At 37.0% G+C, this 144,179-nt stretch overlaps 3 protein-coding genes across 8 annotated transcripts in view; all 3 read right to left on the bottom strand.

Annotated features, from left to right (window-relative positions):
* Nucleotides 1–14,525, bottom strand: part of COCH (cochlin) — a 23,608-nt gene extending 9,083 nt beyond the window's left edge. Inside the window, exons 1-8 of the mRNA XM_058162212.1 lie at nt 14,316–14,525; nt 14,187–14,219; nt 13,919–13,963; nt 8,592–8,748; nt 5,271–5,404; nt 3,627–3,689; nt 3,133–3,177; nt 2,901–3,048 (exon numbers count right to left, since the gene is read on the bottom strand). Of these exons, the coding sequence (XP_058018195.1) occupies nt 2,901–3,048; nt 3,133–3,177; nt 3,627–3,689; nt 5,271–5,404; nt 8,592–8,748; nt 13,919–13,963; nt 14,187–14,211 (617 nt within the window). The 5' untranslated portion in view covers nt 14,212–14,219; nt 14,316–14,525. The remainder of the gene's footprint in view (nt 1–2,900; nt 3,049–3,132; nt 3,178–3,626; nt 3,690–5,270; nt 5,405–8,591; nt 8,749–13,918; nt 13,964–14,186; nt 14,220–14,315) is intronic.
* A 27,055-nt stretch (nt 14,526–41,580) lies between these two features.
* Nucleotides 41,581–84,857, bottom strand: SCFD1 (sec1 family domain containing 1). Of its 3 annotated transcripts, XM_058162209.1 has the most exons (25): nt 84,642–84,846; nt 81,273–81,343; nt 80,700–80,788; nt 79,821–79,911; nt 78,629–78,751; nt 75,874–75,961; nt 74,924–75,013; nt 73,596–73,651; nt 71,030–71,115; nt 70,566–70,665; nt 68,206–68,345; nt 67,843–67,933; nt 66,211–66,284; nt 60,983–61,064; nt 56,399–56,495; nt 55,418–55,488; nt 53,358–53,437; nt 52,211–52,273; nt 51,283–51,358; nt 49,855–49,908; nt 48,045–48,097; nt 46,885–46,918; nt 45,682–45,747; nt 43,571–43,639; nt 41,581–41,794 (listed from the first exon to the last, which is right to left on the bottom strand). In XM_058162209.1, exons 1-25 carry the CDS (start codon nt 84,670–84,672, stop codon nt 41,771–41,773), a joined length of 1,899 nt encoding a protein of 632 aa, XP_058018192.1. In that variant the 5' UTR covers nt 84,673–84,846; the 3' UTR covers nt 41,581–41,770. The 3 variants fall into 3 exon arrangements, with proteins under 3 accessions (XP_058018192.1, XP_058018193.1, XP_058018194.1); XM_058162210.1 differs by lacking the exon at nt 55,418–55,488 and having other exon boundaries at nt 53,358–53,433; nt 84,642–84,857; XM_058162211.1 differs by lacking the exon at nt 80,700–80,788 and having other exon boundaries at nt 84,642–84,849.
* A 4,131-nt stretch (nt 84,858–88,988) lies between these two features.
* G2E3 (G2/M-phase specific E3 ubiquitin protein ligase) lies at nt 88,989–123,531 on the bottom strand. Of its 4 annotated transcripts, XM_058162207.1 has the most exons (19): nt 123,055–123,470; nt 118,312–118,423; nt 117,201–117,300; nt 115,818–115,889; nt 115,201–115,255; nt 113,711–113,808; nt 111,917–112,018; nt 110,353–110,477; nt 110,015–110,177; nt 107,547–107,653; nt 107,287–107,403; nt 106,256–106,383; nt 106,032–106,161; nt 104,338–104,469; nt 102,783–103,093; nt 101,011–101,192; nt 99,761–99,933; nt 93,625–93,821; nt 88,989–93,370 (listed from the first exon to the last, which is right to left on the bottom strand). In XM_058162207.1, the coding sequence occupies exons 5-19, from the start codon at nt 115,250–115,252 to the stop codon at nt 93,135–93,137; spliced, it is 2,253 nt and encodes a 750-aa protein (XP_058018190.1). In that variant the 5' UTR covers nt 115,253–115,255; nt 115,818–115,889; nt 117,201–117,300; nt 118,312–118,423; nt 123,055–123,470; the 3' UTR covers nt 88,989–93,134. The 4 variants fall into 4 exon arrangements, with proteins under 4 accessions (XP_058018190.1, XP_058018189.1, XP_058018188.1 ...); XM_058162206.1 differs by lacking the exons at nt 118,312–118,423; nt 123,055–123,470 and adding an exon at nt 123,489–123,531; XM_058162205.1 differs by lacking the exon at nt 118,312–118,423.
* Between the last annotated feature and the right edge of the window lie 20,648 nt (nt 123,532–144,179).

Here is a 144,179-nt window from a genome sequence, read left to right as displayed (position 1 = left end):
GCACTCGTAATTGCCTGGAGCCAGCCTCGTGTCACCTCCTGAGTGGCCAGCACCAACCAGGAGGGGCACGGGTCCAGTAAACACGTGGTGGCATTCAGCCTACCCAACAACCTGTCCATGTCCTCGGGAGCCACAGGGTCAAACTCATCCCACAAAATGTCACCAAGACCACCCTCAGTCGCCTCACCTGAGTCGCCGCAATTTTGGTCCAGACCGTCCCGAAGCTGAACGATTTTATCGTATAGATAACCGTTAAACTCCTCAGCACGTCCCTGCAACGGGTCATCCCGCTCCCCCTGGTGAAGGAGGGAACGAGTCACCCGAAACAGGGTTGTGTTGTAAAGCAGTAAAAGTCAAGAAAGGATTAACTGAGCTATAATTAGGGAGTAATAAGAACAGAGAGGTGAAGTGAAAAGTAAAGATTGTTAGGACGACCTGTCTACTGCACGAGTCAAAAAGAGGGCTGTGAAAATATTTGCAGACCCCTTGCATCCTAGACATAAACTGTTTCAACTCCTACCCTCAAAACGATGCTACAGAGAACTGCACACCAGAACAACTAGATACAAGAACAGTTTTTTCCCGGATGCCATCACTCTGCTAAACAAATAATTCCCTCAACACTGTCAAACTATTACTAAATCTGCACTACTATTAATCTTCTCATTGTTCCCATCACCCATCTCCTTCCACTTAATATTGTATGACTGTAACTTTGTTGCTTATATCCTTACGATTTATATTGTTTCCTGATTGCTTATTTGTACTCTATGACTATCATTAAGTATTGTACCTTAGAATTCTTGATGAACATATCTTTTCTTTTATGTACACTGAGAGCATATGTACCAAGACAGATTCCTTGTGTGTCCAATCACACTTGGCCAATAAAAAAATTCTATTCTGTTCTGTTCTGTTCTGTTCTATTCTATTCTATTCAATACAGAAACTTTCAAGAAAAACAGAACTCTACTGTAGGAAATTAAATGGGGATAAGAAAGGAAAAGAGCTAACATTTAAAAATGTGGAAGAAGAAAGCCTGATCTCTCCGCTGTCATAATTTGTTATAAACATACTGCAACGCCCTGCCATTCCTAACATTGCCCAGAAAAGTGCATGGATGTAGACAACACATGTATTTTTCCTTTTTAATCTTTGTAGTTATCCCAGAGCAAAGTATTAAAAAGTATTTGGTTCATTTCAATAAATTTTTGCCAAACACCTGCTGAAGTCTATTTTTCTCGTTTTTGACACCATAATATTGCAAATGAACCATAATCATTGGATAGGAGTCAAGCAAAAACACATCTAATTTAAGAAGTGCTATTTTCAATTTAGTTCGTGCCCTGCCTTAATCACTTGTCAGTCTTTTTCCACTATTAACTGCCTTAAAATATGAATTTTTCCTTGGCTCTCTATAAAAGTTTTTTTTAAAAAAAATCGTTCATTTTGGAGCCTAGATTCTATTAATTCCCTTGGATGAAACATTAGTAGTCCTAGTGTAGTCAACAAATATAATTGCAGTAATTCTTTTGTGCCTGAAAGTTTTATGGGCTAAACTCATCATCAACTTGGTAAGAAGCAGCTAAACTCTTCCAGATGTTTTAGGCATTTTATTCTATGTGTATTTTAAAATCTGCTTATTTTTATTTTGTTCATAAAGTAAGCAACATTGTTTTGGTAATAGGTAGTGAGGATAGTAGAATCTATTATTTGGGAACAATTGCAGGAAAATTTATTTATTTATTTAGTTTGTCAAGCATGTATGAGAAAACAAGTATGAACATAATATATGAACATATAAGTATAAACAGGTATAAGTATATACATATTAAATGACTATATCCTACACTTTTGCCTATATCCTACACTTTTAAATATCCTACATTTGAAATAGCCTTATTTTATTGATATTTATTTTATTTTATTATCTAACATAAATATATTTATTATTTTATTTTGAAATAAAAAAATACACTTTGAAATATTGTACACTTTTGACTATCAAAGCCATTGCAACTTTTATAGGCATGAAAGTACAAATTGTAGGAATCCTTGTGTTCTCTTACCCCTAAAGCTGGAAAATTATCACCCTAGAATGCTGCATTACAGGCCAGAAACATGAATATAAATACAAACCTCCCACTGATCTGAAATATATTTTTTAGCCTGTTTGTTAATGGCGACAAAGACACTTGCACACCAATATCCAATGATCCCAGATTCATACCCAGATTCATACCCAAATAAACATTTTATGCTATTGTAAGAAGCACATCCCTAAAACACTTTTAAGTTAAAGAGAACTGCTCTGGGGCATTGAATTCCATTTGATAACAAATAAGAAGGCTTGTTATGTTTTGTTATTTTAACCTAAAATTCATTCAGTATCATATACCTACACACCCAAGGCTAAAACTTAGGATCAGCAGAGCACATTATGAAGTTCAAGGAACAAGGATTTGATCAAAGCAGCTTTCACAAAGCTGAAGGAATCAGCAGCAAGCTTGAAATGTACTACAATGTTTTGTTGAATGTAGTTCCAACAGCTGTGTGCTAGATATGGTTATCTACTGAACTATAAAATGCCCAGATTAGAGTTTTCTGCACTTTGCAACAACAATAGCAATATCTATTTTGTGGAATTTGGAAATTATGGAAAGTTCAGTTTTTAAGCATTTAAGAGTTCTGGATTAAGGAAAAATGAGAAATATAGGAAACATAGGCAATATCAAAGCAAAGTCAAGAAAAGCTTCTACCACGAACCCTTTTATTTTGATTTCTCCATTGGGCATAGTTAGTCCAAATGGTCAGTTACAACTCTAAGATTCTAAGCAAAATATAATGCTAGAAAGAAGCACTTAAGGAGTACTGTACCAAATAGAACGTATTTCTCATACCTGGCTTGTATTACTCCCACATGTGGGCCTTCAGTTCCAATTCCCAGTGTCATTGCCACCTTCCCAATAAAGTTTTTCTGCAAATTAAACCTGCGCTGCCCAATATTGTAGCTTCCATCAATCAGGAAAGCAATATCGGCTTGACAATCTATGAACATGCAAAATAGCTTATTAACAAAATTATACAATAATTTTAGAGATTTATTTGATGTGGTATATGATTATAATTTACCTTTGTTTCCAGACTTTTTCACAACAGGTTTTTTAGGTCGTTTTCCTCAAAAAAAGAAACAAACATAATTTAACTTTCTATATTTTGATATAGGCACTAATGTGTCAGCATGTAAACCTGAAGTTATTCTGCCCTCTTCTATGCATCCTTATATCTTGCATACAGGAAAATATGTATATGTATTGTTTATGATGATTCTCAATCATCCAAGTAATGGCTATCCGAAAGTTGCTTTTGGAAAAGCAACTGAATTTTATTGATTTTTTTTTCCTTCTTTGAAAACGTTTTGCTTCTCTAAGCAGCTTCTTCAGTTTCAAGAACTGAATCAAGAAAGTCTAGTTGCCTTTTCAAAAGCACCTTTGCGACTTTATATATATTCTATCATCTTCATACTGTTAAATATATTTTACAAAAATGAGAGAATAAATGCAAAATTGCTTATTTACTGGAAGCTTTTGGTGGAAAAAGACATATTCTTTATTGATTTTTTTTACCTGCAAATGGCCGTGCTGTTGAAATAGGATGCCCAGCTGCTTCAAGGGCTTCACCTTTAGCACCTATTACCACATTGAAAAATAAAAGAATTTTATTGCCCTGCTCTCAAAAGATGTAAAAGAGGTTGAGTTTGTGAATTATTCCAATTTTGCTTGGGAAAGTAAATTACAGGCAAACTGAAATCTGAAGTTGTGCTAAATCTCAGAGAATATCGCAATATTACAAGAGCAAAAAATAGATTCAAGCTAAATGTCAACCGCTTCAAACTTGATTGCAGAAAATATGACTTCTATAACAGAGTTGTTAATGCTTGGAACTCATTACCTGACTCCATAGTCTCTACTCAAAATCCCAAAATCTTCAACCAAAAACTGTCTACTATTGACCTCACCCCATTCCTAAGAGGACTATAAGGGGCATGCATAAGAGCACAAAAGTGCCTACCGTTCCTGTCCTATTGTTCCCTTCATTATATCAAATTAATATAGTTGATGCATATTTTTTTTACTTATATATATATATATATATTCTTCAAGATATTGTTTTATCTATGACAATTGTTTGTGTATACTGTTGTGACAAAAAGAAATTTTAAAAAAAGAAGCGTTTTCCTCTTTCTCTGCATCCTCTTCCTTCATCCTTCTATGAGTCTCTTGCTGAAAGTATACTGTTACCAGAATCAAAATAGAAAAACTACAGTTAAAATTTATTGTTGCACATCTTTAGGATGCTGTGATATTTCCCATATCTCAGCACTACTTCCCATAAGTACTTTCTATTTAATGTAACATAGTACAAAATACACATCTCATCATCCTTTGTACTTCAGTTAAACCTCTATAAAAGAACACAGCCTTTTGCACAATATTTTGTGAAATAGTACTACGTTGCACAGGGAGACTATACAAAGCTACAGAAGACCAAAGACTTCCCATCACAGCAACTTATTTTTAAGATGGAAAAGGAGAGGAAGGTTGGAGCCAGCATGGAGCTCTCCCTTTCTCTTGGACATTCTCTAACTAACATTCCAATAGAGTTGAAGGGTCTAATACAGGGGTCTCCTCAGCTTTGCTGGCTGAGCAATTCTGGGAGTTAAAGTCCACAAGTCTTAAAAGTTGACAAGGTTGGAGACCGCTGGTCTAATAAGAGAGATTTACTTTAGCTTCCAATCTCTGCTTTGATCAAATATGAATTGACTATTGGGGGCCAAGGACAAAACTTTAGGAAAGTTGAGTCCTACAGAAAAATAAAAGATACACATATTTGAAATATATGATCTAAATTCGAGTTGCAGCTGAATGGTCTGCAACCAAACACATCTCTGTTTTTTACACTTTAAGAGTGTATTTTATGTTATTTCCATGTCTGAAAATGTCATATAAGGGCATTCAAATTAATCAAGGGATTGGAATAGCAAATTATGTTTGAACCTTTTGTTTGATAAAAGGGTAATAAGAAAAAAATATGAGAAAACCTATATATTTGGAACAAAGTTGTTCTCTTCTGAACACAAGTTCATCCCAAGCAGCCAGAAAGAAGAGCTTGGGTTTTTTAACACCAAGAATGGTTCAATTATAAAATTCATTATTTCAAGATGCTGGGTTAATTTCTAAAACTTTTGAGAAAATAAATCATCCACTTACTAGCTACTGAAAATGATGAACTTGACTTAGAAAAGAGTTGGGATTGGATTCCATTGGCATATATTGCAGAGTAGTTCTCACGCCCTGGTAACATCTTCACTCTTACAGCCCCCCCTGAACTGGTGATCACACCTCTGCAGCAAAATAAGATTTTCAAATGCAAGTACTATACAAATAAAGTGCACACAACTACTACTCTTTGTAGTGTGCTGCATTTGTTCATGCTAAAAGTAAGAACTGCTCCATCAACATGTCACAGATTGTGAAGTAAAAGACAATTGCCTAGGTTCATAAACATGCTTAATCATAAAATAGAAGTGGCAAATTGCAGTACTTAGTTGGCATGTTGCTCTCCCAGCACTTTTTTGTAACTTCTAGAGCAGGGGTGTCAAACTCAAGGCCCACAGGCCAGGTCCGGCCCACAGGGTGCATAGATCTGGCCCTGGAAACAGCAAAGGACTGCCCCACAGTGCCTCTGCGAAAACAGAGCTCGGGAAGGCTGTGCCTGCCCTGAGCTCTGTTTTTGGCAGCGGTGGCCTCCTGCAACCCTCTGCCAGCGAAAACAGAGCACAGGAGGGCTGCGCGTTTTCGCTGGCGGAGTGCGCAGGCTGTCACAGACATCCCTGACATGAGTGATATCGAGCTGGCCACGCCTATCCACCCCCCCCCCCACGAGGTTAAAAACAACTCTGATGTGGCCCTCACTGAAATAGAGTTTGACACCCGTGCTTTAGAGTCTGCTGAGTGTTTCCCTCTCCAGTGGGCAAGACCAACCTTTCTATTTTTAGAGGCTTACAGGAACATTCTGAAATCTTAACTGTTGTCGAAGGTCTAAAAGTACATCATATCAACTCCAATGACATCATAACGTGTTACAATTCTGTGATCCAAATAATTTTTAAAAGTATGTCGTTGCACCCATAAAGACTATGTTCACAAAGCATTTAAAACAACATTTTAAAAATAAGAACTGTAGTTAAAGAAATGCATGTGATACCTACAAGAACTGAACAAAGAAATTGACTCATTTGAATAATTTCCACTATCTGGGAAGCAAACAAAAGTCACTGTGAGTTGGATTTCATCTGATCCACTTAAGCTAAAAACTTCATTCAAAATACACACTGGAAGTGGAGCTCTTCAGAGACAGTGGCCTGGGGAACAAGGAAAGTTAGATGCCTATCTCATGAGCTTCATGCCAAATCTAAGCATAGCTTAGTAGAAGGGAGAAGATCTAAGCAGTCATTGTTTTCAAAAGATACTTAGTTGAATCCTTCAAGGTTGTCCAGACCAGAAAACAAAGTCCATTAGATTAGAATTAAATTTTACTGAGACAGACTATATTAACAGAATCTTGCAAGTGTGATTGTTTTTCCTCTCTCCTTCATAAGTCAGGGAACAGTCACCATAAGTATAATATGATGTCATTTCCCAGGGCTCAAGAAATGCTTCTTCCCTTTTTGTTTTTATAATACTTTTTATAATATTCAGGTTCTGACTCTTTCCCTCATCTCCATGGCTCTCTATACATAGGATGTTATTTTGTCCTACAAAAACATACTATTTCTAATAGTAGACTAACATTATTGCCCTTACATATCTATAATATCTCATATTCCTCTTATATCTAGGGATATATTTTTTTTATTTGCATTTATATCCCGCCCTTCTCCGAAGACTCAGGGCGGCTTACACTATGTTAGCAATAGTCTTCATTCTATTTGTATATTTATATACAAAGTCAACTTATTGCCCCCAACAATCTGGGTCCTCATTTTACCTACCTTATAAAAGATGGAAGGCTGAGTCAACCTTGGGCCTGGTGGGACAAGAACCTGCAGTAATTGCAGGCAGCTGCTGTTAATAACAGACTGTACCCTATGACTATCATTAAATGTTGTATCTTAAATGTTAAATTTGTACCCTATGACTGTTAAGTGTTGTACCTTGATGAAGGTATCTTTTCTTTTATGTACACTGAGAGCATATGCACCAAGACAAATTCCTTTTGTGTCCAATCACACTTGGCCAATAAAAAAATTCTATTCTATTCTATTCTATTCTATTCTATTCTAGTCTAGTCTAGTCTAGTCTAGTCTAGTCTAGTCTATTCTAGTCTATTCTATTCTATTCTATTCTATTCTATATTATATCAATCCAATGAGTTTTCCAATGGAGAATCATATCCAAATAATGTAAAAATATCTGGAATGTTTATTCATGATTGTAAAAGTTGGCTCCCCAGAATCCAATGATTCAATTATTGTTTTTATATTTGTACGTTCTTTCTTCAAACCAATTTTTTTTAAAATGTATCCACCTTCCTTTTTTTAACCTTAATCTTAGATCAGAAATTACATTACCTAATGCCTTCGTGTATGAGGTTTTACATGACTTTCGCCTAATGAGCAAATGATACGATGTAGTATCTGCATCACTCTGATGTGAGAGATTAAGAAAAAGAAGGTGGATTAAGTTTACAATGGTAAATATGGACTCGATATAACTCTTCTTGCAACACCTTTTGAGCAACAGGTCCTGGATGTGGTGAGATTGCCATGGGAGCAAATTCAACAAGGCTTTGTAATGCATATTATGGCAATCTCTTTTACACTGACATGGATGGTGGGGGCAGGGGGATGGAGAAAGTGACAATGAAAGTGTTGAATCAAAGAATTGGGAATATTCAGAGTAGAGAAGCTGGCTGAATTTTAAAGAATCTAGACAAAGAAGAAAAGAATGAGTGGCAACAAGGATGAGAGAGCATAAGAGAGAGAGATGATTGTGACGGAGTACATGATTACATTATTGGCTGCATTATTGGCACTGAGTGAGAGAGTAATGTGGTTGGAAGAGGTTGGGAGAGACATTCATCATGATGACTAGAGAATAGATGGAAAGATTAAATGGAATTTCTGAAGCTTTTGTAACAACAATTGCTTAATTCAATGTTTATTAAATACAAGCATAGGTTAAATTTAGAAATCCCTGTTTACTACTTTATTGTTATAGTCTCGATTCAAAGAAATTACAATCATACATGAAGGATTCTCATTTATTTCCTAGCCAGATACCAGTTCAAGATCTATTTTAATTCTTCCTATTTTAATTATTTTTATTTAATTATTTCCATTTTATGTATTCCATGATCTAATTTAATTTAATTTAATTTAATTTTTTCCTATTTTAATTCTTCTAATATCTATTTTAATTCTTCCTGTGCTTTCAGGCCATACACAGTTACATGTTCCATTCATCCTTAATTTATCATTCCTACTATTCATTCATAATTTCTATTGCATGGTTGATAATAAACCTTACCTGTGAATGGCAGCTCCACAGATACTTGATTCAGAGGCATACTCAATGTTTCCATAGACATAGAACTGCCATATATGACAATTTGCTGGACAGATAACATCTGCTGGATCGTTTCTAAGATCGTATCCTCTTGTAAAACATGTAATAACAGTGGGGGCTACAGAGTGGATAAAAAAATACATAAAACAGATTTCATGGAAATATTAGCAATCTATAATTATATTTTGCATTACTATCATGCCAAATGAATCCACTGCATGATGAAAGCCTCTCCACTAAAGGTTATAGACTAACCTACCATACTGTTCCAGTGTGCTGATTTTTTTTTTTACTTCCCAATCTAGAGATGAGATAAAGACTCAGAGGAATAAAATTACTGTAATGAATCCAATACAAATTTAAACATTATTTGTTCAATAATTCCCTTTAACTTTAACAACAATAAATTAAAAAGTATCTGCCTTATAGTGCTAGTCCTGACCAGTCTCTTTTACTTCTTTTCCATCCTGTATGCTGTTCCCTTTTATTTATTTTATAGTTTGCAGTACATGCATTAAATTTTCTAATGTGTTTGATGAAAGGTTTATTGTAAAACCTACTGTACTTTACACCTCATGCAATGACATTAGATTCATTGAAGCTCTAATAAAAAAATCTGATCCTATCCTTCTGTAGAAATAATTTTAAATACTTTGGTAAAACTACAAGAACCAATGGGATTCTTCTGTAAATTGGACTGTTTATAGGTATTGTATTCCTTTGGAAAAATATTAAAAATATATGTCCCAAACACTATAATATAGTTTCCATCTTGGCATCCTTATTGTCTGCTTCCAAGATGCTAAACTGCTTGACTAGATAAGAAAAAAATGTTATTCAAAAATGCTATTCAGCCTTTTATAGCAGATGTATCTGCAATATCCATCTAGTGAACTTTTGGTCTTATTGTCATAAGAAATTAAATTATGACCTTTTTAAATTGAGCATGAATATTTATTCATCTGCATTTTTTTAAAAAAGAATTTATTTCATCTTCTCATGACTGTTGAATTTACCTCCCTAAAAATAATCAGTAAATCAAATTACAATTCACGATTTATAGAATATTTGAAAGGCAATATAAAATTGGTCTCTAAAACACATCATATAATTGAATTTGGAGTTGTCCAGTCCCGAAACACAAGAGTTGAGTTTGAAATTAATTTGTGTATTTAACCTCACTGCATTAAAATAAACAGCCAATTTGGTTAGCGGTTAAAGGCACCACCTTGGGCCAGTCATTCTCTCATCCCTAGGAAGTAGGCAATGACAAGTCTTGCCTAGAGAACTACAAGTCTTCACTGGTTTGAAGGATTGTGTGCTCATGCATACACAAACACACAGATTTCAAACACATAATTAATTCAGTCATCAGAAAAAATAATGACTTCTTTTTCACAATAATTTTAATCTTATGAGAGGCTTCTTGCTATATATTCTTTTTGACATCTGTTTGCAGCCTTCTAAAAATGAAATGGGTCAGTTAATTCTCAAGTACTCTCTGAAATTCCTTGTCTGGTACATCCTGCACTAAAGAAGCAGGCTCCCTAAGGAAGACCGCTGCTTCAAAGAAAACCTGTTCCTTTGTATATGTTGGCAAGTATCTGTGTTGATGTCTCTGGTTGTAATTTCAGCATTAGTTGCATGAGGTTTTTTAATTATTTTAAACTTTTGCTGTGGGGCTGATTAAAAGTATCATGCGCTGGTTATGCCTCTATTATTTTGGAGTATAGCTGTTGATTTTCTGTTTTTAATTAAAGAATTTTGCTATAATGGTTACAGTTAGTAATGATACATTTAAACTGCAGTCCGGTTCCATACACTTCAGGAATCTGGTATTTGTTAGGAGAGTATGCTTCTCTCCTAGTTGTTAAAAAAATATTAAAGTTTTGAAATGCAGTAACGATGGAGAAATATGACAATCCAAATTGTGGTAACCAAGAAAAAAATTAGCACATAAGTCTTAATACTTTATTATAATTATAGTATATGTTTTTAAAAGCCTTAAGGATCTATTTATGTTGCAATACATTATAATTATTAATCACTATAATTATTAGTGAATGACTGGGAATATCAATTCACTCTTTTGGATACTGAATAAAAATTTGCAAAATACAGTGTTTCTAAAGTTTAAGTTCTTCCACATAAATGGACCACTATTTTTATTGATAAAAAATATCTATTACTATTTTATTTCAAGATATAAAAAGTGGAATGGCATATGTATTCAATAATGAATTTATGAGAGAATATGAAGATACTGACCAGCTGTATTTTTTTTCTGTAAGACATTTGTAAAATATTAGTTTAATTCTGCCAAGTGATAATAGATATGGATTTTGTGATTATAAAGCATTATATTTAACTCTTTAGAGTACCTGTTCAGTTCTAAAACTGAATTGGGAATTTTATTAATGATCAATAAATACAGTGCAAACTACCCAAGAACAATATTCTTCATTCTGAATTCTATATCTACTCATGTATGTAAATATAGCAGAAAATTATATTTAAATGTATATGACATTCTAGTTTTGCTTTGAATTCGGTTCTGTGTACTATCCTATTCCAAGTTGTTATAATGATTCATCCTATACATATCAAAATCCGTATGATCTAAATATTTTGCAATTCAGTACCTTATTGGATACCTCAAATATTTTATTTACAAGCTCTGTATACACCCAATTGTTTTACAAGTTATTCCTAGAGAAATCATAAATAATAAAAGCAGACAGCAATAAGAGTAAAAACCCAGTGCCATCATCTTCTGAAAGCCATAATCTTTAGGTTTCAAATTTACCCTAATCCAGCATTTGGGGGAAAAACCAGAAGAAGATTAAAAGGATGGAAGCTTGCTGGATCTCAAAGGGAATGTGTTCTACAGGGCAGAGGCTACCAATGGAAAAGGCATATATATCCCTATTTAAAGTAAGGAACCTGTCTACTGTCTCATGGGATAAGGAAGAGACGGTCCCACAATTAACCTGGCCCCATGCCATATAGAGATGTAAAGGTTATAACCAGCACCTTGAAAGCCATCTAGTAAAAATGTGGGAGGCATTACAGTTGTAGGAAAAGGAATGGCAGAACCTAGGGGCAGAATAAAAAGAGAGATCAGACTAGAATCCCTGCGTAGCCACAAAGTGAACAAACTCCAAACCTTGAGTGCTGTTGACTCTTATAGAATAAAATAGAATTTTTTATTGGCCAAATGTGATTGGGCACACAAGGAATTTGTCTTGGTGTATATGCTCTCAGTGTACATAAAAGATATCTAACACTAACAAGGTGCTGACCATTAGTTGATAAGATTCCTGCGTATGGGCTTTTAGCAATAAATCATCTTAATTTAACCTTCACTCATGGATCTGGTTTTCATGCCTGACAGCAGTTCATGCTATGTGCCACATCACATTCTGGACCAATTGTATATATTTAATCCAACCATCAATTAACAAATCAATAGTAGAGGGTATTATATGAATGAATATAAAATCATAAAAGAGGGTTCTATTGTAATTATCTGCATGTTATCTCTATGACGTTTTAAAAACCTATCTGTAAATACAAGACACTATAATTGATGAAGTTGGTTTTCTTTACAGTAACAGCCAGTTCATTGACGATACATAAAGCCTCTATTCTTCCATACAACTCAGAATTGTATGGAAAAACTCAGAATACTTTTCTTCACTTATAAAAGCAGAGTTTATTTCTCCTACAACATTCATCTTGTAGGGTAAAGGGAAAAAAGAAAGAAAAGAATTGACTTCCGACTCTTTTTAAGCACAGAATAAAATAATAGCATTACAGTTTCAACTTTTTTATTTTTACATACTTAATACATGCTAGCTATTTCTAGGACAAGAAGCTTAGCTAATCAGAAAAACCCAAAATTTCATTTTTTTCAATTCAAACACAAAATCCAGAAGTGATTTCCAAGTAGAAACCAAATTGGATATACTCTTTTCTTTGATTATTGCAGTTAATTAGCCATCTCTGCTAGTTCCATCAGTTTTTCCAGTCATTCATCTATTGTGGGAATTAAAATATATTTCAATTTTTGTCCATAAAGCATTCTTGCTGCTGTCAACATATATAATAGGGAGGTGCCAGATTTTTTTCAAGTTCCTTGTCTATTAAGCCTAAAAGAAAAGTCTGACTAATTTTATTTTCATTTGTATTTTATTCTTTGATAAATTTAATAAAATTATTAAATTATTTAAAACCCAGTCATGTTTAGCACCAAAACAAACCCCATCGCAAAGGCCTTCTCAGCCTGAATCAGGACAACATTAAAGAAACTCAGCTCATCTGCTTTACACCAGAAAAAAAAAGGAACAGCAAAAGAATGAAATAGTGACTTGAAAAACAATACAAAGAGAGATAAAATTTAAATATGGACCCCAAAATTGCAACTCATAACAAGCATGTCCATTGTCTATCTGTATTATGAAAAAGATTGAAATGAAATGCTGATTTACTAAGCTAATGTAATCCTAATAATGGAAAGAATAGGTTGATACATGTAGAACGTATTATGTTTCATTTTTCTGTACCATTTTTTGAAACACCCCCCCCCATTTCTATAATAATTCACCCATCAGCTTTTGTACTTTAATTTCACAAATATTCTAGCTGGAAAAAGTACTTTTCAAAAGAAATCAGCATAAAATTCTGTTCTACTTTAACTAGTTATAAAAGGAGTGGGGAGGGGTAAGATTCAGAATTCCAAAGTTGACTTTGAAGTATTATATATGGCAAAAGTGTAGCTTTGGATTTTAAATTTTAAAACTTAGGAAAAGTTGAATGTGGCTACTTTATTCTCCATTGATGCTGGTTCCTAAAAACCGATAGTAAAAAACATGCAACTGTACTATGTTCCCACATAATTTTAATCTAACTTTATCTCTATGCAAGAGCAAAAACGACTTTCTTAGCTTCTGTATATCGGTTAAAGCAAAAATAGAGTCCCTTATCCGATATTTTATCATGCATTGGGGAGGGGAGAAGAAATAATCCTGCATTTCCTTTTAAACAGCAATTTGAAACTTAAAAACGGTTTCTTTGCAATGAAGAAAAAGGAAACAATATCCCGGCGCCAGAACGATTAAGATTAAATAGCAAACCATCTTCAGCTGCAGAAACTGAACATCGAAGTCAAAAGAGATCCTGGGAACAAACGTCAAAGAAAATGTTCTGAAGGCGACAAATAAAGACACACTGCCATTCTTACAACAAAGGAGGAAAGCCGTAACCGACGAAGATTTTTCTGAACTCACCGGAACGTTCGGCTGCCTTGGCCACCCCGGCCGCCAGGACGACACCTGCAATCAAAGGCGGGGAAAGGAAGGGGCTTACACGAAGCCCTCGGGAGGGGGGGGGGGAAGGCAGGCTTCGCATCCAAGAAAGCCGCTCGGAAGGCAGGAGAGAGCTTGCCGTCGAGCCTCCCTCTCCCTCGGCTATTTCACCACCACCCCTCCCGTGGAAGGTGCGCTTTTGCTTGCCGCTCCCCAACGGTCGCGAGGGGACAGAGCGCGAGATACTCACCTAGGAAGAGCAGGGCGGGCGCCATGGGAGAACCTAAGAAGAGAGAAGGGGCGCCGTCAGGGTACGGGTCAACTCGGGGAGGCATTCTCTCATCCTCTCCAGAGTGAAAAGGGGGGGGACACACAATACCTTTGGGCTGCGGGCTGCGGGCTGCGGGCTGCGGGCTACTCTCTTCTGGCTCCCGTTCGGCAAGGGCTCACGCTCCCCAGAAGAGAATTGGGAAGAAGTCCCAAGAGGTGGAGATATGGCCCCCTTCAATGAAGCGTCTGGGAGAGAAGGTGCGAAGGCGCGGCGGTCAAGAGAGAGAGAGAGAGAGAGAGGCGGCGGCAGGTGGTAGCTAGATGGAGCCGCTCGGGATATCGCCGGTCCCTGCTCGCGCTTTGCCTTTTAAATGCCGCCCCGGGCGCATCAGCAACGCTGGGCAGGCTCTGGTCCGCCTGGGTGGGCTGAGGAGGCGGTTGTCCCAGAAGGGAGGCAGGGCGCCAAGGCCCACTAGGGTGCGCCGGATTTGGGCCTTTTGGCAGCTGTAGCCGCTGCTTCTGAGGGGCTCCCCAGAGCCAACAGGTGCATCGCAGCTCTTTAAACGCGCATTTCGTGGCGCGGGGGGGGGGGAGCTCGCCTGCCATCATTCAAAGCCCGCGTTTTCTCCTTCCCGCCCCCTCCCGTCTCATTAAATAAGGGTGAGGGAACCCACTCCCAGTTCCCAAGTTGCTCGTGGGCTGTGCGTTTATTTGCCGCGCTTTTGCTTGCCGCTCCCCAACGGTCGCGAGGGGACAGAGCGCGAGATACTCACCTAGGAAGAGCAGGGCGGGCGCCATGGGAGAACCTAAGAAGAGAGAAGGGGCGCCGTCAGGGTACGGGTCAACTCGGGGAGGCATTCTCTCATCCTCTCCAGAGTGAAAAGGGGGGGGACACACAATACCTTTGGGCTGCGGGCTGCGGGCTGCGGGCTGCGGGCTACTCTCTTCTGGCTCCCGTTCGGCAAGGGCTCACGCTCCCCAGAAGAGAATTGGGAAGAAGTCCCAAGAGGTGGAGATATGGCCCCCTTCAATGAAGCGTCTGGGAGAGAAGGTGCGAAGGCGCGGCGGTCAAGAGAGAGAGAGAGAGAGAGAGGAGGCGGCGGCAGGTGGTAGCTAGATGGAGCCGCTCGGGATATCGCCGGTCCCTGCTCGCGCTTTGCCTTTTAAATGCCGCCCCGGGCGCATCAGCAACGCTGGGCAGGCTCTGGTCCGCCTGGGTGGGCTGAGGAGGCGGTTGTCCCAGAAGGGAGGCAGGGCGCCAAGGCCCACTAGGGTGCGCCGGATTTGGGCCTTTTGGCAGCTGTAGCCGCTGCTTCTGAGGGGCTCCCCAGAGCCAACAGGTGCATCGCAGCTCTTTAAACGCGCATTTCGTGGCGCGGGGGGGGGGGAGCTCGCCTGCCATCATTCAAAGCCCGCGTTTTCTCCTTCCCGCCCCCTCCCGTCTCATTAAATAAGGGTGAGGGAACCCACTCCCAGTTCCCAAGTTGCTCGTGGGCTGTGCGTTTATTTGCCGCGCTTTTTGCTTTAAGATCGCGTGAGAGACATAAACGAACGCAGGTCCGACTCGGCCCCTCCGTAAATTTCACTTGTGAATTGGCGACGCGCTAAATCAGGGGTCTCCAACGTTGGCAACATTAAGCCTGGAGTTGGAGTCCTCAAGGTTTAAAGTTGCCAACGTTGGAGACCCCTGCGCTAAATGGAGCTAGAGAACTGGTCCATCTTAACTTGTAGGCTTGTAGTCCCTATGGCTGTCCCGACCTCTGCAACATTTCAGAAGAGGTTTTGTTTTATGGCGTTTTGTTTATCGTAGCCCAAGACTGAAGTTGGCGTCATCAACCTATCTAGGCCCCTGGGACAGCTGCCTCTGCTTTCATTTCATTCACTGCTTTTGGTGGACAAATGGGAGATTACAGGATCCATCCGGTAAAAAAGTATTTTTGTTCTCCCAAAGAGCAGAACAATGCAGCATCTGGACTACATTGATTCTTATAACAAGACACGTCAAGGACCTAAGTCTCAACTATTTTTGTTCTGGGGTTATTCAAAACATAGCATATGTCTTCTCATATTTACATTCTTCTGATGGCCACCCCTGATTTTAGCTTCCTTCATGTTTCCTTCTCCCTAATCATCTTCCTCCCTCTTTCCCTCCTCAAATTTTCCCTACCCTAATACTTTAAATATAGCAAATGCAGTAAAGACACTGCCATCTCTCTCTCTCCCTCCCTCCCATCCTATCTATCCATCCATCCATCCATCCATCCATCCACCATTATATATTCCCACTTTTATTATTTTTACAATATAAGTCAAGGGGGCAAACATACCTAACGCTCCATTCTCCTGTTCCCCCACCCCTGCAACTTTTTATCAGATCAGAAACTTGAAGCGTGTCACTGGCCCTGATGATGCCTTACTGACATGATTGAGTGAAAACAGCATGTCACAGAAATTTTTTTCCTCTGCACAGCTGCCACTGGAAAGTAACATTTTGGGCTTTTTGTTTGCGTTCATAATACTCCAGGTCAAGATTCTATTATGGGACAATAGTTTCAACTCATATTTTAAGATTAGTGTGGTGTGCTTGTGATCCTATTAATGGCCCATGGTGTGAACTTCTAATATAGGGCCGTGGATAGCTCAGGCTGTAAGGAGCCTGTTATTAGAACACAGTAGCCTGCAATTACTGCAGGTTCAAGCCCGGCCCAAGGTTGACTCAGCCTTCCATCCTTTATAAGGTAGGTAAAATGAGGACCCAGATTGTTGGGGGGGCAATAAGTTGACTTTGTAAATATACAAATAGAATGAGACTATTGCCTTATACACTGTAAGCCGCCCTGAGTCTTCGGAAAAGGGCGGGATATAAATGTAAATAATATATATATATATATATACTTTCTTGGTGATGCATTCTGAGTTTGGATTTTCTCCCTTTAAAAATATGTTTGGTTTCCACCTATATGCTTTCAACTAGCAAATAAAACCATGCTTATTTATATGAAATTTGAGAGTAGATTCTAGTTCTGGAATTTGCATTGCTATTATATTACCTGATATGTTTTTTTTTAATTGAACACATTTTAATTGCAGTAACCTTGAGAAGTAGAACTCCCTTTTAAAGTAGTATATAGTCTTAATCTGAAGGAAAATTTTGGATGTTGAAGCCCAGATTGTCATAGCCAGTGTTGTTACTAAAACTTGCAAAATTCTGCAGAATATAACCTTGCTGCTTTTTTTTTAACATGTAGCATTTAAAAATGTTATTTCTACTACTTTGCTTTCCCATTTAGGAAATTTTTTGGCTCTGCTCTAATAATTACTGCTGATATTTTTCAAAACAAGTTTTTTATCCTATTTCCTTGACAAATATTCTGACCTATATGTGTTGATCAAATGTTTTTATGCTTTCAATAATTTAGTTTAATTAGAAGTTATTTTTTTCAATCTGACTGGTAAACTAATATAAACATTTTCTGTGGTATTTAATTAATACCCAACAAATAATTCAGTTTGCCTTTGGATAATCTTACTGTTCTTACTTTTTTGTCAATGGCCAATGGCCCACAAAGCTAAGATTGGCAGAAAACATGATTTCTGAATCTTATTGTGATAATCACTATAAATGCTTTAATTTTCCATTTTACTAAAATAGTGTAGTATAGGAACAAAACTTAAACATTTTAATACTTTACAACAAAAGTCATCAATAATGACATAGAACAGAAGGCATACCAGTGCAATGGTGGAATTCTTGCTCCAATGATCTTTATAACAAACCCAATGCCTGATAAGTAAAGAAGTCTATGAAATTTTTATCAAAGTTTACTTTTGAAAGATAAATGAGCAGGATCATGTAAATTAATTAAATTATACATAGTCATATTTTTCTGTTTTAAAAAATCTGAAATCTCTCTTCAGATTATTATACTTCTTTTAAAATAAAGCATCTGGTTTGGTTTTCTTTTTCAGAAAGAATCCGATAATCTACAGCAGTGATGGTTAACCTTTTTCCCATCATGTGTCAGAAGTGTGGGGCCTGTGCTTGGCCACACCCATAATTCTATGTGCCCTGCCCCCGTGCATGCATGTGTGAACCCACCACACTCCTCACGCTCCTGGCACACGATGGTGCGGTAGGCCCATTTTTTGCTCTCCCCAGCCTCCAGAGCCTTTCTAGGAGTCTGGGGAGGGCGAAAATGGCCTTCTCCACTCCCCCGGAGGCCCTCTGGAGGCTGGAAACAGTCCGTTTGCCAACTTCCAGTCCCACCCATGTGCAATTGCATGGATGATGTATTTTGCAGTTATAATTTCAACAAGCGTATGGGAAGCACTTATTTTACTGAATTGACAAAGCAACTATAATGTTAGGAAAATGGTCTGTAACTTGTACAACTTTGCAAATAGCTCCTTGTTAGAAAATGATTCAGTTCAATGCATTTATACTATTCTCACAATTGTTCAGCTAATTAATCTTTATGTTTAAATATTTAAGTGCAACTTTTGAAGAGTCAATTGTTTCTCTAATTTTAACTTCAGTAGAAATTTGGATGCAGTGTTGTCCATTACATTTTTAGAATTTATTTAATCTGGACATTTTTAATAGTGAACAGACAGTTATGTTTTAATGTGATAGTTTAATGCACAATGTAAAGTGCATTAGTGTGTGTATTAGTTAGTTTATTGAAGGATATAATCTATTTAATATGTGTGTGTTTGTGTGCATAATGATTAAAAACTATTCATTAAAACACTGAAGCATTCTACACAACAAAAAATAATGTCTTCCAGTCAACCATGAAAAGTTGTCTAGAACAGATCTGATTTTATATTAACTGTAAACAATTTAGCAACTGAGGCAAGAGACTTTGCTCATTCCAGAATGAGCTGTAAATGAAGTCAAATTTGCTAATAATTTCCTTTTTACTTTTTTGTGTGTATGTATCTTTGTTAAATGAAGATAACACATTAGGCTAGTTTTTTGTGAAGAAAATTTTTATTTCATAATAAATCTATTAATCTTTAAGATGCCACACAAGTCTCTGAATTTCAGTAGACTGAATTGAAAAAAAAAACTTTTACCATTATATGTTCAAGCAAGAGACTTTTTTGGCTTTTTTCAAAGCAGCACAAAATCTATCTCAATTTTGGTTTGAGTATCTTTCTTAGTAGATTGTGAGAATGCTATGGACATAGTATACCTTGATTTCAGGAAATTACATCACTATATTTTGATCAGTTACCTGTTTAAGTTTGGGCTGATAGTTAAGGTAGCATGACAAACAAAAAATGTAATAATTATGTGGATATATACAGTGGTGGGATTCAGCCAGTTCATACCACTTCGGGAGAACCGGTTGCTAACTTTCTGAGCAGTTTGGCAAACTGGTTGTTGGAAGAAATCATTAGGGCAGAGAACCGGTTGTTAAATTACTTGAATCCCATCACTTGATATATATATAGTTGGTTCGGGCATTGTACTAAAATAATGCTCAGCATCAGTTCTGTATGAAAACAAAGTAGGATATTGAGTGCAGTCCCACAAGATTCATTCCTGGCTTCTATAGTTTATATTAAAATATCCTATATTTTAATGAGTGATTTAGATGAAGAGGCAGAAAGCGTATCTTTCATAATAATATTTGGTGCAAAATCTGGCTGGATAGCTAATATCTTTGAAGACAGAATTAACCTCAAAAACAATCTTGATAGCTTAGAGCAGGGCTGTCAAATTCCCAGCCCATGGGCCTGATGCGTCATGCGCTGGTCATGCCCACGCCCAGTTTAGCGAAGGGGGGGGGGAAAGTCCCAATATGTCACATGATGCCACCATGACCTGAACTCAAAAATAACAAATGTAAAAAAGTACGTTTCTCTGCAGTCAGGATGCAAATGACAGTGCACTACTCACTCCCACCAGTAGGTGGAGTATGTTCTTGCTTTAATTTAACAAATAGTTCTTATTTATTCCTGCTAATGAAAAAAGAGGAAAGGATAAGGAGGAGGTATGAATGGAAAAAGTTGCTACCCCAATACACAGATTTGATTTAAAATCAAAAGATCAGTTTTTGACTTGGCAGAAGAAAGAAGGGTGGTATTACGGTTGAAATATGAAGGTAAAAAACTGCCAAACAGAAGGGATATTTTAAAACTCTGCATATTTCTGTATTTTTAAATATTCTAAGGCTTTCCTGCAAGACAAATCTGCATAAAAATGAATAGAAGTCTGAAGTGGCACTTTATTTGGCATAAGTAATTCAATCATCACAGCTTCCACTCCTGAATAAATAGATGGATTAAAATGAAAAGTTTTCTTTTTAAAAAAATCTTTTTAAAAGAAACAGATTTCTGAATGTAAATATAGTATTGAATAAGTCTAAGAGGGATTTGTCGTTATCTCTGGAATAGCAGGAAGACAATAATTAGATACAATTATGGGTGTTCCTGCTAGATTTAGTTGATGAACCATTCTCTGCTTGAAGAAAGTCAAATTTCTCTCAATATTTATTTCAGGAAGTGTCAGGTCTTCTTTTCTCTGGAGTGACATGAAGAAAAGAGTACGCTTTAATTTATGGGGAAACATTTTGTGTTTACAAAATAAGTCATCTATGTACATCTTATTCTAACTTGAACAAAAGCTGTGAAATCTCATTTAGTGCTTATACCTGTTTTGTCTTTACAAAATACCCTTTAAATAATTGGCTTTTTAAATGTATGCTTTATTTTTAATTTGTTAGATTTAGGCACTGATTTTTGGAGAAAGTAAAGTAGTATTTAAGGCTATTACAACAATAATACTTTTAAAATGCAGTCACTTTATAAAATGCAAATTAAAAATCTGCAACAATATATTTACCAAATGCATTATACTCAAAGCTGAAATGCATGCCTTTAAAAATGTTTAGCCCTGTAATGCAGGATGGGATCATGTCCACTGATTTCATCCACACATGTAAAAATAGCATTTAAAACTTCATATGGAGATGGGGGATTAGGTTTAAAGTAAAAGGATTAGACTTCAAAGTTATAAAAAAAAATAGCCAAAAATAACACAAAAGTATAACTGCAATCACATTTTGACTATTTCCTCACAGTGTTACTTAACAATGCCAGTTCATTCCTGCAAGAATAAAATAATTGATACATTTAAAATTCCAGCGATATTATGTTATGGATGTGTTAGAGCTATAACCTGGTAGCATTTTTAAAGACTGAAGAAATTATTGTGTCAAACTTAATTTAGGTCAAGGCTCATTTGTCAGATACACAAAATTTTATCCTTATTTGACATCTGTGTTAGAAATGGCAATGCTATTACAAATTAAATCATAAAAATCTGCAGCACAAGGGAAATCCATTCTTGTACTGTGTAGAGCCCTAAAAACAAAATTGAAATGGGATGGCTATGAGTTACTCCCAGCTGATGATGAATTTTTAGAACAAAATGATTAATTAAAAAGACTTCCTGTGTGAGCCAGAAAAAGTATTTTTGGTGGCAACCACATGTTTATTGGACCCGTGTCCCTCCTGGCTGGTACTGGCCACCCGGGAGGTTACACGAGGCTGGCTTCAGGGAATTGTCAATGCTTCTCTGACGGAGGGTGTCTTCCCTACCGCTTTGAAAGAAGCGGTGGTGAGGCCACTCCTCAAGAAGCCCTCCCTGGATCCAGCTGTTTTAGTAAATTATTGTCCTGTCTCCAACCTTCGTTTTGTGGCGAAGGTTGTTGAGAGTGTGGAGGCACGACAGTTTCCCCAGTACCTGGATGAAACTGTCTATCTGGACCCATTCCAGTCCGGCTTCCGGCCTGGTTACAGCACGGAGACAGCCTTGGTCGCGTTGGTAGATGATCTCTGGAGGGCTCGGGACAGAGGCTGCTCCTCTGTCCTAGTCCTATTAGATCTCTCAGCGGCTTTTGATACCATCGATCATGGTATCGATCATGGTATCTTGCTGCGGCGGCTCGAGGGGCTTGGAGTGGGGGGGCACCGTTTACCGGTGGTTCTCCTCCTACCTCGCAGATGATGTTGGCAGGAGGGCAGAGATCGGCCCCGAGGCACCTCTTGTGTGGGGTACCACAGGGGTCGGTTCTCTCGCCTCTTCTGTTCAACATCTATATGAAGCCGCTGGGTGAGATCATCCGTGGTTTGGGGGTGAGATGTCATCTGTATGCTGATGATACCCAGCTGTACATTTCCACCCCTAACCACCCCAACGAGGCCATCAAAGTGATGTCCCGGTGTCTGGAGGCCGTACGGGTCTGGATGGGGAGAAACAGGCTCCAACTCAACCCTTCCAAGACCGAGTGGCTGTGGATGCTGGCATCCCGGTACAGCCAGCTGATCCCATCGCTGACTGTTGGGGGCAAGTCGTTGGCCCCCACGGAGAGGGTTCGCAATCTAGGCCTCCTCCTGGATGCATGGGTGTCTTTAGAAGAGCATATGACGGCCATCGCCAGGGGAGCTTTTTATCAGGTTCGCCTGATATGCCAGTTGCGTCCCTTTCTAGACCGGGTTTCCCTCTGCACAGTCACTCATGCCCTCGTCACGTCCCGCCTAGACTACTGCAATGCTCTCTACATGGGGCTCCCCTTGAAGGGCATCCGGAAGCTCCAACTGGTCCAGAATGTGGCTGCACGGGTGATAGAGGGAGCACCTCATGGCTCCCATGTGACACCTCTCCTGCGCGGTCTGCACTGGCTTCCGGTGGTCTTCCGGGTGCAATTCACCTGGAATTTAAAGGGCGCTTTAAAGGTGCTGGTTACCACCTTTAAAGCGCTCCATGGCATAGGACTGGGTTACTTACGGGACCACCTACTGCCACCAGTAGCCTCCCATCGACCTGTGCGCTCCCACAGGGAGGGCCTCCTCAGGGTGCCGTCGGCCAAACAATGTCGGCTGGCGACCCCCAGGGGGAGGGCCTTCTCTGTGGGGGCTCCTGCCCTCTGGAATGAGCTGCCTCCGGGGCTTCGTCAACTCCCCGACCTCCGGACCTTTCGCTGCGAGCTGAAGACTCTTCTATTCCATTGCGCAGGGCTAGCTTAAATGCAGTCTTTTAAACGGGGTTTTATTTTTATTTTAGTTTTTAGGGCATAAATTGAATCAGTTTTTTATATTGTTCTTAACTTGTATTATATGTATTTTTTACTGGCTGTGAACCACCCTGAGTCTTTGGGAGAAGGGCGGTATACAAATCGAATAAATAAATAAATAAATAAATAAATAAATAAATAAATAAATAAATAAATAAATAAATAAATAAATAAATAAATAAATAAATAAATCTGAGTGCTAAAACAACCTTTGAGTTAAGTTCAGCACCATTGCCTTCTAATCACATAATATAATCTGAATATTATTAGACTGAAGTATTTTGAAGCTTCTTGGACATCACATTGGATTTTGAACAACAATTAGAATAGCTTGAATAGGAAAGAATGTATTTTAAAACAGGAAAAAATAGCTACTGGGCTGATTTCCTGAATAATGAGAAGAAGTCAAACACTGGAGACAAACTTTATGGCTATATGACTTTTTGTGGGAAACCCTGCAAATACTGGACTTTGATCAAGCTAGCAAGACCATAAAAAAGAGAATTCTTGACACAGACAATATCAGTTTTGACCTAAGATGGTTTAAACTATGGAGGGTTCCCTATAGCTTCACTCAATTATTGCCAATTCTGAGTTCTAAAGATCACAACATCTATGTGGCAAGTTCTTCTTTCCTCAGTTATTAGTGAAGGCAGATACCAAGATCCTGAAATTGGGATATTTTTCCCCTATGGTTCTCAGGAAATTGAGGATGTAGACTATGTCTTATAGGGATCTGCATACCACCTAATCTCTGCTCTCCTTAAGGCTCTACCAGTGTGAGTCCATATCTCACTACTTTTGACAGATTTCTGAACCAATATTAGCCAATCAATTCAAAGTCACAGTTACGAACATTTGCTTGCAATTGATATTTGGCACATCAAATCTTCAACACCTTCTAGAACACCAATTGACCCATTTTGCTCTCGTAATGAAAATGAAAGTTAAATTTACTCATTTTAAAATCACATATGCATCCCTAAATATTCTCTTGATGCTTAGGACGATATCATATTTTACATGGTTTTACAATAACTGATAACAATTAGATTTTATTGATTTGATTTAATTGTAGTCAAGAATTAAAATTTAAGAATTAAAATTTAAAGAAGTCTATATGGTCCTTACAGTTCTAATTCAATTATATCTTGTATGTCTTTTTTGTTTGTTTTTTTGTCTCATGTCTTTACATTCCTATTTTTCTCCCTGGTTCATCATTGGCTGCAATAAACAATGAACCCAAACAATAAAAATGTTTTATTTAGGAAGACTGATAACACTTTTTAAAAAAGCTTTTCTGAACAGTTCCTCCTATAAACAAGTTCAGTGCCACTGAGTTATCCAAGATTTGTTTTCTTGTTATTTCTTGGGTCACAGCAAGTAGGTTTGTAAAATTTTATGGAGCCCACCTGAAACAGTGGAGGAAATGCCACAGCAGGTTGCAGAATATGGGATAACAATAACGTTTCTCTTCTCCTTTCTCAATACAGGACGTTCTGATCAAACTCTGCAAAGATAATGATTTCACTGGTAGAAAAGAAGCTGGACCCAACAGAACGATATTTTTCCAGGAATGTAATCAGAGCCTCTCAACAATTTACATACATTATTCATAGCCAATCTGATTCTGTTTTAAATAATTCTTTTGAGGTTGTTGGTTTTTTTAAAAAATTCTTTGAAACAAGACATAATATTTTTATAGCATTAGAATTGGAAATTTTGCAATAATATTTGTCTCTCGTATCATAGAAGGTACTAATTTTGGCTGGGAATACGTAGCATTGAAAGGAACGTAAAACGGCTATGGATGTCATGATAGTGAAAGAAATGTGAAAAGAGAATAATAGTAATCTAATCTGAAACAGAAAGGTAGACAAAAATGCAAAAAGTTCATTTAATAATGATTGCATTATTCTCCTTGGTCTTCTTGAAAGTCAAGTTAATAAATGATAAATTAAGTTGAGAATGGAAGATTTTTTTGTATTCATTTATAAAAAGTATGTATTTACATTTTACATAGTTATTAATTTTTACATATATTAATTTTTAACATTGGAATTGCCATGTCAAAATGCAGTTGTAATCTGGTTGTAAAACAGAGAATGGAAAAACAAAAGGGAAAATAAAGTGCTTACCCATGCAAGACTGCTGTTACTGTCCAAGAAGAAATAAAATAAAATTATAGACAATGGTTGAATCACTCATTTCCTTCTATCTATGAAATTTTATAAAATGAATCTAAAATAGCCTTAGCAGAGAAGATGCAATATTCTAAACTATTAGCTGCTGACTTATGTTCATTACTCATAGAAAATATGTATTTTTACTATAAAAGGTTAGACATTAGGTGTCAGAGAAATTTGTGCTTGCCCAGAAATTATGTTTTTTACATTTTATAAAATCGTAGATATGGAAAGGCTTATTTAGGCCGCTAACTGCAGCTCCATCTTCAGTACAAAAATTCAAATTATATCACCCCAAAAATATAGTTATGTAGCTGTCACACAAACATAACCAGTGAAGGAGAGTTTACCTCAAATCATGGCTAGCCTGAGTTTTTTTTTCATTGGAAGGTCAGATGAGAATGAACAAGGTCTCTTATTTTGGCTGAAATTTGGACCGAGGAGTGGAAGTTAAACCTATCTCTGTAGCCTTTTCAGACTCTGCAGTTCTAGTCACTAATCTACAACCTGTAAGTCTCTGTTGAATGGTGAGAGATAAAATGGTGCAGGAACACCAGGTTGTAGGGGCGAATTTTTGGAAGAGATGGTGTGAGACGGCAGCTCATGTTGGTCATGGGTTGTAGGTGTGGTAGTTTTGGAGAAGCAGTGGAGGCTGAAGGACTCTTAGAGTGAGACGGGTTGTAAATTTTCTAATCCAAATAGGAAACTGGAACCAACCTAAAGGAAGAGGAGAAATGGAGAAGCTCACTCCTGATAGTAAAACAGAACAGCAATAGATGTAGGAAGGATGTGGAATCAAACTAGAACTGCTACTCAAGGGTCTGCTGATGTCTGGGTAAACTGGATAAACAAGGCCAAGGAGGGCTGGAGTGGGCCCTCTGGAGTTTGAGGAGCCCACTGAATTAAGTATTTAAAAAGAACCCTGTGACAGATGACATCATAATGAATATGGCCTGAGTCTGGGAGAGTTAGGTAGCTGCTGGGAACTTTAAAACCAGTATCAACAACCAACATGGTTGTTGGACACTATGTTCATTTCAGCCTGCCTTGAACTTCAGATCCAGTTCCTATATCTAGGAACTATTTCATTCAATATATTGACCTTAGGTGTTTCATTAACCTTATTGATCACCATTGCTTTTCTTCCTTGATCTTCTATTTGTATAGGGTTTTTTTAGTTTTAGACTCATAGTACTGAATAACAATTGATCTTGTTTATTTGACAATTTTCTTTCTCCTTTTCCTGCTGTTGAAATGTGGGAAAATTACAACTTTCTAGCTAATTACTTCCACTGTTTAAATATTCTATATTTTTTTTTTGAAAAAATTTATTTTTAAACATAAAATAAAAAAACCTCATCAAATCAATTCCCTTACAACGTGCTGTAAGGGTGTTAACATATCTTCCTGTGCACTCACAAAATAATCATCTCTTCCATACATATATCTTATATCACATCCCAACGGTTTTGTATTGAGGTATCTTCTTTTTTGTTTTCTTTGAAGAAAAAAAAAGTTCCTTCTCTATTTTTTGTGTAAGTTTCCTTCACCATTTTAAAAAAGGACTTTGGTTGGGTCTTTCTATTTTGCCTAGTTGTTTTCTGAGTTTTATAATCCATCTTTACATCAACAACGCCATTTCAATCACCAAGGATACATATATTTTCATAATCCAATTCAACAATCTTTCTGTGGAGTTTCCTGTAGAACTCTTCTTGATTGTCATTTGGAGCATATATTGCTGCTACACTGTTTAAATATTCTTATAAGAAAGGTTTTTCTAGCATTTTTTTTAAATGTACTGTACTGAAATGTAAATTTATTATTCTGGCTTTGCCATTTGAAATGATAATGAACAGGTTTTGATGCTGACTTCTTTTAAGCTGTTACCATTTTCTGCCTTGTTCTTGTCGTTTCAAACTCAACATGCTCAGTTCCTCCAATCTCTTAAGATTTCATTTCTAGTTCTTTAATCATCCCTCTTTTTTCCTCCAGATTGTCTGAATATTTTTAAAAGTGTACTAAAGCCTTCAAAACACTCTGTAAACCAAAAGTCCCAGCATCCCCGGAAGAAAAACATAGTAAGGACTAACAGCCACCATATAGGGCAAGCAGGCAGAAGACTAGCAGAGCGCATCCATGAACACCAACCAGCAGTTAGAAGATTTAACGGAAACACCTTAATTTCACAAAATATACTGTCAGCATCCTAGACTAAGCAAAGTGCAAATATGCTAGAGAATTCCTGGAAGACTGGCATGTAGATAAATTAGTCATCAACAGGCACATAGAAATAAACAAAATCTACATATCATTCAAAAGTGACAATAAAAAACCCAAAGAGGAAACAAAAACACCAAAACACTTCCTCATCAGTAATCAACACCCAGATGAACAGAAATTTGCACCAAGATTAACATTAGACCAACTATCAAGAAGTAAATAATGCCCCAATCATGAAATACCAACTCAGACAGAAAAGTTAACAGTAAACAACAACCCAAAGTGATCGGTCTCATTCGAGACAATGATGAATCTGCATACAGATGGGAGTTTGAACAACTAGCCTCATGGTGTGACCAGAACAATCTAGAATTGAACACACTCAAAGCCGTAGAAATGGTGGTAGACTTTAGGAGAAATCCTTCCATACTTCCTCCTCTCACAATACTTGACAACACAGTATCAACAGTAGAGAGCTTCAAATTTCTAGATTCTACCATATTGCAAGATCTAAAATGGACAGCTAACATCAAAAACATCATTAAAAAAGGACAACAAAGAATGTTCTTTCTGCACCGACTCAAAAAGCTCAAACTGCCCAAGGAGCTGTTGATCCAGTTCTACAGAGGAATTATTGAGTCTGTCATCTGCACCTCTATAACTGTCTGGTTTGGTTCTGCAACCCAACAAGACGGACACAGACTTCAGAGGATAATTAGAACTGCAGAAAAAGCAATTGCTACCAACCTGCCTTCCATTGAGGACCTGTATATTGCACGAGTCAAAAAGAGGGCTATGAAAATATTTACAGACCCCTCACATCCTGGACATAAACTGTTTCAATTCATACCCTCAAAATGGATGTGAGGGTAATCTGGCTGCGACATCTGTCACCCCATTGATCGCCAGGGTTGATTCGGCTGATCTGGCTGGCTAGGCGGATGTCCCCTTCCTCCCTCACCGCTCCATGTGCGTCCCTCCCGAAGTGCGTGCTTGGTGGAAAAGGACGACCATCCCAGATAGAAGGAGTGTAACGCTCTTCGGTCAAGGGTATACGATAGCTGCGCTCCCCTGCTAGAACTTCCAAACAAGCTCAAGGTCCTACCCTCAAAACGATGCTACATAGCACTGCACGCCAAAACAACTAGACACAAGAAGTTTCTTCCCGAACGCCATCACTCTGCTAAACAAATAATTCCCTCAACACTGTCAAACTAGTTACTAAGTCTGCACTACTATTAATCTTCTCATCGTTTCCATCACCCATCTCCTTCCACTTATAACTGTATGACTGTAACTTTGTTGCTTATATCCTTACGATTTATACCGATATTGTACCCTATGACTATCATTATCATTCTTTTATGTACACTGAGAGCATATGTACCAAGACAAATTCCTTGTGTGTCCAATCACACTTGGCCAATAAAAAATTCTATTCTATTCTATTCTATTCTATTCTATTCTATTCTATTCTATTCTATTCAGAATCAGCAAAACCATTCCCACCAATATTGACAGGGCAAGCTTTCCAGCTTTGCAGACTGGCAGGCGGGGGAGAGGAGATGGTTTTGTGTGAGCGGTGGGCAAGCTCTATTTGCACAAGCAGTGGGCATAGAAACCTGCCACCTGTGCAAATGGAGCTCAAGTGCATGCACTTGCTTGCCACTCACATGAGTGGGGATGTGCATGCTCATGTTTGACACTTCCGCTGCCTGGTTCCAAAAAATTTAAGACCCGGTAGCGGGCTGCAGTCTGGGGATTAGGGACCCCTGCACTAGTATATAAAATGAGAACAAATTTTATATGCTACTCATTCCCTAGTAACAATGATTATGTTACCTAGTTTGGTAATGAAATGTCTGGAAGAAAACAACCAAGTTCAGAGAGCACCATAGATGCCACAGTTCAATCCTGAGCTACAAATATTCTTTTCTATTGGGTAGATACTTCTAAGCCAGCTCCTTTATTGCTCCTCATCTATAGACAGAAATCTTGCCAAATTAAAGCAACTACATGCATCATTAAAGACATATTGTGAGAATTTCTAGAGAGGTGCTATCTTGACCTTTTTCTTCCAACCAAGCTATTGAAATTTTGCTATTTAAAGTAACATATAAGAACAGTGTCCAGATAGCAACATAGTAAAAAAATAAAACATCAATTAAAATAAATTAAAAATAAGAAAGAAAAAAAAAGAGTAGAATTCAGTCAAATAACTCAAGTTAATGAATTACAGATTTTACAGTACACTATACAAATTTCAATTAAATGCATGAGTCATGAAGATTAGAGATTGAATTATGTAAACTCCTGCCTTTTCCCAATGTGACACTATGGAAATATTAATGTCTTTTGTTAGCGTTTTAATTTTGAACAGACACTTCATGAAATATAAAGGACGGTTGCAAATGGTTTCTTTTAAACTGCTGTGGTTTTGTAAAATGCACAGGATTTCTGGCTCCAGAAAAAGAATAAGAAGTCTGTTCTGACAGAATACAGGAATGGCAGACTGGGGTGTAGAATTTCTGTTTGTACCACACAAACTATTTGGAATTTGATTTATGTTTTAGAACACATAGTGGCTTGCTTTAAATATTAATATGAGGGTTTGAAAAGAGTTTCAGTGTTTTCTCAGGCATGTATTAAAGAGTCAAAATAACTTGCAACTGCAATTTTTCCTTAAACTGTTGAGAAACGTCAGGAAGAGTAGAGTATCTGTTTTTGTTTACTTAGGCATCTCTTCCTTTCCTGTTGTTGTTTATAGTGGCTAATAAAATATCTGTTTCACTGCTAGCCAACCTGCTTCACACAAATATCACTGGATTCTTGAAAAAATGTATTAAAAGGTATAGGGTAAATTCAGATGCTTTTTATGAACATATCTACCAGTAACTCATATCAGATATTGGCATTTTTATTGTGATCTGAAACTATAAAGATAAATTCTTCCCTTTGTTACTTTTAAGTCATTATTCAAAATAATAAACAACTTATCTAGTTGTTTCTTTTTGGAAATTGATAGACAATTTTGTTGTCACTAACTTTTGGCAGTGTGATTTCTGGAGACCATACACATCTTGGAGATATTAAATACAATTTTGGAAGGGATTCTGTTTTGTTTACTTAGGCATCTCTTCCTTTCCTGTTGTTGTTTATAGTGGCTAATAAAATATCTGTTTCACTGCTAGCCAACCTGCTTCACACAAATATCACTGGATTCTTGAAAAAATGTATTAAAAGGTATAGGGTAAATTCAGATGCTTTTTATGAACATATCTACCAGTAACTCATATCGGATATTGGCATTTTTATTGTGATCTGAAACTATAAAGATAAATTCTTCGCTTTGTTACTTTTAAGTCATTATTCAAAATAATAAACAACTTATCTAGTTGTTTCCTTTTGGAAATTGATAGACAATTGTGTTGTCATTAACTTTTGGCAGTGTGATTTCTGGAGACCATACACATCTTGGAGATATTAAATACAATTTTGGAAGGGATTCTGTTTTGTTTTTTTAAAAATCCCCCCCTTTTTTGGAAAACTTTGAAACTTGCCATTTTCTCTACAAAACAAAACGGTTTGCTGCACAGTTAGATTTTATCGCTGGATACTGTCTCTTTTTATAGTTTCCCAAGAAAATATTACTACTCAAGAAAATGTTAAAAGCCAGCATAAATACAATTCAGCTGGCTTGAAACGCTATTATAGTTCTAATACAATATTCCTTTCTTTTTAATTTTTTTAAAAAAATCTTTCTTCAATGGATTTTTGTCTCTCTCTCTCTTTCTCTCTCTCTCTCACCCGCATACAAACATAGACATATACAAACAAATGTATTGATCAGGAGACCACAAGTGATCATTTCTGAAGTATTTTTAAAGCGAAGATAAACCTGTAGGCACAGCCTCTCCTTCTTCCAAGACCATTATTGAAGTAGGTGGTCTGGAATGAACAGAGAAAGTGAGACACTGCTGCATTTTTAAAGGAATGGCAGTAGAACAACACATTGCTGTCTTCATATTTTGATCACACAACCGTATTGTCACTGTAGTTTCAGTCTTTCAGCAAATGGCTCATGTGATCGGCTGTTGCTGGGGGTCAGGGATGATTTTATTACATTAATTTATTTGATTTTTTTATGAGTTTTATTGTTTTTAAATGTGTTTTTTTATATTCTGTAAGCTGCCTTGAGTCGCCATGGGTGAATAGGTGGCAATATAAATCTAATAAATAAATAATAAATAAATAAATATGAGACATGTTTTCTAAACAGAGCAGCATACATTCTTTATATGAACTGCATTGGCAGATACTGAAATCAGCCACTAAATGTGTTAAATCATTCTAGTCTGTGTCTTCCAGCTGTTCAACATCACAAAGCATCACTGTTGTTCTTTTGCAGTATGGGGTCCAATAAACTATTACTTTTTCAGATAAACTTTATTGAAAGAATTTTTACACTTGCCTATTTCTTTATTGAAAACATTTTTTATTTTTATTTTATTTATTTTGTCACAACATCATACAAAAAGATTATATAGTATATACACATATAAACATATATAGGAAGAAGAAAAGAAAAACAATAGGACAGGAACGGTAGGCACGTTTGTGCGCTTATGCACGCCCCTTATGGTCCTCTTAGGAATGGGGTGAGGTCAATAGTAGAAAGTTTTTGGTTAAAGCTATTAGGATTATGGGAAGAGACCACAGAGTCAGGTAAAGTATTCCAAGCACTGATGATTCTGTTGCAGAAGTCATATTTTCTGCAATCTAGATTAAAGCGGTTTACATTAAGTTTAAATCTATTGGTTGCCCTTGTATTATTGCAATTAAAGCTGAAGTAGTCTTTGACAGGAAGGACATTACAATAGATGATTCTGTGAGTTAAACTTAGGTCTTGTCGACGGAGTTCCAAGTTTTCTAAGCCTAGGATTTCAAGTCTGGTGGGATAAGGTATTTTGTTGTTTTCAGAGGAATGGAGAACTCTTCTTGTAAAATATTTCTGGACACGTTCAATTGTATTGATGTCAGAGATGTGGTGAGGGTTCCAAACAGGTGAGCTGTATTCTAGAATTGGTCTAGCAAATGTTTTATATGCTCTGGTTAGTAGTGTGGTGTTTTGGAAAAGAAGCTACAAAATTAGGTTTACAACTCTTAGAGCTTTTTTGCTATGTAGTTGCAGTGGGCTTTGGCACTTAGATCATTTGACATGAAAACTCCAAGGTCTTTAACGGGATGGGGTCGTCTGTAAGGTAATGTCCATCTAGTATGTACTTAGTTTTAGAGTTCTTTTTCCTATATGTAAGACTGAGCATTTGCTGGTTGAAATTTGAGCTGCCAATTTTAGACCTAGCGGTTAGATGGTCAAGGTCGTTTTGAATGATAGAAGTGTTGTCTGTGGTGTTAAATAGTTTGACATCGTCAGCAAAGAGAACACAATTACTTGAGATATGGTCACAAAGATCATTAATGTATAGAATAAAGAGTGTTGGTCCAAGGACGCTGCCTTGAGGAACGCCACTCTTGACAGGAACAGGATTTGATAAAGCATTGCCAATTTTGACCACTTGTTGTCTGTTAGACAGAAAAGCAGATATCCATTTGTGGAGGGGTCCTGAGATGCCATAGGATGTTAGTTTAAGGAGAAGTTTATCGTGTACTACTGAGTCAAAAGCTTTGCAGAAGTCTATGTAGATTGCATCTATTGATTTGCCTTGATCTAGATTTGAAGTCCATATGTTTTGCAGTGGAGAAGTTGTAAGTTACATGATAACTTTTTCCTGAAACCAAATTGTTTGTTGGAGAGTAGGTTGTTAGTTTCTAAGTGTGAGGTAATGGATTGATTGATGATAGATTCCATGACTTTGCAGGTGACGCAGCAAAGGGAGATCGGTCTGTAGTTTTCGACTAAGCTGGGGTCTCCTTTTTTGAAGATGGGGATGACTGTGGCTAGTGACCAAAGTTTGGGAAGAGAACTGGTAGTGAAAGCTTTATCAAAGATAATACTTAGGGGTTCAGCTATATTAATGGAAAGTTTTTAAGAAATATGCACATAGACCATCAGGTCCAATAGAAAGCGATGGTTTTAAGTTGTGAAGAGCTTTACCAACGTTGTCTTCTGTGAAATCTATATGAGTTAAATCATCATAGTCATTGCTGGTTCGTTTGTGGAATGTTGGATATGTGTTATCGGAGTTAACAAAAACTGAGCCAAAGAAAATGTTGAAGAGGTTTGCTTTGACTGTTTCGTCATTGCATTCTTTGTTGTTAGAATCTTTTAGTGGTGGGATGGATCTTGAATCTTTAAGTTTACTGTTGACAAAATTATAAAAGGCACGATTGGAATTTGTGCGTAGAAGGTTTTCTTCTTGCTTGGTGTGGTAATTTGTGCATTCAGTTTTATTTGGTTGCATATGTTTCTGTAGCGGTTTCTGAAGTTTGTAACATAGCCTTTTTGTTTCTTTTCAGAGGATTTTTTTGATTGAAGCTTTTTTATTGATATGGGTAGTTTGTTTTTCTTGGACATGGTAGTCATTCGTGGTACATATAATTTAATGACTCTATTGATTTCAAGTAGGAAGATTCTATAGAGGTCATCAGCGGTTATGCAGGTTGCAAACAGATTTTGCCAGTTCAGAAATGAAAGATCGTTGTTTATAAGGTCGTAATTGGCTTTCTTGAAGTTGTAGTTGGGAGTTCTGGTGTTATGACGATTTAAGTATGGACGTATATTGAGACGAAAATCAATCATGCAGTGGTCACTGTTTGAAAAAGGTTCTTTAATTTGTAGTCCGTAAATTGAGTTTGGATTGTTGCAGAAGATGAGGTCAAGGCAGTTGTTGAGTCTTGTATTGTTAGTTACAAGTTGTTCAAGACCTAGGTTTGTAACAGCGTTGTATAGTGTAGTATGGATTGGGTCAGTTGAACATTCATTAGTTGTCCAGTTAATGAGAGGTAGATTTAAGTCACCCAGGAAGATAAGAGGGTATGGGCAAGAGGTAGTCCATGTTAGCATTGAGGTTAGCATATTTGCGTGGGTAATGTCATAGTCGGGGGCTCTGTAGCATAGTAAGAATCGAAGAGTAGTGTCAAGGGATAGGTCGCATACTATGGTTTCAGGAAGAGAGAGTTTATGTGCTACTTGGATATTTTTTAGATTCAGTGTCTTTTTGTAAAGATAGCCACTCCACCACCTCTTGGTTTTCCGATCTGATCGATAGACTTGATATTCTTTGTTGAGATAATGGAGTCAGGAAGGATGAATTCAGCCATGTTTCACAAACAAAAATGATATCAAATGTGCCACTGTTTAATAAGAGGATAAATTCAGGTAATTTGTTGACTATGCTTCTTGCATTTATCAATTTGCATTTGAGATCTGATATGATTGGTGTTGAAGAGGTAAGGGGCGTGCATACCTAGTTTTGGGTGTTAGTAGGTTGGGGGTTGTGTACAATAGATGGTTGTATAGATGGTTGGATGGTAGTTTGGGTGTTTGGATGGATGGTTGTTTGGATGGCTGGTTGGGTGGATTGTTGGGTGGCTGGTTGGATGGCTGGTTGGATGGCTGTTTGGATGGCTGCTTGGATGGCTGCTTGGATGGCTGTTTGGATGGTTGGTTGGATGGTTGTTTGGATGGCTGGTTGGATTGTTGGTCATCTAACATCTAACATCTAAGTAGCGAACAATGATTTTTTTAAAAAAAGTAAATCATTCAGAATAATTTCAGAGAAATCAAAACAGCTGTCAATATACCATGTTCTGAGGGTTCAAATAAATAGATAGCAAACAGATAAAACCCAGAAAAATAACCAGCAGAGCTCACGATGGACAGGACAGAAATCAAACAATTTGTCTCTAGTCTATAACAGGCTTTGTTGAGATAAATGCTGGAATTGTGTTCTTTAAGTGTAACTAGACGTATTTGTTTAGATTGGATTCACACATTTTTGCTTGACTGGTGGGCCTATTTGAAATTATGAGGACATGCTTATGTATGTATTAAGTTTCTTAAAATCCCACTGCAATACTTTAGAGGTAACTCAAGGCAGCAATATACCTAATACCTCTTCCTTATCCTAATTTTCTCCACAATAACAATTCTGTGAAGTGGGTTTTGCTGAGAGAGAGCGACTGACCCACAGTCACTCAGCTGGTCTGTATGTGTGGTCACAAAAGTCACTAATGTGAAGACTTGTCTGTTTGCCAAAAGGCTGCCAAATTGGGAAGAGCCAATGCTAAAACAGCAGTTTTTTAAAAGGGACATGCATGTAGGTGCATACTCATTGAAAACTCAAACACATAAAATTTTCTAAAAATCGGAACAGCATTCCAATTATTTTTGCTTTTGGAAAGATATTATTAATCTCTGCTTGCTCTGTATTTGTTTTGGAAATCATTATAATATGGAAACATTGTAATATACTGTATAACATTATAATTTCTTGCCTAAGTTAGGAAATAATAAGAAATATAAGCTGGATATGACACTTTATGATGCTTGGTGGACATGTAAAAGAACTAAAAAATGGATTCAAATATATATATTGATAAAGAGAAATTTAAAGATTTTAATTGAATCCAGAACTTTTCTTTTGGGTATTGATAGATAAACAGAAAAAAACCATGCAAGACTATTTCAATATAATATTACTGCTATAGTATTATATGTACAAAGAGGGAAAGATTTGCAAACCATTCCATAGTAGAATGCTTGATGAAATGAACAAGACTTAACTTCTTTGATTTAGAGAAAGGAAAATGTTTACATTTATGGGTGACAGGAAACCCCTTACAGACTTTTTGAATAAATATTTTTTAAAAAAACTTGGTTTTTTGATGATTTGACAGGATAAATTATAGAAAGAGGAGAACCATCATGTAACTTTAGAGAGAGAGAAAAAAATATTGAAAGCTACTTCTTCATATTGTTATATCTTTCTTTTTTCCTATTCTCTATTTTGTTTTCTATTTCTATTTTCTTTTTTTTTAATTGCACTTTTAGCTTTTTTCTCTGTTTTCTTACTGTTCTATTTTAATTTATATTGGTGTTTTTTTTTATTCGCATTTATACCCCGCCCTTCTCCAAAGACTCAGGGCGGCTTACACTATGTTAGCAATAGTCTTCATCCTATTTGTATATTTATATACAAAGTCAACTTATTGCCCCCAACAATCTGAGTCCTCATTTTACCTACCTTATAAAGGATGGAAGGCTGAGTCAACCTTGGGCCTGGTGGGACTAGAACCTGCAGTAATTGCAGGCAGCTGTGTTAATAACAGACTGCATTAGTCTGTTGAGCCACAAGAGGCCCGTATTGTTATTGCTGTTAAAAGACTTTCAAGCCATGGGTGTCAAGGGCATGTGTGTTTCTAGTTCAGCATACAAATATAGTAACTTTTTTTAATCTTAATCTCTTTATCTCTTTGGAGGAATGCATGTAGAGTTATAGCTGGAGCTGGCCACAAAGGAAGAGTTATAGATTAAAACAAAATTTTATTTGCTTTTACTGGCTTTTTAGTTTGGGATTGGTCCTTTAGCTTGCTGGTATATAGTTTTTAGTTTTCTCAGATGGTCTCGTGGTATACATTAGCTTGTTTTAAATGACAAACTGCTATTGTTTCAGTGTTGGTATTATTCAGTTGGCCTCAGAATACTGGAGGTCAGAGATAGTTCAGAGTATCCTACATGCTGAGTGCCAGGGCTATGGGAAGTCCATTCAGGCATCTGATAAGTACAAAAACATTTCTGGAAATCAAAGAGATCTATTCTGTGTCCTGTTGTTTTGGAATTCAAAAGAACTAGATCAGATCCCAAAGCTGCAAAGCTGGAACTGTATAAGACATAATATAGTGTTTTTGTTTTGTTTTCTATGAAGGATATTTTTCTTCATTAAAAACTTGAGTATTTGAAATGCATAAATTAAGTATATATAGGAGAGGGTTTTGCATGTGTCTGCCTCTTTTAAACTACATACAGGCAGTCCTTGACTTACGACCACAATGGAGCCCGAAATTTATGTTGCTAAGTGAAACATTTAAGTGAGTTTGCCCCTTTTACGACTTTTCTTGCCACAGTTGTTAAGTGAATCTGGATTCCCCATTGACTTTGCTTGTCCAAAAGTCACAAAAGGTGATCACATGACTCTGGGACATGGCAACCGTCATGAATATGAACCACTTGCCGAGCATCTGAATTTTGATCATGTGACCATAGGGATGCTGCAATGGTCGTGTGAAAAACTGTTATGGCTCCCGCCCCCGAACCTGGCCCCATGCCCAAAAGTGCCTTAGAGCCGGGCCTGCTGCCAGAAAATGACTCGGAGCCAGGCTTGCTGCCAGAAAGTGACTTCGACAGTGAGGGGAAAGGGCCATCAGGACTTACCTCGGAAGCACCGGTCTCCCTGGATCAGCTCCCGGAGCCAGAAGCAGGCCAAGCGAAAGAGATAATGAGGTTTCCTTCTCCTGACTCTTTCCCCGCCCCAGGCCACACCTGCAGACCCAGCTGACAGCAATCAGGCTTGGCTCAATCCCAGGTTTCGTAGGCAGGAAAGAAGAGAACAACAGAAGCAGGGGAGGTGCAGGCCTAGGAAGTGCTGAGTCATGGAGCCACACCCCACAGGATATAAAAGGCAGCAAGAGCTGGTGTGTCTCTTTGTATCAGGCAAATCCACGGATTGACTAGAGCTGAAGGTTGTAACTCACCAGCGCCTTGGCAGCCAATGAGGGCTCTTGGCAGACACTGGCTCTTTTGCTGCCAGAGATGATAAGAGCCGGCTAATTAAGCCATCGTTCGGATGGAGGTGAGGACATAACAAAAACCGTCATAAATCACTTTTTTCAGTGCTGTTGTAACTTTGGTTCACTAAATGAACTGTTTTAAGTCGAGGACTACCTGTATTCAACATCCAAAGCTGAAATGGCACATAGCAGGACTTAGAATATGGAACCCATTGCTGTTCAGTAGCTCAGTCATCTCAAAGCATCTGCTAAAAATAAAACTGTAATGTTTATTTTATTCTTGGATTCTTCTTCTTAAGTAGCTTATTATTTCATTACTGATCAATAGGTCTTTTCTTGCTGTTCTCTCCAGCTGCTCCCTCTTTCTTTCTCCAAAAATGATATATTTGTTTAGAGCTAAATTATGCAATATTCACTGTGCAGTTCAACTTCTAGGTTTTTAATCTGAATCCAATGTAAATAGTCTGATTGACTGGGACCACATCACGAGGGGGAGGGGAAAAATTCATTTAAACTTGTTGACAATGTATTTTTCTTAAAAAGAAAAAGCCTCTCCACTGCATGCAAGTATGCAATTTTCTAAACTAAGAGAGGGCAGGAAGACTGGGCTACTCTCTTCATCCCCTACATTCTGCTGTCTTGATGCACTGTGCACTTATCCCAAAGTAAATAAAGATGGCGGTGGAATGATACAAAATCCGTATGATGTATCAGGTATCTGATTTAGATGACGAATATCTTACACTTAGAGGGAATATATCTGAATTAATGAGTTTCACCCATTTGTTATTAGTGACAAATATTACATTGAAAAATTAACATGAATTTAATATTCAATATCAAAAAAGCTGCCTCCCCACCCTTAGAGATGCAACTTCCACCAATTCTTTGGAGGGTAGAGATAGGTTTAAGGTTCAAGTTAGAATGATAAGATACACAGGGATCTGTGTATCTGCTACTATTATTGAGAAACTTATTTGTTTCCTATTGAGATTTAATTGAATAAAAAGAATTTCTATCTTCCCTTCTAGTTAATCAGACTGTCACACTTTGGAATTGTCCTAACAATCAAAGCAATAAGTTTATTAGAAACAGAAGAACAGAATGTAGTTCTTGCTGCAGCTAAAGGATAGCGTCTGGTTACTAGAATAATTTTGACATCTGGTGTTTCTCAGAAACCTAGGACACTGAGTATTTTTGTCACTGGCTGCTGACTTACTTGTTTTGTGTAGCACCAGTGTTGTTGGTATTTGTATGGATTAATCCATGCTCATTTTGCTGCAAGGTCAAAATGTATAATATTGTAATGGGATTTAAAACTCCTGCCAGTATGAATGAGTGGATTATAAAATCTGGCAATTTGGTGAAAAGAATGATATTTTGGGGAGTGCAGCACCTAAAACGCACATGATCAACACAGAAATATGGCCATATGCTAAGCGAAAGACAGAACAAGGTATAACCTGAAGGAACAGAAAATAATTTGATGGCACTAAATCTGTAAATAATATTCTTCATTTAAAATAATGTGGCAGTTATAGAATTAATACAACTTTTAGAAGAAAATTTTAGTTTCGTAATTATGGAAATGTTTTCTTTTTTAGAAAGCTGCTTTTCTAAAGTCTGTATGCATTAATTATCAAATGAAAGGCAGATTTGTACTCCCTTTCTCAGTTTAGCAACGTTACATAAAAAATATGAAGCAAAGCACTTTTTCTTTGGTTCATTTATATGCCCTACTGATTGTAATCTAACAATGCCAAGGATCCATGATGTGTATCTTGTTTTTCCCTTCATAGAAAAAGCTTTCCCATTTGCTGCATATTTTAGACAAATATAAATTATTAGGCCTTTTTTCAGTGTTTCTATTCCACCATAGACTTTAGATTGGCATGTCTGAGGATTATTAGGAAGAATCCCATCCAGATATTTGCCCGACCTGTGAAATTTAATGTCATAAATAGAAGCAGTTCAAGAATTCTCATCTGTTCAGGACTCTAATGGGGAGAATCTGTTGATTCTCTTTGCAGCAGCATTCTGTAGTTGTTTCCTGTTTGCATCTTTCAAAGTAATTTTTGGAAATAGAACTTTTCATAACTGTTAAATTTCGTAAATTTCAAATACACAGCACATTGTTCCATCAAAATGTTTGCTAAGATACAATATTTTTTCTGAGTTACAAAGAATTATATGTAACTAAAGCAGTTTTATTGACTCTCCCACCTTCCTTCTCTTGCCCTCTTAGACTGGAAACAAAGTTGGATGAAATGATCATGTAGTAAAGAATTTCTTTTCCCATACAGCATAAGTTTGCCATATTCCTATTTTACATACTGGAAGAATGGCAACCTAATTCTGATATATGGACAGCACAATCCTAATCATGTAATTCAAGGAGAAGCAATCAAGTCTATGACTAGATGAGAGCAATGGCTGTAAAGACTGGTAGATGGGAACTAACCACTTAGGCATGAGTTCATACAGTAACTTCAAGATTAAAAGAATTAATTCAATCAATAAAGAATTGAAATATTATGTTACTATGGACAATTTCTACTTGGAGACAGTTTTTGAACCAGTTGTTGAACCATAAAACACACCACAACATGATTAGTTATGCTGCTAATCATTAGGCATACAATTTATGCCTTAAAATCAGAAAAAAATAACATAAATCTGAACTACATAATAGTGGATGCTAGTCAGATCAGTCACAATCTCATTTGGTTATAAAATCTATTTGCCTGTTCTACGACAGTGAAATAAAATGACCTGTCAATATCAAAAGCTTGGAAGAATGCGAGTTGAATCAGAACCAAAAAGCCCTTTGAATATAATATGTAAAAAGTAAATGAAGCTGGATGGCCTCTAAATTGCATAAACAAACAAACAAATCTTTGCCCAGATTATTGGATACTTTTAGCTAGTAGAAATTGGCTAAAGTAAAATAATTTTAGGCATATGTGCTTTCTATTAGTGTAAATAAGCTAAATTAAAAATATATTTGAAATATATTTAGTGCATTTATGTCGGGAAAGATCCTATTAATAATTCAGAATTTTTTCCCCCAAAAAAACATTCCAAATGTAACTGCCTGCAAATGAACATGAAAGAGGCATAAACAAATAAGCATAATTCAAGTTTGGTAATTTATTTGACGTATATGTTTTGCATGTGGAATGCATTATATATAAGTACAGAGTATTATTTCATAAAAATTACAAATAAATGAATTGAAATGTAAATATATGCACAGGTAAAGATGTTATCAGCTACCATGATCTCTTTTTCAAATGTCGTCAAAACGTTCCTTTTCTGTCCTATTTCTGTCCAAGTTGGGAAAGCTAAATATATATAAAAAAAGAATAAAATGAGTTTGCGGATTACTTTCTAACACAAAAAGGACATTTGATTAAACCCCAATGCTTGATTATTACTAAAAAAGGAATAAAAAGAAATGATTAAAATTCAAGACAACTGATTTTTCTCATAGGTAAAGGCCCTTCCCCATAGGAGGAAAAAGCATTAGAGAAGTACTTACACAAAACATAACAGTTTCCTTTTTCATTCATTTGCTCAATGGTGCATCCAGGCAGCAACATCTGTTCTACATTTTCCTGCTCTAGTCCTTTATCCCAATCTGACACCATCTATTTTTTTCCATCAGATCAAACTACCTGGGGAAAACCCTTATTTCCAGGTCTTATCAGGTATATACTGCATGCCATTCTGTGATAAATAGGATTCTGCCAAATCCTATGAGATGCCTCTTGAATATAGGTAAAACCCACAGAAGAAAGGGCTGCTCCACCGAATAATTAAATAGTATATGGAAAAATTAAACCACATTTTATGTGTTTGCAAATGAATTTTGAATCTACATATACATGAATCACTGCATCATTATACTACTCTATGCAGATTTAGTAGACATCAAAAATAACAGGTTCAGCAATATTAAGCAAATTGACCAGTTAAACATTTTGGGCACCAGGAGAAAAAATTATTGTACTCCTGTTACTGATTTATATGTACTACATGTAATGGTAAAGTCACTTTGACAAATTCATCAGAATTAAGTTTTAGATATACTAAGATGCTTCGTTTTGTCAAGGACTTTCCCTATTGCACTGAATGCACAGACTGCTGTACTAAAAGCAAATAGAAGCAGCATGAGACTTTTGTGCTGAATGTCTGGTTACCTGAATAGGTGGTGGTGGTAGTGGTATTATTATTATTATCTCTTTTATTTATTAAACATGAAACTCAGTCAACTAAACTTTTAAAAATGTATCACAAATATCATTGACTGGCGCTGATGGTTGATACGGGTTGCTGCCAGCATCCTAGGTATCAACTACGTATCTATCAACAAGTATCTTATAACCAAGTATGAGACTTTTGTGCTGAACATCTGGTTTCCTGAATAGACGGTGGCATTATTCTTATTATTTAGCATTATCACATTAACCAGGAGACCACAATACTATTGCAGAGTAGCAATTTGGCTGACAAGGCACCAGCTCTGCTGTAGAAAATGCTTGTGCACTTCCCATGATGCACCACAAAAGGATGAGCTGGATTGGTACCAGATAGACAAGCGGCTCTTCCTGCAGCTTTATGCAAGGCTCCCTTCCTTCCTGGACCCACCTCGCCAACAAGTGCTGCAGCCGAGAAGGTTCAGAAGACAGGTATCTGACTGACTGCATGGAGCACCAGCTCACACACCCCTCCCCAAAGATGTACCTATTTTGAGCTGTTAGGTGAAGAGAAGCTGAGGCGAGTGACAAGAGCTCACCCTGACACACTTGAACCACTAGAGCAGAGACCCTCTCTAGCGTCATTAAGTCACTGAGCCACTGCACCTCTTCCTGAACAGGTTCTCACAAGAGACTAATTATTGATTTGAACACAACAACACATGGGCCTATAATAAAATAGGAGTATGCCTCTTGCTTCCTTTATATAGTGCTGAGTACCTTACGACTTAACGTCAATCTTGAATCTTCTGGGAATGAGTCTAAGATAAAACGTATTAACTGCTTGAATACATTCAGTAACTTATTTTATATGTCTGCATATTAATCTATTTTAAAATTATGTTTTAATTTAAATCTTACCTGTTTTAAAAACTCAGCAGCATTAAAGAGTTCACTGCAGCCATATAAGACATGTTTACCTTGTTTGCCCTATGAAAAACATAATTTCATTAAGACACTGTTAATTACTTTAAAATAAAAGAGAATAAGATACAATATCAATTCAGCACCTTCAGCAAACAGACTATTGAAGAACCGCAGTGCAGATACAATCTGTAATTTCATTTGTTTTACTGACAACAAGCAATAAGGCACTGTTTATGGGGGGAGGGGATTAAGTTACTGTATCTAAGTACAATAAATATGTCTACTTGTTATATAGCATATAGCTCATCACATCATCCACAGTAATATCAGACAACACATGGATAACATACAATGAATGTAAAGCAGAAATAAATGAGATGTCTAGAAACTTATAATTCAATTAAATAATTGGGTAAATGAAGAGGTAAATTCTAGCAGTGAGTAGTATATTTTCAGAGGAGAATGAATAGTGGAATGCTTTGAAGAATTTTCTGAGCCTATTGCATTCAACTTTAATTACAATTCAGTTAAATGAAAAAACATTTAAAGCTAATAAAGAGCAGCTGAATTTGAACTCTATGCTAGGAATTGGAATTAAAAACTGAACACTAATATAACAAAGTCTTTGGTGTTTTTGAAAATACCTCCCCCTGAGAGCCTGTAGTTTACTATATTGGTTTATATTATCAATACAATAACTTATATTGCATCAATACAATAGAATTATTATATATATTATGAAATTATAAGACAGTTATTATCAAAGGTACAATATAAAAATTACCATGAACATTACATTATCTTTATAAAAAATAATGATGAAATAAAATTTGGGACATTAATGAAATACAGAAATTGGAAAGAAAAACTGAAGGTAATTACTAAAAGCAGAGGTATCATAAATGTTAAAGGTCTATTTTACAATAAATAAATCTTTCATGATATGCCATGTTATATAAATAGGAAAAATAACTGTTATACATAGTACGAAAATATTAAGAAGATCTGTAGAAGAAAAAACTTGTTATATAAAAGCAATTTTATAGTGGCATTTATTTTAATTTGTTTAATATTTTATCCTTGATAAACAATTAGGGTGGATAAAGCAAGCAATGATAATTCTACAGGCAGCTTTATTTGCCTATTTGCAGATTACTACTTAATAATAGGAACATATATACTTATATTCCAGATCACAATAAAACCATAATGGAATGCTTTGCTGGAAAAGGATGATATTAGAAGTCTGGAACTCAAAGGTAATGTCAGGGTTCTAAGGAACACCCCCAACGAAATAAAGCTCTGAGGCTTGAGGTTCCTCAGAGTTCCAATTTATTAGAGATGTCATGTTGGCACAGCTGGGAAAACCCAAAACTGAAAGCTTCCAGGTTTTCCACACCCAGTTGACAGTTCACAGCCCTTCCCCACACCCACAAGTACATCACATTGTCCAATCAATTCTTCACACTCAACTGGATACAATCTTCAGGCAGTCTACATCAGACGCAGGCAAAAGTCCTTGAATATGGAATATTGTTATGACTAACTTTCTACCCCTCCAACAACAACCCCGTCCCAACTTCCCCTGCTAAAATATGTGGCAGTTAAGAAGCAAAAAGAAAATTGCCGTACAAAACTGACAGGTGCTTTTTCAAGAGGTAACTGGATTTTGTTTTTTTTCTTTGAACACATTTTGCTTCTTATCCAAGAAGCTTCTTCTTCTTGGAGAGCTGAAGAAGCTTCTTGGATGAGAAGCAAAATGTCTTCAAAGGAAAACCAGAAAGTCCAGTTGCCCCTTGAAAAAGCACCTCGGGACAACCATGACCTGGATGATTGAGAATCTCCATAGACATAGATGGTATTTATAAGTCTGTAAACTCTATAATTAGCCACCCCATTATTTCTATTTGCACATATTAATATGGACGTTTTAAATTTTTGTTCAGTTCAGTAAAGAGAAAAGCTCTGCACATATTTTTTTCCATCTTCAGTTGAAAAGAATAGAGCTTCACACAGCCCAGCTACTATTGGAGACAATGTGTCAAGAAAAAGAAAAACAGAAATGTAATCCTAAGCAACTAGCTGAAGAAAAGGCACGTACGTACCTTTATGTAATCAGCAAGGTTTTGGTATTCGATATAATTGCCACCTCCAACTACAAATACAATTGCCTAAGATTCAAAGGAAAAAAAACCCATTTACCATAGGTATTAGTACACCCTAGAGTTTAGAATATACACAAGGTGTAAAATAGTTCATTCTAGCCTAATGGAAGAAAGGATTTTGTTACCTGGATAAAATTCAGCCTATTAGAGAACAGATTATTATTTATTTGGCAGTAACATTAAAGTAGCTTTTCGTAATGGTAAGTGTGAATGACCTTGGGAGACAGCAGAGAGAGCCCACAGGGGACAATTGGCATATAAAAGATGTCTCAGCCCAAAGAAAAGGGGATGGCATGGGAAACATTTCAGAAAGGAACCCTCCCTAATTTTCTAGAGATGAAAAGGAAAGGGGGGAGGGGAGAAATACTTTTAGTTTTGCAAGATTTAATGTAACCTTACAATAAAGATAAAACTAGCACACCCTTGATTGTGCTTCTTCTCTGAACTACCCTGCAGGGCTAACACTTTTGCGAGATAACTTTCAACTATATCTCAAATTGAAAGTCTTCTAGATATACTTCATTAAGATATAAAACCCCTCAGTGAGCAGCAGACAATAAAAAAATGTTATTTTTGGCTTCTATCTTCAACTTTTGGTATCTTCTCGATTATCTACACAAGGGTATTGTAGTAGAACTTAGTTGATGTGAAGAGAAATGCATAAAGCCACAGTTTGAATGTTTTAAGGGGGTGGTGGTGTCATCCACTTTTCTGAAAAGTAATGGTGTTATTTTTTGTAATTATTATTTGTATTACTCATTAAGATATACCTGTTCATAATCACATTTCTGATGATATGTGAGTCTTAAGAAATTTAAGAACAGAGTATTATGTTAAGATTTTGTCATGAAATCCTTAGGAGTTAAGGAAAGAAAAAGGATTAAGAATGCTTACTCAACTTTTTGAAGTTAGAAGGATTATACATTCGTAGGTAACGAAAAAAACTGTAATCAAACTAATAATTTCAAATAATTTGATAATTTGATTTTTCTCTTAAAAATAACTAACAGTTATCACATTTTATCCTTGTAAACCACCTGGAATCAGTTGCTGAGAGTGAGTTGGTCATATAGATTTTCTTAAATAAATACTTAAAGCTAATTTTTGTCCCAATTGTGTGAAAAAAACATGAACAAGTCTTACCTCCTGAAATGGATTTTTGTTTCGTGGAACTGAGCTGCGATTTAAACCAAATCAAACAAGGCATTTATAAACAAAAATGAAAAATAACCTGAATTAGTATAAGCATAAAATGTCCAGTTCCCCTAAGATACCTATTAGGCCCAACTTTTTAAAAAAATCATTGTAATAATTAATGTAATAGAAAGCTGAAATTCTTCAAAGGAATTCAGCATCATATAGTCATCACACTGGAGTGTCAGAGAACATCCTAGGCATTTTTTTTTGTTGGTAAATGTGAATTTGTTGACAGCATTCCAAATGTGCTACCCTCTTCCCAGTAAACTGTTTACCCCACTTTTACTGGACAAATTTTGCATCTATTGGAACACATTTTTCTTCTGTTTCTTCCTTTTATGTCCCTTTCTAAATATATACTAAGTTTAAATTAAATGCTCTTGGTCAAGTTCTCTCACATTAAAAATAGGTAATTTCTTAGACTATTTTTAGAGGGTGCCTTTGAGTGAAGTCTATTCCTAGTCAGGGGTGAAATGCTACCGGTTTGCACCGGTTCGGGCAAACCGGTAGTTAAAAAGCTACCGGTTCAAGTTTCTTGCAAATTTCTGTTGCAAAGTGAGACATTTGTTAAATAAATTTTGCCCCATTTTATGACCTTTTTTGCCAAAGTTGTTAAGTGAATCACTGCAGTTGTTAAGTTAGTAACACGACTGCTAAGTGAATCTGACTTTCCCATTGACTTTACTTGTCAGGTGGTTATAAAAAGTCATCACATGACCCTGCCACACTGCAACTGTCATAAATGTGAGCCAGTTAGTAAGTGGCTGAATTTTGATCATGTGATCTTGGGGATGCTGGGTGAAAAATGATTGCAAGTCACTTTTTTCATTGCCACTGTACTTTTGAATGGTCATCAAATGAACTGTTGTAAGTTGAGGGCTACCTGTAGTACATTTTAGTCAGGTTTTCTGGATATTTAGCAAACTGTTCAACAAGAGCAGTAACTAAAAGAACAAATAAGTAGGTAAAATATGTCTAACCAAAAGATATTCAAATATTTAATATAAACTGTGAAATGGAATATCATATTTTTATGTTATTGCATATTTTTACACTAATTAGTGTTTGCACATTGCCATTTTTCAAACCTTAAATATCAAACTCACCTGTCACTACCTCGCAACATTTTAGGGTCAAAATACCTATAGTCATCTGTCTCCTATTAAAACAGAAAATTGGTTGGAACACATTTTCATTATCTTATTTTTTATTTCCCAATATATTTACATTTCACTGAAATATTTTGAAAATATTATTCAGTCAAAGAACTAAAATATTTATTGTAGCTGCCACTCAAGGAGAGATATGAGATTCATAGTTGCTAAATCTTTCAAAACATACTATTCATATATTTATTTGAAGCAATATAAAATGATAAATAGTCCTAGTTTTCAAGTTTCATGTTCTGCATTTCCCCAAAGTACATTCTGTAGTCATAAACTATTCTATTTTGAAAATATATTTATAACTAATGCTCAAATAATATAGCAATCAAAATCTTTCTTCTTTCATTCAACATTTAAAACAAAATGAAGTTTGTTTATAAGGTGTGAGATATTAGGACACTTTTGGATTTAACATTGTTGTATAAAACTATTTCCTTTCTTTTTTAAAAAAATCAATTCAATATTAGCATTGATTACTATAATGCATTTTTCTGCTTCTATGCTCATTATTTTGCAAAGCAAGAAAAAAAGAAATATATTAATCTTGTTTATGGCCTTTTAAGAAGAAAACATTAATTCTACCACATTCTATATTTTTTAAAAATCCTAAGGTGCATAACAAGCCAAATGATTTTTGCAGAATTCACCTTTGATTTCACAATCGATTAGATACTAATTCTTTATATCTATAGTGCACTCCAATGCCCATAGGCATTACTAAACATTACAAAATTTTATCTGATATCTAAATAGTTCAATCTACCTTGGACAGATTTTGGTATCTTTAAAGTCTGAACATAACAACCAAGAAGAGAATTGAAATTATTCTGGAAAAAATGGCTTGTTAAAGATTACCTATTATTTATCATTTTGCATCTGTTAACTGTGAGAGTCTGAAATGGTTCATATACGTAGGAACTTCCATGATTTTCTTTCTGTTGTATTACATGGATAGTATTTGAAAGAGCACCATAATTTTTGGAAATATATTAATTCAATCTACTGTAATTGTTATTATCTATACTTACAGGATTTGACTTCATCTCCATAAGGTTATCTAAAATGCGGGTTGCTGGAAGATTCTATAAAAAAAGTTCCTTAATTTAAGTGAGTTGCAAGAACTGTAGTTTAAAACAGTAACACATACTCAGATCATTATTCAGCTCTATTATCATTAGATACTAATTCTTTTTGAATCATCATGTGGTTTGAATACAATTCCCTCATGCTTGCTCTCCTAAAAAAAGCATTTGACCACTTCAGACTTTATGATAGAACAAATATAACAGATAATTGAGATGTACTCTTATGTATATTTTAAAAATCCTAAGGTGCATAACAAGCCAAATGATTTTTGCAGAATTCACCTTTGATTTCACAATCGATTAGATACTAATTCTTTATAGCTATAGTGCACTCCAATGCCCATAGGCATTACTAAACATTACAAAATTTTATCTGATATCTAAATAATTCAATCTACCTTGGACAGATTTTGGTATCTTTAAAGTCTGAACATAACAACCAAGAAGAGAATTGAAATTATTCTGGAAAAAATGTCTTGTTAAAGATTACCTATTATTTATCATTTTGCATCTGTTAACTCTGTGAGAGTCTGAAATGGTTCATATACGTAGGAACTTCCATGATTTTCTTTCTGTTGTATTACATGGATAGTATTTGAAAGAGCACCATAATTTTTGGGAATATATTAATTCAATCTACTGTAATTGTTATTATCTATACTTACAGGATTTGACTTCATCTCCATAAGGTTATCTAAAATGCGGGTTGCTGGAAGATTCTATAAAAAAAGTTCCTTAATTTAAGTGAGTTGCAAGAACTGTAGTTTAAAACAGTAACACATACTCAGATCATTATTCAGCTCTATTATCATTAGATACTAATTCTTTTTGAATCATCATGTGGTTTGAATACAATTCCCTCATGCTTGCTCTCCTAAAAAAAGCATTTGACCACTTCAGACTTTATGATAGAACAAATATAACAGATAATTGAGATGTACTCTTATGTATATTTTAAAAAGTGGGTAAAAAATTGGTGGGTAATACTGAAATTAAGAAATGTATACAATTCTGCAACATCCTCCATTGTTAATGAACCAGAAATATAACGTAGGACAAATAAAGTACTTTTTTAATGAAATGCATAATTAGAGTATGCTATTTACCACTAATTCATGTAACAATAGCCACACATTTCTAAATATTTTTTATGGATGCAGCCGGCTATGTTTCAGCAAATGCAACTTCAGATAGTCTAAATTTTATGATTACTGATTTAGCTTCTTTTACAGTCACTGGTACTTATAAAACCAAAGCACATCTTGTACTTTGTAGAAAGTATTTGTTATTGCATAGATAAAATATGTATAATCACTAAGTGATATGCTGCTTCTAATTCAAAGATAGGATAACACTACTTTGCTTCTCAATTTAATGAAGACAATTTCTGGAATAGTAAGAAATTTGCCCTGTTACTCTGCTTTGATATTCTGCATGCTGTCAAAGTAGCAGCAAAATGAAAAAGTGGACACCTTGAGTTACATAATTTGGATAACATTAGTTGATGGAAAAAGTATTCCCTTTTTAATTTTCTTTATAAAGATTTTTTTTAATTTTCTAATAATTCTAATAATTATAACCTGGCTATTTTAATTAAGTCTCCCAGGCATTTTGTGATAATATTAAAACATTATTTCAAGAAACTGTTTTTTACGTATTAGTAGCAATATAAACTAGAGAAGCAGAATTATGTAGCAAGAGAAAATCAGGACAATCCAAAAGCTGAGCTGGATGAAATAGTAGCGAACCAAACTTCTCTAGAATTTTTTTTAATGAATTATGAGTTTATGACAATGTGCAATTAAATTACCATACATTAATATCCATGTTATTTCAGAGAGCCAGAGAATGTCGCACAAAGCACAGAACTGAAAAGGAACTTTTCCACACGGGGGTAATTCAGTTCAGTTCTGATCAGGCCAATTTAATTCTATTCACTTTGTGAAGCATGCTAGGTATTGCAGCCTAAATTGGACACATGCAATTTATGAAACACTGAAGTGTTTATCCCTGTTTATCCCACTCTGAAAAGTCTGTAGTCTTGGGTATATGTTCATTCAACAATAATGAATATACTTAATGTAAAAACATACCTGCTGCTTTAGTACTAAATTTTTGACTCCTTCCATCACAAACTGGGATCCAGTATTCATAACGCGTGAGAAAAGACTGAAACAAAATGCACATCATAAAGATTTGGTTTGTGTCCACATACTTAAGTAACAAACCTTTAGTACTGAGTCTGCATGTCAAAAATATATATGTTATTTATTTTTTGATTGATTTGGCAATATTTGTAAATTGCCCCAATCAACTAAAACTGAGCAGTTAACTGATAAAAATAAAACAGCATGCCAGTAACAAAATAATGTTATAAAAATCAATGCATATCCAAGATGAACATCCACCATCAACTTGAGTCAAAGACAAATTGAAAACCCCTTGTTTTCACCAACATACAAAATTCTAAAAGGGAATTTGAGAATTTCCCTGATTCAGAGGAAAGATTGATTCAAAACGGGGCTGCTACAGAAAAGGCCTGCTGCATAGCTCACTCCCAAGTGCCTTACCATATAGGTTTCTCAGCAGACCTGCTTAAGAAGTTTAGACTGGATGGGCTAATTTAATATTGGCAAGGTGGTATCTAATGTATCCCAGTCCCAGACTAATTAGGATTTTATAGATAGGAACCAGCTCTTTGAAATGCCTGGAAATATACTGGTAAGCAGTGTGGTGTTTATTTTGCAGTGGAAGGACTATCCTGCTGGGAGCTTGGCTGTGCATTCTAGAAATTTGCTGCACCCAACTTGTTTCCAAACGCATGTAGAATGTCTTGAAGTAGTCCAGTGGTGTGGAAATCATATTAATAGTTTATATTACCCAAGCATGGATATAAGAATATCAGTCAGCTTCTTTCCATTGTTTTATTGCATTTTTTCTTATTTAACCTGTGTGGGGAATGTTTTAGACTGAAACTACAACATAGGATGCCAAAAGTAACAAAACACACTTGGAACTCACCCCAATGACTTGGCTGCACTATTTCCATACATAGCTGGACCTGAAGCCATTTTGGCAAAAGCTCTGCAAAATGTAAATACATATATATATATATATATATATATATACACACACATATATAAACATGATTGGTTTTCAGCAAATGATTATGAAGAAATTGTTCATTAACAAAACACTTCTTAGTCATTTTGGGATAAAATTGCTCCTTTAACATAAATTACATACTATCATAACTAGTCACACAAACACACTATAAAACTGTAATACATATTATTGAAATAATAAAGGGAGAGTTCCTGTAATAATACACTTGGCAGATGAATTTATTTATATGGAACAGAGTTTTCCTATTTCAAGTAAAGAAAATGGCAGTCAAATCATTTTTGTTTACATATGACTCCACATTCTATCTGGAAATCACTTGTTAGATCACAGATATATTATTACATGTACGGCTAGGATGATTTGAAAAAGCTTGTTATCTATTTGCGGCTGAGTAAAAATATGCTCCAATAATAATGCAGCTCATCTGTTTCATAAATGCCCAATAAATAAAGTAGACAATGTAGCCAGATTTTATTGATATACTATTGGATATGAAGGGTAGCAAAACAGGTCGTCCTTATTGGTAGTCCTCTTACAAATTGTCATTCGTTTGGTGACCATTCAACATTACAACGGCACTGAGAAAAGTGACTTAACACCGTTTTTCACACTTGTAGCCTCCTTATAGTCATGTGATTAAAATTTGAATGCTTGGCAACTGGCATGTATTTATGACAGTTGCACTGTCCTGGGGTCATGTGATACCTTTTGTAACCTTCTGACAAGAAGGGTCAATATGGACGCCAGAGTCACTCAACAACTGTGTAACTAATTTAACAACTGCAGTGATTAACTTAACAACTGTGGCAAGAAAGTTTGCAAAATGGGTCAAAAGTCAATTACCAATTGTTTCACTTTAGTGACAGAAATTTTCGGCTCAATTGTAGTTTTAAGTTGAGGACTACCTGTATACTCCCCTTTGGGGTCAAAATACCTCTCCTTACAGTCCTGGATGGATTCTAGGTTCAATCTGAAGCAAAATTCTGATCTAAATTTTAGTAGCATACTACTTTCTTAAATTATGAAAGGAAAAATTACTTACTTCCATTGTTTAATGTAGTTTAAAGGATTAAGGTTACATCCAGCATCAGTTAGTGCTTTTTTGTACTGTTCCAAATCTGCCTGGAATGAAATAGACATTTGAAATTTGTGACATTTAAAATTTATTAATAAGAAATACATTAGTATGACAGGAAATAAGCTAATATTCATCTTCCAAATATATATACATATAAAAAGAATGAGCTTTTACACATAAAGGCAAATGTATTAGTCCCCCCCTCCAACCACTGCTGTGAAATTGCTAATCAAAAAAACAAGATCACTGCAACAAATGATTTAAAGCAGTTACTTCTATTTCTTTTTGAGGAAGTGTCTATTTGAGAAAATGAAAGGAAGCACTCCTACAAAATGACATTATTTTACTAAGCATTTTAGTATGTGTGATGGTCCATGACAATCTCATCATATCAGACTAGTTGCCATGCTGGTTGGATATGAAGAAAGTTAGTCAAAATATATGAGGAACATCAGACTGAATATAAAATTCAAATTTTGAGGATTAAAATATATTTATATTTCAGTTTCTCCAAAGGCAAGAGCTTAAATCACTGTAAATACAACTTGATTGGTACAATATAGAAGTTCGGTAATGAAGAAATACAAAGGATAATATTTACAGACCTCAAAGTCAGAAAATATTACAGGTAGCACTTATTTAACAAATATAAGTAGATAATTGTAATAGATAATTATAACAGCTATTATATGTTGGCATTGTTTTCCTTAAATAGTATTTCTGTAAATAAGGTAAAAGTAAAGGTTCTGTGTGCTAGTCATATCCGGCTCTAGGGGACGGTGCTCATCTCCATTTCTAAGCCAAAGAGCCAGCGCTGTCCAAAGACATCTCTGTGGTCATGTGGCCGGCATGACTAAACGCCAAAGGCGCAAGGAACACTATTACCTTCCCACCAAAGGTGATCCCTATTTTTCTACTTGCATTTTTTACGTTCTTTTGAACTGCTAGGTTGGCAGAAGCTGGGACAAATAACGGGAACTCACTCTGTTATGCGGTGCTAAGGATTCGAACTGCTGAACTGCCGACCTTCTGATTAACAAACTCAGCGTCTCAGCCACTGTGTAAATAGTATATTCTTAAATAGTATATCTGTTTATAAAACTCATACTATATTTGTTTTTATTTAGTTAGTTCAGAAAAAAGAGTTTTTAAAAAGCTTTCCTCAAGTAAAAACTAGAGTATTTTATGACATCACTTAGTGATAGAAATTCCAGCCCTATTTACTATTGTTAAATGAGTGGTATCTGTAAAAAATTTTGAGTTTGAGGTATGTGAACACTGTATTTCTTTGTTTACTGAACTTTTATGTGTACCAATCAAAATGTATTTATACTGATTTAACCTTTTGCCTTTGGAGGACCTGAAAAGCCAGGTTAGACTGGGATAGACTGTCATGGAGAAAATTGATCTGTGTACCTTGATGGTATATCACCAAACAATTAATCACTTGGGATTTTATTAGCATTAATATCTCAAATGTGATTATAATGTAAATTATAAACTAAAGTTAGACAACACTAAGCCCTGTTAAACTCAATGGGATTTTTGTTCTTTAAAGATGCTCAGAAAAGCTACCTTTGTAGTTAACCTCTACAGCTTTTTTGTTGACATGAAAACCTTTCCTGTGTTTCCTGATATCCACAGAATATTTTGATCTTTTAAACATGTTCACATAATAAAAAGTAAAATAGTATACATATTGTTAAATCACTGTGTGGCCTATTTGGCTATGACATAGCGTATTATATGAATTCTATCATAGTGGATAGATATAAGCCTAAACCTGAACACATATTTTTATTCAACAAATTAAAAAGAAAAGTTTAATGCAACACGTAAACAATTCATTATGTCTGCCTGGATCTATGAACTTTTCTGTTGTTCATAGGTTTGAGACAAAATATTTAGAGCGCAACAGGAAATTATTTAATGTTATTGACCAAAAAAACTAAACTATAAATTCACCTATGTTACTGACAAAAATATTAGGATTATCTATATGTAGATGTTTGCTTCAAACATACCTCAGAAGGTAACTGTACAGAACTTATGAAATAGATAAGAAAGAGTCGCATCTTGTCTTCTGCAGTTCCCGCTGTTCAGAAAAAAGGTTTGCTTTAAAAAAATCTTTCTTTAAATTTTTATGAAATACATTTCACTAAAAAATCATCATAATAAAAAGTTTACCACTTCACTTTTGGGCATTTAGGAAAAGTACTGACAAATTAGCAGTCATGACATAGAACAAGAATCAATTTGATAACTGCTTATTCAGCATTTGCTCATCTTGAACCCACTCCATTTGTGATTCTCCTAAGATACTTGCTTCAGAGTGGAGATAATACTATCCCTCAATTTGTATAATGAATGGAGCAACACACACACTCTCTCTCTGTGTAGTAACACCAACCAAAAAAAGCCTATTCATATAGAAAAATGGATAAGAGGAAAAACAATGGGAAACAACTGGGTCACCAGGGATAGGGGAGATGCAGTGGCATTGCTACTAGGTATCACTTATTTTTACTGAGAATATAACTGGTTGTACTTTTGATCAATACACAGACCTGTTTGCTAGAAAGCAACAGACCATTACCCCCAAATGTATTACATCTCTTAAAATAAATAATTTGTACAAGTCATAAATGCTGACTTTTAGCATCAAACTGAGTCCTCTAATGTCGTAAACAAAATTAATGAGATTCCTCTGTTCACAGGGACAGCTAAAAGAGTTATTAACCAGAAGATTTTTTTAATGTAATAGTCAAGATTGGAAATACCTACAGTAGGTTACAAACAACAGTCTATAACTTTACCTATAGTAAAGTTTATATCTGCTTTATATAGTACAAGACCTTTGGTTCTTCTAGCTCTATTTCACCAGCGACAGTAGTTTTCCAAGTTTTTAGGTAGAGGTTCTTAATGCTATACAAGCAAGTTAATTAACTCATCTTCAGAACATTAATTAACAGAAAGGAACTTTGCAATCCAATTTATACACTTACCATCAGGATCAGAAATCATATCCAAAAGTGATTTATCCAATGTGGACTTGCTCATAATTTTTTCTTCATATTCAAAATACACGTCTAGTTTCCGAGTCTGAATGAAAAGAAGTTGCCATTGGAAAGTGTTTTTGTATACGTACATAGTCACACACCCATTTCTATTAGAAAGTAAGAAATGTTTCCATATTTTTAATACATTTTTCCATAGTAAAAAAACTAAAAACAATTTCGTAGTAAGATTCATAGCATATATACAATAAATGTAAATATATATAACATGTATACATATGCATACATATGTACAGTAAATACATATAATACATATATGTATGAATATATGTATTTTCATAGAATACAGAAAATACGTAGAATACACAAACTATTATATTTTTCTTCTATGATATCTCAAACTCAAAGGATTTACAGATCATTCATCTGGGGGTTAATCAGATTCAGTTGCTACATCCCTTGCCTTCAAAGCAGCTACAGCACAAAATCTTTCCTTACTATTTTATATTATATACTTTAAAAGTATTTAATAATATTGTTTACTGATTAAATTATTAAGTTAAAAAAAATCACAAGTTTTTAAGCAGATAACTCTCTGCCTATCCAGAAATAGTCTACATCAAACAGGTTACAGCCAAATCATCTGAAAATAAACTTAAAACTATTTTCAATTAGGTCTAGTGGTTAAGGCACCAGAGTTGTAGAAAGCAGGAGACTGTGAGTTTTAATCCCACCTTAGCTATGAAAGACAGCTGGGTGACCTTGGGCCAATAATTTTCTCTCAGCTCAACTCAGCTCACAAGCTTGTCATTGTGGGGAAAATAGGAGGATGAGAAAGGCATTTTGATATATTTGCCATTTTAAGTTATTTGTAAAAAGAATAAAGGCGGGATACAAATAAATAAGTAGTGTGTAAGTAGAAGCTCAGTTTAACCGCCCAAAACAAAAAAAAGCCAATGGGCAGAACATATGGTAAAGTACTAATTGTCTGCAACCATTTCAGACCAATTGCAAATGAACTTGTTCAATGGGTCTGGTAAAACTACATTATATATCTCAAATTAATCGTTTAGTAGGAGGAGGAGGTTCATACTTAAGACATTTCTAATTTTCTAATGCAATAAAGATTAGAGCTTTCTATAAAACACTCTACAATGATTTAGTATCCTTTACATGATATTGGTAAGTGGTAAATGCAGAAGTCTTAACAATTTTTTCTATTTCTTAAATTTAACTTCATAAAATGTAATTCACAAAATAAAGGCAATACTCTGCATTACATTTACTGGAAATTACTATTAAACCATGAAAATACTCAAGAAAAACCAGAGACCCATGGAAGAAAAAAAAAAGAAACTCTCTGAAAGTACAATTGCTCTTTTTCTGATATTTAAGTCATACTAAATACCAATGAAAAGAAAAATGAATAAAGATGTCCAAAATAGTAGTACAAAAATGCTTCCAATAAAAGCAGATATTTTCCTTGTATCTATTAAATTCTGATTATATTTCTGAGTTGCCAAAATCTTACTAGGTTAAATAATAATTTAAAACAAGGTTTCTCTTCTTCTAAGCTTTTCCGATAAATATTTGGTAATCCATCTTGGGAAATACTGATGTTTCTTTCCAGTTTCTTGCTTAAACACTGAAATATGCCAAAAAACTGCCAGAATTGCTGAAAGGTGATTAATCTCAGAGTTCCTTTTGCTATGCCTTAAAAAATAATCTAAGGCAATCTGAAAATAAGCCGCAAAGTGAACTACTACAAAAATATCATTTAAGATTCATTGTAGAAAATATAAATTAGCATATCAACTATTTTGGCCTTGATAAATTATATTGCAATTACACTTCCATAAAGCTGTTATTAAATTACTCTGAAGTCAAAAATTTATGGTATGGATAGTACTCAATTCTTTACCTCCATAAATGGTAAAGTCTACATTCTATGATGAGTGGCTTCTATGGATGGAAATGGGAGAAGGGCAATATTCACTTATTCCACATTTTCTGAATTGTGTTTCTATTTTCCATTCTTAGAAGACTTTATTGGATCAAGCAGTCTTTCAACAGACCATAAAGGGGGACAGCATACCTGTGTCCATATGCAGATGTGTATGTATTCACTGACACATCCTTCCATATATATGTGCATGTACAAGAACTTTTTTAAATACAGATTTAGGGGCAGCCAATCTATTCCAAAATAAATTATACTTTTACAAAATTAATGATAAAAATTAAAAATAAAATACTACCTCTTACTGTGATGCAAATAATGGAAACATGAGATAATAATTAAGAATCCTAGAAAATAATATTTCTCCTCCATTTTGGCTTCAACTGATAAAAACTTACAGGAAGGTTAGCTAGCCTTTCTCTTCTCTTATTTTTCTCTAAGAAACTTCCTGAAGCAGAAAGGAAGCATGCTAATAATTTATTCCACCTCTGCAGTGTCAAAAGCATTTAATTCAGTAAAGCCATCTGATTTCTATGCCCTGGGAGGAAAAGACAGTCAACTATGGAAGTATTTCCAAACCACATCCTGCCTTGGATTTTGACAGTGGTCCAATGTAAAACACTGAAGAAAAAATAAACTAACTTTTTTTTCAACATTACTTTCTATGGAAACAGACTGCCAGTGAATTAAGCTTCAATTATCGAAGACAATTGTGAGAAACATTTTATGCAAAAAAGTAGAAAAAGTAATTATACTTATTCAATGCAGGGGGGGGGAATATTCTCAATTATAGGCAAATCTTCTAAAAGTCAGTATCATCACAAAAAACTAATTAAAATTTGAGCTGTATCTTTTATCTTTGGTCTTTGGCTATAATAAAGTTTCATTCAAACTCATTAAAAAACAATCAATAGTACTATATTTTAATTATAATAATTGAATTGTTGGTTTGATTACCAATTTCCAAAATTCAATTCTTATTCAGTAAGTGTGTATTCTCAAAAGATTGTACCCAGAAAAGTCATCGAAGAAAAAAAGACTGGATTGTTTAGTTTTCTTTTATGAACTTTTTTTTTGCAGCAGCAGCATGAGACAGTAGTCTGTAATTCTGCCTGTTTATTTAAAAAAAAAAAAACCAGACAAAAATGAGAATTCAGTCTGGCAGAACAACAGCTTGAGTATAAAGCCTCTGGAATAAATGAAAGTTTTCATACATTTTAAACAATGATAAAAATATAGAACTATTAAAAAAGAAGTTTGCTTTTCTGAGTATGAAATGGAAAATCCAGGTATACTAAACTGTTATGAAGGGATTGAATTATGCCAAATCATTTTTAAATAATAAAAAACCTGCACTATGCTTATTTAAAACCAGCTATTTTGTTTGGCTTAATAACAAATACAATTATAAAACACCTTGCCACCCAATCTCACATGACAAGGATACTTTGATTGAAAAGAACACTTCGTTCTGAGAGCAACTGTATTTATCCAGAATTTAAAATGCTACTTATCTAACCCATTATGGCATTCTTGTGAATGAAGGGATTTATTTCTTCTTGGCCTGGACAACACAAGACAATATTCTATAATTTATTGGAGCTCTGGAGAAAGAGGTCAAAATCAGAATTTTCAAGCATGGAGGCTAGAAATTCATATACATATTGGCTGTACTTTAAAGCAGTGGCCCCTAACATTTTGGATGCCAGGGATCGGATGATGGTTTCCCCTTAGACTGGGAGGCATGGTTTCACACACTTGTTCGATCCCATGTATGTGTGGATGGGACTTCACTCGCTTGCATGGATCAATTCCTGGTAGGCCGTGTTGGGCTGTGGACCACTGCTTTAAACCATGTCAATACTCTTCAACATGGTACTATTGTATCCCTCTTTCCTTTTTTAAAAGATTACTTTATCCAGAGAAAGAAAAAAAGGATCTAAGTCTCACAGGAACTCTTGGGACTCAAACAATTGTTAAAAGTTCACAAACCACGATGAATAGATTAAAGTTGGGGTAAGTAGGGACTGGGGCTATTTTACTAAGCACTTTAACAGAATGTAATTTTATTTCTATTGAAGTTTTTTAAAAAAAACAACAAATCAATTTCTGCTCTACAAATGCCCCAAAATGATAATAAAGTATAAATCAATACTGATCTAAATGGTAGTCTAATTTTATAAAATAGATCTGGGAGGGAAGACTCAAGAAAACTAAACAGTGAAAATCAGTAATGGCTGAAAATCAAAGCCTTTTATTATCTGATGAATGTAAGCTATCTTGTAGAGTGCCAATTATGTTCATACCATTACATATAAGAGAAACATAATGCAACCAATTGTTCATTATAACTACTGCTGCATACTTTCTTGCCAAAAAACTCTGTCCTTGCCGTTTCCTCTGCATTGATTCAGTCACAGCTAAACCTTGGAATCAAATTTCATAGCACACAGAATCTCTCTGTGTTTTTTGTTGCATATTATTTTTGAAAGGAATAAAACATATGGCTGAACATTCTTTTTAATATACTCAATTAAAAGGACTGATTAACTATAATAACTATAGCTATAATAACTATATCTGAAAAACTTTAAAATGGCAATGTTTTATACCTTTATATGTTCCAGAACGGCTGTTGCTACATTTGTATGAAGATCTATGAGTCTTTTCTTTTCTAGAAGTTCCGGAAGAGAGCTGAAAAAGATTTCATTCAAATTAACTTGTCTGTTTGTTATATTTTAGTAACATACCGTATATACTCGAGTATAAGCCGATCCGAATATAAGCCGAGGCACCTAATTTTACCACAAAAACTGGGAAAAACTATTGACTCGAGTATAAGCCGAGGGTGGGAAATGAGGCAGCTACTGGTCAATGTAAAAAATAAAGATAGAGCCAAGTAAAATAACATGAATATTTATTTGAACGAAAAACAATAAAAGTGCAAAAGGGGGAAGGAGGATTCCCAGCTTTAGAAAATTTAGAACTACGCCGCCTTTGGTATGACCTGAGCATAGCTCATAAAATTATCTGCTACAATGTACTTCCTATCAATGACTACTTCAGCTTCAACCACAACAATACACGAGAACACAATAGATTCAAACTTAAAAGTGAACCTCTCCAATCTAGATTGCAGAAAATGTGACTTCAGTAACAGAGTTGTTAATGCCTGGAATGTGCTACCTGACTCTGTGGTCTCTTCCCAAAATCCCCAAAGCCTTAACCAAAGACTATCTAGTATTGACCTCACCCCATTCCTAAGAGGTCTGTAAGGCGTGCATAAGAGCACCAGCGTGCCTACCGTCCCTGTCCTAATGTTCCCTTTAGTTGTATTCCTTTTATGTATTCAATTCATGCTTATATTTATATAATTATTTAATATGTATTTGACAAAATAAAATGAATGAATGAATGAATAGAATAGAATAGAATAGAATTTTTATTGGCTAAGTGTGATTGGACACACAAGGAATGAATGAATGAATGAATGAGTGAGTGAGTTACTTCAACAACATTGTCTCACAGAAATTGACAATACAACTGCAAGCATGAAAATGAGTCCTCCTTTAGCTTCCAAGGGACCAGGGTGCCTCTGAAGGTCAGTGCTCTAAGCACTAAGAACCCAGCACAAATCTAAGCCTGTATGCACACCAATAGTGAAAATACCCTGCACAGTGTCTCTTGGCAGAGAAGGTTAATTTTCATAGACGTTGGGGTGGCTCTTTTTTTTTTTTGGCAGGGCAATAAGGGTCTCTAATATCATTAAACCCAAGTGTGAGGAAAAAGACAGCAGCTAAAATGTTAAGGCCAGTTGTGTGACCTTCTCCAATACAGTTGGCCTGGCTGTTTGCCAAAACTTAAAACACCCTCCCATCCCCCCCTCCCTGCTAAAGCTTCTTTCTTAAAACAATTGTGGTCTTTGCCTTTCATGTCGCTCAACCTTTCACCTGCCAGGTTCCTAGCCCTTCACCCTTGACCCACTGCTGTGTTTGCTTAGCATTGTGCCAATCGACTTTAGAAGTCTGTGTGTGTGTGTGTGTGTGTGAGAGAGAGAGAGAGAGAGAGAGAGAGGGAGGGAGGGAGTGCAAAAGGGGGAAGGAGGATTCCCAGCTCTAAACAAAGGGAAATCCCGGAATGCCAGCGGGAAAGGCGGTGCTCGCGTTCCTCCTCCCTTGCTCAAAAGCCCCAATAACCTTCACCAGCAAGGCAGACCCCCACGGGAAGGAAGGGGACGGGCTGACTCACCGAGCATCTGGCTGAAGAGCAGCTGCTCCAGGTCGCCCAGCACGGTGAAGCACGGAGGGAGAAGAAAGAATGAAAGAAGGGGAGGAACGGCCCCTCCTTTCTCTCTCTCTCTTCCAGCGCCGGAAGAGAAGGGGACTAGAGCACACAGGCGCACACACACGCCCAGCTTCTGAAGCACGGAGGAGAAGAAAGAATGAAAGAAGGGAGAACGGCCCTCCTTTCTCTCTCTCTCTTCCAGCGCCGAAGAGAAGGGGACTAGAGCACACAGGCGCCGCACACACACGCCCAGCTTCTGAAGCACGGAGGGAGAAGAAAGAATGAAAGAAGGGGAGGAACGGCCCCTCCTTTCTCTCTCTCTCTCTTCCAGCGCCGCGGAAGAGAAGGGGACTAGAGCACACAGGCGCGCACACACACGCCCAGCTTCTGAAGCACGGAGGGAGAAGAAAGAATGAAAGAAGGGGAGGAACGGCCCCTCCTTTCTCTCTCTCTCTTCCAGCGCCAGAAGAGAAGGGACTAGAGCACACAGGCGCACACACGCCCAGCTTCTGAAGCACGGAGGAGAAGAAAGAATGAAAGAAGGGAGGAACGGCCCTCCTTCTCTCTCTCTCTCTTCCAGCGCCGGAAGAGAAGGGGACTAGAGCACACAGGCGCACACACGCCCAGCTTCTGAAGCACGGAGGAGAAGAAAGAATGAAAGAAGGGAGGAACGGCCTCCTTTCTCTCTCTCTCTCTTCCAGCGCCGAAGAGAAGGGACTAGAGCACACAGGCGCGCACACACACGCCCAGCTTCTGAAGCACGGAGGAGAAGAAAGAATGAAAGAAGGGAGGCGGCCCTCCTTTCTCTCTCTCTCTCTTCCAGCGCCACGGAAGAGAAGGGACTAGAGCACACAGGCGCGCACACACGCCCAGCTTCTGAAGCACGGAGGAGAAGAAAGAATGAAAGAAGGGAGGAACGGCCCTCCTTTCTCTCTCTCTCTCTTCCAGCGCCGAAGAGAAGGGGACTAGAGCACAGGCGCGCACACACACGCCCAGCTTCTGAAGCACGGAGGAGAAGAAAGAATGAAAGAAGGGAGAACGGCCCTCCTTCTCTCTCTCTCTCTTCCAGCGCCACGAAGAGAAGGGACTAGAGCACAGGCGCACACACGCCCAGCTTCTGAAGCACGGAGGAGAAGAAAGAATGAAAGAAGGGAGGAACGCCCTCCTTTCTCTCTCTCTCTCTTCCAGCGCCACGGAAGAGAAGGGGACTAGAGCACACAGGCGCGCACACACGCCCAGCTTCTGAAGCACGGAGGAGAAGAAAGAATGAAAGAAGGAGGAACGGCCCTCCTTTCTCTCTCTCTCTCTTCCAGCGCCACGGAAGAGAAGGGACTAGAGCACACAGGCACACACACGCCCAGCTTCTGAAGCACGGAGGAGAAGAAAGAATGAAAGAAGGAGGAACGCCCTCCTTTCTCTCTCTCTCTCTCTCCAGCGCCACGGAAGAGAAGGGGACTAGGCACACAGGCGCGCACACACGCCCAGCTTCTGAAGCACGGAGGGAGAAGAAAGAATGAAAGAAGGGAAGGAACAGCCCCTCCTTTCTCTCTCTCTCTTCCAGCGCCGCGGAAGAGAAGGGGACTAGGGCACACAGGCGCGCACACACACGCCCAGCTTCTGAAGCACGGAGGGAGAAGAAAGAATGAAAGAAGGGGAGGAACGGCCCCTCCTTTCTCTCTCTCTCTCTTCCAACGGGAAAACGCTCTTCGCTATGGGGAGAGGAGGGAGGGAGGGAGGGAGGTTGGCTTATTCAACCCTTCCCGGCTAGCCATCCAGCCCTTCCCAGGAGAAGGCGAGGAGTTTTGGGCGAGCGACCTTTTTGCTAGAAAGCGGCAGCGGCTGCCCCGACACCACCAGTTGGGGCGGGAGCCGGGTGAGCCGCAGTAACTCCCGCCAGGCTATGCATTGGCGCGGGGAAGCCCTGGCGGTGCAGTCCTTCTCGGCTGTGGGAGGTTTCCCGACCGAGCTTCGCCGCGAGCCACCCCAAAGGCCAGAAGAAAAGGTCATTCCATCGAGTGACGAGGCTCCTTCCTCTCCGCCTTACCCATGCTGTGCGAGCCCGGCTGGGCTGCAACCCCGCCGCCGCCGCTCCTTCCTCAGCCTCCCGGGGCTCGCGCTCTAGCAGCCGCCAAGCTCAGGCCGGACTCGGCAGCTCCCCATCAGCACTCGCACGGCGCGATTCGGGCAGGAGGAGTCGGGCTCGCTCCGTGGCGGTGGCGGCGGCGGCGGAGGCGCCACCGCCACAGAGCGAGCCCGACTCCTCCTGCCCGAATCGCGCCATGCGAGTGCTGATGGGGAGCTGCCGAGTCCGGCCTGAGCTTGGCGGCTGCTAGAGCACGAGGCCCGGGAGGCTGAGGAAGGAGCGGCGGCGGGGTTGCAGCCCAGCCGGGCTCGCACAGCATGGGTAAGGCGGGAGAGGAAGGAGCCTTCGCTCCATTACTCCGATGGGATGACCTGTTCTTCTGGCCTTTGGGTGGCTCGCGGCGGCGAGCTCGCGGTCGGGAAACCTCCTCCTCAGCCGGGAAGGCTGGCGGCTCCCCTGCCCAGCCCTCTCACTGCACCACCAGGGCTTCCCCGCGCCAATGCACAGCCCGCCAAGTTTGCGCCGTCCGCCCACCAGACACGGGAATGGGGGCCGGCCTGGGGGCGACAAATCCCGCGAGACCTCGGCGGGCCCGCTCCCCGTCCCTCCCATGGGAGTCCGTTCGGTACCCCCTCCTGTGCGGGGTTCCCGAAGACGTAGACTCGAGTATAAGCCGAGGGGACGTTTTTCAGCACAAAAAACGTGCTGAAAAACTCGGCTTATACTCGAGTATATACGGTAATTAGAGTTGTATATACAAGCATGCAATTTGGGAATCAATCTCAAATAGTACAAATGTATCAAATAAAAGCAGGGAAAGGGAGAATCCACGAAGGTTCATCTCAGAACTGGGCCTCAGGAAAATATTAAAAGTATTCTGAACTAAATAATACTTAGATCCTGTTTTGCCCTTATTTGCTAGCCATAGAATGTACTGCACAAGAAGAAAACATGAACTTGGATAATATACTGTCCAGATCTTTCTCTATATGCTCTGAAATCTTAAGACTTTGACACCCTCTTCTTTTACCAATATGATTTTGCAGATAACACATCTGGTTTTGACACCCTCTTTTTTATTAGTATGAGTTTGCAGATAACACCACTGTCTAGTTTTGTTGTAAACTAGCTATTCTACCTCATTATATTTCTGATTGGTGATCATAAAACAGTTCATGATTCAAATCCTTCCTAATAACTTAGTATATACATTAAGTCAAATGAGGTTACAGTACAGGAATTAAAATTAATTTTGCAACACATAATAATCCATAAAATTGTTTTCAATACTTAAAGAGCTCCTACTTTTCCCAAAATGTAGATGGTTTTACATCATTATACTACTTTTAATATTTCATGAACTATTTAAAGAAGAGCATTGCACTTAGTATGAAATATAGTCTAATATCAGAATAAGGAAGGAAACTGATTAAATGGTGAACTTCTTGCCCATTAAAAGTGTTTCATACTTACCTAACAGCTGAAGTTAATTTAGCTGTATTATCAGACAGCATACTTATTGCTCCTTCATCTTCACCTTCCAGCCCCTAAGAAGAAAAATTGTATTTTAATTTATTTTTATTCATATGTGTATGCTTAAAAACTAAATGTGGCATTTAATTTACACAGAATGGAATTCTCGTTCTACATAACTTTGAAGAAGAGGCAGTTAAAGCAATTCAGAAAGATCTTATTGATTATATGCACATAACTTATTGTAGACTTGACTTGCAGATTATCAGAAAAATGATTCTCTGAATAAATGTTTTAGACATACAATAAGAAATCCCTATCATGAGAGGCAGGGCAATGATGGATTAGATACAGATGAAAAATCCTATTTCCATTGAAAGTTACCTGGAAGCAAAAAGAATAGCCATCATGACAACCACAGAGGTTTCCTCTGTATATGACATTCTAACTGTTGGTTATATTCTCTGCCTTGAGTTGGTTATGTTCACTTCCTTGAGTTATTTCTAGACTATTGCTACTTGCATATATATTGCGTGCATACCCACACCCACATACATACGTACATACAGATATATACGTTATTGCTACTGCTATTGCTATACAGAGAGTACAGCATAATTAGAGATGGTAATAATGCTCCATACAACAGTGGAGTAATTAAAGGTTTTGTCTGCCTTTCTGGATATACATTTAATGAAAACTAAGAAAATAACAAGGAATTTAATCTTTAATGAAGAGGGTTTTGTTAAGAAACAGATATAGCAAGAAATATATTTTAAAAATATATGGAAATAAATGAATCAAGATATTAAAATCTAGAAAATTTTCCAAGTTAGGACTTAGGATATATTACCCATGATCAATTTTCTATTTCAAATGACATTGATTTCAATTTCAGATAAAAACCTGCAGATCTGGCAAAGAACAATCGACATATTTATGTGGAATGGGGAAAAACCCAAGAGTTAAGATTCAAAATTTGGCAAGATTCCAAAGAAAGAAGAATATCAGCATTTTTCTGTCTTAGACTATATTGTCTTAAACTCTGGAATCAGGTTTCCCTTTTCATTGATGTGGAAGACTGCCTTCAGAAGGGCTTTAGGTGTAAAATGTGATTGTTCTACCGTAGCAGACAGTTTAGCTGAAATCTTCATGTTACCTGTTTTAAATTACTATGGATGTAAATAAACTTGGTCATAATATAGACTATATTCTCTATTGTTTTATATATACAGAAGCAGGCAAAGCTGGCTGATTGAGAAATAAATAAATATAAATTTATACATTTCTTCATCTATTTTTCTGCAGTATTTTCTCATCTCTAGTTTTTCCTCTTAAAAGATGCAAAGATTCAATTTTGCTCCCCTAAAAGAGTGAAGAACATTCCTAGCTCTCATATCTACTTGTAATCCATTTGTAATCAGTTACAACAGTTGTTTGACCTCAATGTATACAATATAGATTGTGAAACTGTTTACAAGGCTGTGGAATTGATTTAAAATCTTTTTTTTTTAGTTTTAGTATTCTAAATTAACTAGCACTGCACTTCCAGTGTATTTTAAAAATGTCAATATATTTAAAGAGCCCTATGAAGTCCCAAAAGAGTATTTTTATTATATCAATAAATCTTACCATTATACTTTTAAGCCGCTTCACTTCATCCTCTTGAGTTCTGTAGGATTCTAACTCTTGCTGGACAGACTCTGCTACCTCTGGAAAAGGACTAATAAATATTGTGTAAACTATTTTTTAATTCATAATCTGTATTTTAAACATATGTTTTTTAAATGTTACTGATAGCTTTCTTAGAATAGAATAGAATAGAATAGAATAGAATAGAATAGAATGGAATAGAGTAGAATAGGATAGAATAGAATAGAATAGAATCGTAAGGATCTTCATACTACATTTTAAACTTTTTTTAACTTACTGAGAAAACAGTAATATAAATTGAAGCATAAATGGTGAACTGGTGATATAAAATACTCCACTTACCTTCCTTTATGTTTCTGCCAAAATTTATCAGCTGCAGTTAAATCATATGTTTTTTTATTTTTTTTCTTTGGTCTAGCACCTGCTACAGAATTTTCCATTCCTGAAGATTCTTCCAAAACAACTCTGTTCAAATGAAAGTCCTAGAAAAGATTATTTTAAATAGAGATTATTGCCTATTACCTAGTATTTCAATACACCATTTTAAATTCAAAATAAGTTAATAAAAACACCAAACTGATATTTGATGTTTTGCTCTTGTAAATAAAGTAAGTTTTTCAATTAAAGGTAATATTTGAATTTTTCTTTTAAATTTCTCTGTATATATTATATACAAATAAGAACATGTATTTTTTCTGTTTAATATATGCCACAACACATGGTCTCAAAATTAGTAGTTTTGAGTTACTAAATTATTCAGTATTTCTGAGTAAATTTTGAAATTGTGAATAATTCTGAAAGTTACCCAATACTTCTGTTAGTCTATTTTATAGCCTGGAACAAAGATTTTTCTTCCACTGTTATAGTATTATACCAATGTTGATTACTAAAACTGGTAATTCATATTATATAAGTGCTCTAAATAACAATTGGTTTGATCATTTTTTCATACTTACTAGCCAGGTCATAAAGCTCAATAACCCCTGGAAGATGATTCACCATAGAATGATACAAATTTAAAATATTATTTTTAATTCTTACCAGCTGTTTTTCCACTAAGCATTACTCAATCTTATATGAATGCTGCAAAGTATATGGAGTTGGCTTGTAAATGATAACAGCTGGTAGAATACCATATAAGTTCTTCATGGAAACTGCACATAATCTCTTCTTTAGAAGAACTGTGGATTATGCCATGGGAATATGGATCAATGTAAAAAATAACTTTGTATTTAGAATACAAACCTTATACTGAATTTAATTTAACCTATTAAAAAAGTTTATGCATCACCATGAAGCCAATTATATAGACTACAAAATACGTATTTATTGTGACAAGTCAAGTAATTAATACAATAAAATACTTTGTAATCGCTCTTGATTATAAATTTAATTCAGTTGCTTGGAACAATTCTTTCTATAAAATTGCACATTTGAGATTTTTTTTATTGGATCACATTCATAACTATGAAAAACTACTTTTCCATTTAAGTTATTAATATGCAACACCTACACCATCTTGTGGTGATTAATAATATTTTAATATTTAATGTGTAGCTTTGAGAAATTAATAAATACTGAAAAGATCAAAATATATTTTATGAACATACTTCAGAAAAATCTAAATAACAGGCAAAATACATATTACAAAGTAAAATATGTTTTATATTTTGGTAAGACATAGTTTATGACATAGGATTTTAGACAGAACAGCAGTATTTAAAAGAAATTTCATTGACATTGTTTGAGACTGGCAGTAATTTTATTTAAAGTAGTTAAACCAATTTTAAGCAATGAAAGGCAAGTACCTTGCAGTTAGTTCCCCTTGTATAGACCTCCTATACAATCCAACTTCTAAACTTCTATTTCCTTTTATTAATCAAAGATACAACCATTTTTTCAATCCTTTCCAGTTGTTTTGACATACGAATCCTTTATATCTGGCACCAGGCTACGGCATACCAGAAACTGGACTGCGCAGACAAGTGAAGCCCCATTCGTGTGATAAAGGCAGCACATGAAATCACACCCACTCCAGTACATAGAAAAACCTCTCTCCATGGAATCAGTCCCTGATGCCCCAAAGGTTGGGGGCCACTGCTTTATATGCTTGTCCTATTTTCAGTATATGAAACAGTGGTGACTCCCCTCACATAACACCATTATTCTATAATATTCTGATGATTAGTATAGTAAACCTCTATTATAGGCCACTGGAAGAATAAAATTTCAAAATGTTTTGAAAGCAAATTAGGGAAGCAAGATTATTCCCCTCCCCCATGGCATCAGACTGTATGTTCCTGCACAGGACAGTTTTTCTTAGATAAAATCCTCTTGCCTGGCAATGGATACAGACACTTCATCACTGTTCAGGAACAAATGAGAAAAATGGAATTTCACTAACTAAAAATAATGGCTGGTGACCAAGCTTAGCCAAAATCTGGGCAATCCATTATGTCAAAATAAATCATACCATATGTAGCAAAACTATTCAACACACCTTGGATTACTTACATTCCTAAATCTATATAGCAAAAGTAAAGCTGCCATTAACTGATAGATTTGCATATCTCTTGGGATATCAACTATTTGGAAAGAAACTGATTTTTAAGTTACTGGTGTCAAGTAAGAATAGTGGATGAGGTACATGCATTGCGTTATACTTTTGTGTTATGGAGATGGGAGTAAAAAGATGTACTTACCAGTACATCATGTACTAAGGCTTGGTAGGTCCAAGTATGATGTAGAGGAGTTGCCAAATCTATATTTCTGTCAACAAGTACTAAAAGAGGTCTCTGAAAACTATAAAAAGATATCTGTTTAGAATCTCTATTGCTATCTGTATACTTAGAAAATTCTAATGATTACAACTGTATTGGAACACTGTAGGAGTTATAATGAACATGAAGCACTGTTTCATTGAATATAGAGGTTTTAATAAAATGAAATGTTTGTGTAGAAAATTACATTAAAAGCTAACAAGAGTCTGTCTAAAACAATCTTCTTAAATCATCAATTTTCTTCAAGAAACATTTTAAAATACTGCTTTTATTTACTACAACAATAAGCTATTGAGAAGCAGCACTATATTAGTGCTTTATAATTCTATAAATCACTAATCAAACAATCTTTTAAAAAAAATATTGCCAAAAAGTGAAAATGTTACCTAAATTGCCCAGCCCCAAGTGTGTCGCCAGTGAAAAGGCTATTTCTGGCATCTCTAAGGTTCTCTCGGAGTTTCTTATCCAATTTCTATGGAAAAAAAATACAATTTTCAAAAACCTAAAGTTGGTGCTATATGGGGTGGAGGGGGAGAGGGAAGAGGAATGCACCTGTAGATTTCTTGCAAAACTGGGACAAAGATAGAAAATAATTAGGAAGATGGGTCATGAATTTTTCAATAATTAATAAGATATATCCAAAACCATTCACATCATTCCTATTTTTCTAGATACTATTAACAATGATCTCTCAACTGAAAATATTCTTTTCTCCAGAGCAATACGGTATCATTTCAAGATCTTTTCTTTGTGACTGAGTTGTGGTGAAAAAATGGTGAAGACAGCTCTGCAAAAAGTTGAGCTGACAACTGTGGCGGAATGAAGAGCTGGCAAGAGGACCAGCAAGTCATAATTCTTCTCTGACTAAGAAAGATGGCTCACAAGTGCTTCAGACAGCAATCCTCGGTGGGTTTAGAGCTCTGGGAGATGAGCAAAATTGCTGTCTTGCTCAAATTGTGGCCTGTTTCTTTGACTTCCTTTCTAATAACTTTTGGAAACTGCTTATTAACTGCTTTTTAGCTTTTAGGTACCTTTGGCTAGACTAGTTTGACAGAACTGGGTGAGTTTCCTTCAATCCTTAACAAAATCAGTTTTAAATACAAGTTTATAGACTAATGTTTTTTGAATAAACAACAAAAGGGTGATTAAAACTTTGATTTTAGAAAGTTACAATGGACTAAGGGTCTAGATAAATTTGAAGTAAGATTAATAAGAATCTTTCCCATGGAAAAATGCTGTTTTGAATTCTTAAAAAAAATATGAGAGCTTTAAGTTTTGGACACTATAGAGAACCATAAAGAACTAAGATTACAATTAAAGGCAACACAAACACTTAAATTTGATTTATTAATACAGTACGGCATAAAATTAATATTGTATATATTAAAGGATATTTGTGAACAATGGACCCAGAAGTTAATTCCAAGGGCGTCTGCCTCTACAGATAGACTGTGTTTAAAAGATGTTTGTAATGAAAGAGGAACCAATTTTACTGACATGATTGAGATTGATTTGATAGTGGATTTAAAAATGACAGGCTACCAGAATAACATGTAAAAAAAAGTCACACTAGACATACAAAAGTAAGCGGCTAATGTCTTAAAAATTAAAAGGTATATACGAATGAGAAATCAAGAGAGTGACCTGGATAATTTCCTTACAATGGATTTACAAAAGAGACTTAGAAAAATTTTATGAGAAGGAACAAAATAAAAATGAAAAGAAATCAAGTTCCAAGACATTATTTGGAGGGATAAAGACAGAGGTGGGTTTCAGAAGGTTCTGACCAGTTCTGGAGAACCCATAGCGGAAATTTTGAGTAGTTCAGAGAACCAGTAGTAAAAATTCTGACTGGCCCCACCCCCATCTATTCTCTGCCTCCCAATTCCCAGCTGATCGGGAGGAAATGGGGATTTTTGCAGTAACCTTCCCCTGGAATGGGGTGGGAATGGAGATTTTACAGTATCTTTCCCCTGCCGTGCCCACCAAGCCATGCCACACCCACAGAACTGGTAGTAAAAAAATTTGAAACCCACCACTGGATAAAGATCAAGATAGTTAGAAGCAAAAGGAAGGAATATAAAGTTGGGTTTGTTTGATGAACGTTAAATAGTTATGAGAGTAAGTCTGGTGTAGTGGTTAAAAGCATCAGGTTAGAAACTGGAAGACCTTGAGATCTAGTCTCACTTTAGCACAAAGCCAGCAAGGTGACCTTTGGTTAGTTACTGTCTCACAGCCCAAGGAAGGAGGCAATGGCAAACACTTCTGAAAAAAACCTTGCAAGAAAGCTGTAGAGATTTGTCTAGGTCATTCTCCTAGAATCAGAAATGATTGAACAGTGGGAAATAAAATAAAATAGATAAGCCAGAATTTTAAACTATGTATAAGTTTGATAGAAGAATTAAAAACAATTAACTGAAAATGGAAGAAAATCAGATTGCAACAGTACCAGATGAGATTAGAGAGAAAAGTATATAATCCTAAAATCTATTTATTTTGCATCAAAGCAAGTTTAAGATTTGATTGAATAAGATGAATTGGGAAATTCATCAAATGTGCTTGACTTGATACATCCATCCATGTGAATTTATCATCAAGCAAATGCCAAATCTCTTCTGCAATTCAAGTCAAATATGGAAATAAAAATGCCATTGATCTATTAGAAGACTAGGTGAAAAAGTATAAAATGAATAGTCTGTTAATCCTTGTATGTTGTTAGCATTTGTCCACACAGTAAAAGAACAATACGTGCAGTCAGTAAATAAGACCTACTAATGTTAGTCCAAAAGTTGGTACAAGGTTTGATTGGGCACTCGGAAGAGGATGAAATTTGTTTTTGCAAGCTACAGAAACTACACTAACTACTGTATAAAATCCATTCTACATTTTATATTAAAGCACCTACAATGTTTATTTTAATGCCTAATTAAGTTGTGATATTTCATAACTTACCACTGCCACCATTTCTGCTGCTGTTCCTCTTGAGCATCTAATTATTGGAATTGCTCCTGTAAAAATAATGTTCAATAAATATCCTTTGATCAAGTCTAGCATATATTTAAAATAGATTACATATTGTTTGCAATGCTGCACAGTGCTTTTTTTATGAAAGAAACAGGTGGGGCACAACTTTTTATAAAACATACTGTATATAAACACATACATACATAGTAAAAAAGCAGACAAGTATTCTCCTGGAATAGACTTTCCAAGCATTGGCCAAAGCCACCAAACCACAGTCTTACTAGTTCTAAAAATATAAGTCTCAAAACTTTATTAGAATACAAAACAGGGTTCCAAAGTTAATTTTAATCAGTGGCCCAGTATTTATTTATTTATTAGAATTTGTCAAACAAAAACTAGAACAAGAATAAAAGAATAAAAATACAGGAATGGGGACAATAGACACGTTAGTGCACTTATGCACGGCCCCTCTTTTCCAGTATATACTGGAAAAGAAAGTTCTTCAAGTATTCTGTTTTCAATCATTTTGGCATTTAACATTAGTAACTAATTAACTAATTAACATTAGTATAGAGCAGGGGTGTCCAAACTTGGCCCTTTAAAGAATGGTGGACTTCAACTCCCAGAATTCCCCAGCCAGCATGAGCTATAAACATGAGCAAGTTGCTTGCTGGGGAATTCTGGGAGTTGAAGTCCACCACTCTTCAAGGGGCCAAGTTTGGACATCCCTGGTATAGAGTCTAAAAATAAACTGGTGATTAGTGCAAATTTTTTAATACCTGATCATAAGCTCACTACACTGTTTCCCTCAAAATAAGACATCCCCTAATAATAAGCACAATTGTGCTTTTGAGCATATGGAAATAAGGCCAAGCACTTATTTCAGGGTTCAAAAAAATATAAGACAGGGTCTTATTTTCGTGGAAACACGGTATATATAGTCCCTCTTAACGTGAGTTCAGGACTTCCAATGCAGAATGTATTTTAAAAATCCTGATATGATCTAAAACTTTATATTTATTGTAAAACAATTAAAAAAATAATTTCAAATATACAAATAAACAATATCAATTCTGCATAATTCAACCTTACAATGTCCTATCGCCATGAAAATAGGAAACATGTTGAGAAAATGTTATTTTGGATAGGATAAACTTTAATGTTATAACACAACTAATGGAAAAATGAGAAAAAATATAGAAGTGCACATAAGAGATGACAAATCCTGTTTTCTTATTACTTACTCCAGATAGTATATTGAAGTCATCATCTTTACTAATAATTGTATAATAATAAAAAAAGAAGTTTACACTTACCGAGTGTAACAAAGAAACAGAAAAGGCTGTCAACAATTGTATCCATAATGGTCTCCATTTCTGTATCTGTTATGTCTGGTTTGTTAATGGCTGTAGTATCAAGGAGGAAAAATCATCACAGAATGACTTTATTTCTAGCAAAGAACAAATTCTATATAACAATTTTTTTTTAATTTTGTCATAACATTATATACAGGAACATATATTGAAAGGAAACAATAGGACAGAAATGGTAGGCACTTTTGTGCACATATGCACTGAAAGACAAAACACACATATATGCAACACATACAACTTGAAAAACACTACTTATTCTTCTTTCCAAAATGAAAAAGATATCTTTATGCTATTAATGTAGAGCGCATCAGATCAGCAAAGGCTAGATAAACCAATCTACTGGTAGGCAGATACATTGAAGGAAGAAGATTTAATAAACATGACATTTTTCTTTTTCATTTTCTTGATTTGGATCAGGAAACCCAACCCCACCTTGTCTAAACCAGGTTTTACTATCATTATTTTTCTTCTATTTATCCCACTGAAAGAAAGTATATAAGCTATCTCAAGGGATTATTTTTTTCTCAAATTTTGAGGATGATCCCACCAACAAATGTTAGCATCCTTCTTTTGCTCTTTGTAAGAAAGACTCAAAACATTCTTTCAGAAACTAAAAGACTGCAGTTAAAAAAATTTTTTTTTGCCTCATTAAGATCCATTTTTATCTTAATAACAAATGCATGTGTAATGATGTGGTCTTACGTGTTTAATAGCAAAATTCTGTATCAGTGATTGAAAATTTGTATGCATGCAAAGAATTACAGCATTAAGATCTTATACGGTTTAATTATATTACACCCTCAGTAATGTGGTTTAAAGGGTAGGCTGAAAAAAAGTCTAACAAATATTGATTTAAAATGCTGCACATTACATTAAATAAAAGAATTACCTACCATGATAAGAAACAAGCTCTTTATTTTGATTGCATAACACAAACATGTCATCTTCCAAGGTAATGAAATTGAGGTATTGGTCAAAAACCTATACAGCAAGACAAAATTATCATCACTTACAGATACATCTTTGTAGATATTGCACATATTTAATTAACGTATTTGAGAAATATCACAGTGACAAGATTAAGAATAGTAAAGTAATACATTCAGTAGCGAGGCAGTTTCAGGGAAAGTAAGTGTGTGGATTAAAGAGGTACTGAGAATGACACAATCACAGGGCAGTAAGATGGTAAAAGCACAATATCTTTCAGAAGCCACTGACAGTATGAGTGCTAGATCCAAAAGACCTTTACTTTTCTATTTTAACGTTATTTTATTAACTCATTTTTACTATTCTTTAGCAATCCTACAAAAAGATATGATGCAGAGGATTACAGTAGTTAAGGATTCATAAAAATATAGGCGTTCCAACTTGTGCAAAGAACTTCCAATAAAACAAAACCATCACAGGATACAATTAATGTCTACATGCATTATGCATCTCTGGGGTGATTCTCTCCCTATGGAATATCATCCATTCAGAAATAAGATTAGTCTCCAACTTAATACTTTTCCAGAAGGCCCGGAAGAGTGTTTCTGTTAGTGAGCCTGGAGAATCCCATGTTGATATGGAGCTGATCAAGCATTGGTTTGATTCTGTTTCTTGCCACTGCAGGGTGTGTCTATTGTATGGGTTTCTGTGCTGTGATTTTTTATTTTGTAAGCCATCAAGAGTCACCATGTGTAAAGGTTAGTCAGCCATATTAATTTGTTTAATAAGTAAATTAGAAAATGATAAAATGTGAGTTATCTCAACTAAGTTTGCAACTGGCTATACATCTTTATGCATAACCCATTCTCTCTATGAAAAAAATCTCCGTCTTACCCCTATGAACCAGTGGTGGGTTGCTCCCGGTTCTGTCCGGTTCTTTAGAACCAGTAGTAAAAACGGCAGGAAGCTCTGCCCACCTGGCCGGATGTCATAAACTGATGATATGCACAGGCCAGAAGCTTCATGCATGCACTCCCATTGTGAGCGTGTGCACTTCCGTTGTGAACCGGTAGTAAAGGTAAGTAGAACCCACCCCTGCTATGGACAGGATGAGTCTCAATCACAGGTCCTCAATCAGAGGCCTAGGAGATTGACAGTTCTGTGCTGTATCTTAGCTGTTCCTAGCACTGCCTTCTTCTGGACTCTGATATTGATCCTGGGATCAAATTGGAGCCATTCTCCCAACTTTGAAGTCACAGCCACGAGTGCTCCTACCACCACTGGAATAATTTTGGCCTTTATTTTCCACTCTTTCTCTCCAGTTATTCCTTCAGGGCCTGGTACTTTTTCCAGTTTCTCATACACCTTCTTGATGTTGTTAGTACTTGGCACTGCTACATCTAACACCACTGCTGCTTTCTGGTCCTTATTTACACTATGATGTCTTGTTTATTGGCTAATACCTGCTTATCTGTATCTGGAAGTCCAACAGGATCTTAGTCTCATTCTTCTCTTTGATCTTTTGTTGAGCCCATACCCTGTGCACATTCTGATACACAATGCTAGCAACTTGGTTGTGCCGTTTAGAGTATGCTGTTCCTGCTTGCATCTTACATCCTGTCAATATGTGCTGGACTGTCTTGGGGGCTTCTTTGCAGTCTGCACCTCAGCTCCTATCTAGTGTGATAGATGCCTGCTTCTATGAACTGGTGTTTAGTGCCTTTTTTTGTGCTAATATGATCAGTGCCTCAGTGCTGTTTCTTAATCCAGCCCTTTCCAGTCACTAGTAAGATTCTCCAATGCTTGCCACATCAGCTATCTGTCACTAGTATATCCCATGCCTCGCCATGGCACTTTCTATGCTTGATCTTCCTCTCACGTCTGCTGCTGCTTCAGCAGCATATCTTAGGGTGCCATCTTCTGATATATTCCTGGATGTTCTGGATTTTGTCCAGGACAGTGGCTTTAACATTCACCAGACCCCGCCTGCCTGTTTCCAGCTGGTGTACAGTTCCTGGGTTTTTGATTTGGCGTGGAAAGCTTTGTATATTGTGAGGAGATTTTGAGTCTTCACATCAACAGTTTGCATGCCCATATTATGGTGGCCAACTCACTATACTGGCAGGGTATCTGATGACTAGCAGGCGATATGTGGTATTGGTAATCTTATTCTTCCCAATGAACTGGCTCTTCAGGACCTGCTTATCCTTTGGTGATACTTGGACATTGCTGTCTTTCTTGCCTCATCATGGTGCCCATGTAACTGTGAGATACCAAGGTATTTGTAACTGGTCTTTATGTCTGCATATCCAAATCCAGTACTTGTGATTATCTGGCCTATGCAGAACAGCAGTGTGCACATGCATCAGCTGATGTGTGCCATACTTGATGGACATATGTGTGATGTTTTGAGTTGACTTCCAGTGTTGTCTTCGATAGTCCCATTGAGTTTTGAGGAGGTCTTGAGTGTCTTGTTGTCTTATATAGCATCAGGCAATCACAAATCCATGTACTGTATGTGTTAGAGATTCCAATGCTGAAACTACCTTTTGGAATTAAAGCTATACAGTACCTACAGTACCTACCTACCTACTCTACAAGCAATGTATCTTCAAAGATGTATTTTTAAATTAATTATAGATTTGTGCCAAATACATGCTTTAGAAATATATAAGCATGTCATGTTCACCTTATCAATATAATTTAAATTATACTTTGTACCTTAGCAACTTGTGTAACTGCATTGGCACCAAGAGCAGCATTTGCTATATCTTCCAGTTTACTTCTTGAAATGGCAGAAATAAAATTTAAATAATACGATTCATAAAGTTGATTTCTAAGATCCTGAAAGAAAAAAAGACCAAACCAAATAATGTTAAATAAATGGGTTTTTAGTGAACAAGAGTGCTTTAAGATTAAAATATTTGGCAAACAGGACAGGACAGATGTAATTATTTTATGCAATTCTCCATTGAACAAATTAACTGTCAAGAACTTGCCTTATTTAGGAGTACAATTTTAAGTTTTTATTACCATATTTTTCAGAGTATAAGATGCACCCTTTTCCCCCTAAAAGAGGGTGAATATTTAGGTGCGTCTTATACACTGAATGTAGCCCCGCCCAGCCTCTGAAATGGAGGTTTCAGAGGCTGAAAAAAAAGCAAGGCGCAGAGCTCACAACCAACGAACCTGTTGCTAAAGTTCACCTCTGGGAACAGCTGATTGGGGGTATTCCAGGAGGCCGATCCACCCCCAATTAACTTTTTTCTTATTTTCCTCCCCAAAAACTAAGGTGCGTCTTATACTCCAGGTTGTCTTATAGTCTGAAAAATACGGTAATTTAAACATATAGAAATTACCTTTAACGTATGCCATGAGAAGTTGAAAATGGATGCATAAAACTGAACAGCTAAGCAGATGTGGTTGTATAAAATTTTGTAAAACAAACCAAGGAGGTATGTTTAATAAATTTGGGGTGTCCTGCATCATGGTTAAATGCATTTTTCTAGTCTCCTGACATTCAATATATGTCTCTTTCTTGGAATTGAGGCAGCAGATAGATGGGAAGATCCTTTTCTGGCTCTGATGGCTGGATCTAAGTAAAGAGTGATAGCTCCTGGCTAGATGATACAAAAGTCTTACTTGGTAGAGAATGACCCCAATTTCTGCTATGTGCCTGGCTAAATTCATAGTTTAGATATTCACAGGAGTGTCAGGATCAGCTCCAACTCTGATACAACTTGCTCTAGAAGAGCTGGTTGGACCTCATCCTAAAGAAGCATCTAGCATTCCAATGCCTGAGGCAGATTCATTGGGAAATCACTGGAACTTTCTCATCTTATATGTATCCCCTTGAATTCTATATTACAATTTTGCTACGATTTATGGAAAACATTAAATAGGCTATATCTACCTGGCACAACCTATCAATATTTTCTTCTGTTGGCATTACAAAATATATTGCTGGAACATCAGGAATAGGGTCTCGATCAGAATGAAGAAGACTAAAAAAAAAGAAACTTTAGTTATTTAATACCAAGCAAACAAGCTAAAAAGCCATTTAAAGAACAAAGACATCACTTTGATCCTATGAATTTATTTGGGATTAAGCATCACAAAAAGCTGAGTATTATTTATTATTTTTATCATCTTTCTATAAATGATGCTCTATAATTAATTGTACAAAAATGCAAACAGATCTACAACAAAATCTAATGTGTAATCTAATCTAATCTAATCTAGCCCACTAATGTGTAAAATCAAACTGATACTTTTAAATTTTAAGTTCTACTCAAAAACTCAAGAGTAGGGACTAATTAATTAATAAGAAAGCATTTTATTTATTCTATGACAATCTCTGTAAGTGATTGTATCATGGCCAGGAAGGAAATAAGATATACTATTTAATGAAATATATTTTCTCCTATCAGTATTTTGAACTCCACTGAGACTGTTTTGACACATGATTAAAACATATTTTTAGATTTTTCTCTTGGGTTTTTTTCAGCATTTTTCAAACTAATAATTTTGTCATCAATGTTATCAAACTTGTTTAACTTTATACTGACTGGCATGCTGGTGCTTCAGGTCTGCTTTTGACAAGACAGGGCAATGGCCCTGATTAGTATTGGGCCCTTATAATTTTCTCATCTACTGCTTCATTGGCAGGATATCCAATTTGCAAATCAGATTAAGTATTTGCAACTTAATCTGATAAACTTTCAATCACATAAAATCTTTCAAATACTATGCATTACAATATATGCACAGAATAAACATACACAATACATACAGATGTAAAGTAATGCCCATATCTCTTAATTCTTTCACAGAGAGTAATGGAGATATTATGTCTTGGCCAAATCTGTCATAAATAAGAACCTAAAATGGAAACACAAATAATATTAAGACATACACTATGTATATAATCTTAATACACTCTGTGTAGGCTCTTTTCCCACTAACATTGTAGGTAGTCCTCAATTACCTCAAAATATCGTATATTACAGTTCTCTCATTCAAAAAGTAAGGATGCCTTTTATTTAAACAAAGGAAGGGATGAATTTTCAGAAAGGATAAAACAGCAAGTTAAAAAGTTTTAGTTGCAATATTAAGAATAGTTTTGAAAATAAATGTTCTTCGATGTTTACGTTGTTTTTTATACAGCCTTCATCAAAATTTCAGGCCAACTAATTTTCAATTGTCATTTTTTTTCTATTTGCCTCTTTGTTTTTCACAAATAACAATTGCTCCACCATGTCACCTTATTAGCTAGAATTATAAAAATTTTCAAAAATATGACAAGGAGGTTAATTTGACAATATCCATTATCTTGGATAGAAGATCAATTTATAATTTGACTTACTTTCCATACTGGTTCACCTGTACTGTTTTTAACAGGTGGCACATTAAAATTCAACATACGCTTCAAAGCCCCTGAAAAAAAAAAGAAATCCATTTTATTTGTTAATAATTATAATGATCCCAATTTAAAAATGTTTATATTTGGAGGGGACACTGCAGAGAACTGGCCTGTAATCTTTTGAATATGCATATCAACATGCTTCTTTTAAACTAAAGGACTAGAGGAATTCTTGTTTTTGGACATTAACACATAAAACAAAGAACTATAAAGCAAATGACAACATGTGCAAATCTCTAGGTACCCAGCACATTTATACAAATGTCTTGGTAAGCCCTTGACACCATCTTTATCAGATGCAGCAGGTAGAATAAATGCAATTGGAAGATATAATTTATGTACAAGTACTCCTTGCTTAGTGACCACAGTTGTGACTGGTAACTCTAGTCTGTTGTTAACCATTGCAATTGCTAAGCAAAATCATGTTGCTGCAACAGGTTTACAACCTCACTTGTACAAGCAAATCACAATAGGTTGTTAAGTGAGATGTCATATGACTGTGACTTGTGATTTTACTGCCAACTTCTAACAATTCTGCTTGTTGGAAGTGGGTTCAGAAGCATGCAAATATAGTTCATTTGACTGCAAGGCACTGCAACAGTAATAAATACCCACAAAATGTCTGAATGTAGATTAAGGGACTGCAGGGATGCTGTGACAGTCAAAAATGTGAGGACTAGTTGTACAGTTAATTTTACAGCACTGTTGTAACTTTGACTGGACACTTAAATAGGCCGATCATTAAATGAGTTCTAACTGTAGAAACATTGACTGTGATACTCTTAAATTCCATTATTTGATAAATAGGACAATTATCTTATTTAACCAATAATTACATTTATCAAGTCTTTTCAGAAATTTCAGTTGAAGAAAAGGCAAAAACCAACTATTCAAAAGATAATCAACAAGAAGAAAACAGGGTTCGCACGTAATTTATATTCACAGTTCTTCATAGCAATGTAAAAACCTGAAGAAAAAGGGGGATTTGTTTACAAGCTTGGGTTTTTGATTATAACTACCATATTTTTCGCACTATAAGATACACTTCCCCCCCAAAAAAAGTGGGTGGAAATGTCTGTGCATCATATAGAGTGAATGCTGCCGAAGCATTTCTTAGTATATTTAAATCTACATAAATTTAATATTTCTAGTTATGTTTCCATTTTGGAGCAGCTTCTGGAATGAAGGTTCTAACCAAAATGGATTTGTGGGAATATTGATGAATAGAAATGGCCAAATTATACCAGTCCTATAGGGAATACACAGATTGCCAGTTTGCTTCTATGCATTCAAGATTTAATTGACATTTTTAAAAGCTTAATTTCTTGATACCTTAGGATTTGTCTCCTTCCATATTGTCATCTTACTAAGATATGACAAAAAGCCCTTGTTTATATCCCAGTTGGGGCAAGAAAAAGTAACCTTTTATGGTCACATCTAAGTGTTGGAATATTGTATCTTGGGAGGCTAGGCTAGAACCCTCTCTGGTATTTTGTCAATAGGTCAACATCTTATCTTTTAGGAATATATGATCTCTAAAAACAACCTGTATGTTAGAAACACTTTTTGTACCTACTTTGTAAATTTATTAAATAACTTTATTAGTCTTTTTTTGTCCAAAACAATTTGTACAATTTGTAAATGTCTTTGAAAAGTCCCTTTACAAAGGTATAGCACTTATGAAGTCTCCTACAGGTGGCTAAATTGATGATAGCAAGAAAGGTATAACTAAAAATCAAAGCACACCATGGAAACCTGCCAAAGGATTCTTCCAAATAAAGCATATTGAAACAAATTGACAAAACGAGTTTGATATGGATTAGTTTAAAGTTATATGTTAACTTTATATATAATTTAATTGTTCTGAACTGAACACATTCTTCCTTCTTCTGTAGCATAATAGCAAGTAATTTTTACTTCTCAGCTCAACCTCTGAGAGCATACCTGACATGGAGTTTATCTGGAAAAAAATATTCTACTTACGATATTGGGCTATAAACCAAGCTATAAAATCAACATCTCATAATTTAACAGAAGTAGAGATGGCATTGTCTACCTTGGGAAAAAAAACCTGAATTTAATGCAACTTTCTTCACCCAAGTGATTTCCAGATGGTTTAGATGACAAACCCTATAATCCCAATGAGCATAACCACTGTTGGATGGGAATGATAGATGCAGCCATCAAATTTGATGGCACCTGGTTGGGGAGTATCCCCCTAAAGGACCCTCTGTTTTACTAACTCCAAGTACATGTTTCTTATAAACAATTCACTCTTACATTTTCAAATTGTCTTGTTGATTTAAAAAAATTTAAACTGGCACACCAGCCTAAAAATTAAATCAGGTATTCCTGTCTCTCTGAAACAATTTCTTTTGCAAGGCACTACAAGTAGTCCTCGAGTTATGACCACAATTGTATGGTGGCGCAGTGGTTAGAATGTAGTACTACAGGCTACTTCTGCTGACTGAGTGCCTACAATTTGGCAGTTCAAAACTCAGCAGGCTCAAGGGTGACTCAGCCTTCCATCCTTCCAAGGTCGGTAAAATGAGGACCTAGTCGAAGTGCTGTTGCTATTGCACCCAAAATTTATATTGCTAAGTGAAACATTTGTTAAGTGAGTTTGTCCCATTTTATGACTTTTCTTACCACATTTGTTCAGTGAATAACTGCAGTTGTTAAATTAGCAACACTGTTGTTAAGTGAATCGTAACAATCTTCCGTCTGGAATGTGAGTCAGTTGTCAAGCATCCGAATACTAAGCATGTGACCATGGGGGGTGGGGAATGCTGCAACAGTTGTAAGTGTGAAAAATGGTCATAAGTCACTTTTTTCCAGTGCTGTTGTAACTTCGAACGGCCACTAAGTGAATTGTCGTAAGTCGAGGACTACCTGTACTGGTGGAAAGCCGGCTTCCCGTTTTGCACCATGCCCTTAAACTTTAGCCCACAAAGTCCTTCCTAGCCGGTAATGGCCAAGGCTAAGCGAAAACGAAAAGAAAAACAGGCCTCCAGAAGCACTCTAAGCGGGAGGCACAAGGGCCACCCCAGTAGTGAGGGCTCCATCAGCCCAGCCGAGACTGGGCATGCCCGCCCGCTCGCTCTGACGACGGGGCAGAAAACAGTTCTGTCACATAAGAAGCACCGAAGTAAGCTACAGCAACGAAGGGCGGGCCGCAATTCCACACCGGACAGACGCGAAGGAGGAGGCCCTAGCCTTCTCCTTGGAGCCAGTCCCGGCTTCAGGCGTGCCGAAGAAGGCAAGGCGACCAGACCAAACAATCCTGCGGGCGACCTAACGCCGGGCACTCACCGGTCTGCTTCTCCCGGATGCTGGCCGCCATCTTCCCCTGGTGTTCGGGCCGACTCCGCCCCCCTCACCGCCGCGCCATCACCAGCCCGGCAGACGTGGCGCGCCAGAGGACTACGCGGGTTCTTGCGGGAGCGCGGCGGGCGGAGTCTGCCGAACTCTTGGCCGACCTGTCGTTGCTGATGCTGTTGGCCCCGGAAGGGTTGCGTCCTTTGGGAAAGGGAGAGAGAGGCTACGAATTAGTAGACCGGCGTTCCCGCTCTGCTCCTTGAGGAACGGGATTTGGCATTTGGCATTTTCCTGTCGTATTCTGCGACTCGTTCCGGACATTATTCACTTTGTAGGCGACAGTTGGGCGGATGGCTGGTGGCGGACGGCTGGGTTGATAATCCTGTTGATAAGCACTCTTTTATGGGACTTTATGAGTGTGGAAGCGGATCGGCGCATTTAAGCTTTCATTTCTGACCAAACCTATCGCCTCGATGCTTTTAGGGGACTAAGATGCTTTTAGAGGACAACTCGTACATTCTAAAAGTGAAAAGAACCGTTATCGTTTGTTCTCCAATACACTCTTACAACTAGCGGACCCTGCGCCTGCGGGAAAAATGCCTGGATGATGACGACGACGGTGTTTAGAATTTAGAATAACAGAGTTGGAGGTCTTCTAGTCCAACCCCCTGCTTAGGCAGGAAACCCTACACCAGTTCAGACAAATGGTTATCCAACATCTTAAAAACTTCCGTTGATGGAGCATTTACAACTTCTGCAGGCAATTTTTTTCACGGATTAATTGTTTTAACTGTCAGGAAATTTCTCCTTACTTCTAAGTTGCTTCTCTTCTTGAGAAGCTTCTTCCATCCATTGTTTCTTGTCCTGCCCTCAGGTGCTTTGGAGAATAGCTTGACTCCCTCTTCTTTATGGCAGCCCCTGAGGTATTAGAACACTGCTACCATGTCTCCCCTAGTCCTTCTTTTCATTAAAATAGACATACCCAGTTCCTGCAACCCTTCTTTATATGTTTTAGCCTCCAGTCCCCTAATCCTCTTTGTTGCTTTTCTTTGCACTTTCTAGAGTCTCAACATCTTTTTTACATCGTGGCGACCAAAACTGGATGCATTATTCCAAGTGTGGCCTTACCAAGACGTTATAAAGTGGTATTAACACTTCATGTGATCTTGATTCCTGTTTATGCAGCCTAGAACTGTGTTGGCTTTTTGGCAGTTGCTGCACGCTGCTGGCTCATATTTAAATGGTTGTTCACTAGGATGCCAAGATCCCTCTCACAGTTGCTACTATTGAGCAAAGTACCACATATATACACTGTACCTGTGCATTTTGTTTTTCTTGCCTAAAAGTAGAACCTTACTTTTTTCACCATTGACATGACATTGATGATGACATTCTTACAACTGGAAAGTATGCGTAGGATCTTGTTCTTTAAACTTTAGCCTCACATTGCACCTTTAAACAGAAGCAAAACTACAACTTTTCCGAATGCTAACTAAATCCCCTTATTTTTTGATTTTTCAGGGTGGCTAAGGGCTGATTGGAACAGGATTTAACATCTGAAGAGCTAGTTTTCCATACCTATCTCAAGGCAGGCATTGAACACAATTGCTTTAGGAATAAAATGAAAAAGACTGTACAAGATTGTATTTGTCTCCCCAAAATAACCAAGAATGATTTAAGTCCCACTCTTCTTTCTAGCAGTGGTTAATTATCCCTGCATTTCAGAGGCAATTTCTGTAACAAGCCTAATTTTGGGGCATCAAATTAGATAGGTAGATTAAGTATTATTGTAACAAATCTCATTTTTATATCAGAATCCTGTAACCCTAACCCCACAGCTTCAACCTTAAACTGTCTACCATGGACCTCATCACATTCCTAAGAGGTCCATAAAGGGGGCATACATTAGTGCACCATCGTGCCTACCGTCCCTGTCCTATTGTCCCCATTTACTTGTACTCATTCCTAGTTCATCTCCATGTTTATATTATACCTGTTATCTAGTACATGTTCGACAAATAAATAAAATAAATAAGAATAGTTGGGAATGGCATCCAGAGGTTTTCTAATCTGTATTAAAACTTAACACGAGAGCTGATTTCCTTCAGAGCAATTTACTGACTAGGTGGCTCAGTGACTAAGATACTAAACTTGTCAGTCAGAATGGTTGGCAGTTCGGTGGTTCGAATCCCTAGTACAGGTCTCCTGCGTGAGCAGGGGGTTGGGCTAGATGACCTCCAAGGTCTCTTCCAAATTATGTTACTGTTATACTTTTTAAATAAATCTGAAATTGATAATAAATCAAAGGAAATTGAAAACAAAAGGGGAATAGGAGTTCTACCTGTGTTAGATGAGTTGGATTTAGTTTTGGATTTAGATGAGATTTGGATTTAGACCTAGATCCAGCCTTGAACCTAAGCAGCCCTTTTCCAGATTTGACTGATGTGCTACCTGCACCTTTTTGGAATGAATCTTTGGGCAAAATGACTTTAGTTATATTTTGATAAAAAAATTATATAGTGATGACACAGAAGCTATGTTCAGACAATTACAATAGAAAAGCTTTTATTGGATCATGTAACCCCCTTGTTAGAAAATGCTTTCTTAGTTTCCATTCCAGGCAAATCCAAAACATTGGTTATGACTTCTACAGCCCTATTAATTCCTAAGTTTTAAATTATAGTTTTTCTACATAAGAACTATAACATTTTCAGTAAAAGGTCTTTGTTAGAATAAAAACACTTTTGGTAAAAATTTGTGGGTCTTCTCTTTATCCATTCCCATTCTGGAATTATTTGTTTCTTCTGGAATTATTGTCTAATTACTTTCTGGTCATAGCTGTTCTAAAACCTTTCTGGTTTCTGAGCAAATTACTGAATGTGGAAACAAACTTTTACATATATTTTAATATAATTCCAGCTTGAAAATTGAACCAGAAAGTTCAATTTTTCTTGCTGTGGCTTCATGCATTCATTGAAAGGCAGAAATAAGCCTTTTCTTACAAATTGATTATACAACATTGGCTGTACATATGCCTTACTTTCACTTTTAAAAGGACAATAAACTTAAATCTTAAATAAACTTAACACTTAAAGGTTAGTTTGTCACATTTATGGATGCTAGAAGAGACATTTGTTTGATTATAGTTGTCCATATATGAATACAAATGCAATATTAAGACCACCAACTTTATTATGCTCAAGATTTAAGGAAGACATATGAAAGTCAATTTTACAAATAGATGCATACAATTAGAGAATGCAATTGACTTAGTTCACTTTTTTCCAAAAATCATGAACCCAACTTTTGATAGCATTGACAAATGTCTATTATTACTTTTAGCATTTGACAGTTCTCATTCTTAAATGTAATTAGGGCAGAGGGTAGGCACATACCTTTTTAATCATGCTACACTGATTGTTTAATACAGTATTATCTGTATTAAACATGCTATGCCGATTGTTTAATACAGTATTACCAAGTTAAGTGATATGGCAATGTTTAATTTTAGAAATCTCACATATGAAATGTCTTTGTATGGCAATCTTTTGCCATAAAAGCAAAACACTTCATTCCATTAGAATTAGCTTTTCACTTTCAAACTATGATTGATGTGTAATACAATCTGATGTGTAAAACAGAGTACTAAACTTCTCCTGACCTGATTTCTATATGCTTGTGTTTTGATAGGAAAAGAAATTTCAAGTGTACTGGAAGAAACAATATTATGTAGATTCCTTGTTCATTTACAACTATCTTTTATTAGGCAAAAGGAGTTGGATTGGCACACTATTTTAATCATTTTCTTGTAGCATGTGTTCTTTAGAAATTAATCACTTATAAACTATTCTCCATTGTTTTCAAAAACAATTTTAAGTAAAACACCCCACCTCCCAAATTGAGTCTGACTTTAGGGTATCTGAAAATAGTGGGATTTAGGTTTCACCTAAGCTTTTCAGAATATGCTTGCATCTGGATGTAACTTATTGTAATACTGGTAGTATAATTCATTTTGAAAGTGAATTGTTAGTGTGGTTAAGTTTTCACTTTTTTTGGTGAGCCAGTGGCAACTTTAAACAACCTTTGCACAATCTTTGGAACAATAATTATATATAATTATTTTCATGCATTCCAAAGAACTATAATTAATATCCTTCCAAAGTTTTTTTTGGACATGGAAAGTACATCAGTAACATTTGATCAAATTGTGTTGTATGTCCATCCATCCATTTTCCCACATTTTATTTTGTCATTAGACTCAGTGTTTAATTATTCTCTAAAGAATATGGACCAACAGTACCTAAGAAATAAACATGTAACACTTTAACAAGAAATCCTTGATTTATTGCACTTTACATGGATATATATATATATACACACATACAAGACAGTTCTTCCATATATTGCTACAAGTAACTTCAAAGCAAAGTACAACAAACATTGAAAGTTGCAAAAGGTTTCTTGAAATAATAGTTTTACACAAACCATAATTTAAATTTTATTAACTGCAGACAAGGTTAATATTCCACTTTGTTTTCTTAATGCTAAGTTTCATCTTTCAATAGTATGCATTTCCTTTTTCACATGTATTTTTCTCAATAGATACTTGTTAGAAGAAACAATAGTGAATTCATGAATCTTATTTCAAGTACCTGAGCTCAAAAGGAATACTGTTGCCCTGGACTGACACACATATATAAATTCTATTAATTTACAGTGTTTCTTACTTCTCTATTGTAATCAGTAGATACAGTATTATACAGTCTAGCAAAGTTCAAATTCAAGTACTATAATCATAATTGGAAGAATGTGTGATACTCTGTACAGATAAATTACATTGAGAGATGATTAAGGCATATCTTATTTCCTTACAGTCCATCCCCATAAACTGCTATAAATTTTTGCTAGAATCACATGGTAAGAGTAAAGAATGGATAAGAAGAAAAACATCCAATATCAATCATGACACTTAAGCACCATTGACTCTGGGCAACAAAGGGAATCTCAATATTTATATATTTATAGAGTATGACTGTCACAAAGAAATAGGATAATATTGCACCAATTTCACTGTAAAATAATTTGTGACTGAAACAGTAATAAACTTCGATGAAATGGAACATTCAGTAGCTAATTCTAGTTGTCTTTACCCAATATGAAATTTTGGAGCAAAAATGGCTTTTTCATCACCATACCCATCCATATGTTAGCATTGTTAATAGTTCTGATTTATATTACTACCTTGTTTCCACTAGAACCAATCAGAAATTAGGCAAAATATGATCCTTATATAGAAAAAGCATGACCAGGAGCAAAACTATCAATTCTGTACGTTTGTAAGATATTTCTCAAATATATCTTCCTGTAAAGCAAATGAATACTGAAAAGCATATTAAAAACATCTTCTAGTAAAGGCATGGTGATTTGTTATTCAAAAACCTATAATTTCTCAGTCACATTGAAAGGCCTTTAAAAACTACAGATATAACCATATCTTATTCACTCACACCAAAAGGCTATTTGTATGTGACAAAACAACAAAAGTATAAAGTTCACTGAAATCTTTTTGTCTATAGCTATCTGTATATCCTGTAAAACATCTATAAAGGTATGAAATGTGAGAATTACCAACATTTACTTCTGAAAATGTTTTTGAATTGTTAATAAGCAATTTTTCTAAGCAGTATACAAGAAATATCTAGTCACCCCCCCCAGAAAGTTTCCCCTGTTCAATTGTCACACAAACTGCTTAAATATCAAATAGAATTTTGTAACTCTTCCATTTATTCCACTGAAAAACTAAATTAAAATATTCTAATTAATTCCAGCATACGATCAAAACCTCAGTGGAAATCAATAAACACCAAAGTAGTATTTAAACTAAATTTGTCAAATTTCTGCAAAAATGCCAAGATAAGTCTCAAATTTTCAAATGAAAATGTAAATAACCATATATTAACATGAAACACCTTCTAGGCAACACCATATATAAGACTATGAGTTCTAGTCCTGCCTTGGGCTGGTAACGGTGGGCCAGTCACTTTTTCTCAGCCCTAGGAAATAGGCAATGGAAGATACTGAAAATCTTCCTGTGGGGGCGGGGGGAACCCTGCAGGGATTTGTCCTCTGAGAATCCAACATGACTGAATGGAAGGAAAAAGAAGTACTGTATACATATACATACATTAGTTTTTGGAGAGAAAAAAAATTCTGCCTCTGCCTACCAGATTGCAAGTTGTTGGAGTAAGTCATTGCATCACCCCACACCCCTGACCTCGTGCAGCACCTCTCATGGACCCTTTCCCACCTGGCAGCAGCTACTTACCTCCCTGCCAGCTTGGGACTTGCATTTTCCCTTTGGTTGTGGGAAGCTGTCAAGAAGTTACCTCATCTAACAATTGTGGAATTCATTTAATAACAACAGGAATTACCTTTGCTAAGCAATGCAGTTGTGCTTTAGAGCCACATTGCGTAGCAATGGAAATTCCAGCCCCAATTATTGTCATAAGCTGAGGACTACTTGTAAACCAGTAAACTTGTAATATAGTTTCTGTCATAGATCCACAAGCTTTGTCTGGTTGGGTAGCCAGAATTTAACTAATTCACATTGAGGAGTTATCACATTGAAAATAAGGCCCACCAAACTGCTTGTTTATAGAAGAGGACTGAAGAGGAATCTTCAGACCTAAATACAAGTAGATTTCTGAAAGCCAGGAAATAAATGTTCCCTTTCAAACACATTAATTCTTTAATATAAGAAATTGAAATTTGTGGTTAGAAACTCTGGGAGTAGAAACATTCCATCCATTCCGCTGAAATATTAATTCTATCATGCCTTGAGTGCTTCCTCTACAGACAAATTCAAGTGGTTGAAATAGATATCCAATACTTACTGTAAGCTTTATTTCAAATCACTAATATACATGCTTGCCAAGGATGAAACTCTATTAATGAAGTAACCTTTTCACTATATTCTGATACGTATATTTTGCTGAACATTTCAGAATAGTGTACACTATATACTTTTCACCCACAGAATTAATTTTCAATTGAAATTCAAACAATTTAGAATAGCATGAATAAGCTCCAGAAGTTTTTATTGTGCAATTTAATAAGTGACGACAGAAATTACTTTTAAATGATAAACTACTGTGATTAATCTTTCAGCTCAGCTCATCACAACCCAACAAAACCAACAGGGAAATGTGGCCCAGGGGAGAACATAAATTTGCTTTTTTCTCCTCTTAGTAAAAGCAATGTCATATCAATTTGAATTAAAGCCATTTAAAGGGGTTGGTGTATCCATACGTGTGTGAAAATGTTGTGTGTGTGCATAAATTATTCCATCACCTATTTCATAAAATTTAATACTCTACATGGTGTATCTATAATGCATCGAACATAATAGATTTTAGAAAAATGAAATCAAATACATAATCTTTCTAGTTAAGTACCGAGTAGGGAATGGCATTTCTAACTTTGGCATTTCTGGGACATATATAAAGCTAACTCATCTCAGCCTTCTTCTAAAAGTCTCATTTAAATCAAATGATATTTGCTTCAATTTGCATAAATGTGAGAATAATTCTTAAAACATCTACATACGTTTTCTATAGTATGCATAGTCTTATAGAAGATAGTTTCAGAGTGAAACATCCTATTCCAGCTTTGAAATAGCTGCTTTAGTCTAAAACAGTTTAGACCTCTCCCAATATAGCCGGAATAATGTTAGAAATCCTCTGGCAAGGGTGGAACTGTTATTTCAAGGAAAAAGCACTTCTATGTCCAAACATCACCATCTCTAACTGAAATAATAAAACTGAGTTAACAAACACATCTGACACCAATTATAGCTTTTCTGAATATAGAATTCCTACAATGCAATTTTTAAAAATCCTTTTATATTCAAAACTATTTAAAAAAATAGAATGATTACAGAACGGAAAGAGTTATTTGGGCATAATCCCAAAATGTTCAAGGCATTACAAACATTTAAGAGAAGATAACATGAGGTAATCTTTAGGGTTTTTCCCATGTTTGTAATTAATAGCTAGAATAGTTTGTGTGTGAAATTAACATTTCCTGAATCAGGAATCCACATAAATAAATCCAAACCTCAAAATCTTTACACAAAAACACAATGTATAAAAGTTGATATATTACAATTTGGAAAGGCTTCCTGAATGTATTTGCAGAAGTTTTGATGTGTAACATTTATGATATAAAATGGAGGGTACAGCACAATCTCAAACAACCAGTTACTTTCTGGTTTGGCCAAAAAAAACCAAAACCCAAAACAAATAGAATGCAAAATTGATTTAAAAGCTTTGTTTGCTCATCATTTTGAAACACTGTTCAAAATGTAAAGACTGAAATTATGCATTTCCATGATCAAATTTTAAACCTGTGAGGATGAATATGTCTGTTTTCCAGTAGGCAAGCTTCTTATGTGCTTCATCATTCAGTTTTCAGTATTCATGGTAGCGACTAACATACTCTTGACTGTAATAGGGCATGTCGGATGGCAATATCCAGAACTTTTTTAAAATTCTCATAAGATTTTGTTATTGGAAGCTGTAAACAGTTAAGGTCTCTCTTTCCGATGGGATATTTTATATGCAGAAACATAACTGAAGGGTCAGGTTCAAAGCCAATGGGTGGAATACTGCGGATGCCAGTTGCAAATACTAAGATATCCTCTAGAGTTACAGATGACTCACCACCTACACCAAGAAATATGAAGATTGTTTTGAAAAAGCCATTTTAGTTAATCAAAGTATCACATTAGTTAAGAAGTTACAGATGAAATGGAATAACTTTTTGACTTCAAGAAATCGTAACTGCAAATATAATGTTAAATAAAAATGCAAAACAAGTCTTTCTCCACCAATAATGCAATCTGATGTCTTATTTTACAGGTACAAATATATTTCAAAAGTTCAAAATTCTAGAAGTAGGCAATATCCCATTTTCTTACCTTCCGTCTCCTGTAAATAACCCATCCAGAAATCAAGGCATCTGCCCTTGTCTGCTCCTGAACATTGAATTGTAAAGAGATCACCAAGAAGTTTTGCTGAAAGTTTCTCGGGTTTGTGACATAATATGCTACAGAATGCATCAGGATTCATTTGTATTTTTTCCAAAACACCAAGTGTTTTCAAACCTTGTCTAAAGCTTTTGGGGAAATAAAGAGAGAGAGATGCAAAGAAAGAAACTGCTGAGTCTTTAGTGCTTTTTTTAAAAAAAATAAAAAGAACCTTGAGGACACTACCAAATTTATTTTTTTATTACAGATTTCTTTTATTTTAAAGCAAAAATGTACTAGCTACTCTCTATTAGCAAGAGAATTTAAAATTATGCTTACTAAAATGATTCCTATGATTGCTTCACCTAGAAAGGCAAACTCACATATTCTTACTCATAGTTTGTATTAATTCTTGATCATTCCACCCATATTTTATTTATTTATTTATTTTATTTTATTAGATTTTTATACCGCCCTTCTCCCGAAGGACTCAGGGCGGTGTACAGCCAAATAGTAAAAAACCCACAATATACACATTAAAACAAAACTAAAACCGAGCATATTACAAGAATGGCCGAAATTTAAAACAATTTAAAACCCTAAAATTCATAAATAGCCCCAATTTAAAAATTTTATAAAACTTTTAAGCCAGTCCCGCTTGAATAAATAGGTGCGTTTTCAGCTCACGGCGAAAAGTCCGAAGATCAGGCACTTGACGTAAACCAGGGGGAAGTTCGTTCCAAAGCGTAGGAGCTCCAAAAGAGAAGGCCCTACCCCTGGGGGCTGCCAGCCGACATTATTTGGCAGATGGCACCCTGAGAAGGCCCTCTCTGTGTGAGCGTACGGGTCGGTGGGAGACATAAGGTAACAGCAGGCGGTCCCGTAAGTACCCGGGCCCTAAGCCATGGAGCGCTTTAAAGGTGGTAACCAAAATCTTAAAGCGCACCCGAAAGACCACAGGAAGCCAGTTCAGGCTGCGCAGGATTGGTGTTACATGGGAGCAACGAGTTGCTTCCACTATTACCCGCGCAGCTGCATTCTGGACTAGCTGCAGCCTCCGGGTGCACTTCAAGGGCAGCCCCATTTAGAGAGCATTGCAATAATCCAAACGGGAAGTGACAAGAGCATGGGTGACCGTGCATAAGGCATCCCGGTCAAGGAAGGGGCGCAACTGGTGAACCAAGCGTACTTGGTGAAAGGCCCTCCTGGAGACGGCCGCCAAATGATCGTCAAACGACAGCCACCCATCCAAGAGGACACCCAAGTTGCGCACCCTTTCCAATGGGGCCAATAACTCGCCCCCAACAGTCAGCTGCGGCTGCAGCTGGCTGTACCGGGATGCCGGCATCCACAGCCACTCCGTCTTGGAGGGATTGAGCTTGAGTCTGTTTCTCCCCATCCAGACCCGTACAGCTTCCAAACACCGGGACAGCACTGACAGCTTGGGGTGGTCCGGGTGGAAAAGTACAGCTGCGTGTCATCAGCATACAGATGGTAACTCACCCCAAAACCACTGATGACCTCACCCAGCGGTTTCATGTAGATGTTGAACAGGAGAGGCGAGAGAATCGACCCCTGAGGCACCCCACAAGTAAGGCGCCTCGCGGTCGATCTCTGCCCCCCTGTCAACACTGTCTGCGACCGGTCGGAGAGATAGGAGGAGAACCACCGATAAACGGTGCCTCCCACTCCCAAACTCTCCAACCGGTGCAGCAAGATACCATGGTTGATGGTATCAAAAGCCGCTGAGAGATCTAATAGGACCAGGATAGAGGAACAACCCCTATCCCTGGCCCTCCAGAGGTCATCCACCAACGCGACCAAAGCTGTCTCCGTACTATGACCGGGCCGGAAGCCGGACTGGAACGGGTCTAGATAGACAGCTTCATCCAGATACTGGGGAAGCTGCCATGCAACCACACTCTCTACAACCTTCGCTACAAAGCGAAGGTTGGAGACTGGACGATAATTCCCTAAAATAGCTGGATCCAGGGAAGACTTCTTGAGGAGGGGTCTCACCACCGCCTCTTTCAAGGCAGCGGGGACAACCCCTTCCACCAATGAAGCATTTATAATTCCCCAGAGCCAGCCTCGTGTCACTTCCTGTGTAGCCAGTACTAACCAGGAGGGACACGGATCCAGTAAACATGTAGTTGCATGAAACCTCCCCAGCAACCTGTCCACGTCCTCAAGAGCCACAGAATCAAACTCATCCCAAACAACCTCAACAAGACGCGTCTCCGTCATCCCACTTGGATCATCGCAATTTTGGTCCAAACTATCCTGAAGCTGAACGATTTTATCGTATAGATAACCGTTAAACGCCTCAGCACGTCCCTGTAAGGGGTCATCCCGTCCCTCCTAATGGAGGAGGGAACGGGTCACCCGAAACAAGGCGGCCGGGTGGTTATCTGCCGATGCAATGAGGGTGGAAACGTAAGAACGTTTCGCCTCCCTCATTGCCACTAGGTAGATCTTAGTAAAAGATCTCACTAGTGTTTGATCAGCCTCGGAATGGCTAGACCTCCAGGTGCTCTCTAGGCGTCTTCTCCGGCGTTTCATCTCCCTCAGCTCCTCGGAAAATTAAGGAGCCAATTGAGATCTACGCCGGGTCAGAGGCCAATGACATGTTCCAAATCTACTAAAGTCTCTTGAAATATATTAAAAGCTTTGTAACCTTTTGCTTGAACAACTTACGATTGTTGAAACGATCCTCATAGGATTTCTAAGTGTTGAGTTAGAGGGCTTTTTTTTTTTTTTACATATTCCACATTTTACCAAAATTTTTTTTTTTTACATATTCCACATTTTACCAAAATTATTTTTTTTTTAATGCTACTTGATTAAAGAGAAAAAACGATTTGGTGAAAATCTAAGACATAATGAGCAATCATATTTTAATGTACACCCACAGGACATCTCATAATATTTTCTTGCAAAACAGTTGAAATTATTCTTAATTAGTTCAAAATTCAAAAATGATAGGAATGATTTCCACAGCAAGCAAACCTTTCAAGTGGTAAAAGAGTTCTTTTGATGACATGGTGATTCAGAATCTCATTCACCAATATATTCTTATCATGTAGTGCTGTTACAGGTTTCAAACATCCAATAGAAGCAAGATAGTCAGAGCAATCACTTATTGCCGATTCTAAACTGCTCAGTGTTGTGGCAGATTTTATCTATAGAAGAAAACCAAGCGTATTTGCACCATTAATGAGTCATTCAAGCTAATATATTCCCTCAGAACAACCTGTTCCCTTCCTTCCACCATACCTCCCCAGGCCTGTCACCCACATAATACTCTGATTCATCCCATCTCCCTAATGGCAACCCCATCCCCAAATGTAGATCCCCCACTTCTCAAGGCCAAAGATCTCCCACTGTCTTCTACAATCATCCCTGGGAGGGGAAGCAAGGTACCCTGAGGCACTTTAACTTCATTAGTTCTGCATCATAATAATATCCAATAACCACCTTCCATTCCACCACTAGCATTCACAGGGGATCCCGGTTCTGTTGCTCTCACCAATTGGTAGAGAGCTTCCTTCTCATTCATCTCCCATCAAGTCCTCTTTTGGCTCTCACCCAAAGGGGAAATCAGTCCTCAGTCCACACTCGGAAACCAATAGGCCAACAATCAAGGCACTTAGCCATCAGATGAAAGCTACATTGACATGATCTACAGTTGCTTTCTTCCTCCTTGCGACTACCAGGAGAATAAGCAAAATGATTTCCATAGTAGAGGAGATAAATAATAGTCTTCCACTGTACTGTAACACCCCTCTGCCACCCTCATACCTCTAAAGATGGGCTTGCTGGTCGCGTACCTGGCTCCTTGCTGCGTGACAGCTGCCCTGCCCGAGCTCCTGGAGGTGCTTGCTGGGGTGGCAGTTGAGACCCCCAGACTTTTAGTCATGGGGGACTTTAACTTGCCATCTTCCGGCTCGTCATCGACAGCAGCTCGGGAGTTCATGGCTTCCATGACGGCCTTGGACCTGACCCAAGTAGTTGATGGCCCTACTCACATTGGGGGAGGCACTTTGGATTTGATTTTTGTCTCTGGTCAGTGGTTGAGAGATCTGGACTTGAAGGAAATAGTCATTGAACCTTTGTCATGGTCAGATCACTCTCTCCTTCGCCTGGACTTTCTGACCGCCATTCAACACCGCAGGGAGACGGAGCCGATACGTTGGTTCCGCCCCAGGCGCCTGATGGACCCGGAGAGGTTCCGGACGGAGCTTGGGCCACTTCCTGAGGGTCTGGCTCACGGCACGGCTGAGGAAGGCGCAACTGGCGAACCAAGCGTACTTGGTGAAAGGCCCTCCTGGAGACGGCTGCCAAATGATCGTCAAACGACAGCCGCCCATCAAAGAGGACACCCAAGTTGCGCACCCTTTCCATTGGGGCCAATAACTCGCCCCCAAGAGTCAGCTGCGGCTGCAGCTGGCTGTACCGGGGTGCCGGCATCCACAGCCACTCCGTCTTGGAGGGATTGAGCTTGAGTCTGTTTCTCCCCATCCAGACCCGTACGGCTTCCAGACACCGGGACAGCACTTTGACAGCTTCGTTGGGGTGGTCCGGGGTGGAAAAGTACAGCTGCGTGTCATCAGCATACAGATGGTAACTCACCCCAAAACCACTGATGACCTCACCCAGCGGCTTCATGTAGATGTTGAACAGGAGAGGCGAGAGAATCGACCCCTGAGGCACCCCACAAGTAAGGCGCCTCGCGGTCGATCTCTGCCCCCCTGTCAACACTGTCTGCGACCGGTCGGAGAGATAGGAGGAGAACCACCGATAAACGGTGCCTCCCACTCCCAAACTCTCCAACCGGTGCAGCAAGATACCATGGTCGATGGTATCAAAAGCCGCTGAGAGATCTAATAGGACCAGGGCAGAGGAACAACCCCATCCCTGGCCCTCCAGAGGTCATCCACCAACGCGACCAAAGCTGTCTCCGTACTATGACCGGGCCGGAAGCCGGACTGGAACGGGTCTAGATAGACAGCTTCATCCAGGTACTGGGGAAGCTGCCATGACCTTCGCCACAAACAGAAGGTTGGAGACTGGACGATAATTCCCTAAAATAGCTGGATCCAGGGAAGGCTTCTTGAGGAGGGGTCTCACCACCGCCTCTTTCAAGGCAGCGGGGAAAACCCCTTCCACCAATGAAGCATTTATAATTCCCCGGAGCCAGCCTCGTGTCACTTCCTGTGTAGCCAGTACTAACCAGGAGGGACACGGGTCGAGTAAACATGTAGTTGCATGTAACCTCCCCAGCAACCTGTCCACGTCCTCGAGAGCCACAGAATCAAACTCATCCCAAACAACCTCAACAAGACGCGTCTCCGTCATCCCACTTGGATCATCGCAATTTTGGTCCAAACTATCCCGAAGCTGAACGATTTTATCGTATAGATAACCGTTAAATGCCTCAGCACGTCCCTTTAAGGGGTCATCCTGTCCCTCCTGATGGAGGAGGGAACGGGTCACCCGAAAAAAGGTGGCCGGGCGGTTATCTGCCGATGCAATGAGGGTGGAAACGTAAGAACGTTTCGCCTCCCTCATTGCCACTAGGTAGATCTTAGTAAAAGATCTCACTAGTGTCCGATCAGCCTCGGAACGGCTAGATCTCCAGGTGTTCTCTAGGCGTCTTCTCCGGCGTTTCATCTCCCTCAGCTCCTCGGAAAACGAAGGAGCCAATTGAGATCTACGCCGGGTCGGAGGCCAATGACATGTTCCAAATCTACTAAAGTCTCTTGAAATATATTAAAAGCTTTGTAACCTTTTGCTTGAACAACTTACGATTGTTGAAACGATCCTCATAGGATTTCTAAGTGTTGAGTTAGAGGGCTTTTTTTTTTTTTTTACATATTCCACATTTTACCAAAATTATTATTTTTTTAATGCTACTTGATTAAAGAGAAAAAACGATTTGGTGAAAATAACTAAGACATAATGAGCAATCATATTTTAATGTACACCCACAGGACATCACCTAATATTTTCTTGCAAAACAGTTGAAATTATTCTTAATTAGTTCAAAATTCAAAAATGATAGGAATGATTTCCACAGCAAGCAAACCTTTCAAATGGTAAAAGAGTTCTTTTGATGACATGGTGATTCAGAATCTCATTCACCAATATATTCTTATCATGTAGTGCTGTTACAGGTTTCAAACATCCAATAGAAGCAAGATAGTCAGAGCAATCACTTATTGCCGATTCTAAACTGCTCAGTGTTGTGGCAGATTTTATCTATAGAAGAAAACCAAGCGTATTTGCACCATTAATGAGTCATTCAAACTAATATATTCCCTCAGAACAACCTGTTCCCTTCCTTCCACCATACCTCCCCAGGCCTGTCACCCACATAATACTCTGATTCATCCCATCTCCCTAATGGCAACCCCATCCCCAAATGTAGATCCCCCACTTCTCAAGGCCAAAGATCTCCCACTGTCTTCTACAATCATCCCTGGGAGGGGAAGCAAGGTACCCTGAGGCACTTTAACTTCATTAGTTCTGCATCATAATAATATCCAGTAACCACCTTCCATTCCACCACTAGCATTCACAGGGGATCCCGGTTCTGTTGCTCTCACCAATTGGTAGAGAGCTTCCTTCTCATTCATCTCCCATCAAGTCCTCTTTTGGCTCTCACCCAAAGGGGAAATCAGTCCTCAGTCCACACTCGGAAACCAATAGGCCAACAATCAAGGCACTTAGCCATCAGATGAAAGCTACATTGACATGATCTACAGTTGCTTTCTTCCTCCTTGCGGCTACCAGGAGAATAAGCAAAATGATTTCCATAGTAGAGGAGATAAATAATAGTCTTCCACTGTACTGTAACACCCCTCTGCCACCCTCATACCTCTAAAGGCATCAGCATCCATCAGTGATAAACAGATGGTGCAGGAAGGAGCCATGCTCACAACCACTGTTCACAAGTGCAGTTGGTATAACAAACATGGCCAGCAGAACAGAACAAATACAATCCATCCTCCAGTGTGACCTGAAGAGCTGGTGTGAAAAAACCATTGTCATGTTGAAAAACTGCGGCCAGATCCACAGATGCATCTCAGCTTGATAGGCAAGATTAGTGCTGTAGAGTGGTTCATCCTGCAATGTGCTCCTTCAGTCTGAACAAGTCCAAAAATAGCTCAAGCAGGTCTACAAATCCAGCTTCCACCTAGGTAAGTGCCACCTCAGTCAAAAACATCCTTCAACACACCACAACACACAATCATGAGGACAGCCCGTATGTGACTCTCTCTCCTCTTTCTTACTGGAAGTTTATATATCCTACTGTCTTACAGAGCAATTGCTCACCTTTTCTAATGCCTGCAAAACGCCTATATCAGCAACATCTTCGACTGTTGGCTTCACATTTTCTGTGCCATAGACGAGGCAGTGAAACAAGGTTTTAGAAAAGAAGCTAGGAGATGAGCCTCCATGAACCAGAGAAACTGCAATCATTTTTCCTGCTTCATAGTATAAATCATCTTTAAGAGCTGCAAGTACAAATGATATATTACACTTACTGAATACAACTGATAGAAACTTGTTTTAATATGAGAAAAAGGTTAGACCAAAATCCATTCCATTCCCTACAAGTCAGAACTGAACAAGTTTCTTGGATGAAAAGCAAAATATTTTCAAAAAAAACCCAAAAATGTCTGGTTGCCTTTTGAAAAGCACGTTTGGAACAACGATGTCTTAGATGATTGGGAATCTGCATGGACATTTAGACCAAAACATAGTATTCTTTTTTCTACATCATTAGTTAGAATTAGAAGTCTATTAGGCCAAAAAAATGGCTCTTTCATTTCTTATGAGAATTAGATACAAGATATGATTTGTTTGTGAACTTGGACATTCAGTTTAGAATCTGAGAATGGAATCAACAAGAATAGTATCATTTCTGAAATTTTATTTGTTATATTTATGATTTATGATATTTATGATGATTCCTTTTAATGTGTGCCCTTTGCTTCTTAAAGTTATTACACAGTTGATTAGTATTCCCTGTTGATAGTTAGAAATTCTATTCTGAATCCTTAAATACTCCATCAATATATTTCATTCAATAAAACCCATATTAACTATTTAGGCATATATGGGAGGAAAAAAACAAGTTCTGTTTGAGCCCTAAATTCTTTAATTCCTTCTATTACTGCATACCCCCAAACCATTATAAGAAATGAGTTTTTAAAACCTGGAAACTACCCGGGGAAAAACTGATTTAGCATGAGCTGAGGTCAATAGAGGAAATTGAACTACAAGTACAGTAGTCTTGGTTGCTTAATGACTGTTTAAAGTTACAAGATACTCATAAAAAATATTTACAACCTCTCCTTGATATTATAACTGCCTCCCTTCTCCCATCCCCGGATGTAGTAGCATTTTCGGTGCTTGGCAACCTATTTGCAATTATTATTTTAAACATCCTGTGTTCATGCGCAATTGATTACCAGTTGCAATCTTCTCCGCTGGCTTTCCCAGAAAGTCAATGGGGAAGCCGGCAGGGAAGATTATAAACTGCTGCCACCAGTGGATGGATTTCCCCTCCCCTCCATGAAGGAGGGGTACTCCTGTGGGGGCTGGATAAATAATAATCTTTGAGATGCAAACTTTCCTCCAGCCCAGCACTGGATTTCTCCCCTCTTCCCACCAGGAAGAAGATCGGAGTGTGTCCACCAGCCTTCTAGCCAGAAACTAGCAAGCATTACATTTTTGAATACTAAAAAGGCTCATTCCAGCCTTTCTTGCCTTCAAAAACATATGGTGGTGCTTTTTTCGCAATTGTTCTGAATGGTGTGAAAGAATTTTTAAAATGAATCAATCCCAGGGTATCAGGAATAATTAAAACAATATGAAACAAGGCAGTATTTACCTTGAACTTGAGACAAAACTTACAATAAATTCTGTTTGTTTTGTACTTAGGCCAAACATCTGAAGTAACCATTTCAAGATATTCTAACAGTTAATATTAGAATAAAGGCTCCTACCTCTGCACCATTATTTATGTCTAAATATAGCTAGCAATAAAAGCTGCATCCCCTCCTAGTGTAAATTCCAAATATTTACTATGTCAAGCTTACCTTGAGAATCAAAGGACAAATTCTTTGAGTGGCCCCCTTCAAATAATGATGAATTCTGAAGATGAAGCATCAGCAATTGAAAAAAATCTTCCTTTGATGAGCAACAGAGATCCACCTCTATTTTATTCCTGCAATTCACATACTTTACTTCAATAGTATTGAAAGGATTGAAGTTCCGCTTCTGAAATCCTTTGAGAGCACTCTCCCAGATATTTTGTCTGATGATATTCAATCTTGTTGGTTTGGTATTAATCTGTAATCTTAATTCTCTCAGAATTTTGGAGACTTCTCTTTTCTGCATTCCAAGTTGCCTATATAAATAGCAAAGCATCTATTTAGGAACTTCAGCAATAATTCTGATGGCAAGCAAGTATCAGGACTATTTTGTATAAAATTATGTCTAAATTTAATCGTTATAATAATGGCCTAATTTTAGATAGGGAAGCAAAAGGATTATTCTGCATCCTAATCTGAGAACAGTTTATTAAAGAAGTATCTAAAATCATATTTCTATTGATAGCAAATGTGGGTTGTGGTATTGAGTGTCTATAGCTGCTCGTGGTAAAGACCAATAAGCATCTTTTAGTGTTGTGTAGCAATGGTCTAAAGTATTCTTGCCTCTAATGGGACAATTGACATGCTGAAAGTATTTTGGTAGCTCTTTCCTTAAGTTTGCCTTGTTTAGATCTCCCAAAATAATGTCTAGTGAATCAGAGTATTTGGCTTCAGCCTCCATAATTTGGTCAGCTAGAGTTCATAATGCCTTGTTTACACAGGCTTGGGGTGGGGCTTCTAATAAACAGCAATTAGAAGAAATGAGGAAAATTCACGAGAATAGTATGGTTTGTAGTTGATAATTAATATCTCTAGGTTTTCATCACAGAATTTGTATATTCTAGTTAAATCCTGACACCAGCTGTTGTTGATATATAAGCATAAGCCTCCCCCTTTCTTTTTACCAGATGTTTCTATAATTCTGTCCGATCATTCAATCTGAAACCCTGGGATATGCAGGCTGCTATCTTCAATTGATTCATTTAACCAGGTTTCAAAGAAGCATAGGACTGTTGAATTGTGAAAATCAGAATTGTATCTGTTTAAGAGGAGTATTTCATCCATTTTATTAATAAGTGAATGTACATTGGTTAGGAAGATTGAAGGCAGAGGATTTTTATTTATCTTATTTCTTAGCTTGATTAAAATCCCTGCCCGGCAAACTGTTTTTAAAAACCAAACTAGTAGAGCCAGATGAGTCCAACCAAAAGTAATGGGAAAGTGTTGCAAGAGAGAGTGGCATTCAATGAGTGCTTCCATATACCCACTCAGTTTTCCTGGGTCCAATTCTGAGGTATGGTTGGAGGATGCTCTCTCTTAAAATACTGAATAATTTTTTGTTTGTCAACTTGGTTGATCTCTCTCTGAATGGAAGAAATCTTGGGGGATAAAAGAATTCAAAAGCTATTTGCAATATGATCTAAAGAAAAGTTATGCAAAGTACCCAACTCTCCTTGTTTTTAAAAAGTCCATCATTAAATGTAACTCTTTGTTAACTTACATTTTTTTAAAAGACAAATTCCTTACTGAAGGACTGATGAAGGCAGATGGGGATAAAAATCTGTTATTAGAAGAGGGAAGATCAAGTTGTGAACACGGAGTAAAACCATTGGAGCACACCATCTTTGGGGACCTGAAGGGAAAAAGAACATACCCAAGAATAACTTAATTTTTACTCAAGTTACATATTTTTTTTTACAAATCAAAAGCTGAAAATACACAAGTTCCAGCATATATATTTCATCCCAAACCTACTTTGAAGGCAGTTCTTCATAATCCAAAAAGTTCTATCTATAATATATAAAGCATCAAAGGCTAGATTTTTTTTAAAAATGATGTTAAATGGATTATGCTGGTTTCATAGAAAAGCTTGTTAATATTTCATAAATGTTTACAGATTCCTTACACACAAGAGCACATCAGTTACTGAGAGAGCAGCTTTTCTGATGGTTAAAAAAAAAGCTGCTTTAAACAATTTCTAAGAGATGCATGGAATTCACCATGAAATGCTTGTTTTTTAGCTTACAACATCTATTCTGGTTAGTTATAATTTAGCAAAATACAGATATGTAAGAAAATAGCTTGAGCACAAATCTTTGGATGCTTCTGATGTAGTACAACTGACGGTGTTATTTAACTCAAAACTGCAGCTAATCTTCTATTATATTCGACAATTTCATGAAATATGGTTTGAATTTAACATTTTTTAGGATTAGTTTCAAATATTTACTATAGATCATGCGTGTCAGACTCAAGACTCAAATAGGGCCTCTGGTGGCTCAACAGGCTAATGCAGCCTGTTATTAACAGCAACTGCTTGCAATTATTGCAGGTTCAAGTCCCACCAGGCCCAAGGTTGACTCAGCCTTCCATCCTTTATAAGGTAGGTAAAATGAGGACCCAGATTGTTGGGGGCAATAAGTTGACTTTGTATATAATATACAAATGGATGAAGACTATTGCTTAACACATTGTAAGCCGCCCTGAGTCTTCGGAGAATGGCGGGATATAAATGCAAATTAAAAAAAAAGACCCTGAGGCTGTCCTGGAAAATGTAAGGGGCTGGCCTGTGTTGCTTTGGCCCCGTCTATCGGCAACGCTTTGGTCCAGTCTACCCAATGTGAACAGGAAACATGCCAGCAGTTTGGGGAGTAATGTCAAACTGGCCATGCCCACCAAGCCGGCCACTCACATCCAGCCCCGAGGTCAACCACAGCCCTGATGCGGCATTCAATGAAATTGAATTTGACACCCCTGCTATAGATTGTCAGTATGAGTGATATAACAGTATAAATTAAGAAAATAAAAGCATCAAGTTCTTGTTATGGTTATGTAGGAAAGTAAAAAGAAATGAGTGTGTACGAACTCACTGTAGCGCACACATTTCAGCTTTATTTATATCATATTCAACTTTGACTAGCATAAGCACAACCTATGGGTAATATTATTGTTGTTCTTATATTCTTACTTTTGTACATTTTAAGATGATGCACGTGTTTCTATTTTACCCACAACTACCAACCCGTGAAACAAGATTGTTGGGCTGATAGCCAAAGTCGTGCAGCTGGTTGCTATGCCTAGGAGAGGACTAGAGAACCTCATGATCTCCTAGTTTTAGTCCAGCACCTTAATTACTACACCAAACTGGCTCTCTAAACTTTTTCACATGCTTGTGAGAAGATGGAAATCACATGCCTGATATGGATGCCAAGGTGGGATCCTGGAGACTGTCTAGGGCATTTGGGTGATGGATCTTCCATCAGATTGTCTCCATCTGCTTTTTCTGGCATACTCAAAGAACGCTTTCGCCATTTCTGAGCACTTCCTGTAGAACAAAGTAATCAAATGTGGGCTTTCCCCCGCCATAAATTATTAACAGCTTTCAGTTAATTCAGGCTTTATGAGCAGTGGGTTCTTACCATTTGATTTGGCAAGGATGGTCCTACATTCAATGCATTCCCAATTTAGCTCCAAGCTTATTAGTGAGGAACATGCCAAATGAGTTCCACTAGAACCACAATATTGACACCGCTTTATTTCCCATTTGCTAAATGGAAGGAAAAATGTATTATTAATTATAAAATAACTTTAATTCAGCAAAGCAACATAGACAGTATCATTCTTTCTGAAAAGAAATTAGATTACACATTTGTTGGGATGTAACAAAATATGAGAGTGAAAGACTAATAGCATTTTAAATTATTTTAGGCTGCCTTTCTATCAGGAAATGAATGTATTGATACTTAATGCAACTGTTCAACTACATTTTGTTCTGCAATGCACTATTATTGACTAACTGCTAAGAAATAGGCTGACTTACATTACAAATAAGAAGAACTGTCACAGAAAAAGCTGCAGCAACAAACAATCACAAAGCCTTTAGAGTCTAATCTATGGGCAACTCAGTCCTACAGATAATCTATGCTGTCATCCTTAAAAGCTTTCTGAAAAAGCCAAATTTTCATCATTTGACAGAAAGCTGTTAACAATGAAGCTTCAATGGAAAGTGACAAGAAAGCCTTCCCCAGACTTCCCATTAACTTCAAAGGGTAGCATATAGATGAAGATCCTTCATCTTTATCTGATTGCAGATAGGCATATACTTATACTTCTTTTAACACATAACTTTTTCATAACTATTGTTTATTATAATAAAAAGAATTGTTCAACATTTCAAAGAAACGAGTTTGCCAAATACAATAAATTTGATGCAGCGATTAATAAGCTAATGTAGAAACCAGGAGACTGTGAATTTTAATCCCATTTTAGGAACAGAAACAGCTGGGTGACCTTGGGCCAGTCACTTTTTCTCAGTCCAACTCACTTCACCAGGTTGTTATTGTGGAGAAAATAGGAGGAGGAATAAATAATTCTAATTTTCTGATGCTACATTTGAAAAACTACAAAGAAATTAGACATGAATGGTGACAAAGACAGCACATATTACTACCTATCAGGCTCATTGTAGTCTCTTCCATTTTTGCAAAGGCATCTTTTAATATCACAATGTTGGTAACGTTGAAGAAGTTCTTGATAGGCGTTCTGTTCTAGTTCCCAGGAGGCATCTCTGGAATCATTTAAACATATATTTGAATACTGAAGTTTAGCTTGTTAAACAAGATATAACAGCAAAATACAGCATGAAAATGCACTCACACAATATAAGATAATACACATTCCAATATATTAAGTGTAATTTAAATCACTTACTTTTCTGGAATATGGATCCCCATTCTTAACATTTCATTCTGAAATTTTTCTTTATTATTACATACAGGACATCTAAAGAAATATACCCCTGCACTCAGAGCTTGACGCTAAATCCAAGAGAAAAATAAAGAATGATCAATAAAACTTATTAAGTTCACACAGAAACAACAAAATGACTTTGAAAATTAAGGCATAATATCTGTAAGAATAAATAAATGATGGAGATATAAAAATGTTCCATTTCCTTTAAATATTGCAAATAGTAACTATAAGGGATGAATGAAAAGTAATGCCTTCAATGTCCCAAACAGATGGCAATGCTAATGAATTAAAACCTCTAACATGTTCTTTAACGTATGTCCTTTCATTTCAGTTGGTAGAAGATCACTGTGAGAAAAGATTGCTTTGTTCATTCTTTGAAATGGAAGACTGCGATTACTCATCAATGAACTTTAAGCAACACTCCATGTTTAATTTTTGACTGAAGTAGTCCCCTCCTGGGACTTTTTTTTTTTTTATTTGAATTTATATCCCGCCCTTCTCCGAAGACTCAGGGCGGCTTACAGTGTTAAGCAATAGTCTTCATCCATTTGTATATTATATACAAAGTCAACTCTTATTGCCCCCAACAATCTGGGTCCTCATTTTACCTACCTTATAAAGGATGGAAGGCTGAGTCAACCTTGGGCCTGGTGGGACTTGAACTTGCAGTAATTGCAAGCAGCTGTGTTAATAATAGACTGTCTTAGCAGTCTGAGCCACCAGAGGCCCTTCATTTTAGAATATGGGTTTTCTTTGGTGATGACTGCATTGACATTACTGTGTGCTGCTGGATCAAAAAAATGGTGAACAGGAAAGATCTTTGTGTGATCAGAATGAAGTGGACAATTAAGACACATGAGAAATGCTACTGAGTTGGTTAAAGATAACTGGCAGATTGTTCAAAGGGACACTGCTGTCAAGCTTATCATTTAGCTTCGCAGGAACATGTAGGTCACATGACCAATGTATTTCAATATAGTATTAGAAGGTTGGGCAAGATGAGTTGCAAATTATGGGCAACTTTCAGGAGTTGAAATTTGCCAGCAATTGTCATGAGAATGAATGTTTTGACTTTTTTTCATAACATTATGATAGCCAATGAAACTGGATTTATCCTGATAATCCAGAAATGAAGTATCAGTCCATGGAATATTACCACAAAGCTACACCTGTAGAAAAAAAATTCAAAATCCCAGTTTGGCAGGAGAACATATGGCTACAGTTTTCTGAGACATAGATTACTTTTAATTTGGCACCACTATGACCTCAAAGTACTTTACAATACACAAAAATTCTGAAATAATGATTTACCATGTTTTTCGGTCTATAAGATGCCCCTGACTATAAGACACACCTAAATTTAGAAGAGGAAATCAACAAAAAAAGTTTTTGGCCTCCGCACGCCTCATTTTTGGGCCTTTTCCAGTCTTTTTTCTGCCCATTTTCTAGGCTTTTTTTGGCCTGTTTTCAAAGCTTTTTTCAGCTTTCTGAGGCTTTTTTGGGCCGTTTTTGAGGCTTTTTTCAGGCTACTTTTCCCAAAAAAATTGGTCAAAAAAAAGGCCTCAAAAACGGGCCAAAAATCCTTGAAAACGTGCTGAAAAAAGCCTCAAAAACATGCTGAAAAAAGCCTCCAAAACGGATTGAAAAAAGCCGTGAAAGTGGGCCGAAAAAAGGCCCGAAAATGGGATGTGCAGAGGGGGGGAAAAGAAATCAGCTGGTGGATGGGCGGGGCTTCGGTGATATTCGGTCTATAAGATGCACAGACATTTTTACCCCCTTTGGGAGACAAAAAAGTCTGTTTTATAGTCCGAAAAATACGGTAACCAGAATTCCAAAGCACAAGAACATTTTGTTGCATCGTGTCAATGGTAGGCCTCGAGCTCATGAGCCATCCAAGAGGCAATTGTGAAGAGGGATGTTACCACCTTACCCCATTTGTCATAAAGTCCAGACTTGGCATCATGTGACTTCCATTTTCCCCCAAATTGAAGGAATACCTTTATGGGCATCTATTTGAGTCAAATGAAGAAATGGAAAGGACTGTCAGGACCTGGTTGAAGAGACAAAGTATGGAGTTCTTTCATGACAGCTTTCAAAAGCTTGTCCATCGTTGGCATAAGGATATAATGAATGGTGGTGATTATGTGGATAAGTAAACGTAGGTAACAAAAGAGCTCATTTCAAAGATTATTTTCCTATTTCATAAAAATATCCTCATATGAATTAAAGTTATGGAGGTGGAGGCATTACTTTTCATTGCAATCTTGTAGATCAGGTTTTTAAGAGTTCCCTGAACCAAGTCATACACTGATTTCTGTCTCATTTCCAACCTACTCTAAATACAGATGTACTTTTTAACAATAACAATTTACAGATGTTGTTTTTAGTAGTAAAAAGGAATTTCTGCTATGACAATGCAGACATACCTGCAAGCATTCTCTATGAAACCAAGCATTTTTACAGCATGGACTTGTCAAAATGTTGTATGTAGGTGCTTGTTCAATCAACTCCAAACATATTATACATTGTGATGATCCTTTACAATTAAAAAGACGTTTTTGAGTGGGTCGGTGTTTCCAACAATATGACCTTAAATCAGAGAGGTAGAATTACATAGAATCACATCACTTAAAAAAACTAGAATTGCTACTCCTATTAACTGAAGTTCATCTGGTATTATTAAGTGGAACTTTGTAATTTTTGAAAAAAAAATAGTTTCAGTACTTTGAAATATTTTTGAAATAATAAAGAAAAATAAACTTACGGAAAAGTTTCTCTGAATTGGAAAAGGCATCCTCTCTCAATTCCACAAGGAAAGTGGTAGCTTCGTTTGCATCTGGATGTTATACAACCGATTGATGCACCTTTTTTCTTACAGATAGCACATTTCTAAAAAAAATACCATATTAAATAATTGTAACTAAGAAGACTTCACCATAATACATAAATTATGGATCTAATCTGTAATGAATTTAAACATTTTAAGCACTATATTTTTGTCTTTTTTTATTACCATTTATAGAAAAGTTATTTTGCATCAAAGCTTATATAAGAAAAAACACTGGTATAGTGAAATAATTCATCAGATAATCAAATTTCAACCAATTCTGTTTAGTTTGCCGAAGACAATTTTTAATAAATTATTAAATTCATAAATGTAATATACCTGCCTACATTCTAATCTTAATATAAATTGTTTAATACATTATCAACTCCTATAACTTGCAAACATTAACTTTTTCAAATAAACAATTTTTTCCAGTTTCTCCACCTATAAACAATAATCCAATAAACTCTATTGCATAGCCAATCCAGAATATCACTGTCCGATGTTTTGTTTTCAAGAATGTGATCCGATAAAATAAAAAGTATCTCCTCTTTTATATTAATCTTTAGTCTATTATTCCCTTTCAGTCCTAATCAATTTCAGGCTTTCCAGCAAACCAGCTGATAAACAAACTCCCATCAAATCACAATTTGGTAACTTGTAGTTAAGTAGGTGAAGGCAATCCCAAAACAAGTAGACCCGGTAAATGTGCAGAACATTAATGTTGTTACTATTCTGGACACCTATTTTAATCAACAGACTTTATGAAATTTATCCACAATATTGAAGTTAAATTAATGCTTGTTAGTCTGTCTAGCTTAATCTCATCTCAATTTACTGTTCCCTCTTCAAATGCCATACTTCCCAAAAGTATGGCAGCTCTGTGTATTACAGCAAGGATACACACAAGACGAAAGTGAAATATACCACTTTAAATCTTATTCCAACCAGCCTTTCACAATCTTTTTATCCTGGAGGAACCCTTGAAATAATTTTCAGGTCTTACAGAACTTCTACATGAAAATCACAAAAAATATAAACATGTCACGATAAAATTCTCCTCTAACCTACATTTCACCATCTTCAATACATTAGCAAAGCAGAGGTTGACAACAGAGTCATAGCACTAAACATTCCCATTGCACTGTGTGGCATACAACATTTAATTTAAAAAAAAATTTTTTTTATCACACTCTCTCATGAAATCCCTTGGGTTTCATGGAAACTCAGTTAAGAAAGATTGTTTTAAACCTTTGTATGAAAAGTTCATTTTGCTGGAAACTATAAACCTGCTTTGGATATATCTAAGGCAAAGAAGTGATTAATTCAGCTGGTTCAAAAGATTGCTCCCCTTGTATAGTTGAGAACAAAATCTTACTTTTTTCTTTTCAACCAAAATAGCTTAATTACATCTGTTACTGCTAATGTGAGCTTAGGATATATTTAAATTTATGAATATTTATAACTCCTTGGAACAGATTCATTATTCAAAATCTCTTACCAGTCTTGCAGCTCGATTAATTTCTTTTTGGATATCTTCAGGTAAAAAACCATAAAAGCCTTCTTCATCTTCACCTCTCTGCCAAATCCCACTTGACATTAACTATAATAAATTTAATGATGAATTAAATCAAATGACATTCCAGACATATCTGCATTAACTTTTCACCATAAGAAAGCATGTAATTTAATCATTACTGAGGTTTACCTGCAGTATAATTATATGTGATTTTCAGCAAATTATTGAATCATGTTTGCAATATATTTGTCCTCGCAAATATGGCAATACAAGTTGCCATTTATGCAGCAAAGGTAGTCCCCACTTAGCAACTGCAATTGGGAGCCTCAACTATCCATCAGTTGTAAACTGAAAAGTCATGTGACTTAATATATCAGTTTTCACTCTGGTTGTTAACAAATTGCAACAAGTAGTTAAGTGCAATGTCACATGTCTGCAACTCTTGCTTGGCTTCCCCATTTACTCTGCTTGTCAGAAACCGACTGTGAAGATCGCAAATGGCAATTATGTGACCATGGGATGCTCTGACTGTTGCAGATGCCTGAATCATGATCATCTGACATCATGGGGACATGTGAAAGCTGTAGCTTTGAGGATTGTTTGTACTGCAAATCTCCTCGTCCAGTACCATTTTGTAGGTTCAAATGGTAACTGAATGAATGACCAGTAAGTGAGGACTACCATTACATTTTTTTGTATTTGGTCCACATTTCCCAGCCAATCAAAAACATATAAAGGATTAGAACAGATAGTTATGGCAACACTTGCTTCTAAGGAAATACAGACATGATTTGATAACAAGTCCCATTGTTTTCAAAGAGGTTCACTATCAATTGTAAAGCTAGCATTGCAACTTTATTGTATAAAATGATATGCAGATTTTTTGCCACTTTCTAGCGGCATAATTTTGAATTTTTAATGTGCATAGTTTTAATTTTGTAATTGCTTTCTATTTATCTTTTTTATGTTCTGTAAACTACCCAATCACCCCATCGGAAAGGGGGCCTGCATATAAATAAACAAATAAAAGATATTCGGCAATTTTTTATCCTAAAAATAAGTTTAAGTTTTCTCTGCTTCAGCACAGTATTTGTTGCTGAGAATCTTTGCATGGTTCTGTTCTGACTCTCATTCTCAATGAATTCAGAATAAACCTGCGTCCTTTTTGACCCTCACATGGCACATTTGCACATGGAGCTTTGGCATTATTCCTGTAGTGGGGTTGTACCCCTTTGTTCCCAGGCTCAGTTTCCTGACCTCTTTTTTAAGGCACCTTTTCTTTTGTCTGAGGATACCTTTTCAGCCAGGAATACCATGTAGTCAGGTAACAATGCGGATTGCCTATTACTATGTATGGCCAGTAATTGGCTGAATGTGAATAGCAACCTTAAACTGAATTCAGAGAAGACAAAGCTGCCTGTTGTGAAGGGTGACATTTCTCAACAAAAGTGGCAGATGCTCCATGTTTTTAACAATTCTCCATTGTCAGAAAAACTGTGTATAACAGTTTGAGAGTATTTTAAGATTCGCATTTCTCCTAAATTTCCTAGACTGAAACAATGAACAACCAAATATTACATCAGCTAAGTTTATGCACCTACCTGCACTCCTTTTAGTTACTAATTTGAAAGGAAATTGAGCTCAACACTATTTATTATTTGATTTTGTTAAATAGACATATACAGTATTATAACAGATATCATAAGAGCAGCCTGTAAATTATCTAACTTTCCAATAGACTCCCAAAATTATTTGGGGGCAGTAAGAAGTACTTACCACACAGTAATAATGAACAGTGAGATTACAGTCTTCATAGGTCCTTTTTTCCCCATATTTTTCAGGACAGTCATCAGCCCGTTGACAGAATTCACAGGCTAAAAGATAAAAATGTTATGTGTACACTATGAAGTTCTATTGGTATTTGGACATATAACAAGGTAACCAGAACATCATGCAATAGTTTAGCATATTTTATAGGTTTCTCTGAACTATTAAGACAAGTAAATTGTAGTAATTACAGAAATCACTTCTGACCGCATTCATAAATAAACAAGACCGCTTGGAAATTTATTTATTTAGCAAATTTATATGGTTGAAATAAAATAAATAAAAAAATAGAATAAGCATCAATCTATTTAAAATAGTTGAGATGCCTCATAGATTCTCTGTAAAGAATCTCAAATATTTTCTGACAGTATAACACATATTAGGCTCTAGAAGTTGGTTGGTTCATTGGATGATGGAAAAGCCTTCTGGAAGGCATGTTTCCCATGACACTGTTTCACAGAAGGTATGTGGAACGTGTCCACCATACAGATCTGCTGTGATGGGCTGAAAACACTGGAGATAGGCAGGCCCTCAAGTTCTTGGTTCTATACCATATATGGCTTTGAAAGTGACAGACATCTTGAATTATACCTATAAATTTACCAGAAGCCAGTGCAGCTCTTGTAGCAGTGGAGTCATATGGATGTTCTCCACTGCTACCAAATGAATTCAAGGTCAGCCCTATACAGAGTGGATTGTAATAATCCATCAGGAAATGGCTAAGGCATCAATGTCTATGAACAATCCTCCAGATCTAGAAATGGATGTAACTAGGGTACAAAATGGTTTTGTGCAAGGGGCCTCCTGGGCAAAGCTGCCATCTGCTCCACAGAGATCTGTGGCTCCAGAAGGACTCTCAGGCTGCACATCCACTCTATCATGCTATTCCATACAAACAATAGAAGATGTCCAGCTGATGGGAGCTCTTGAACCTCCTTCCATTTAGTCTTGTTAAAACTGAGGAAAAAACACCCTCTTCTTCCCTATCCAGATCTTTCAAACAAATCTACCACCGTCTTAACAGCCTTCTCAATAAACAGCAGCTTGGAGAACTACCAGGACCGTATATCTGTGATCAAGAATAAGATATAGTAAATGATCTGGAGAATTTAGTATTAAACTTTATTAATCCAATTAGAATTCAAAACATTAACATTGTAGTGTTTGTATAGTCATTAAAAATGCAATGATTAGTAATAATTACTACTGTGCTTGATTATAAAAACACCCCAAAGGACATGTTCAAATTATATCAGTTCTTTTGTCACCAAGGTTACTAAGTACAGGAAAGGACAGAAAGAGTTTAGCGTTCTCCAATTTAGGAACCATATAATTTCCATAAATCCCAACCAGCGTGGCTATTGCAGACCCACTAATTGAAGGCACCAGGCTAGAAGCGACATTAATTAAATCAAACATAAACAGTTAAAAGCACTTACATAGATTCTGGAAGCATCCAATAATGTTCTTACTCATTTTAGTGTTCTCCATCAACTAAGTCATATGAGAAAAAAAAATCAGTTGTTATGTGATATTAAACTTTTAGTCTTTGAATTATCTAATCCTCTACAGTTTCAATTAAGAACAAACTAAATGGTAAACAAAATAAAGAATTGCTCATTATATACTGCGTTTCCCCAAAAATAAGATCCTGTCTTATATTTTTTTGAATCCTGAAATAAGCACTTGGCCTTATTTTCAGGGAGATCTTATTATTTTGGGGCACATGGAGCAAGATAGGGTTCCTCTTGCTGTCTTACCTAATTTCCAGCTCTGCGTTTAAATATTTTTGGGGAGGGCTTATTTTCAGGGTGGGGGGAGGCTTATTTTAGCACATGCGCTCAAAAGCCCAATTGGGCTTATTATCAAGGGATGTCTTATTTTCCGGGAAATGGGGTATATATCTCAACAGTAACATGAAATGTGGCTTTGTTTTTGATCAGTAACTTATGGAACTTTTTCATTACAACTAATTATTTATAGCAATACTACAATTTAGCATAAACCTGAAAGTCAGAAATGCAAATACAGTCTATTTTTGGCTACACAAAATTACCTGGGGAAAAAAATAAGGTATTCTTTGCTGTTCTTTTGTCTCTGCAAATTTGTGGACAGTCCTGCATTCAGTCTTCATCCAGATAAGAAAGATGATGAGGAGCAAAAGAAAAAGACAGAGCAAACAAGAAAGGGAAGGAGGGGTAGGGGAGGGGAGTAGAGTAGAGGGGAGTTAAATGTTTTATATCAAATGAACAAGCAAGGAGGCAGATGAGACAATAGATCATAAAGGCTACTACTCTGGCATAATTAGGTCACAAAGGTATTTCTGAGGCATTACAGTTGTCATCCAACCACTCAAGTTAGGGATCTCCTAAGTCAATACAGTTGTATAAAGCAGAGTAGCAAACCCTATTGGTATATAATGCTAAGTATCAAATCCAAACCACACTTTTAAAAGGACCCAAAGAACTGGAAAATAATTAAGTGTATAAAGGAAAATTTACAAAATTATGAAGTTAAATTATACTATTCTGCTTAGTATTTTTTTCACTAGCAATGTTGACTTATGCTACATTTATGCTATGAGTTTGGAGACAGAGTTTTTTTAAAGGCAAATCTAGCAAGTGGAGACAAAACAATTTATTCTTGTCAACTGAAAATAAAATAAATGAATTTGCAGTAATATCTTTTACCATATCAAATTCTTTAACATGAGAAAATAAGATAACTTCTATTGGTTGAGGAATATAATATACATACAACAACTTCAATTTTTGTATATGGAACACATAAGGTTCTTATCTTGGTTAAAACTGTAAATCAGATGGAATCTGTATTCTTCTTGAAAACAGGAATACAGGTGCCTATAGAAGCAGGCAAAAACCCTATCCTCAGCATTTCAAATCATTTCCAGTCCCACATTTGAGAGTTATCCCCCAATTCCCAGAGCACCTTTTCTAGAAATACAGAATAAGAAAAAAATTACAACCCCCCTCCCACACTTTCAAAATAAGTGTCCTGCTACCAGTCAGTATTTCACTAATAAAAAAATAACATAAGAAATTGGTGTTTGAGAAAAATAATAAACCACTGATTTTCCCATGATTATTTTGAATACAGTACTAATGCAGTATTGATGAACATGCAATTTGTATTTAGTTTATAAATCTTTCAAAGAAAATAAGAGGCTTTGGAAAATAAGAGGCTTAATTAGTGGGTCTATACAATTTTAATAAGCAAGAATGAACAAATTTTAAAACTTTGCATACACACACACACACACACACGAATTCTAGGATTTTTCCTTCTTCTTGTTCATTCATGAGCCTGGTCTGCTTTTTTGCATACATTACAGAAAAAGGTACAGATTTTATTTATTTATGATCTTCAAGACAAATCTTCAGCTCAACAATAACTGACTGTGACTTTTCAAAGTACTCACAAAATTTAAAGCTGTTTTCCCATAAGCATGTGTAAATGATAGGGATCTTGTGTTCTCCGCCTTGACTGAATCTGATCACCAATCTTGCTCCATCTGCACTCTTTCAGGATTAGAAAAACACAATGACAATTATTTTTTTACTGAAAAGCATATTCTTTATTAGTAGTAAAAATCTTATAAAGTGAAATGTTGGTACCACTATGAATAAAAAATAATACTCAAAAGAATCTGATTCTACGGTATGTTAGCCTTCTACCACCTGAACATTCTTCAGATGTTTGGACATCAATTTTTATAACTCTTAGCAGTTACCAAGCTGGTTGGAAACTTTAGAAGTCCATACACAATTAAAGTTGTTCTATGGTGTTTTTAATTGCTGTTAGTTGCCTGGTCCCCACAAGCCCTACTATGCTGCCTCATCATGGTGGTGGGTGTTCCTGGCAAAAATCTGTGAAGAACATATATTCTCAGCTTGATGACCCAAGATGTAGAGATCATTCCAGCTATCTAGCAAAAGCAAACAGGTACGTGTGCTAAGCAATAACAAAATAGGAAAATACTGGATGCAGATTACCTCTTTAGCAGCAATGGCAAAGGCATTATTCATATTGTGAGAGAAGGCAATGGCAAACTATTCTTATATTTTTACTAAACATCACATGGATAGAAAATGATTGACAATTCACGGAGAAAATCTATACGGTTGCTAAGAGTCAACAACAACTTGATGGAATATATTCAATCAATCAATTGTCCAAAGTCACATATTTGAGATGGGTAGTCATATAAGTTGAAATATAAGCAAACAAATTTGATGGCTTCATTTCATAAAACCGCAGCTGCTCTTATATGTATAAGGCCAACTTGACGTATTTATTACATTGAATATATTTCATTTCGTGAGAAAAGGGTTTGGACAGCCCTTTCTGAAGAACTAAGGAATTATCCAGTGAAATATGCTTGGCCACACATTATACCAACTTCAGATTAGAAAAGAAGAATTTCATTCCAATAGCAAATAAACAGAATATTAAATAATACATGTCTGGGCAATTCAGGTATTTAACTATTTCTTCTTTGTTAGATGATTTCAAATTACAAGTAACCTTACTTCTTCTAGTGCCTTTAAACAGAGATTCTTTTCCTAGTAAGGTCCTCTGGTATTCAGGGTTGACAAGTTCCAAGTACTTGAACAGTGATATCATCTATACAGATAGAATTCCCTGGACAGATAATGAAGGAATGTAGAATTTTAACTCATTTGGGACTATCATGGAGTGTAGAAATTACCATACACTCTTAATTATCTTTAATCATCTCTCTCAAAGAAGAAATTTGTAGGATAGTGTTACACTATGATCTTCCACATTTCTATGTGCAGAGTTATGGAAAACTGAACTATCCACTGGTAAATGTGATTTCTGTATTAGGGCTGTAATGATAGAGACAGGCACACTAGTGCTTTTAACATGAGCAAAAAAACTTCATCAAAGTGTTAAAGTGACCATATCCTTTGCAAGCCTCATGTTCTTGTTTCAAAAGCTGACCATAGTTGCTTCCAATGCTGTACAACACAGACCACCAGACACAGATTAACCAGGAAGCCTTAAAAAGCAAGTTGTTGCTTTGTTCATGCCGATGTGTTTTACAAAGCATCTCTCTGGAACCTTTTACACATATACTGCAAGTTCAATTTACCTGAACTCAATCGATGGATTTTACATGGGAAGAAATGTTCCACAAAGATTAATTACATTTGTGTGACAATGTGACTAAACAAATATCATTTATTAAAAAAATCTAAAATTTTGCAAATGAAACAAATCATTGCAGCTAATCAACTTTTCAATTAAATAATCATCTGGAAATAATGGCATCAAATTAATTTACTAAAATGAAGTTAAGATAGTACTTTACTTTCACTAAATTCTTGGTATCCAGGTAAATGGCAGCTTGAATTTGGCTAAGGAAAATGAATATTTCCAGATTTGATAAATAAATCTGACAGCAATTTTTGAAAGGTGGATTTCCTTTTTTTATTTTGTATATTAAATAGCTTTTAATATTTGACACCTATCTTCTCAATTCATACTTTAATTACAATATTCTAAGTGAAATATTGTTATAGCATCAAATAAAGCAATTCAACACCTGCTCATTGCAGCTCTAACAGTAACAAGAAAATAAAGCTATACATTATAATCATAAAAATCAAAAAGACAATCTAAGTTAGTGAACATAAATGGCGTTAGAAATCAAGTTTACACTGCTGTGAATAAAACATTTCCAAGTTAGTCAATTTTAAATAAAACTATTTGTAACAAACAAGACAAGAGGCAGCAGAATTTTAGATGCATGTTTTCCATTCCATTAAGGAGCAACAAAGAAGCATGTGTTCAGCAGCTTTCACAAATGCCATCTCAGTTCACAGTATGTGCTTTGCATTTAAATAAGAAAGGGTCTTAAATTCATATTGTAGCATCTGACAGGCTAATGTTACCTTTTTATCTTTCAGCAAAAAGTTTTGGGGAGATGGACTGCAGTGTCCAAGAAAAATTATCTGGAATATACAGTATTATGTTCTGCAAGTTAGAAAATATCTGATTTTTGAACTTGGAAAGTACTAAAATATTTCATCCTAATGCTCAACTTCATTCAGAATTAAATCCCACTTTCACTGGGCATTTCCTAACAATTAGTAATTTGGATTCAGAGTTCTAGCTTCGAGGTGGCGTTTTTCTGTTCAATTGTGTCCAATTCTTGGGGAATGCCTGGGAAGTTTCTGATGTTCTCTTGGCAAGGTTTTTTAGAAATGGTTTGCCATTGCCACTTTCCTACAGCTGACAGAAAGTGACTGGCCCAAAGTCACGCAGCTGGCTTCATGCCTAAAGCAGAACTGGAACTCATGTTCTCCTGTTTTCTAACCTGGCTCTCAGAGTGTGTTTTAGCTGTGACTAAAACGTAGTAACAGAACTTCTTCTATCAAGAAAAATGGATGTTACCTAGTCACATAATGAAATGTTGGCAAGCAATTAACCAAGCTAAGAGAGCAACAAGGACTGCATAGTTCAACCCTGAGCTACATATACTGTATGTTCTTTTCTATTTAAACTTAGAATTTATTTAAGTTTTGGTAAATAAACTGGAAGGATAAACCACAAACCATGATTTATAGACAATAGTTATGGTCAGATAAAATATTGAATTAAAACAGAAGTCCAGTCTTGATTATCACATGCAAATCCAGCCTCGGGCTGATGGGAGTCTGGAGTGTCAAGCACATAGTTTTGATGGTATAACATATTATACACCATATTTTCAACACCCCTGTATATGATTGCCATAAAAAAACACAAACTCCTTCTTAAAGATTTTTATGAGAACTAAAAACTAGATTAATATTCTGTGTAGTTTTATGGGCAAAACCTATACCTGGCAAATTATGCACAGATAACTTCATATCTAAAAAAGCTGTTGTAGAATTTTAAAAAAAGCTGTTGTCCTTTTTCTCTGACAAAAGCAATCAAAATGAAAGAACCTGGAGCAATTTCCAGAGAATAATTATTTTAATTGACCAAAAAGAATAATGACTTAGTGTTGAAAAAGTAGGCAAAACAAGTTAAACCTATGGTTATTTCATAACATACAGAAAATAGAAGTTTTTCTCCGTTCCTGATATAGAATTACTACTGCACCATGTAACGTGTTAGACCAAGTAATCGTGCTATCAACTATAAAAATTCAAAATCATGGGGATAACGTATTATTTCTATGATCCAAAGCAATGTGCTACATAATATCAAATGCTGAGGAACATAAATAGCAGAGTATCAGTGTGTTTAGGCTCTACATATGAGTTTGCCTTAGTTTTGATCACTGTAGGAACAGTGTGTTATATTTAAATAACTTTTCTGCTGCATTATCGCATTTATATTCTTGACATTGAAAAATGTTAGAAAATGTTGGAAATGTCATCTCCTTTCTATGTACAAATGGTATGAGATTATCCTATTCCCAGAATGGTGTTTTTTTTCCATAGGATTATTTGCTTTTACTACCTGGGTAGCAGTCAATTATGCAAAATACTGGAGCGGCTCAGCTAGATCAGACAACCAATTAAATAGCAACCTGTTTCCTATACAGTAAGATTAGATGCCCAGAAGTTTACAAGTAGAATATCTTTTTGACAGAACCATCATATCAGGTCTCAGCACAACCGTCAATCTACTTTTATCATTCTTCCTAAAATGGCAACTGGCTTTAAAATAAGTCTTTTGCAATTACTCTGCCCTTTGTCCCATTTTCTTAACCTAACCGAAGACCATATCTTTGAGAAAAATATTTTAGGCTACTGTAAAAAAAAAATACACCCTACAATACAAATTCTTACATATTTACAAAAATAATTCAAAAATGTAACTGAAACAATTCAGATGGTAATCACTGCAGGAATCTATCTTGAATTTTTTTCAAGAAATCCAAAGAACTATTTTAATATAACGTACAATAAAACAGGGGAGGGGGAAAGCCTTTTCCTAGAATTAAGATGCCTCCACACAAGTTCAATACCACAGATGTCAACATTCAGACAAATGCATGAAAAGATCAGCAACACTTCAGATAAAATAGCTGATAGTTTTTAATATTTAAACCAGATACATGTTATATACTTAGTGCAAGAAATTGCCCTAATCATAGAACAAGTTTTCAAGCTTCCATGTCTGAGCCAAAATGTAGCTAAAGGGACTGGTTTTGTTCTGTGCGGAAGTGGTTGGGAGAGAGAATCAGGGAAAAGACACTGGTTGCTATAGAGAAAGGACACCACTGCCATCAGGGAGGCAGAGAAAGTTCTGGGAAGATATTGGGGGAGTGGGGAGGTGGACAAGCTAAGATATGCTGCATTTGAGTATTAGCAAAAGCTGTGCGGAAAGAGGAAAATAATGAGCAGGTAGATGGGATATGCAATGCTGGGAGTAAGTGAATCTCCTCCCTCTCTTTAGTTTCCTAAAGATTAAACATAACAAGGAGTATCAATTTTCCTGAGACTACACGGCTACTATAGGGGTAAACAATTTGGTTAAAGAGCAGCCAACAGATATAAAGATGTTCATGATGGTTGCCAAACTTTTTTCTTTGTTCAGATCCAAATACTGCGCATCACTACTTCCAGTCCAGCTTTTGTATTGACCAAAAGCACTGCTCTCTGGCTTTAATTTCAGCTTCATTTTCATCTATTATTTAACTTAATACTCAAAGCTGTCAATTGTTTTTGGATTTTAATGATGCATTCAAGGTATTTATTTGCATAGCTGTCCACTTCACTTGCATGTGACTCTGGCTCAATAAACAATTAAAATACAAGATAAACAATCATATAATATCCAACAATTAAACTAGTTAAAAACTAAAATAACACCTCACTCCAAAACTGAAACACCACCCAACTCTACCAGATATCATAAAACTTAGATTATTATGGCAGATTGTAACATTTCCCAGTAGTAAAGATAATCTATCAAGAGAGTTTTAAATAGTTAAAGCAGAAAGACTGCCACAAATGAGAAATTAAATGGAAATTAGGAACAAGCCTGCAAAATTATTAACCTGAATATTACTTTGAAAAGCCTTTGTCCCCTGCATCTCTTTTCACAAAGAAATCCAATTGATGTCATCCTTTGCAAGTAAGAATGGAAAGAAATACACCCTATTTCTGCAATTGTCGCTCAAGTTACTTGGGAAAGCAGGACCGATTTGAACGCATCAACACGAACTCGCGAATAAACAACTGTCCTAAAAGGCAAAAAAAAAAAAAGAAAAAGAAAAAAAAGGTGGCGGGACGAGGAATCTCGCTTACCCATAAAAATTCTGTCTTTGGTTTCGCTGCAACAAAAGAGTAAACTGTCAAATCCGGGATTTCTTCTGTTAGACGATCGAGCCTCAACAAACTGCAACCCTTTTTTCCTCCATTTCTCCTTTTGTACCGCTACTGTTTTAATCCTAGTATTCACCTTTCCGGGAGTATATCCCGAGTTTGACGGGCTTACTCCATAGACTGCAGCTCCCTAATTTAGCATAACCAGGGAGTCGCGCACAGCAACTCCACCGAAGCCACGGCGGAGAATTCGGAGTGCAAAGAAGCGCCGTACAATATAATCAATCAATCAATCAATCAATCAATCCCTACGCAGAAAAACCCTTCGCCCTCCCTGTGCCCTAGTCCGTTCGCTCTAGCCTCCCAGTAGCGGATCGATCCTTCTCCCTCCGCGCAGCCCGATCTGCAAGCCTCACCTCCAAGACGCGTAACACGCCCACGTCCGCTCGAAAATAACCGCCGCACTAATTCAAACTCCGACATCCGCTTGCGTCACAAACAGAGGCACGAATGGAGGAAAAGAACCCCGCCCCCTTTCTCCGTCGTAAACTACATCCATTGAACCGATTTTCTACTGCGCTGGTCTGAGTGGAATTCTTAGAGCGGAGGGTGGGGCTGGTGGTGAGGAATTCTTTGATTGAATGATTGGCTGCTATTGGCTAACTATGTCAGGAGGGGGAAAGAGGCTGGGCTAATTTTCCTTCTCTCTCCATTAAGCTTTTCTGGGAGGGGTGGAATTTGTCAGCCAGGGAAACCAGTGGTGCCGGAGTTTGAGCCTTGCCTCCAACAAAGGAACGGTTCTCAGTATGTGAAGTTGGCAGAATCGTCCGTGATTCAAATCCTCATCGCTCCGGAACTTTTAAATAAGTAACCCTCAACACAATTGATAAAATAGAATGAGCTGAAAGGAACCTTGGAGGTCTTCTAGCCCAGCCCCCTGCTCAAGCAGGAGAACTTATTTATTTATTTATTTTGTCACAACAATATATGTAGGTATCATACAAAAAGCTTATATGGTATATAAACACATATATGAGAAAATATAGGGAGGTATAAGAAGAATAGAATAGAATAGAATTTTATTGGCCAAGTGTGATTGGACACACAAGGAATTTGTCTTGGTGCATATGCTCTCAGTGTACATAAAAGAAAAGATACGTTCATCAAGGTACAACATTTACAACACAATTGATGATCAATATATCAATATAAATCATAAGGATTGCCAGCAACAAGTTATAGTCATAGTCATAAGCGTGTGTGTGTGTATATATATATATGTATGTATATATATATATATATATATATATATATATATATATATTTATATATATATATATATATATATAGGTCTTTGGTTGTTCGGGTTTTCTCCCGTGTAAAATTGGAAGTGTCTTGGCGACGTTTCGACGAAGTCTCATTCGTCATCTTCAGGCTTCAGCTTCGTGCTTCTGGGAGCAATGTGTGATCGCAGCTGTTTCTTCCTTTTAACTGCTAGTGGGGGTTTGAACTGATTGGGTGGGAGCTTGGCTGTGCTCTGATTGGATGGGGGTTTTTCTGTGCTCTGATTGGCTGGGGGTGTGTCCTGTGTTGGTGGGGGCTTGGTTGTGCTCAGTCTAGTCTGTGCTGCAGGGGGATTTGAGCTGGTGAGCTGCATAGCTGTTGTTTGGCTTTGTGGTGGTGCTACATCTTCATAGTGGGTGTCAGTCTGCTGCATGAATGGATTGGAGGGGTTTGAAATGGCTAATGTTGCAGCTGCGGTCTGGCTTCTGGTCCTTGGTCGTGCTTCATGATCAGTGTGGGTTTGGGTCTGCTTTCTGGGTGGATGTGCGGTGGTGACATCCTGTGTGGACCTTGTGAGTGTGGGTCTGGTGTCATTCCTCGTGTTAGGGACTCGTTTGTCAATAAGGGCGGGTTTCCAAATGGCTGGTAGGCGGGAGGTGTCATCTCGTTTGTTCATGCTGTGGGCGTTTTCTATCTCAATGGCTTCTCTGATTATTCTGTTGTTAAAGTGTTCAGTTTTGGCGATAGTTCTGGTCTTTTTAAAGTCAATATCATGTCCTGTGACTTTAAAGTGTTGGACCAGGGAAGAAGTTGGTTCCTCTTTTTTGAATGAGTTCTTGTGTTCTTCAATGCGTGCACTTATTCTTCTGTTGGTTTGTCCAATGTATGTGGTAGGGCAGGCGGTGCATGGGATTTCATATACTCCTTGATTTTCTAACTCAATTTTGTCTTTGGGGTTCCACAGACAGAATCAGCAAGATCCTCCACAAACACAACATCAAGACAGCATTCTGCACAAACAGAAAAATATCCACCATCCTAAGAAACACTTGGAACAGAACCCAGATGGATGTTTTCTTCCAACATCCCCAAACACTTATGCAAGGGTCTTTTTTGTAGACTTAAGCTCAGAATTCAATACCATCATCCCAGAAATCCTTCTCTCTAAACCACGGGTATCAAACTTGCAATGTCACATTGTCATCACATGAGGTATAACAACTTTTTCCCCCTTCGCTAAACTGGGGGTGGGCAGGGCCAGCAAATGACACATCTGGGCCACATGTTTGACACCCCTGTTCTAAACTGACTCAGCTAGCTGTGCCTCACCACACTTACAGATCAGAGGTGGTATTTAGCAGGTTCTGAACAGTTCTGGAGAATCCGTAAATACCACCTCTGACTGGCCTTGCCCCCATCTATTCTCTGCCTCCTGAGTCCCAGCTGATTGGGAGGAAATGGGGATTTTGCAGTAACCTTCCCCTGCCACTGTTGGAAGAAATATCCATCTGGGTTCAGTTCCAAGTGGGGACAAAGACACTGGAAACATGGAGGCTGCTTGGAAAGATGGTTTAATAGTGGACAGGATCACATGGCTTGAGTTCCTGAACAGAAAAGGGATGAGATCCTGTGCACTGCCTGGCTTTATGCTTTTTCTGAGCTTTGAACTTTCTGAGGCACAGGAAGAGTATCCTGATTGGTTGTCAGACTCCCAGGGATGGGGGTCTTAGCTAGCCTTGCTGGCTGATGTAATCTTCCCAGGTGTCATGTGGTAAGTTTCAGTTGCTAGATGGGTCCAATTATGTTGCAGATGATGGCCCATTGACAAAGGTGGGGATAATGAGTTTCTACCTCTGACCCATTGACAAAGGTGGGGGGAGTGAGTTTCTGTCTCTGACCCATTGACAAAGGTGGGGGGAGTCAGGAAGCTGCTTTGTCTTTAAAATATGTTTCTCCATTTCTCATCCAGGGAAATATATTCTGCCTTTTAAATATTTTCTAAAATATTTCATTCTTCTTGGAGGGGGGTGGGTGCTAACTTCCTACACCACACCATGCAGTAAAAAATATTGAATTCCACCACTGCTTGGACCTCTTTCAGCTGGGGTCCTGAGTATGAGGCAGGCAGAAATCAATTGATTTCTCTGACGGACAACTTACATTGGGACCTGGATGTGGGTGGTGTGACAGTTTTGCAGTAGTAGTTCTATCTTCTTGAGCAAGCAGTTCCAAACACCAGTGCTTTAGGAAAAATAATCAAACCAGTGCCCAAAATCAATATGAAGCTATTGGAGAAATTTTTCCAAATGTTTGAGATGAGATATTAGCTCCAGAAATTCTGAATGTTCCAACACTAGAAGTTTCTAAGAAAAGAGTGGACAATCATTTGTCTGAAATGGTATAGGGTTTCCTGCCTGAGCAGGGGGTTGGACTAGAAGACCTCCAAGGTCTCTTCCAACTCTTTTATTCTATTCTAATATGTTAATAAAAACTAGTTCTACATCTCTACCCTGGACTAAGCTGGAGATGTGGTCCCTAACTGGATTGGATGGGAAGAAAAAAAATTAAAACAATTCCTGCAAGGTATAATCATGGTTTGTCCAAAACCCATCTGGTTTGCTGCTGGTTCCAGTGTTGGCTTTATATAGAGCTGCAGTATCCCTGAATGAAGGGTTTTGGAAGAAATTTCCCTGATTCATTCCCAGCTGGGAAGCAGTCATTGAAGCTGAGAAGAAATAGACATGGAAGCAGCTGCCAAAAAAGGGATCCTTTTACTTCAGGAAGGCAAGAAGGGTATTGACACAGCTCAAGCGTTCCTGGGTTTCAAGCAAACTTGGAAGTGTGACTCTCAGCCTTTTATTCTTAATTCCCCTTTGAAGCTCATGCAGCTTGATGCATTTATTTGTGTGCCTCTAGTCAAAGTGATTGCTTACTTGCTTACTTACTTACTTACTTACTTACTTACTTAATCCTGCCTTAATGGGTTAATCCTGTTCCTGGGGGTTAATTCTACCAGGAAAGAAGAAAAAGAGAGTTCCAGGTGAGTTATTTTTTGCCTGATTCCCCTTATCTTAATGGCTCTGCTTAAGTATTTCTATTATTAGCTCTGTGTTTTTCTTTCAGCTGGTGCTTCTTGGTTTTCTTAAAGGAGGAAGGGCTGGCTTGAGTCTCTTGGCACTGTTTTCTGAGGTTTCTGGTGCTATGAAGTTCCTGGCACTGATTCCTGGGATACACTTCCCACAAAGGTCAAATCAATAACTTAGGACTGGGATAAATTCTTCTGAACTCACAGCTATAGTTTTATTAGCAGATAATGTCTATATCTAGAGATTTTTTTTTGCCTATTTTTGGCTGCTATGTCAGTTGCAGGCTTCTTTGAGATGAGAGAACCTCAGCTAGGCTGACCATTGAAAAAACTGTTCACAGTTGGGTTGATCAGTCCATTATGTAGAGGTGGGAAAATAAATAAATAAATAAATAAAAGGATGGAAACCAGTTTCAATACTATGAAAAAGACAAGATCTTGGAACATGGTGTCCCTGGAATTATGTTGTTACAGCTTCCTTTTTTCTCTCTATTAAATACCATGTATCAAAAGTTATCGCATTCTTTTAAGCTTGACTAATTGATTTTGGTCTTGTCTGCTAGTTCAAACTGACCACTAATTTCCTGAGTACAATTCAAAATGTTGGCTTTAGCGATAAATCCCCACAATGCTTGGCTATCAGGTTCTTCTTCATATTGAATCTGCATGCCCAAATACACTCAGTCTAGAATGGGCTTCAGTTTCCCCCTTCAAGAGGAATGTGTGTAGCTGTTTGAAAATACTCCAGTGTTGTCCTATCCCTTGGAAGACTTTTCCATCAGAAGTCCTAATTTTCTGTTTTTCAGGAAAGGACTGAAAATTGTCTTATTTAATAGAGCCTTCTGGTGTTTGACTGATTGCTCATATTGCTCTGATGGGCACAGTATGGAAAGTTTGTGTTACATTCTATTACTATTTGAATGTATGTGTGTCTATCTCATTTTACAAATTGTGGTTGTTAACTTTCAATTCCTAATTCCCAAGCAAGCATTTTGTCAGGAAATTCTTAGGGGTATCATTTTGCTTTTCTTTACTATGAAAGTTTGGAAAATTTCTCTATTATACTTTTCCATTCTTATTTGAGTGTTTTGATACAAAAATAACCTCTAACTGTGCTGGATGCTTTTGAAATTCAAACATGCCACCTTCCTAGCAGCAGGGTCTTCCCTCCTCCCACCGCAGCCCCCCAAAAACAGCAATTTAAAATCTCTTGTTCCAGGATGCCTGGATAATAAGTAGCTAAGCTACAGGAGCAGTGGTATAGCTGGAAATGATATTTCCTCCTACAGTTTCCCATGGAGAGCTCAGATGTTAGCTTCAGGTTTTCATTCTTTGGACATAATCTGGCCCACAATGTAATGTGCTTGAATGAATGCAACACCATCATGTCACATTCCTTCATCTTTGAAACATAGCTTGTTTTTCATTTTCTTTTTCTTGGTTCATACTTCCAGCGTTCATCTGAAAGTGACTTTATGAACCTGATGAAATGTGAATCAACCAAGTTATAATCTGGTCACTGCTCTCTCTGGTAAAATATATATTTTCTTCCCCTCACTTTTTTAGCTTACTTGTCTCATTGGTATTAATTGTAAAGTGAAACAGAAAAATATAATAAATATGCATGCTGATGGTGACTTGCCTTGCCTTAAGGAACAACTTTCATAAATAGTAGTAAAATGTATTGGGTAAAACAACTACTGAGTCTTGTTGCATGCATATGTAGGAAGTTAGCACCCACCCCCCTCCTAGAAGAATGAAATATTTTAGAAAGTATTAAAAAGGCAGAATATATTTCCCTGGATGAGAAATGGAGAAACATGTTTTAAGGACAAAGCAGCTCCCTGCAGCTTCCTGCTTCCCCACCACCTTTGTCAATGGGCCATTAAGGCCTCAGCCAAGCTCACTCATTCCCCCCCCCACCTTTGTCAATGGGCCATCATCTGCAACACAATAGGACCCATCTAGCAACAGAAACTCACCACATGACACCTGGGAAGATTGCATCAGCCAGCAAGGCTAGCTAAGACCCCCACCCCCTGGGAGTCTGACAACCAATCAGGACACTCTTCCTGTGCCCCGGAAGTTCAAAGCTCAGAGAGAGCATAAAGCCAGGGCGTGCACAGCACCTTGACCCCTTTTCTGTTCAGGAACTCAAGCCATGTGATCCTGTCCACTATTAAACCATCTTTCCAAGAAGTCTCCATGTTTCCAGTGTCTTTATCCCCACTTGGAACAGAACCCAGATGAATATTTCTTCCAACACATATATTCATTTCAGTTATAGATTTGTTTACTTATCTATTTAAATAATTTATAGTGCCGCTCATCTCACTAAAATGATTCCAGGCAGATTATAAGGTTATAACAAAAAATATTTATGGAACAAATTACAAAAATCTATAAATCTATAAAAAAATCAGATTTTATGGATTAAATATTTCTTTTACTAGTTTCTTCTACCACACTTCTAGGGTCCCATTTTGTTCTACTTTCAGGGATAGATGGACAGAGTTCTGACACTCTTTACATAATTATTTTCCAACATTCTGTTGGAGTTGAAAGAATAAAAATGGCTTTTTTAAAATAAGGTTCAAATGGAAAGAATGAATATGCTTAGCAAAAATGCAAAAATGTTGCAGGTAATGAAGAAAAGGTGAAATTACTCAACTCTTATTTTGACTTAGTCTTCTACAATAGAAAATATGTATTCTCTCAGAGTACAGAATAGTATGATGAAACAGAACTGAAGTTTGAGACTAATGAGATCAGAAAATATCCATTTACTCACAATTCAAATCTCTGAGACCAGATGAGTTTCATCCAAATGAATTAACATTAAGGGTCCTAACTAAATCTACTGGGGAACCCTGAAGACTAAGTAAAGTGCTAGCTTGACTAGTCAAGGGCAAATGTGCTTCTTTTCAAAAGTAGGTAGAACAATCCAGTAACTAAAACTTAACTTCAAAACTTAACTTCAAAACCCTGGTACGTCATATGACGATATGAGTTTGACCCTACCCTCCATTCCAAGCAAATTGCCTTCCAATCTCTTCTTAAAAACCTCCAATGATAGAGCTCCCACAACATTCAAAGGCAAGCTGTTCCATTGATTACCATGATGCAATTATCAAATTACCTTGATTCAGTGATTTAACTCAGTAAAAATTACTTCCACTAAGAACATTAGGTTGTTCTCAGTGTTAATACTAACACTTGTCCCAAAAGTGCTTTTTTTCAAAAGGCAACTGGACTTACTTCTTTTGCTAGAAGATGTTTTGCTTCTCATCCAAGAAGCTTCTTCCGTTCTGACTAAATGGTGGAGAATGGAACGATTTATATTCCTTGCCGTTATATGGTTGTTAGTCTGCTTTCTGAGAGTCGTTGAGGCCACTTGGAGGTTTATCTGTGCCCTCATGGTCACCTGAATCCTGTGGTCTGCCATTTTTTTCCTGGAAATCTTTTCATACTTCTGCACTATCTGAAGTATGTTCATCCCAAAATGCATAGCTAAATGGGTCACCATGACCTCAACGACTGAGACTCTACATAGACATTTGCTTGAAAGAACAAAGTCTTTAGAAATGTAATGTCTTTTGTCTAGATATTGAAAATAGCCATTCTTTCAAAAATATATATATATCTGGCAACTCAATATTTGATACTAGGACCACTGTTTTTATTCTCTATACTACTATATATTAAGATAGTGCCATGTTTACTAGAGCCTTTTGACTGTTTTACCTAATTTAAAGCATATTGGAAACAACCTTTAGGCTGAAAACTCTGTAACATTTGTTTTCCTATACTTAAACTTGTACTACGAGGCTTATTCCCAAGTATGTTTTGGACACAACCTAGATGTCTATCTAATCTGTTCACTAACATTTCTTATTGCCATATCTGACTATAAATATATGGTCTATTTATGGTGCAAGAATGGATAAGCTACTTAGTGATTTTACCTCTTGAGGGTGAACTTGCAAAGGAAATTAACTTTGAGGATTATTTTGCAGTGAAAACAATTATTTTGCCAGGAAAAAATAAAGCTTTAGAGTAAATGTATCTATTTATAAAATGCTGGCTGATGAACTATTTTTTAAAAATAAACACAAGAAAATATTTACAAGATAATGGGTTTATTAGGACTAAGTAGAAAGTTAATCAGCCCTCAATTCTTTAGGAATGGATATATTGCTAAACAAAAACATTAAAAAGTCACAATGGGCCATGATGTAATTTCAAAAAATGTAAATTCAAATAGATCTATTCTTTCATGGATCATAGAATGAATATGGAGTGTTTAACATCAGAGTTGGAAGGGACCTTGGAGGTCTTCTAGTCCAGGGGTCTCCAACCTTGGTCCCTTTAAGACTTGTGGACTTCAACTCCCAGAGTTCCTCAGTCAGCTTTGCTCTGGGAGTTGAAGTCCACAAGTCTTAAAGGGACCAAGGTTGGAGACCCCTGTTCTAGTCTAACCTCCTGCTCAAGCAGGAGACCCTATACCATTTCAGACACATGGCTGTCCAGTCTCTTCTTAAAAGCCTCCAGTGATGGTGCATCCACAATTTTTGAACATAAGCTGTTCTACTAGTTGATTGTTCTCATGCCAGGAAGTTTCTCCTTAGCTCTGGGTTATTTCCCTCCTTGGTTAGTTTCCATGTATTGCTTCTTGTCTTGCCTTCTGGTGCTTTGCAGGAGCTCCTTAGATATTGGAACATACCTTAGATATTGGGCCTCTGTGGCTCAGACTGGAAGACAGTCTGTTATTAACAGCAGCTGCCTGCAATTACTGCAGGTTCAAGCCCCACCAGGCCCAAGGTTGACTCAGCCTTCCATCCTTTATAAGGTAGGTAAAATGAGGACCCAGATTGTTGGGGGCAATAAATTGACTTCGTATATAATATACAATGGATGAAGATTATTGCTTAACATAGTGTAAGCCGCCCTGAGTCTTCGGAGAAGCGCGGGATATAAATGCAAATAAAAACAAAACAAAACACTGCTATTATGTCACCTCTAGTCCTTCTTTTTACTAGGCACACTCAATTCCTGGAACTGTTCTTCATATGTTTTAGCTTCCAGCCCCCTAATCATTTTTGTTACTCTTCTCTGCACTCTTTTCTATTTCCATGCCAGTTTGCAGATTACTGATTGTTCAGCAGATTAGAAAGCAAACCAGTAAAAACAATCTAGTGAGCTAGTAATTTGTATATGTTTATTTCAAAGGACAGTAGAGGATGCCTGCATGACTAACGTGATATGAAGATCTCCTTTAAAGTGTTACGTTCACAAGTTTACTTTCAGAGAGTTATGTGTTTGCCATTGTTTATTTCATCCATTCATTTCCATAATAGTGCCATATGCAATGACAGGTTCATCTTTATGCAATGGCTCCCCAAGAAAGCACCTTTCTCCTTTTGTGAAGGCCAAGGTATGTGGGGAGTTCTCATGTCAGTCTAGATGATTCACAAGGCAGAGTAGGCTGTGTGCCCTATATCAATGCAATTACATAATCAGTACCTGTAACTGAAATCATTCTTCACTCCCACTGGTGAAAAAATATGACAATAAATCTATTCTTACTATGATTTTGCTCCATTGAAAATAATTACATATGGCAAAAAAACCATACTTAAAGAATTACCTTCACCCCATATCTAAAACTTTTTGTTCTCCTTAGGCAGTTTGCTAGAAAAAGAATAAGACCATTTCTGAACAGCAAAGTATGTAATTCTTTTTCACAGCAATATAATAGGGCCAAAAAAGGAGGCAAGATTTGATTTGATTAGTTAATTGAAGGTCCTGTAAATGTCAGCAGTGAATTTCTGCAAACCTGCTCTTTGATTCAGAGGCCATTTTTATAATGAAGTATATTTCATTAAGTAATATATGTACATGGACGCATTTGCGCGCACACTCAATTTTCAAACAAAAGTTCGTATTCTACTAAAGGCACTCCACAGAAATCAGTGGTGGGATGCTGCCGGTTTAACAACTGGTTTGGTGAGCATGCGCTTTGCACTGCTTACTTTCCAAGTCAGCAATGGTAAGTAGAACAGCGAGGGGGTGGAATCAACTGTGTCGCACGATTGACATGAGCTAGAAAGCAGGAAATAAAGGACAGGATAGAGCAGTGGCGGGTGGGTGGGGCCACCTGATCATCAGAACTACCTGTTCACCTGAACCAGTCCGAACCGGCTGAATTCCACCTCTGACAGAAATATATTTACTTCTAGATTCAGTATAGGCTACAAGTGTTCAGTATAAGCCATGAGGATGTCACAGGCATAATGACATCATCATGCAAATAACAAATATGTAAGCTACACAAGCCCATGGTCTAGACCACGGGCGTTAAACTCGCGGTGTCATGCTGCTGTCACGTGACATAAAGCAAAGTTTTTCCCCTTTGTGGAGCTGCGGTGGGCGTGGCCTGCACGTGATGCATCTGGCCATGGGCCGCCAGTTTGACACCCATGGTTTAGACATTACACTTAATTGTGTTGTTATTTTGGAATGGAATGATAAGCCTGACTGTTTGGTAATTATTTGGGACTACCTTAAAAGATTTGTATGCTCTCTTTCGGAATATTTTTCCCTCATTAAATGAATAACTTTGTTCTTGTATCCTTATGATTTATATTGATATTGATTGTTTCCTGATTGCTTATTTGTAGCCTATGACTATCATTAAATGTTGTATCATTAAGTGTTAAATTTGCATCCTATGACTATCATTAAGTTTTGTAAGTGTTGTACCTTGATGAAGGTATCATTTCTTTAATGTACACTGAGAGCATATGCACCAAGACAAATTCCTTGTGTTTCCAATCACACTTGGCCAATAAAAAAAATCTGTTCTGTTCTATCTATTCATAATGAATTTGATGATTTGTTAAAACTGACCTTAAAGTTTATGTCTTCAAACAGTTATATTACTGATACCAACTTCTCTTTAGCATTAGTCAGTTAAAAAAAGGATAATAAGAGTTTTAATTCAACAACAAGGGGGAAAAACACTGTTCCCCTGTTCTACTGAAAAAAGTGAAATATTCACATCCTAAAATTGTTCATTTATTTTAAAATGATTTTTCATGTCATTTTTTTTTATTTGATGCAGGGCTTACGTTTAAGCTTTTGTTTAGCTGCAGAGCCAGGTAGATGGCAGCATTTAGCTAACCTTGGCTGATTTAAAAAAGCTGACTAGTATGTGCATGACAAACCACTGAGAAATCCTCAAACTGTAGGGTAGATTGGAAAACAGAAGAACAAAACAAAGCAAAACAAAGTCAGTGGCAAACAAATTCCATGGAAACTCAATACATGTGTCTGTATTGTCACTGAAAGTCAGGCTCAGCTTGAGATGATGAAGTTTGGTTGCAGCACAGAGTAGTTAAAACACTTAGCTGAAAATTCAGTGCAATATGTTATAAGCATTTTGATATCAATGCAAAAAACGCCTTTTAATGCTTAAGAACCAAGAAAGAAATGCTCTGATCAAGAGAAGGATGGAAACATGGAAACAGACTTTATTACTCACAAGATTATGAACAAGGCCATTAACTGAATACATTTTGCCTGTGTTTGGAAAGATAACCAGCTGTATGTTTTCAATAATATTTATGTAGCAAAAAACAAAAACAAAACTATGGGATTTCCTTACAGCATGTAAGCAATAATAGATAGCCGTCCACAGTTTAAAATTTTTGCTTTTTACTTTTGTTCAGCATTGCTGACTGGGGAATTCTGGGACTTGAAGTCCTCAAGTCTTAAAGTTGCCAAGATTGGAGACACCTACTTTAGTTGGAACTCAATTGTTTGTTAATACATCTGTAACAAAAGTAAAAGGCAGTATTAGCAGGATCAAACTTTAAGATCTAATAAAGAGCTCTAAGAACTTGGCTACTAAGGTTTCTAAAGTAGAGATATTACCAAAGACTTTTTTGGGGTTTGGTTTATAAAAGAAAATCCAGTTCTTTTAGATGGAGGCTAAATGAAATGTTAATGAGAAGAAAGAAAATTTCAAGGAACAAAATTATTATCAAGAATCAATTGAGGATATTTGACCCTTGACAGATTAGAGATAATGTTAAAAAGAAGAAACAATGAAGATTTGTAAAATTAAGGTTTGTAAAAATAAAAGAACTTTAAAAAAACAATTTAAGTAAAGGCATTGTTTAGCATTGTTTGGGATACAAGTTAAGTTTTGTTAGAGGTTATTTTATAGAACATAATTTATTTATTTATTTATTTTGTCAAAACAGTATATATAAGCATAAGCATGAAAATAACTTTATTAATTGGATATAATGAAAGGAAACAATAGGACAAGAATGGTAGGCACATTTGTGCTCTTATGCACGCCCCTTACAGACCTCTTAGGAATGGGGTGAGGTCAATAGTAGACAGTTTTTGGTTAAAGCTTTGGGGATTTTGAGAAGAGACCACAGAGTCAGGTAGTGTGGTTCATAATCATGAACCTAAAAAGGAAATTTAGGTTCATAATCATGAACCTAAAAAGGAAAGTCACATGAAAACACATGCTATTTTGAATGAAATAAAGAGAAAAAAAGAATAATTAAAGAAATTGTCAGAGAAATATTTCTCAACAAATCAAGCTTTTGCAATGACAACAGTCTGTTAACAATAAGATGAATGGAAATAAAAATGAATTATGTAAAGCAAAAAAATTGCTTTACCAGGGAAGTGGCTAGTATATAAATTATGAAAAAAGAAAAGACAATTATATTGGATTACAGTAACCTAAGAAGTTTTGACAATTGTTGCACCATTTAAACAGTGGTAGAAATCTGTTCTGGAGCCTGGGGCTGCCACACTATGCTGCTATAGTGGAGGAATGGCAGCAAGAGAACTGCTCGGGGCAGAATGGCATTACAGTACATGTTGGGCCAGTATTAGTGACCCCAAATTTGGATTGCAAATACTGATTTTTTAATTTATTTATCAAATTTGGAAACTTCCCATCTCTCTCAATATGAAAATCTATTATCACTCAATGAATTTGACCTACCGTTTATCTACTGTAAAAGAAAGCAGCTAATAGGTAATCCCAACAAGAAGCTTAAGTTTGGAGCTCTCTGTTAATGATCTATTATTACATTTAACTCACACAAAGTCCACCAACGGCTTCTAATCTACCATAAACCCATTGCAATCATTATCTCTGATCGGTCCAGGATCAAATATCGTCGATTGATTCTTGATAATAAAACTTTTCCTTGAAATTATCACTGGGATTTTTCCAAACGGTTGCACCTCACTCACCAAAGTCTTGGTTAAGACAATCTCTGCAGAGGTGGTTGTTCAGTAGGTTTCTCCACAAATCACAGCATCCCCCAGCTATTGCATTCTGACTGCATATAATGAGTTTATTCCTCAATCTTCTTCAGCTTTTGTAAGAAGCCCAGTTCATCATCCATCTACTCCACGGGTGTCAAACTCAATCACGTCACGTGACGTATCATGATGTATTACAACATTTTTTTGCCTTTGCGAAGTCAGGGTGGGCGTAGCCTGCACGTGACGGATCCAGCCTGCAGGCCGCCAGTTTGACAGGCCTGATTTCTACTCCATCATCTCCACTGTGAGGAAAAGGCCTTCTTCCTGATTCCCACCAGACAGAATTCTTTAACTGATCCGGCCAGCAACATACCCCTTCCTGCCTGACTAAGTAGGATGGGCTGATATAATGGGCAAAGATGGTTCCACAGGTAACCTGGCCCCATGCTATTAGATGGCAAAAATGAAAATGTTTTGCCATTCTTTGTTACCATCCAAAGGCCATCCCAGTCAATACACATGAGGCTTATGATTCTATTTGCCTGCCACTACTTTTGCTTGCCCCTTTGCTGCCCAGTATACGGGCAGGTGCTGCTTTATGGAAGACCATGACAAGCATTGGTTTTGGAAAGACTGAAGCCCTGTCTGAGCCACACTATGCTGGTGCCCCAGGGCAACCGCCACCCCTGCCTTGATTGTATTTATACTACTGACAAGTAATATTTATGAATAGATAGTAAGTATGCATAAAGAATATGTTTATGTACAGTGGCATTTATTGAAGAATGGGATGTAGGTTGTCATGGAGATTAAAAGCTTTGAAGTGCTTTTCTTTGGTGCTAGTTCTAGCTGCTGGCCATGAGGATATTAGTTCTGGCACCCTGAATCTTGCATTGTAAAAATAATTGCACTTTTATCTGCACTACAAGAGTTATTGAAGTAGGATAAATACATGTCGACACATGGACACATCTAAGTTTAAAGATAAACATGCTGGCTTTTTGACACATCTCTGGTCAAAATGAATTGTCGGCAGTTTTCAGAAACCTCTAAAATGCTTGTTTTCTGTTGAATGGTCATTCAGGCTGTTTACAAGATGTCATTACAGGCTATACAGAATCTGTGCTTGCTTCAGAAAGAAAAAAAAAATCATTGAGGAATATCAATAGCCTGTGAGTCGTCGGTAAATAGATGGGATTTCTTTAGAAAGAAGGTCTTGTGTTTTGTAAGTAGAGCCCGGTGTACAGGGTTTGTGTAACAACTCTAAACTCATTTACAGTTTGGTATGAAAAGCAGGACAACTTCTTGAACAATTAGGGGAAAGTGGTTATTGACAAGTTTACTTCTGTGAGAGGCTCAGCCTCTTCTCTATCAGAACCCTGTTGTGTGCCAGACCTGCTTTGGGTAACATCTTAACCAATAAATCAATGTCAAATGCTGCAGTCTAAACAGCATGTGGCCACAAGCACAAAACAGACATCAAGTGAGTTTTCAAAACTGACTAAAAGTGATGGCGATTAACTAGAATTATAGATATTTATATTTAAACTGACACCACAGAATACTTTTGAATCTTGACAGATACGTGGAATCTTTAAATGTGGTAATTGCAGTTACAGGACCTCCTGGGATCAACCTGCTAAAAAGGGAGTGACATGTTGCAGGTTGGAGAAGAAAAGATTTTTTTTTAAATGGAATGGAATAAAAATATTAGTTCATGCATGTACAAGTATGCAGTGTTATTAATATTTTTATTATATTTCATTTAAAATGACAATGCTTTAGGAGAAATTTCATTCATTCTGTTATACTCTAGTTCTATGCAATGGTGGGCTTCAAATAATTTAACTATCGGTTCTCTGCCCTAATGACCAGCTGTGTAGGCATGGCTCGGTGGTCATGTGACCGTGTGGGTTTGGCCAACTCAACATCACTCACGTCGATGGGTGTTTTACCTTAGCTGTTAAAATGTAATAAGGGTTAACCAGAACGGCGGTTTCTGTAAGCAGGGCAATAAAGATTAGGCTAGAAACAACACCAGAATGTTTCCTTCCTGCCTTCCTTATAGGATTAGCCCTGTAAAGGGAAAAAAAACAAAATAAGATTTCTTCCAACAACCGGTTCTCTGAACTGCTTAGAAAGTTAACAACTGGTTCTCCTGAATAGGTGCGAACTGGCTGAATCCCATCACTGATTCTATTTTGATTTAATGAGAATAGAGCTGGAAGGGACCTTTGAGGTCTTCTACTCTAATCCCCTGCTCAAGCAGGAGATCCTATACCATTTCGAACAAGTGACTGTCCAGTTTCTTCTTGGAAACCTCCTGTCAATAGTGGGTTGCTACCGGTTCTCCCCAGTTCGCAAGAACCAGTAGTAAACATTTTCAGTAGTTCAGAGAACCGATAGTAAAAATTTTGCCTGGCCCCACCCTCAATCTATTGCTGCCTCCCGACTCCCAGCTGATCGCTAGAAGGAAAAAATCAAGACTCACTTGTCGAAGTAAAGAATAAAAAGATTAGGCTAGACACCATCCCTTTAAATTGAGAAGCCAAGAAGCCTCCCAACTGATCAGATTGCTTCTCAGCCAGGAGATCGCTTGGCAAAGAAGAAGTGGGGGGGAAACACTGTCATTTTTAAATTGACAGAGTGGCTAGAAGCTCCTTTCTAAGTCAGCTGAACAACAAATTGGATAAGAGGAGGAATTCTTATATGGTTCAATGTTTTTGACGTTTTGGGGTTTGTGCAACGTGGGCTTTGTGTTTCTAAAAAGGTTTGGGCGATTTCCACTGTGAAGTATCCTGTCTTGAATGAGTTTTCTGCCTGCTTGTATATGGAGCCAAACTTCCGGTAGCTGTTTTCTGCTTACAAAGTTTGCTTTATGCAGCGGGCAGGAATGTGGAATTCCAGGTAGGTTCCTTGCTAGCAGCTTGATTATTCTTTAATAATTATTAATAATAATTAATAATAATAATTAATAGTAATAATAATAATTAATTAATTAATAATAATAATTATTAATTATTAATTAATTAATTAACTCAGTAAGCTCAAACTGCCCAAGAAGCTGCTGATTCAGTTCTACAGAGGAATTATTGAGTCTGTCATTTGAACCTCTATAACTGTCTATAACTGTCTGGTTCGGTTCTGCAACCCAACAAGAAAGACACAGACTTCAGAGGATAATTAGAACTGCAGAAAAAATAATTGCTACCAACATGCCTTCCATTGAGGACCTGTATACTGCACGAATCAAGAAGAGGGCCGTGAAAATATTTGCAGATCCCTCGCATCCTGGACATAAACTGTTTCAACTCCTACCCCCAAAACGACGCTATAGAGCACTGCACACCAGAACAACTAGACACAAGAACAGTTTTTTCCTGAAGGCCATCACTTGCTAAACAAATAATTCCATCAACACTGTCAAACTATTTACTGAATCTGCACTACTATTAATCCTCTCATAGTTCCCATCACCAATCTCTTTCCATTTATGACTGTATGACTATAACTTGTTGCTGGCAATCCTTATGATTTATATTGATATATTGATCATCAATTGTGTTGTAAATGTTGTACCTTGATGAACGTATCTTTTCTTTTATGTACACTGAGAGCATATGCACCAAGACAAATTCCTTGTGTGTCCAATCACACTTGGCCAATAAAAAATTCTATTCTATTCTATTCTATGCACCAAGACAAATTCCTTGTGTGTCCAATCACACTTGGCCAATAAAAAATTCTATTCTATTCTATTCTATTCTATTCTATTCTATTCTATTCTATTCTATTCTATTCTATTCTATTCTATTCTATTCTATTCTATTCTATCTAAGTATTTGCATCAGATACCATTTCACAAATATATAATTGTGTCAATTACGGGCCTCTGTGGCTCTGTGACTGCTAATGCAGTCTTTTATTAATAGCAGCTGCCTACAATTACTGCAGGTTCTAGTCCCACCAGGCCCAAGGTTGACTCAGCCTTCCATCCTTTATAAGGTAGGTAAAATGAGGACCCAGATTGTTGGGGGCAATAAGTTGACTTTGTATATAAATATACAAATAGACTGAAGACTATTGCTAACATAGTATAAGCCGCCCTGAGTCTTCGGAGAAGGGCGGGATATAAATGCAAATTAAAAAAAAATGTGTGATGACCTTAAAATAAAACTTTTGGCATTTTGATATTACTGTGATTTATATGAATGTCTACCTCTGTAACATAACAAAATGTGTCCTGAAGTGAAAGAGGCTCAGCACTTAAAGTTGAAGGAAATTATGTGGAAAAATATGCAGATCAATAGGACTAGGAATATTCAACTACAGAGAGCCAAAAAAAAAAAAAAAAGTAACCATAGTATTGGCAAAGACCATATATGTCACTGAATCTAACTTCCAAATCACTGTAGGAACCTGATTGAAAGCAGCCCAGAAAGATACTTAGTTTCTCATTGAACATAACCACAACCCATATCATCTCTGGGTAATTGGTTATGCTCTTGGGAACTTTTCTAAAATATCAGTCAAAATCTGTCTTCTGGTAGTTTAAATCTGCTATTAGCACACCTTATTTTGGAACTAGAGGGAACATGTCTTTTATTTCTTCTGTGATGTCCTTTCAAATATTTGAATACAGATGTCCTCCAGTCATCTTTTGTCAAAGCTAAGCATAACCAAGTATTTAAAACTTTCTTTTTAGGTTACAGTTTCTAATCCCCTGATCATCTTCATTGTCCTTATTTATCTTTGTTATAATAGCTTTGTTCTAATTTCAGTGCCCAGAACGGAACATAATATACAAATAGAGTCTGACCAAAGCAAAACAGGATGCAACAGCTATTTCCCATGATTTGGAAACACTACTTAAAAAAGAATACCGTTGGTAGTTCTCAATTAAAACCATTCAATCAAATTTATCAACAATCAACAGCCCTCTCTAGATAACAAGACTTCCCTTTCACAGATTTTGATAATAGACGGTTTACCTTATTTGTTTGTTGAATAATGAATTTATACGCAGCCAAACTTTCAGTACTAATGGCATCTTATAGTAACATGTTAAATATAATAGTAATTTAAGCTTCACGGAAAGCAAAAAGCAGTTCAGAAGCTCTTTGCCATTAAAACCATACTTAAATATTAGCTTAATACTTCCATTCTGTCCACTATAGTAATGAACTGTATATTCAGCTTCAACATAAATATGTCATGAATAATTCTATGACACAAAGGTATTATCATTATTTGGTTTTCTCTTCATTTTCATTATCAGCAGTGCAGCTTGTGCACAAATCTTTTTGAGGACCCATCTTTCTATCCCTTATTACAACAGCCTCCAAGCTAAAATGGCTCAATTATTTATAGTTCAGAATGCTCAGCTAATTTACTGCAAATCATTGGTGATCTAGGGGTATAATTCAACCTTCCTGGAACTGAATGAGAAAGATTGGGCTGAAAATATTCCACTGTAACAGAGGGAATAAACTATTGTGTTTGGATCTTTAAAAAGGGCCAAGAAGAAAAATACAAAGGGAAATTACAGGTATTGGCTAGTCGAGACTCCATCACATAAACTGGGATTTAAACAGGGGGCTGTAAATCTGAAGGTTTGTGCCTTCCGTAAGGCCAAAATTCCCACATAGGGTAACTATTAAAATGACATGTATGATGCAACATTATGAAAGGGCAGAGATGGCCAGGAAACAGCTCTTGGCTTAATTCTAAGTTATTTGCAAGCAGTTAAGTCCAAACTTTTTTATTTAGCAAGTGCAATAATTTTCTCTCTTATCATCTCTGGGTAAAGAAGATATGGGAGGGAAGGAAAGAACAGGAAACAGAGAAGGGATGATGGGGAAAAAATAATGCCTTCACTTTTGGTTCAAGCCCTTTCCCTCTGGCTTTAATCCTAACTGCTAATAGTCTATAAACTTTTACAAATTATTTTTGGTGGAATGATATCATTAAAAGTTGAGCGTTCTCTCCTTTCTATTCTAAAGGCATCGGTGAATTGAAAAAGTGGTCACTGTGTGGGACATATTAAAAAGAAAGGCAGTAAAAGGGAGTTTTAATGCCTCAGAAAAGATGAGGCAAGATTACCCTAATATCTTGAAATCAAATAACTAGCTTACAAAGCAATATGGCGCCACATCTCCTCCATTTATACATATAAATGCATATATCTTGTCCAAAGCAGATTTATATACCGCATTCTAATGAAGCAGAGCTATAAGCACTTTAAACTGGAGGAAATGATTTTAAAAGACATTCATGTCATAGAATGTTTTAGATTCCTAACTTAGAGTAAAAGGAATGGAAACAATAGAGTTGAAGAATTTATAATTGCAATCTTTCTGCATGTATAATGCAAAAAACTTTCATTTCATGAAAGATCAAAATTGGGTAGATCCAGGCGAGGGTTCCGAGACTCGTCTTGTTGAGGTGGTTTGGGATGATTTTGATCCTGTGACTCCCGAGGACATGGACAGGTTGCTGGGTAGGCTGAATGCCACCACATGTTTACTGGATCCGTGCCCCTCCTGGTTAGTACTGGCTACTCAGGAGGTGACACGAGGCTGGCTCCGGGGGATTACAAATGCTTCTTTTCGGGAGGGGGTCTTTCCCGTTGCCTTGAAAGAGGTGGTGGTGAGACCCCTCCTCAAGAAGCCTTCCCTGGACCCAGCTGTTTTAGGGAATTACCGGCCAGTCTCCAATCTTCGCTTCATGGCGAAGGTTGTAGAGAGTGCGGTGGCATGTCAGCTACCCCAGTACCTGGATGAAGCTGTCTATCTAGACCCGTTCCAGTCCGGCTTCCGGCCCGGATACAGTACGGAGACAGCTTTGGTCGCACTGGTGGATGATCTCTGGAGGGCCAGGGATAAGGGTTACTCCTCTGCCCTGGTCCTATTAGACCTCTCAGCGGCTTTTGATACCATCGACCATGGTATCCTGCTGCGCCGGTTGGAGGGGTTGGGAGTGGGAGGCACCGTTTATCGGTGGTTCTCCTCCTACCTCTCTGACTGGACGCAGACGGTGTTGACAGGGGGGCAGAGATCAACTCCAAGGTGCCTCATGTGTGGGGTGCCGCAGGGGTCGATTCTCTCACCCCTCCTGTTCAACATCTATATGAAGCCGCTGGGTGAGATCATCAGTGGCTTTGGGGTAAGATACCAACTGTACGCTGATGACACTCAGCTGTACTTTTCCACCCCGGGCCACCCCAGTGAAGCTGTCGAAGTACTGTCCCAGTGTTTGGAAGCCGTACGGGTCTGGATGGAGAGGAACAGGCTCAAACTTAATCCCTCCAAGACGGAGTGGCTGTGGATGCCGGCACCTCGGTACAGTCAGCTGCAGATGCGGCTGTCTGTCGGGGGTGAGTCATTGGCCCCGATGGAGAAGGTATGCAACTTGGGCGTGCTCCTGGATGGTCGGT

The sequence above is a fragment of the Ahaetulla prasina genome, chromosome 1 (genome assembly GCF_028640845.1).
Source record: "Ahaetulla prasina isolate Xishuangbanna chromosome 1, ASM2864084v1, whole genome shotgun sequence".
Taxonomy (NCBI): Eukaryota; Metazoa; Chordata; class Lepidosauria; order Squamata; family Colubridae; genus Ahaetulla; species Ahaetulla prasina.
Note: the sequence above shows the minus strand (reverse complement) of the source record. Positions and strands in the feature narration are given on the sequence as shown.

What these genes read in the sequence shown, in the direction of transcription:
- SCFD1 (XM_058162209.1), bottom strand. Translation starts at nt 84,672, where the DNA reads ATGGCGGCCAGCATCCGGGAGAAGCAGACCG. An exon ending in CTTGGGGCTGGGCAATTTAG is followed by an intron (nt 70,666 to 71,029) that starts GTAACATTTTCA and finishes ATCTTTTTATAG; the next exon opens with TTTTCAGAGACCTCTTTTAG. An exon ending in CTGCTGAGTTTTTAAAACAG is followed by an intron (nt 41,795 to 43,570) that starts GTAAGATTTAAA and finishes ATATATATTTAG; the next exon opens with CTTTCCCAACTTGGACAGAA.
- G2E3 (XM_058162206.1), bottom strand. Translation starts at nt 115,252, where the DNA reads ATGGAGAACACTAAAATGAGTAAGAACATTATTGGATGCTTCCAGAAT. An exon ending in CTGTTCATTATTACTGTGTG is followed by an intron (nt 112,019 to 113,710) that starts GTAAGTACTTCT and finishes AATTTATTATAG; the next exon opens with TTAATGTCAAGTGGGATTTG. An exon ending in CATCCTTGCCAAATCAAATG is followed by an intron (nt 106,162 to 106,255) that starts GTAAGAACCCAC and finishes TTTGTTCTACAG; the next exon opens with GAAGTGCTCAGAAATGGCGA.